This window comes from Phoca vitulina, unplaced genomic scaffold, assembly GCF_004348235.1.
Source record: "Phoca vitulina isolate PV1807 unplaced genomic scaffold, GSC_HSeal_1.0 scaffold83, whole genome shotgun sequence".
NCBI classification, from domain to species: domain Eukaryota; kingdom Metazoa; phylum Chordata; class Mammalia; order Carnivora; family Phocidae; genus Phoca; species Phoca vitulina.
The window spans coordinates 2,893,496-3,030,820 of record NW_022589786.1 but is presented as its reverse complement, the minus strand read 5'-3'; the positions used below and the strand labels follow the sequence as shown (position 1 = coordinate 3,030,820).

General features: G+C 51.9%; 2 protein-coding genes across 3 annotated transcripts in view; one reads left to right on the top strand and one right to left on the bottom strand.

Annotated features, from left to right (window-relative positions):
• The window catches only part of PDE6A (phosphodiesterase 6A), a 57,720-nt gene extending 47,913 nt beyond the window's left edge, over positions 1 to 9,807 (top strand). Inside the window, exons 18-22 of the mRNA XM_032395307.1 lie at positions 3,916 to 3,979; positions 4,266 to 4,340; positions 5,860 to 5,943; positions 7,535 to 7,682; positions 9,614 to 9,807. Of these exons, the coding sequence (XP_032251198.1) occupies positions 3,916 to 3,979; positions 4,266 to 4,340; positions 5,860 to 5,943; positions 7,535 to 7,682; positions 9,614 to 9,693 (451 nt within the window). The 3' untranslated portion in view covers positions 9,694 to 9,807. The remainder of the gene's footprint in view (positions 1 to 3,915; positions 3,980 to 4,265; positions 4,341 to 5,859; positions 5,944 to 7,534; positions 7,683 to 9,613) is intronic.
• A 6,466-nt stretch (positions 9,808 to 16,273) lies between these two features.
• On the bottom strand, positions 16,274 to 122,220 carry PPARGC1B (PPARG coactivator 1 beta). Of its 2 annotated transcripts, XM_032395232.1 has the most exons (13): positions 122,100 to 122,220; positions 45,638 to 45,811; positions 38,819 to 39,040; positions 35,427 to 35,543; positions 33,231 to 34,365; positions 32,251 to 32,287; positions 31,572 to 31,636; positions 29,633 to 30,428; positions 26,459 to 26,534; positions 24,291 to 24,412; positions 21,707 to 21,861; positions 20,790 to 20,832; positions 16,275 to 17,747 (listed from the first exon to the last, which is right to left on the bottom strand). In XM_032395232.1, exons 1-13 carry the CDS (start codon positions 122,175 to 122,177, stop codon positions 17,672 to 17,674), a joined length of 3,096 nt encoding a protein of 1,031 aa, XP_032251123.1. In that variant the 5' UTR covers positions 122,178 to 122,220; the 3' UTR covers positions 16,275 to 17,671. The 2 variants fall into 2 exon arrangements, with proteins under 2 accessions (XP_032251124.1, XP_032251123.1); XM_032395233.1 differs by having other exon boundaries at positions 16,274 to 20,832.
• Positions 122,221 to 137,325: the final 15,105 nt, after the last annotated feature.

Below are 137,325 nucleotides of genomic sequence, written 5' to 3'. Positions count from 1 at the left end.
AGAGAGAGAGAGCACATGAGAGGGGGGAGGGTCAGAGGGAGAAGCAGGCTCCCTGCCGAGCAGGGAGCCTGATGCGGGACTCGATCCAGGGACTCCAGGATCATGACCTGAGCCGAAGGCAGTCGCTTAACCAACTGAGCCACCCAGGCGCCCTGGAACTTTTTTTTTTAAGATTTTATTTATTTATTGGAGAGAGAGAGAGACAGAGATAGCGAGAGAGAGCAGAAGCAGGAAGGAGAGGGAGAAGCAGGCTCCCCGCTGAGTGCAGAGCCTTGGGATCATGACCTGAGCCGAAGGCAGATGCTTAACCAATTGAGCCACCCAGGTGCCCCCCTGCATGGCATTTTATAGACTGTTCTCCATTCATTCCATGCCCTCCTCCTCTTGATGTCTCTTGCTTACCCAGACGCTAAGGTTCACATGTCTCCACATACAAAGTCTTTGTGACTTTTCCTCTCTTCTGCCTGGTAAGCCCGTTGTCTTTTGCCCTCCCCCATGCCACCACCTCCCTCTTCCTGACTATGCACGTCTCATCTATCCCCACGCCCTGTTGAGTTTACTTCTTAAACGCCTTGCTTATCTGGACACTTGTCCCGGTCCTGCAATGGCTTCCTGGCTGGGCTCACTGCTGGTGTTCCTGTCCCCTCCACACTAAAGCCACAGTGACCCCGTAAAATGCAAATCTGATTGCTTCAGGCTTCTGTTCAAACTCTCCTTCGGAGGCTTTTCCTGTTGTTCTTGGCATGAAGACGGTCCCCCGGCACCGCCCCGGCTCTGCGGGCCTGCCCTGGCTGTCCCCTGGACCTCGTCTTCCCCTCATTTCCTGCTGCTTCCTGAGCTCCTCCAACCTTCTAGCTCTTTGAATGTGCCAGGCTTCCTTCCACCAGGGCCTTTGCACTGGATGTTCTCTCTGCTGGGAGTGTTTGCCCACCCACTCCTTTACCAAATGGACAGCTACACTGTCTCCAGACCTCAGGGCCCGGTCACTTCGGTGAGGGAGCCCTCCCTGACGGTTCAGACCTGTTCTCCGAGTTCAGACCTGTTTTCCGAGAATCGAATTCCTTTCCCCCAGAGAATGTTTACACATTCACATCCATTAGTGTGGTAAATGCATGACTCCCCAGTGCGTGGGTAAGCTCTCTGACCCCAGGGAGCCTGTGAACCAGCTCTTGCCTGTCGTCTGCATATGGGTACAGGGTGGATAGATGGAGGCTCCCTACAGTCCCTTCCTGGACAACCCTCTGCCCTGGGCAGTCCTGCGTACTCTCCACTGCATCTCTGCTTACTGTACCCTTTCTTGGAGAACTCCTATGCACCCCTCAGGACCCCGCTCCACTGTCATCTCTTGCATGCCCCCTGACCTGAGCTAGTTGCTCTCACCTTCGGATTTTTTTTTTTTTCCCTCTTAAAACTTGTACTTCTTTCTCCCATCTCCCTTAGCATATTGTGATGACAACTTTTTGCTGTCTGTTCTCTGAGTGCCTGTGAGCTCTCTGCCAGACTCTCTGGATGCCCAAGACCTAGCGTAGCACCTTGGCCCCACGGCACCTAAGGAGATGGTGCTGAAGTGAATGCAGTGCCTTGTCTTTAGGGCACGAGGCTTTGGATTTGCTTTTCTGGTGCCCAGAAGTCCTCACTCTCCTGCTCCCCCATTCCCAGGCCCTCAGACTCTGTCTGTAAAACACCGGGTGTGTTTCCCCAGCTGTGGGAGTCATTTTCACACCAACTCTCCCGCCAAGGAAAGTAAACATCCAGTGTTCTCCTGAAGCCACACTACCCGTGGACTGAAAGTGTGGACGCTGACGGGTAACAGGAAGCCGGGGACTCCGGTGTGCACGGCCAGACATTCACTTGCTTAGTTTATTTGAGGGTAGCAGGTCTCCGACACTTGAGAGGAAGCAGAGGCACATATTTTGAAGCTATTACAAAGCATGAAGGTGTTTCAAAAGAAATGTGTGCAGTTCTGAAAGCTTATTTACTTAAAGAATCCTACGAATTTTCAAGGGTTAACTTGATGAGCGATAACGAAACCTGTTAGTATTTCATGAATAACTCTTTACTGAAGTATAGTCGACACACACTGTTACATTGGTTTCAGGTGTCCGCCATAGTGATTGGATCATTCTGTAGGTCATGCTGTGCTCCCCACAAGCGTAGCTCCCGTCTGTCACCATCCGACACTGTGACAATACTTCCCTATGCTGTGCCTTTCGTCCTCCTGACGTATTCATCCCTCACTAGAAGCCTGGCTCCCCATTCGCCTTCCCCCCTTTTGCGCATTCCCTCAGCCCCCTCTCCTCTGGCGACCACCAGTTTGTTCCATGAGTAATTCTGAAGGCTTCCCAGACCAGCTTATATAAATTACGCCAGATACAGCTGGTTAAGTGTAAAATCATCCAAAGAGCAAGACCCCCAGCCTTCTCCAACTAGCCCCTCTCCCCAGCCCCTGCCCACCTCCCTCACCAAGTCTCACCAAATCAGGTGGAGCCCACCAAGGCGGCTTGACCAGCAGACACCGCGGCAGGTCAGGCCCTGCTGCCCTCCCCGGAATCACCGCAGCAAATCCTCTCCTTCCTCCCCACGCCCTCCGTTCTGCACCATCCTCCAGGTGCTGCCAGCCTGCTTTCCTGCAGCACAGCTCGAAAGAGGTCATGACCGGGTCCTCGACCTTCAATAGCTCTCCACTGCTTCTCGGACACAGTTTCCATTTCCCAGCAATGTCCACACCACACGAGCCTGGATCCCCACCCCGTATGTGCATGCTGCTGTGCCCCCAGCTCTGAAACACCCTCTCCAACTCCCCCCTTCCTCCAGTTCTTTGTCTCTATCCCCTCCTTCTCTGTCTTCTACTCTACCTACCTAGGTAATAATACCTGTCTTACCTTCTTCCTATTATTGTGAAACTGCTTTAAGAGTTTATCTTTCCATTCTTTCTGTCCCCAATCCCTCCCTCTACTTCTTCATGCAAGGCTTCCTGAAATGACTGACGTGGTACTTCTTATACCATGCATTTTTAATGGGGGTGCTATCACTGCCCACCCCGGGCAAAAAGCAGTTCCTGGAGGTGAAGCAAAAAGCCTTAGGTAGGGGCGCCTCGGTGGCTCAGTCGTTAAGCATCTGCTTTCAGCTCAGGTCATGGTCCCAGGGTCCTGGGATCGAGCCCCGCATCGGGCTCCCTGCTCAGTGGGAAGCCTGCTTCTCCCTCTCCCAGTCTCCCTGCTTGTCTTCCCTCTCTCGCTGTGTCTCTCTCTGTCAAATAAATAAATAAAATCTTTAAAAAATAAAAAAAAGCCTTCGGTGTTAAGGTGACCTGTGGCCCTCCAAACAGATACACAGTGTGTCTATGGTATTCAGATTTCATGGTGGAGTGATTACAGAAAAAATGTGTATAGAGGCTGTTTGATGTGGAAGGTGGAGGATGAGATAAAGCTTAAGAAACACTGGTCTCCACTAGACAGGAGAGAAAGAACTCTGAAGAAGCGCTGAGATTGAAATGAAATCGACGTTTCAAAGTACCTAGAACAGTGCGTGTCACGTAAGAAAAACCCAATAGATGTTCACGATTATCGCCAATATTTATTGTGCACATACTATGTCCGGGCCCTCTGCTAAGATTTTTTACACACCTTATCTCATCTAATCTTGCACCCATTTCATGAGGAAAGTACCGTTATTATTACAGATAAGGAAACTGAGGCTTACAGAGGTTGGTTTAATTGCCCCATGCCAATCTGCTGGTAATTGACAGAGGCAGGATTTTAACCTCTGTCTGGCTTCAAAGCCCGACCTCCAGATGCAATGCAGCAGTGACCCCCTCCTTGCAATGTGGTGCAGAGAAAGGACAGAAAGTTGGAATTAACCAGCACCTGCAGCCTTAATTAGCTCTGGGCTGATGGATGGTGTCCTTGTGTGCAGGGCCATGATGATGACCGCCTGTGATCTCTCGGCCATCACCAAGCCCTGGGAGGTGCAGAGTAAGGTATGGAGCCCTCCTGACCTGAGAGGAGGGGAGTCCCGGCATCATGACAGCAGCCAATGTGGCTTGGACTCCCAATTCCAGAAGCAGCCCACCTTCGCCTCATCTGCCAAGACACGGAAACCACTTTAGTGCCTCTCCAGTGATGACGACAAAGGGGGCGGCGAGGCAGGGGTGGGGGTTAAGTTTCGCTGAGCTGGAAACCTAGGAAGGGTGGGAACAGGGGTAGGAGGATCTGGGCTGGGGCTTGACTTTGTCGGCCGGGGAGGCGGGGATCTGCCTATTGCAGGTAGCTCTGCTGGTTGCCGCCGAATTCTGGGAACAAGGTGACCTCGAGCGCAGTGTGCTGCAACAGAACCCCATTGTGAGTAGGGGTTGGGGGGGACGTCAGCCTGATGTTGAGTGTGTATGATCTTATCCTGATAGACAGACGTTCCCCCTGACATAGGCATGTGTGATCTTACAGTAGAGATGACCTTTTCCTAATGCACTGGTTCTCAAAGTATGGTCCCCATACCACCATCAACCTCATTACTTGGGAACACATTAGAGATGAGAATTCACAGGCCCCATCCTAGACCCACCTAAGCAGCAACTCTGGAAGTGGGCTCGGCAAATGTGTGCCGTCCTAAATCATAAGCTCTCCTCAAGTTTGGGTACGTATCCTTGGCTCCCTCAGCTAAGTAGAGGTGGACAAGGGGACCCCAAAACAGATTTCCTCCCGGTTCCAACAGTCTAGGAGGCCACCTCCCCAGGCCCTGTGTTAACAGTACAGGAGCGTACAAGGGGAAGACCTTGGCAAGCTGAGCACCCATCAACACTGAAAGTAGGCTTGGCTAGGACAGTCACCGAGACGAGGAGCCCAGTGAGAGGTTCACTAAGGCCTTGAGCAAGGGCAGGGCTGGGAAGCAGAGGCGGGGTAGGAGGGAGCGACATTCTGAGGACAGAGCCATGATGGAGATGGGGATGGGTGAAGCCTGGGGCAGTGCTGAGGATGCGGGGGCACCCACGTGAGGCTTGGGCAGGGCCGGAGGGAGGGCACAGGCAGTGGGGGGTGTGCGAGCCGAGTGCAACTGAGCAGGGAGCGTCCCGACCTGAGTAGCACGGGGCCACGGATTTGGATCTCTCTTCTTTCTTCTCCGCATTTTAACACGTAGAAGGTCTAGTGAAGGAACTCCAGAGACCCATCAGCCAGGTTCAACCACCACCACTAGAGACAGCCATTCTTGTTTTATCTATCCCTCCACCCTCAGGCATTTTCTTATCTTTTGGTTGAAGTATTTTAAAGTAAATTCCAGATGTTATCATTTTTTCCATAAAGATTTTAGTGCGGGTCTCTAACAGATAAGAAAAACACGTGGGGCGTGCAGGCACGCACACACCCCAATACCATTGTGACACTCACAAAATTAGAAATAATGCTGTATTATCATCTAATCTCTGTTCATTTTCCCTGATTGAGTGAGAAAAATAGTTAGGTTTGATTTTTTCGAATCAGGATCCAGTCACAGACCACACTCCCATCTGGTTGTCCTGTCTCTTGAGTCTCTTTCAAGACATAGCAGATTTTCTCCTGGTTTTTGTTTTTTTCTTTTTATTTGCCATGTGTTTGCTTGTTGAAGACCGTGGGTCTTCTGTTGTGTAGTTTCCCACAGTCTGGACTGGGTTGATTGCACTCTCATGGTGTTATTTAATATGTTCCTTTATCCCCATATTTCCTGCAAACCACTAGTCAGATCTGGAAACTTGATGAGTTCAGGTTTAGTTGGGTTTTTTGTTTTGTTTTGTTTTGAACAAGAAAGCTTCCTAGGTAGGGTGGGTCCCTTTTAATGCATCATGCCAGGAGGAGCCCGGTACAGTTAACCTTTTCTCCTCCATGACAGCCCATGATGGACAGAAACAAGGCGGATGAACTCCCCAAGCTTCAGGTCGGCTTCATTGACTTTGTTTGCACCTTTGTCTACAAGGTAGGTCCTTGGCTTTCTCAGGCCCAGCGAGGTGTCTTTGTTAAACCCAGGAATTCCCAAACACCATCAGGAATCATAAACCCTGGCAAGTGACCGGTGGGTGTTTACAAAGAGCTTCTCATCTGCATTGGCATTTGGTCCTCAGTCCAGCCTGATGGGGTCCTGAGTGATTATCTACCCAGGCTGGAGCCTGGAGCTTCACCTGCTCTACTTGCTCAACGCCATAGGGGCAGATGACTACATGTGGTTTCAGACAGGAAAGGGGGAGGCGTATCAGACACACACCCTCCTAACTTCCCTTGCTGGTGGAAATGTGATAGGTCAAGGTAAACCAGTTGTCAAAAGATCGTCTGGAATTTCTTTGAGCTCTTGCTCGGAGAAAACCCACTGAAAACCCACTGCTCCCAACTCCGTGTGATTTGTGCCCCATCTGCCTCCCATTTGTTATTTTTATTTTGGTCATGTGTAACCTGAGGAGGCAGAGGCCAGACATAAATGACAGGGCCAGCATCGCCGGAGTCAGCCCTGAGCCAGGACTAGAGCCAGGGTACCTGATCCCTAGTCCCAGGCTCTTTCTGCTGTGCTGCGGAGGACAAGTGCTTCTCTGTTATACCTTGGCTAACTGGGGTCCTCAGAGCAACAGGGCAGTGTAACCGTGCTCCCCACTATCATCAGCAAGATTACAGAACCAGGTAGGCGAGGCTGAACGCCCTGCATGCGCTATCACAGCCCCGTGAGGTAGGTACTGTGCTGTCCTGACTTTATGGCTGACGCTGAGCTCTGCAGGTCACCGCCCCACGGTTACACAGCTCGTGGCAGAGCTGCATCCAAACCCGGAGCTCTGAGCACAGCTGGCTGTGGCTGGAACTCCGCAGCGGGCCCTGGATTTGCCGTTCTCACCTTGAGCCAATCGACTCCATCAACCTGCATCTTGATTTCCTCCCCTGAAAATCTAGGAGGGAGGCATCCTGTTTTCCCACCTCCCAGGAGTTTCTGGAGATCAAAGGAGAGAAAGCGCTTCATAAACTCTAACGTGCTATGCTCCGAGGCATTATTTTTATTCTTGGAGTTAAGGGGCCTTAAGAATCCCCTTCACAAACCCCAGTTCCTCTCAGCAAGTGTTTCCTGGTGTCTTTATGCCCCAGACCCTGTGCTGCGCCAGGGCCGCCTCTGTGAACAAGGCGCCGCTGTCCCTGCCCTCTCCAAGGCCACAGCCCCTGGGGGACACAGGCAAAGGGAGTCATTACGATGAAGCGAGAGGTGGAAGAGAGGCTTTGCGAGCTTCTAATAGAGGACTCTACTTACCCAGAGGGTTCAAAATGGTCAAGGGGCGAGGGCAGCAGTCCTGGAGGGGTTCGGAAGCCGTGTGAAGAAGTTCGCACTTCGTCCTGAAGGACAGGGGCCGCCACAGGAGGGTTTTAAGCAGGAGAGGGATGGATGGGCTCTTGCTGACTGCAGGCCCCGCAGCGTCAGCACGGGAAGCCCGCCGCCCCAGGCAGCTCGTTCCTGTGGTGGGCGTGCTCAGCCCAGCCTCTCCCCTGCACTGGACCCTGGGGTGTGGCCCCTGCACCAGAGGCTCTCTCTTTTCCAGGAATTCTCCCGCTTCCACGAGGAGATCACTCCCATGCTGGATGGCATCACCAACAACCGCAAGGAGTGGAAGGCGCTCGCCGATGAATACGATGCCAAGATGAAGACCCTGGAGGAGGAGAAGCAAAAGCAAAAGGCAGCCAAGCAAGGTGTGTGGACACACGGAGCACTCACAGCGTGCCTGGCCTGGTCTCAGAGCCCCAGCTGTGTGGTCCCGCGCAGGCCTCCCCAGCCCGTTAGTGCCCTCATTCTGCACACGGCGGCGTGCTGAGGCTCACTGAGAGGGAGTACCGTGGCCAAGGCACAGTCAGTGGAAGAGCCTCGTTCCCAGGACTGAGGCTCCCAGTTAGGATTCCCGACTGTCCCCCAGCCGATGCAGGACAGATTCCAATTCCAAGGCTGGGCACGTAGGGCCCAACCCACGGGCCAAGGAGAAAACCTAGAACTACAGGTTGAAGGAATTTGAGGGGCCGTGTTTCTGGCCTTCTGTCTGGTGTTTGAATGCTCGCTATACCATTGTGAGCCTTTGCTTGCACACTACCAGTGACGGGGGGCTCACTACCGTACATGACATCCTCTTTCAGTACCACTATTAGAAGGCTCTTCCCTGAGCTGCAGTTCTTCTCCTTGTTGAAATGTCCACCTAGCGGCCATAGTCCCGCCTTCAGGAATGAGATGCGATTTGTTTGCTCCAGCTCTTCCCGATTGACAGCACACTCTCCCTCCCTCGGGTCATTTCTTTTGCGGGTTGTGTGAGCCCAGTTCCCTCACAGGACATGACTTGTAGTCCAGACCCCACTCAGACTGCCCGCCTCTGCACACCTGCCCCTCTACCCGTGTTCTTATCATGGACCCCGTCATGGCTCCAGCTCGGCTCTGGCGTCACGGGGAGATTCTAAACCCGTGGCTGCAAACGGGGGTCTACCGTTTGTATTTCGCAAGGGCTGCTTTTTGCAAAGCTCCAGGAGGTGTCCCGTACAGGACACTCACCATAGATTTGGGTTTTTTGTTTTTTTTTTAAGATTTATTTATTTTATTTTAAAGAGAGGGAGAGAGAGAGTGCAAACAGGGGGAGGGGCAGAGGGAAAGGGGGTGAGAGAATCCCAAGCAGACTCCTCGCTGAGCGTGGAGCCCAATGTGGGGCTCGATCTCATGTTCCTGAGATCACGACCTGAGCCCTATACCAAGAGTCGGAGGCTTAACCGACTGCGCCACCCAGGCGCCCCTAGTCATCATAGCTTTGTATGGTTATTACAATTTTCCAGAAATGGCAGTAAAGTGTCCTGAGGAAGATGAGTCTTTTTCTAATTTGCAAATTGTCTTTGGGGCTAGTGGCAGGTCTGTGCAAACGTGTAGCCTGCACATATGTTTTGTTTGGCCTGCATTCTCTTGGTGTGAATTTGCTGTCCATGTGAATTTGCTGTCCATGTTTTAAAATTGGGATATTTCAGATTTTAAAAAATCCAGATCTCCAGCATTTCTTTTTTCAAAGGTCAGTATTCGGGATGCTTGGGTGGCTCAGTCAGTTAAGTGTCTGCTTTTAGCTCAGGTCATGATCCTAGGGTCCTGGGATCGAGCCCCACCACATCAGGCTCCCCACTTAGCAGGGAGTCTTCTTCTCCCTCTGCCTGCTGCTTCCCCTGCTTCTGCTCTCTCTCTCTGACAAACAAATAAATAAAATTTAAATAAATAAAATAAAAGATCAGTATTCAGCCACATCAGTCTGCATTTTTATAGGACAACAGTGAGCTGGAGCTGAGTGGCTTTCACCTTTTAACTGCCCCCTTTAGACAGGACAGGGGATCTCTCCAGTTTGCCCCAGTCTCCACCACTCCCTGTTGTCTCTCAGACAGTGGTGACAAGTGCTGGTTGCCATTTATCATCACGATTGTACCGCTCTTTTTCTTATTCTTATCCTATTTCCCATTCTTGGTTTCTCTTGGCTTGCCTTCTACATGTGTGATTATCTGTCAGCCGCGGAAAGCCCCTGAGTTTGCAACTCTTGGTCTAAACCGGGGCAAAGGGGAAGCGCACGGTTGCCTCCTCTCACCTAGCGGGTCCTCTTTCTGTCTGATTGCAGGAGCGGCAGGAAATCAGCCGGGGGGCAGCTCCGGCCAAGCAGGGGACGCCCCTGCATCCAAGTCCTGTTGCATCCAGTAATGCTGACCAGCATCCGCTGAACGGAATGGCACCACCCTTCGTGGAAAGAGACTACCCAAGCCAGCAGAAAACCAAAAGCCTGCTTGAGAAGTAAAAGAGTAATAGGATTTGAAAGCTGAAAGAGAGTTTAGCTTACATCCTATCTAGTGGTGTTCAAACATTTTTTGTTTTGAGTATTTTACTGAGCTAAAACCAACATTCTGGCTTGCATAGATATCAATTAAACATTTCATTAAGGCCAGATTCACCGGCTTGCTTAGATTCATTTTTGTTCTTATACTTTCATTGTTTGTTTTCTTGTAACAATTGTCAAGCATCCTCAAAAGTAGAGAATTGTACAACAAATCCCTCCCTCCTTCCTCATCACCCAGATTCCAATATCAAGATTTTGCCACATTTGCTCATCCATCCTTTTACATTTCTTTTGCATTTTTTTCTCTTAGCTGAAGTATTTTCTTTATTAAATTGATGGTCTTTTTTCTTTTTTTTAAAGTGTATTTATTGATTGAAGTAATCTCTACACCCAACATGGGGCTCGAACTCACAACCCCGAGATCAAGAGTTGCATGCTCTTCCCCAAAGGAGCCACCCAGGCTCTTTAGCTGAAGTATTTACAAGCACGTTTCAGACATACCATTTCACTCCTCCATTACACGTCTTTAAAAACATCTGGGTGTTTTCTAATATAACCACATTATTATCACATGCAGCAAATGAACACCTCACATCCAGTTGTGGTAGAGGCCGTGATGAGCTGCACAGACACTTTCCTGAAGAGTTAAGGACCTGCGGTCCCTGCTGCTCTCAGTGCTGTCCCACAGACATGACCTCAGCTGCAAGGAGACACTTTGTCCAAGGTCACGCCCTTTCCCAGGATGGCCTACACACAATGATGGACCCATGCCTGTTAAGGTGCAGCCACCTTGGCCCCTCACGGGATAACTCCAAAGGGCCCTTCTAGCTCCAGGATTCCTGCTGGGATCACCAAGGCTGCCACCGGAGCTCCATCACAGCTCAGCTTCTCCCTCTGCCCATTCCTACTCCCTTCCCTTCCGCAGGTGTTGGTCCTATGGGCATTCCTTAATAAGCACCTTGCAGACCAAGACCACTGCAGAGGCTGCCTTCTGGGGAGCCCAGCTGCCTTCTGGGGAGCCCAGCCTATCCTTCGTCGCCTCGCCCCCAATGTTGCAAAAGTGTCCTAATTAGTTGGTTTGCTTGACTCTGATCCAAACGAGTTTCACACTTTAACTGTTATGTCTCTTAAGCCTCTTTTAATCTCCAAAAGCGCTCCTTCCGCTTTTTCCTTTGCCAATGACTTGTTGCGGAAACACTGTCAGTTGTCCCATAGTCTGGATTTACCTGTTCGCCTCATGCTCCGCTGTCCCTGGTTCTCAAGGTGGACGATAGCTCTCTTCCTCCCAGAGAGAATGTATTAAAGCAGCGGCTAACATATTAAAGCATTTGCTTGGAGGAGGGGACCAGAGGGTTTCTCCAAACTCTGTGTAAACCAGGGATCTCCTCCAACCTCCCTTTTTACATAAATGAGGAATGAAGGCCAGTGAAGGCACGAGCTGGGCCAAGTTCGTGGCACTGTTCCCTCGCTTCCCTCCAGATGCCCCGAGTCGCAGAGAACAGAGCACATGGCCCTGTGACTGCCATAACGGATCACTCCTGGCTCCTGGCGCAGGAGCCCTGCCCACGTTTGCAGGTCGGGATGTCACTAGGGAGCTGGGTCTGGAACCCTCATCTTTTAACTCTCCCGAAATTGACACTCTTAGAGCGTTTCAACAGCGACATGTCCCCAAGCACGCCACATTTAGTGGTTAAGTGGCAGGGTAAAGAGGAGAGGTAAGTGTCACTCAGGAACATACAGATGCTGATCCTGGCTCCACTCCTTGGGCAGGTTGCCTCTGCTCTCCCCAGTCCTCAGCCTTCCCCATCTGTCACATGAGAGTCCCAGTCCCCGCCATGCCTCTCACAGGGCTATGGTTAGCACCAATAAGACGGTGCATGAGGATAGCAGCTTCTGTTGATTAAGCACCTCCTATGATGTCCTAGGTACTGTTCACGACCTAATTTCACCCTCACAACCCTACGGGTTAGAAACTATCACTAGCCTCATTTATCACATGAGGACGAGACTCAGAGAGGTTAAGAAACCTGCCCGAGGACACTCAGCTGGTAAGTGGTGGAGTCAAGACTCAAAGCCTAACAGCCTGGCACCAGACTCCTGGCTTGTAACCATTTTTCCTGCACCATACTGCTTCTGAGAATCAGCCTTTTTAGAACATAAGGGACCTCTGAGTTCATCTAAGCAGATCATTTTGTTTCATACTCGGGGAAACCAGGGGCCGAAGGGGTGGCTTGTGCAAGTTTGCACAATACAGAAGTGGCAGAGTTGGGTCTCAAACACAGGTCTTGAGCCTCTACATCTCCCACACCATTGAGTGCATCTTTGAAGGGATTATTTCTGTGACTCCGTGGCTTGGCTGCCTCCCTAGCTGTGTCATCAGGCCACGGATAGGATCCATTCACTCGTCCATTCAGGAATTCCTGAGCAATTGGGCTGGGCACCCTGCCATGAATAGAGAAGCAGCCCTGCTTTCCTGGACTTTACCATCAAGCAAGGGGGCGATAGATACTGAGTGATCAGTCCCATGGATAACCTCGCTAAAGACCAACTCAAGTCGCGGTACCCCGCTGCACAGCGGAAACATCCCCATTCATCTGCACGGGAAATATCATGATGGGCTTCTCTCCAACTGCAGAAATCCAAACCGTTTCCAGACTGTGAAAATAAATCATCTGAAAACGAGAGCTAGTTTACATAGGAAATCAACAACTTGGAAATAGCTTGCACAGAACATAAAATGGAACGGCTTATTGTACTTGTTCTCGTGGATCTATGATTTTCTTCACCAATGTTTCCACCCTCTGGGGGCACATGGGGAATCCATGGGGCTCTTGCACTCCAACTGCACCTAGAAAATAAAGCTAAAGCAGCTTTAAGGCAAAATCCAGGCTAAATCCGCGAGAGCTTGAAACCAAGGAAATGACACACACGTCCAAGACAGAGAGTCACGTCTTCACTGCTCCCGCTGGGGCTAAGTGAGCAAAGGAAAACCGTTCAAAGTCACCCACATGCAGCACACAGCTCAAGTCTGCTCTTCAGATCCTCTGGCCAGAAACGGTTTTTTCTGTGTGTCTGTGGGTTTTTTGTTTTTTTGTTTTTTTTTGGACCAGAAACTGTTTTGCAGTTGTCAGTTGGTGTTTTTGCTTAAAAACATGTCAAAATATCGCTTTCCGCATGTTTATTTAGTGTGCTCGTGTGAAAAAGGAGCTGTAGCCAGACAAGGAAGTCCTTGTGCAGAAAGCGGGAGAACTTTCAAAAAGTCATGGCGAAAAGCTGGTCACGGAATGGCTGTTGGGGGAGGCTGAGTGCGACTGGTTCACGATCACGGTCGCTATGCAATGTGACAATGTGACAGCTTAGAGGGCTGGGGGTGGGGCGGCTGCGGGGCCCACCTTGACCAGGCTCTTCTCCGGGAAAGTGACCCCGAAACCAGAATCCTTTTCCCACTTAGCGGGCGGGGTGTCCTTCACAGCAAGCACGCCGACAAAATAAAGTCACACCTAGATGGGGCTGTGGGTGGTATTTTCTTTTTTAATCTCCATAGTGTATTTGTTAAGTTTATGTATAAGCAGATCACTTCACTATTTACAGTACATGAGCATAGAGATTCTACAGTTTTTGTGATGTAAACAATAACCCCACAGTGGGAGTCTGAGGAAAGAAGCCAGTTCTGAAGTATTTACAGACGTTAAAATAGAACTTTATACTCACAGAATAATAATACATAGAGCAATTTGGTTAAATTACCTATGAAACTATAGAATCTGACAATGTACAAATACAGGAAAACGGTTTCTCATTTAGAAGGTAAGACAGATAAATCACACCGGAAATAAAATAGGGACAATGACAACCACAATAATTAAAAGCAAAGAAGGTGTCTTCCTTGCCTCTTACAGATAAAGTATTTATATAAATAAGGACACAACCCAACAAAATGGAAAAAATATATAAAAATCCTCTACCAATTAAAAAAAATAGCAAAACTAAAAACTCGATTCTCAATCATTAGCAGTGTCCTTTAAAAAATTAAAATTTAGCTTTCTATTATAAATAACAAAGCAGATGTGTCCCTCTGTGTAGGTGAAATTCTTGCACCTTTCTCAAGAAATGCATCAATGTAAGTCCACACATACACACAAACACAGGCGTGCGCGCACACACACACACACACACAGCCTTGCGCTCACGCACCCCAGGCTGTAGTTACCTTGTTGAGCTTCCCAATAGATAATGCCCCCTACAGTAGTACCCCTGGGGATGCCCAAACCTGACAAGTTCAGCCACTCCCTGGTTTGACCCTGTCACAGAGCCGGGGAAAGCCCCGGCTCCCTATTGCTCAGAATTCTCTAGGCTGCGTGGTCACACCAAGAGAAAAGGATTTGAGTCCAAGATTTGGAAACGCTGGAAGGGAGCATAGGGACCACCTCGCCCAGTCGATTAAGGCTAGCTACAGACACCGTCTCTTTAGAAACCTGGGGTTGGGGAGAGGGATCTTGTGTCGGTTTCACCCTTTGCAGCCGCCTCTGGAGGAAGCTGACGCTCCAAGCCAATATTAACACCGTGGCACGAGGAGGTGGGGGTGAATTTCCAGAGCAGACTGCACGGAGCCAGACTTCTGGACGGTCATCTTCCCCAGAGACCATCTGGAAATGCGGGTGGTCCGCCTCCCTGTCCCACTGACCGCCCTGACCACACACCCCTTGAGATCTCCAACCTGTTTCCGTCGGAATCAGAACACCCCTCAAGGAACAAAGTTGGGAATTGTTTATGACTTTTTATTCCTAACACAAAAACACTGGACAAGAATTTTTAAATACAAAATACAAAAACAAACCAAAAGACCTGTTTGGCTATTCAGTGGACCATACCAAAGGCCATGGCCAGGCCCCCCAGTCCCCCCCACTCCCGAATCCTCACACCCAACCTCTTTGCTCGCCCCGAGCATACAGTGCGGGCCACCTAGCAGAGGTTCACTTAACAAGGTCAGCAGCTGGGCTGCTAGTATTGCAGTTAGAGTAAACCCCTCCCGGGCACCTGGACACAGGGTCCACTCCTGTCTCCTCTGCCCAAAGAATAACTATAGTGTGCTTCTCAGTCTACTAAGTGGTTGCTTCTGGAGTCTTCTGACTGGTGTTACACTGGGTTCTAAACACATAGACAGTTCACTCAGGCCATTACATTTAATTCCCCGAATTGGTGTTGGACAGCAAGGTGGCCGAAAGGATTTATTTGCCTTCCATCCGGGTAGCTGGTGGATACAGTCTTTGGCCACTAGAGGGCGACCAGACGTTGATAAGGCAAAGTGCTGAGGTGGAAGCTGACCAATCCCTTCACAAGTCACCCGTGAGCAAGGCTGGCCAAGTGGGAAAGGAGGCTCTGTTAGGCTTCCTTGCAGGATCCTTTGACAAAACATACAGCACAGAGGGGGTTTAACCATAGAAACACGTCTTGGAGGTGTTGCTCTGCCCAGGGACGGACCACCTACAAAACCATATTCTCCAAGCCTCCGGTTCGGGGACGTGGATTTCTGTGCGGCTTCCGGTATGCAAGGCATCGGAAGAACCGGAATATCTGAAAACCTGTCCCCCAAGACCTCGAAGCCTCAGCCACCACTGCTGGATTATTAAAGAAACAAAAAGCAAAAGCTGCCCTAAACACATGCAGTGTGATCAATGCCTCCTGTTGCCCCAGAGGTTTTACAATCACTTGAAGGAAATGTGTGAAAAGTGCCTAAGTTAAGCTGTTTTGAAAAAAACAAAAAACAAAAACAAGTGTATTGCTAGTATCGTCTGAGAGCAAGAGAGAAACAGCCAAGCGGTCACAACGGTCGGATTAAAAGCTGCTCGGTGGGGACAATGAGAAGGCTAATGTGAGATTCGAGACCGCCACCTAGCCAAGCTGGGGTCGAACTTCTCACCATCCCTGTGAGAAACTATGGCTTTGATCTGTCCCGGGGAGCTGGCCTCATACAAGGGAACTGGGCCAGGACCAGGTGGGTTTGAATCCACTGCTGGCTGGTGGCCTTGCAGAGATCTCTCACCCGGGACTCGAGCTGGGCGCAGCCAGAGGGTGAGATTGGTTTCACAGGTGAGTGATGGATTCCCGATGCTCCCGGGTGGGAACCTGAGCCTATCAGGGTCGAAAGGGACCTTGGTGCTCATTCTGTCCAATGCTCTCCTTCATTAGTGAAGGGAACAGAGGCCCCAGATCACACAGCAAGTGAGAAACATCAGGCTTCTCACTGAGATGGCTTATAGTTGGGTGACTTGCTCTGTAAACCCATTTCCGACAGCCGGGCTGTTTTAGCTTTTCATACATACGTAAAAAGAGGCACCAAGATCTAAACTCACTGTTCCCTTTCTCTAGGGCCTCCAACAAAAGGGCCAGCAAAGGGCTAGCCCTAGGATCGGCTCTGCCACACTATTTAGGAAGGGAATCTCGATCCCCCCCACTGACCAGCCCCCCTCCCGACCCCAGCCCAATCCCTAGGAGAGTCCCTCACACAGCCGGAGACCCACATTTGCCAGCGTAGAAACATGGAGCCAGGCTGAAGTGTTGTGGTTTTCTCAAAGTGCTTTTATTGGTTCAATGCGAAGGCAGGCTCTGTCTACTTCCTGACATCCTGTGGCCGGCTCCCGGGGGTCCTCCCCCCACCCAGCCAAGGGCATTTCTGTAGGTTTCCCAGCCCCCGAGCTCTCCCTCCATTTACCCTGTACCTCCGGACTCCGCGCACAGCCCTGGAGCCCACCTCTGTGGGCAAATACCCCCCGGGACCTGGCGGCCAGCTTAAACACTGCACCAACTCCTGCCCCGGTGGGAAGGGGCGAGGGGGTCCCTCTTCTTTGGCCAACAAAACCATGAGGTTCACCGTATTTGCTACTGTACATCCCATTTCCTCCCTTAGTCCTATCTGAGGGTAACTGCCACCTCTCAGACGGTAAGAAAAAGACTGCGGTTTTGATGTCAGGGAGTCAGATCAACCCGCCGTCCGGGGCTGGTTCTGCTTTGCGGCTGGGACGGCCCCTCTCAAGCTGAAGGCTCAGCTGTGATTTCAGCGCAGCCCAAGGCCTGGGGTGAGGTTCTCCCCTGTCCCTGCAGAAGGACCACGTGCCGCCTCCCACCACTCGCTCGGTGGCCTCGGCGGGCATGCTGCAGACGCCTAGAAGCCGCCGCTCTCAAAACTTGCCCCAGCACAGGCTCTATGCAATGCCAGCCTTCTTAGTGCGTCTCTCCCTACACCAGGACTTGGGTACTGAGCGTCTGCAGCTCAGAGCTCTCCTCCCTTCCTCCTCCTGCCCCCAAGCCCTGCCTCGCCCCCCCCACCGCCCCCCAACACGGTCAGCACACCACACTGCAAGGCCCCGCTGCAGATGCGGACACCTGCTCGGTGGCTCTTTGACTCAAAGCTTGGAAGCAAGGTGTGATGGGCTACGCGGGGGCGGGTGGGGGCCTTCTCTGCACTCCATCCACTCATATTCTTTACCTCTTTGATGCATTTTCCTTCGGTAACCAGAACCCCCAAGACAGGATTCTGATTCAGCCTGGTACCGACTGAGGAAGGAGATGAAGAATTCCACTTAGCGGTTGGACCGGACATTTCTGGAAACACCAGCACGGCACACAGACGGACAGCACAACGTGCCCGGCGTGGGCGGCTGTCAAGAGAGTCTACTGTCAGCTTTTATGGCATCACACGTAAACATCGTCCAGAGCACACACTGGGACAGAGCTACAATGACATGGTCGCTAGCAGCAGCTGCTCCCTCTGGGTTACTCCTCAATGTGGTGGGCGAGGGACCAAGGTGGACTAGCTTCCCTGGAGAGACCGTGGAGTCTCCTCGGTTAGTGATACACAGCACCGAATGAGTCTTCCAGATAGAGGTTGTCTGCAGGCTCGGTCAGTGTTCCAACTTGTAGCCTGTTAGGGATGGGATGGCAAGCAGAAACTGCTTGGTGCTCTTTGCCAGCATCCTGTCCCCCCACAGCCAGCCCTGACCTTAGGCACGGGACCTCCCAGTGCCATGCTCGCATCTCTGCTGTGCTCAACGGGCGGTATCTGAGGACCTTCGAGTGTCCTGCAGCCATGTGAAGTGATGGGCAGCCTCAGCTGCCCCAGGAAGAGGGGAGGGAGAGACTGGTCTTCCACTAAAAATCTGCCTTTCTTTACCCTCCCGTACCACCCGCCCAGGGGAGAATCTCTGACCTAGGGCAAACCAAGGAAGAAACAAGTAGGAGGGGCTTAGGGAACCTCTAGTCCAACTCCTTCTGGAGCAGAGGAGAGGGGGAGGGATTTTGTGACTTCGCAAGGTCACAGAGCTCTTGGTGGAGCCTAAGTGTACTCCTTGGTGCAAATCAGGACTTAGGGGAGGCAGCAGACAGATTTAAATTCTATCCTATTGCATTCCACAACCATTCATTGTGTGCCTACCGTGTGCTGGGCAGTGAATAGCTGTAAAAGGAATTTACAATGTTCAGGTCTGTGCTGTGGAAAAGTCCCTTTTTTTGTGGTTCATCCTCATAAACCCACCTCCCTCAAACATTTCATGTCCGCTATTCCGCTTGCTCCCCCCCGAACCCAAGTGGGAGTTGTGTGTCACAGTATTGGGAGTCCTGTGCCAATGAATGGCTTTAGGGGCATTTTCTCTCATAGACCAGGACATGATAGACAGGGATGGGCCAGCATGAAACCCAGCCACCATTTGGTTCTATATGATGGAAACTTTTCAAAGATCAGACCAGGATGTCAGATGGTTTAGTTAAACTCTGATCCATTAGTAATGGCTGCCCAGAGCACTGTGTTGAGAATTCTAAAAGAACTCCCAAGCTCAAAGAACATGAGTGCTGTGGTCGATTAGTTATGTCTGCCACTGGCCAAGGATGTGGCAATAGTGGTACATGTGCCATGTATTTGCCATCTTGAGCAAGATACCACCTTTGCAGAAGCTAAGAGCTGGCAGGGACCTTAGGGTCCCTACTTCTTGCCTACTTCTCCCCCTCAGTCCATTTCACAGAAAAGGAAGTTGGGGCCCAGGGAGGTGGAAGGAAGTGACTTGATACACAGGAGCTCAAATTCCCTATTCCTTCTAAAGCCCGTTTCCTCCAGCCTTCTCCGTGGGCTTGGAGTATGCCCACCTCCCAGGACAAGCCCACTGGATACCTACTCAGGTATCTGATCATCTTAAAAATAATAATAATGATCAAATACCAATTCTCAAAGTTCTAAGCCTGGCAGGAGCAATAGATTAAATTAGCTTGTTGAGTTTACTGAGTTAATTTCAAAAGTTTTTAAAGCAAGCAGGACTTTTTCTCTTTCTTTTCTTCTTAATACAAAAATTTCCCAAGGAACCCTGACATACGAACGAGATGAAGTTGGAGGTAACGAGCTCATACCCTGCCTGGCCATGCTTTCCCTCACGAATGGCCCCCAAGGCACCTGCAGAACATCCAAGCTGGACATGGTTTTGACATCACTCAAGAACATAAAATTTAAAGTAAAGCCCAATTAGAATGTCGTCTAAGTTGGAAAGGACCTTGGAGATTGTCTTCTCCACCCCCGGCCCCCACATGCCCCTCCTGCTTCCCCTGCCTCATGCCACCCAAACAACTGTACAGGTGAGGAGGAGGGGAAGACAAGCTGGTAGGAGGAGGATGGGTTGGTGGCTGGCCCCGGAAGGATGACTGCTCCCAGATCGCCTGCCTGTGCCACTCCAGGTGTGTCACTGAGGTTCTGATGGCATGTCCACAGGTATAGGCAAACCACAGAACCCTCTGGATCAAGACGCATGCCCGAGCCTAAACTTGCCTAATGCTGGCGAGCCAGCTTTTGACTTAACCCTCCAAGCAAGCCCAGAGGCCTCTAGCCTGTGGCCCAACGTAGCTGGCCTCACCTCTACCGGCCCCTGGAACTGGGCATCTTTACCCCAGCTATTGCAAGAGCATGGGACCAGGAATCAGGAGGCCTGGGCTGGGTCACTGCTCCGCCCCGTCACTGGCCATGGGACCTCGGGCAAGTCACATCCCCTCTTGGGGCACTGCCCACCTCGCCTGGAAAAACAAGAATCGGGCGGCTCGCCCCACCTTCCTTACAGGGTCTGCCAGGATCCGAGCACTCCAGGCCAGGCCCAAGCCCCGAGCACCGGCTGGTACCAGATGAGGGTTCCAACTGGAACTGGACCCATACGTGCTCAGTGAGAGACAGGGCAGAGCTTGGCAGGCGAGTCCCAGAAGCCTTTCTCCACTGCTCCGACTTGTGGCTGCAGCCCGTGCTCCCCTGGGGACCAACCCGCCAGCCACCCAGCACCTCTAGGGCGCCCTGGCCGAGGGAGCACGGCAGCTCAGTGGCAAACACCTCACGACAGTGCATAGTTAAAAAATCAAGGAAGCGATACAATAATCCCAGGCACAGTACGTCTGAGCCATAAATACGTTATTTGAAGGATATACTTTTTTTTTTCTTCAATTAAAAACGAGTGTATAATCCTGATTCTATTCACGAGTAACAATTTCATCATCACATACTACGGACAAGAACTGTTACGGTGCACACGGCTGCACGTCTACGAGGGGAGCCGGTCAGGGAGCGAGGGGACGGGGGCTGGCCCAGCACCGGGAGGCGCGCCCGGGGCCGCCCGCCGGAAGCGAGGACGCCCCAGTGGCAGTGGGGCAACAACACCATGGAAACTCACAGACAGAAGCAGCTTTGTTCAATGTAAACATTGATTATTGTTTTTTTAAAAGGACAGCAGTTTCAAGTCTCTCTCTCTCTCTCTCTCTCTCTCACGTGTGTTCTCTCACGCGCTCGCGCTCTCGCCTTCTCGTATACTTAATTTCTTTGAAAACGTAAACATATTGGAAGGGCCTTGTCTGAGGTATTGAGGTATTCCTCGAAGGTTAAGGCTGTTATCAATGCAGGCTCTGCTGGGCCTCCTTCAGTAAGCTGTCAAAATCCATGGCTTCGTACTTGTTTTTCACTGACGCAGGAAGGGCCTCTTCTGAATTGGAATCTGGGCAGGGGGTGGAGGAGTCAAGGAGAGGGGAAGGCGGTGAGCAACTCAGAAAGGCCGGACCATCAGGAAACCTGCCACCAGGGTCAGCCCCGTGGAGCGCGTGTGGTCCAAGGCCTCAGAGAGCACTAGACAGCAAGCATTACCTCTGCCCCGTCGTCAACGGCTCGGGGCTGCCCTGTTTCCAGAACGTGGTGGCCCCAACTAGCGTGCCCCACAGCTCCTTTCTAGCTCCGATATCCTACAAAGCTGTCTCCCTAAGAGCTTCTTGCCCACTAGTAATCCACTGCCGACGTCACCTAGGGTGGCCAACAAAGCTAGGATGCCCCGTGGACGGGCAGCCAGGCGAAACACGGCCTGGCCAGGAACCCTCCTGCGTGTCCTCACCCTCGGACCTGTGCTACGGAGGCAGGTCAGACTCTCCTCTACAGATCCCTCTCTCCTAAACGGTACATCTTTGTCCTTCTTCACTAACTCGTCCCCCAGTGGCGAGGGCGTGCTGACAGTATTATTTCGCTGTGGCCCATTGACAGACAAGGCTGCCTGCTGCCTGTTGGGGCCACGATGGAATGCCCCCGAAAAGCAGCAGGGCAGCCACTGGCCCCCGGGAGGTGAAAGAGACAGTTAATCATGGTTCTGCCAACTGGCTATGAACACAAGACTGGACCTTCCAAGAGGCCACAGGGGCCTCGAATCTCTCTCTTGGTACCAGTCTTGAGACAGGACAAGACGGACCAGAGACCAGAAGAGAAACAAGATGGCAGCCTCCAGGCTGCGAAGTTTGACCAGCAGGCACATTAGAGCTTTAGGGTGGGAGCTGGGTCAGAGCGGGCTTTAGGTCTCACTGGAGTGTGGCGGGGCCTTGTGCACTCACCATAGTCAGTGTGTCTGGGCCAGCAGAGGTGCTGGAGTCCTCCATAGCTCAGCTGGAAGGAGGGTTCGTTGCGTTTCCGCAGGGCAGCGCCATTCCTCAGAGACAGGGCAGCGTGCTCCGAACACCGGTAGGTGATGAAGCCATACTTCTCGCCTCTGTGGGGAGAGGTCAGGGGGAGCACGTTACTGAGCCAGCTTGGTCGACACTCTCAGACCACCCATCATGAGATAATGAGCGGAGAGCCACACTGATTCAGTAACCATGTCGCATGGCCCCCCAAATACAGATGATGGCCATCGCTAGGCCGGCCTCTACTGTGTAATAATAGTAAGAGCAGGTGATTCACAGAACGTCTGCCACACGCCTCAACCTTGCTCCCCCTCAGGGATGAGGAAACCGGCTCTGCGGAGTTCAGAATTTGCCCCAAAGGCAAGTGGTAGGGCAGGGTATTCAAACTCAGGCCTCCCAGCAAGAAAGCTTATTTGCCACACCTCTACCCCCAGTCTAGCCCTCCTGCCTCCTTCGAAGCCAGCCTCGGCCACCACTTCCTTGGCTGCTAATGTGGCCTCCCCCTTCCCTAATACAGCTGGTGTTCTGTACACATCTCGTCCTTTGTGGTAGACAACCCCGTGTCTGCCTGCTCAGCATCCACTCCCCTTCCTCTGACAATGGTGCCGTGTGTTCGCAGCGACCCGTCCAAGGATGCGCCTGCTGCCCAAAGCAGAAACCCAAAGAATCTGTCCCAGCTCTTGGCTGGAACTGTGAGGGAGACCCCTCCTTTCCCTGGTAGGAGGTAGGTAAGCTTAGAGCTGGAGGCAGCCACTTTGCCATCGGAGGGCAGCCTGCACGAGAAGGATGTGAGGCGAGGGGGTCCTAAAGTCAGTTCTTCCCTCAGCTCTTCAGCTCTGCAAACAGCAAGAAAAAGAATCCTGGCTGCTAGTCCCTCTGCTATGTAGAATCCTCAGGGCAGAGACACGGTGGAGTCCCCCTACCGCTCAGGACAGGCTTACCAACACCAGGCGCCTAATAAACACTCAGCTGAATCACATTTCCTGACTCCTCTCTGAACCAGGCCAAAGTTGGACCCCTTCTGCCTCTTGAAACGTCCAGGACTGCTCGCTTTGTTTTTGCATGCTCTTTCCATTTGATGCCCTGAATACTGCACAGAACTTAAAAAAGTTTACTTGTGTAATGACTTTTTTGTTTTAATTGTGGAAAAAACACAAAACATAAAATGTACCATCTTTAGAACAAGTGTATAGTTCAGTAGTGTGTTCAGTATATTCACGCTGCTGGGAACTGATCTCCACTCTCTCTGCTGCTTGCTGTTTCCTGGCATTGGACTACTCCAGATAACTCATGTAATGGAATCATACAATCTTTGTCCTTCTGAGACTGCTGATTTCATAGAGCATAATGAGGTTATGATTATCAAGGTCCATCCATGCTTGAGGCATGTGACAGGATTTCCTTCCTTTCTAAGGCTGAGTAATATTCCACTGTATGCAGAGGCTACATTTTCTTTATCCGTTCATGAGTCAACGGACACTTGGGTTGTTTCTACTTCTTGGTTATTGTGAATAAAGCTCGCTCCTATACACATGGGCGTGCAAGTATCTCTTCGAGATCTTGCTTTCGATTCTTTTAAGTATATACCCAGCAGCGGATTGCTGGATCATACGGTAATTCTCTATTTCATTTTTTGAAGCGCCTCCATACCAGTTTCCATGGTGGCTGCCCCAGTTTGCATTCCCACCAACGTGCACGAGGGTTCTGATTTCTCCACACCCTTGTCAACACTTGGGATGTTCTGTAGCCACCTTAATGGATATGAAGTGTGTAATGATTCCTATATAGAAACTATTTTCTCAATGAAGCTTTTAAAAATGATCGTTAAATTAGAATTTAAAAACCTTAATAACCTAGTTGGCAAATACAATGGGAGATACTTTAGAATTATCTCGAAACGGACAGTTTTGACATCTAAGTTGTGCATTTACACACAACCCATTCTTCTTGCAGATCCCCTGACAGATAAACACTGCTTCCCCAGGTGAGGGAGGAAAAACCAAGACACCCAGCAGAATAAAAGGTCTGAAGCTGGCTGGTCCAGTGGGACGGAGGGATGTGAGTAGCGGGGGTCTTGCAGGTCAGCGACGTTCCAGTACAAGTGTGCAGTTAAGCCCTGGGGGTTGTCTGCTGCCCTGTACCAGCCCCAGGGTGGAGAATCTGAAGCGGACATGTGGGCTGCAGATTCAGCTCTGCTACTAACTAGCTGCTCACTTAACTGGTCTGAGCTGTCCCGAAAGGGAGAGTGCTAGAATGAGCGCAGAGGTCACAGGCCTGCCCGAAGGCTTAAGAGAACGCACAGGAATTGCCTGGCACTTAGCAAACCACCAGCTCACTGCTAGGCCGCACAACTGTTACTGGACCTTCTCTGGGGCCTGGCTCTCCAGGTCCAGGCCGCGGGTTTCATCAGATTTGTTCTGCACATCTTCTCGGCCATCTTCTGTGTGGCCAGCCCCGGACTGGGACCTCTGCCCCTCCCCGCTCCCCTCTCCTGCAATAGCTTGACCTGACTCACCTCCTGCTTCTCGTCAGCACCTGGCACTCCACAATCTCACCAAACACTTCGAAGCGCCGCTTCAGCTCTCGGGAGCTCATGTCACTGGAGAGATTTCGAACATACACCACACGGCCTTCGCCCTGCTCAAGAAGGGAAACACAGAAAGACCCAGTCACTGCCTGGCTTCCTGGGACCCCCTTGATGGTGGGCTCCTGTGGAGTCCTCGTCCTCAGCCCATGACACCTGGCTGAGTGGGTGACACCAGCTGGGGCTGGAGTCAGAGAGGACGATGACGACCCCTATCCCAGAAGACCTGCCTTGTTGCCAGAGGGGCCGCCGAGTGTCGGATGGGGAATGGCTCCCAAAGGAAGCAACTGCTCGCGTGAAGGAAAGGAGCCGAGAAGGGACAGAAACGAGAGAAGGGTTCATCATTAATGTAACTGCCTACTTCCACAGCTGTGTTGAGCCTGGGACTTTTTCTGGTCGTGGGGGAGGTTGTGGTAGAAAGGCAAGTTGCCAAGATGGTAATGGGCAAGGATGGGGAGCCAGGTCGTTGTGGGGGTCACGGTGGGCTGGGAGGAGGGCAAAGGGATGCAGGCCATGGGGCTCGCAGCCACCATCATCCCCAGCTGTGCCAGGCCAGCGTGGAGACACTGTGACTTAAGAGGTCACATCAGGCGAGCTGGGTCCCTCGAACAGCCCAGCAGAGGGAGGGGTGGGGAGAAACCCAGGCTGGAATGTCCCCTCCTCTCCTCTACAATCTGTGACTGGATCCAGTTCAAGGCCCTGCTGCTGGAAGAGCTGCTTTGACCCGCTGGGTCAACTCCAGCTGCGTTCCTGGAAACCTGTGCTCCGGTGGGTCAAACGGACAGGTTCTGGTTTGGACAGGCTTTCTCTGGGAACAGGTTCAGGCCAGTGATTCTGGAGCCGTTCCATTCTCATCTCACAGAGGACAGGGAGGGAAGGTCGGCCCGGGGGCCACGGTGGGCCTCCGCTGCCAATCGCAGGGGAACGGGGTTCTGCTCAGTGAAGGAACGCCCTCCCCCAGGCGCCTGGCGGCTCCTTCAACTGGTAAGGTTCTTTGCTGCTTCAGCCCCATGGTCCTCCTGAAACTGCCTGGTGGCCCCTTTCATCCATCAGCATCTAGCTCCTTGCCGATGTCCTTCCCAGACCGCCCTATGAATACATCCTCCCCGACAGTCAACACACGACTGTTTATTTCGGAGACTTTAGCCTGCCATGATTACTGCCACCGCGCCCCTCCCCACCTCTGATTACAGTGATTATTCCTTGTTTATGAGTCTGCTGCCCTTCTCCCCCTTCTGCCCCAGCCACAGGAATTGGGGGGAACCTTGTCCGTCTCGCTCATGCCAAACACGTCACAACCGCTGAACTGGTCACACATGCATTCAAGGAAGACGCTCCAGGCACAGCCCGTGCTGGTAAGGACCTGCTTGCTGACACCTGTGCACCTCTGGGGTATGCACACCTCATGTACCCACCCCGCCGTCCCTGCCCCGGAGCACCCGTCATGGGGGAAAGCAATCAAGCGCAAGTCTGTCTTTCTGCGTCCCGTCTTACTTTCCTTTCCCTTCCTTCTAGTGACGTGGAGGGGCTGGTTCCAGCTCTCCTCTGCAGCTTCCTGGCACAGCCTGGGCCCAGAGACTAACTCTGGGGGAGGATGAGGGAGGTCAGTGGGAAGCAGGGAGCAGGCTCTCCTGATCCCTTAGCCCTGATCAAGCTGGGGGACCCTTAGGAAGGACAAGGCCCAACTCCCTTATGTATGGATGAGTAAACTGAGGCTCAGGGAAGCTGGGAGACCTGCCCAAGGTCACACAGAAGGTGGTAGCAGGGCTGCTCTGTGGCCTGGTTGGCCCAGCTCTGCTCCCCGCTGCCCCCCCACCACACACACACACAGCCCTCTTGGCCCTGTCGAGCCTCCAATGCTCAGCCCTAAAATCACCACCGGCTCCGTGCCTCACAGCCAGTCCCTAGGCCACACTTTGCACGATGCCACCTCTGGTGCCCTTTGGGGACCCTGGTGCTTTCTGAAGTCAGAGAAATGGAATGATCTTCTGCAGGCCACAGCCAGCCTCAAAGGGCTTCAGGTCTAGGAAGTCCTGGCACGTCCTGATGCCCCTGCTCTTCCCCACTCACTCCGGGCTCCGGGGTCCCAGATCACTTACAATGGCCTTTTCCCGCCGCTTCCTGGCGTGCCGGACGCTTGGCGTTCCGTCTGAACACGGCCCTCTGCTCTCACATCTGTCAGTGAACAAGCAAAGCAGAGGCACTCACTCTCAGGAGGGACCACGGCAGGGTGGGCGGGTGCAGCTGCCCCAGGAAGCAAGGGACGCTTCTTTCGAACTCGCTCACAAGGGCGCCTACAGAAGCCAAGCTTCGCCCCCAGCAGCGACAGCCCGGGACTGCGTGCGGGTCTGCACCATCGGACACATGGCTCTGGCCACAGCTTCTGGGACTGGATTGCTGGGAATCACCGTGTCGCTAATCAGCGCCTTTTTATGCCATGAGGGCTCTTTCGCTTCATTACTGCATTTGATCTGATGGGGGAAAAGCAACCTATGAGGTCTTACGTTTCCCCATTTTCCAAAGGAAAACCCCAAGGCTCAGGTTCAGTATGGGATCTGCCTAAAGCTAGAACGTGGGGGAGCCAGAGCTAGAAGGAGAGCTGCTTATCCTAGACCCACTGCTCTCTAGCGCTTGGTGCCCAGCCAAGAGGCGAGCCTGGCGGTCACAGCCCCCACGGCCAGTCCGGCTATCAGGCTCTTCAGCCCGGGCGCGCAGTCCCAGGACACTCCTGGGCGCCACATGCCCGCATCCCCTCGCCTGTCCTCCTCCAGGGAGCGAGATGCTGGAGTGGAAGGAGTGTGGCATGCGCGGCTGGCGGGAGTCCTGGCTCTGCCCGTTCCGTCTGCGTCCTCGGGAAATTCAGCACATAGGATAAGCACATCGGCTCTCTGGTCAGACGGCCTGCGTTCGAATCCTGGCCCTACCACCTCCCTGCTGGGTGACCTTGGGCTAGTTATTTACATCCCCTTAGTTCCAGTTCTTCGACTCTAAGACAGGGAGAACTGACCGTACAGCCTCTCTGGCCATTTGTGAGGCGCAAATTAGAAAATGCTGAGCTCAAGACCTGCTCAATAATTGCTTGCTTGCTTTTCTGTTGCACCTCTTAAGAGCCTCAGCAACCTCATCTATAAAATGGGGATAAGAAGCAGATGTGCCCTCCAAGTGCATCTGTGAAGCTAAACAGGGTCACAGAAGGGGATATGACTTGCAAACTTTAAAGTGCTATAAAGTGCTATAAATGCGTTCTGGGTAGTTCAGTCATCTAAGCGTCCGACTCTTGATTTTGGCTCAGGTCATGATCTCAGAGTCACAAGATTGAACCCCGAGTAAGGCTCCGCACTGGGCATGGAGCCTGCTTGGAAATCTCTCTCTCCCTCTGCCCTGCCCTCTCTCTCTCCAATAAATAAAAAAAAAAATTGAAAAATAAATAAATAAATAAAGTGCTATAAATAACAGTATCATCATCCCTTTGCAACAGATTGGCAGTTTCCCACCTGAAGAGCTGAGAGTGACCAGAAGGTACTGTGGGGTTTGTTATTTTAAACCAGCTCAAAACACTTGTGGACCAATGTTTGGTATTGGAAGCACGGGTGAAAAAATGTGGGTTTGGAGAAGACGGATGACTAGTTTACCAGATTTACCAGGCGCCAAGTTCTGTCAGCTGAGCAAGAATTGAATTAACCAATTAATTTTCTCTAGGGAGCAGAAAAAGCCAGCCCTGAACTTGGCCCAAAAGCAAGAAGAGGAAAAGGAGAATCCATGGGAGTTTCTAGAGGAGGAAAAGGAGAATCCATGGAGTTTCTAGAGGAGGAAAAGGAGAATCCATGGGAGTTTCTAGAGAGGCTCCCAACTCTCTGCAGGCAAGTGCATGAATGCAGGCCTTCCCCCAACAGCCCTGAACTGGTCAGGAGGGAAAGGAGGCCAGGAAGCTCCAGTTCCAGCCTTGGGGGATGTATTTCTAAAAGAAAAGAGCTTTAGTAGCTTCTAAGCTACGAAATGTTGCAGAGGAAACTGCCTAATGCAGATGCCAGGAGACTGGAGCCGGAAAGAGGGCTCAGAGAGGTCCGACCAATCATCCTGGCTTATTACATAGAAGGGCTTTTAGAGAAATCGAGAAGGAACTCATTTTGAGTAACAGGTAGTGCAGGGCTTCTTAACCTTAGTGTCTGAAGAGTCTACAAACCCCCTAAAATCGAATGCCCAGTTAGAGGTCTATGTATTTTAAGGGGAAGAGGAGTGTTTGCTTTAATCAGATTTTCAAACAGATAAGAGCTACTGGTATAGATATATAAAGCTGAGTTTTTCTAAGAAAAGATATTTCTCTATTACCTGAATTCTGGGTCTCAGAGTCTGGCACTCTGGGGACATCATCATCATTGGGAACTAGTTAGAAATGCAGATTCTCCACCACCACCCCCAGACGCACAGACTCAGACGCTGGGCGGGTGGGGTCCAGTCATCACAGGGTAACGAGCGCCAGGTGGCCGCTGCCCGGCTCCAGACCCGAGAGCACCATCTAGTGGTCATTCACATGCATCTCAGGCAGAGGGTTTGGGACCTGCACTGACCCTCCTCAGGCCTCCCTCAGGTGAAGAATCAGGTCCTGCTGTGATCAGGGAGAGAAGCAACCTGTCTCCACCAACATATGCCAAACCTCCATTCTTTCTGCCCAGCTCCCCGTGGACTTTTGGACCGGCACCTTCTTTCAGACCAGTTCAGTGAGCCAAGATGGTATGAGCACACAGGCTCATGATACACCATCCATCCCTGTGGGAAGGTCAGCAGCAACCAGGGGGACGGCTGGCTGCTAGAAGTCCTGCACAGCTCAGCAGCACCAAGAAATGGGAATAAACCTTATCCCTGCTTTAAGTCCAGGTATTTTTTTTTTTTTAGAACGCAGATTAGAATTCTGCTAATCTTCCTTTCACATGTAGATGTCACATAGATACTAAACTGGGTCCGATTTACAAATATAAAAGCAGAAAACACAGATGAGTTCATTTAGACATAAAGGCCACGAATGGCCAGGAAGTGGGCTTTCTTCCTCTCCCGGGGCCAAGAGATTTGGGTGGCTCCTGACCATCACACAGCAGGCTTTGCTTGCTTCCAGAACTTGCCCACAACTCCCCCAGGGAGAACCTCCAGGGCCTCGGACCAGACGTGGGCCACACGGGGAGACGCAGCCCCGGCTTCAGGGCTCCTCCCTCCCTTGGCACCCTGGGAACTGCGGTCCTCAGCTGCCCACTGTCCCTCTTGAGGCCACCCATCCATACCTGAAGGTCCTCCGGGTGGCTGGTGACCAGGAGCGGCAGGCGGAGCCGGAGCTGGAGCGGCTGCGGGAGCAGGGCTGCCGACTGGCCTTGCTTGGGGGGCTCTGGTAGGGGCAGTGGTCAGAGCGAGGGGGGCTGAGCCCTGAGTCGTCCTCTTCATCGTCCTCATCCTCGTCCTCCTCCTCCTCCAGGAGGAAGCTGCTCTCACCACTACTACTGTTGCTGTCCTCAAAGACTGTGTCATACTCAGCACTCTTACAGGAGGCCAGGTCTTCGTCCTCCAGGGCGGTCTCCAGGAGCCCAAAGTGCTTGGTGAGGCTGGCGCGGATCTCGTGGTCTCTCAGGAGCACGCTGTCCTTGGCGGGGGCACCGCCGTCACAGCTTCTGTCTTCCTCCCTGTCGGAGGCCTGCCCCGCAGCCCGTGGGGCCCCTTGTTGGGGCCAGTCCTCAAGGTGGACCCCAGACGGCTCCCAGGACCTCAGCACCTTCCTCTGCAGGGCACCTTCTGGCTTGAGCACCTGGCAGTAATCATGGTCTCCGAAGGAACAGGAGAAGGGGCGCTTCTGACCAGTCTGGGAGGCTGGCTGGGCTGTAGCATGCCGCAGGTGGGACAGGAGCTCGCTCCGTTCTGGGTGCTTCTTTGGCAGCTTGTGGGCAGCCACGGGGGCAGCCCCGAGCTGGAGGCCCTCCAAGCTGGGGAGGCTGGGAGCTCTGTCCTTGCCTGGGCTGTGTTTGATGTCTGGCTTGAAGGGGTCCTCCTCTGTGGGCTTGTAGGGAGGTGTGGTGGGTGGGGTGAGTCCTAGCCAAGCAAGAGGAGAACGCTGTGAGGCGGAGACAGATCACTTCTCCAAAGGACAGAGACTCTAGTCTAGGATGGCAAATAAGCAGCCCAGGTACCACCATTCTCCCAGCCCAACGAATGGCAGGTGTCACTAACCAATCGCTGCACGGCTGGCTGAGCCTGAATGTGGCCCAGGACTCCGAACACAGTCCATGGCCAATCTTGAGCGGGCATGTGACGAAATCCCCTTGCCATCCCTCTGTAGCCTGAGCACAGTAGCCCAAACCTTCAGGTCATTTGAGATATCCCCTCCTGTTCTACATCCAGTCACTCAACAAGCTCTCTCAACTGGCTCCGAGGTGCCCTGAGTGGGAAGGAGGCAGGCGCCACAGGCCAAACCTCCCACCTGGACCGGGCCGCCACAGTGCCATCAGTGCTTCCCGCATCTGACCTTGGCCTCCCTCCTCCCCAGTGCACCCAAGGGCACTTGCTGAACACCTGCGATTCCCTTTCAGGGGCTCCTGAAGCCTCCAGGATGGAGATCAAACCCTCAGCCCGGCATTCCTCTCGGCCTTCTGTGATGGCTCCTTCCTGCCCGCCCCCCTTTTGCTACGCAGCGACTCCAGGTGACCAGCCTCCCCAGGGGCACCTGTGATTTCACCCCACGTGCCTCTGCTCCCATCAATCCTGCCCACCAGGGACCTCCTGCCCGCCTCTTCATCTCCCCAGCTTCTGCTCCTCCCGCAAGCCCGGCTCATAAGCCCCCTGCTCTGGAGGCCTTGCAAATCTTGCCGGGCCACACTCCGGCCCCGGCCCGCCCCCTCCTGCGTGCTCCCAGAGCTCTGGCACACACTTTGAACGCGTGTGCCTGGAACAGGACTCGTCATGGCGTGAGTCTGTCTCCTACAGAAGATGGCGGGCTCCTCCGGGGGGGAGATGTGTGTCCCTTTCCTAACCACGCCCTCAGCTCACGTGCCGATCGTTTGCAGCCGATCGGCTGACTCTCCCCCTTACGACACCCTCACTGTGCACCTTCGGGGCCCTGCAGCCTGCGCAGCAGTGGCAGGGAGGGCTCGAGGGGGCCGCTCCGTGTGGGGACTCGTGGCCAGGAGTCGTGTCGGCTCCCCCAAGGGCACCCTACCAGCTGAGCCCCGGGCTCACCTGCCGTGCCACAGAGCTCCACCGTCAAGGTCTGCTCAAAGCTCTTCCTGCCGAAAGGAGGGTCACTGGTGGGGGCGGGGAGGACAGAAAGGAAAGAGGCCAATCAGCAGCAGGCTCCACTTCCCCACCATGCAAGGAGGGCAAGGGGACACTGTGACAGACCCTGGTTCTGCTGCCCACAGACGTGGGTCCCGGGGAGAATTTTCTGGGAAACCCCCATCCTGGCTTAGAGGAATTCAAAGCAGCCTACAGCTCTGGCGGGAGACACAGGAGACATTTTCTGGAGGATGGAGAGAGGGCAAGCATCATCACCCTCCAACACCCTCCTTATTTTACAGAAGGAGCACCTGAGGCCCTGAGTGGGGAGGAGACTTGCCAAAGCCACACAGCATTATCAGCTTTCCCCTGCGGAGAAAAGAATTCCACCCCCCTCCCCCGTCCTGGAGAGGACAGCTTATGAAATGGCCTGAAACCTTAATTCCCCACTTTTCCTGGGCCTGCAGAGACCTCCCTTCTAAGGGACCCCAGCTACCGAGGGCCCCACATGGCAATGAGGGTGGGGGCATGGGACGGGGCAGGCACAGAGCCTGACCACCCACCCAACCCCCCACCCCCGATACACATACCCAACAGGACAAAGACTCATGGAATAATAAACCAGTGATTTCCAAAAATCTACCTTTGTGACAAGGCCAGCATGAGGCACCTGGGAGAGTCTGAAAAGAAGATGAAAAAGAAAAAAATAAGATTCCCCAGCACGGCATCACTAGCAGACGTTTCCCTCTGGAGGAAACCCCGAACTCCCACTGGTGCCAAGCAGGGCTCCCTGTAGGCATGTGACCCAAAAGCCTCCGTCATTTTTAGGGAAGGGCAGGGACAACTTAAAGCCACCTTCCTTCCCAGGGTCTCAGCAACATTAGCAGCGGGAGGGCTACGGGAGGTTTCGGAAAGAGCAGGTGACCCCTTCTGGCCAAACAGTGTAGTACAGTGCGGGGCCGGGGGGAGCCCCAGGAATGGCCAGGGGCTGGAGGGCCCAGGCACAGGTGGACAGATGGATGGACTCGCTAGCTGGACGGGTCGCTCGATACCTCTGTGCCTCAGTTTCTGTGTCTGACGATGGAGATTATGCCCACACCTACCACACAGGCCCCCATGAGGAGTCAGTGGGGTTAAGCTGTGTTGAGTTTTAGACCAGCGCCTGGCACAGCAAGCATACGATAGATACCTGTTATAATCACCACCACTACTGTTACCATTTAAAATTCAACGTCATTAGGGAGCTGGATTTACAGACTCACTCCTTTCGTCACATCACCACCCAGGACATCTTCTTTAGAGCACTTAGCACAATTTGTAATTATCTTCCTTTTTTATTTACTTTGTGATTGCCTGTCTGCCCCACTGACACATAAGCCCCACGAAGGCAGGCATCTCGCTCCGTGTTCATTAAGTGGTGCCTGGCCCATGCGTGATGAGAAACTCAGAGATGGGTGGGTGATTCCTGAAGATCCGCCCAACTAGCCCATTGCACAGAGAGGGAAGTCGAGAGCTGGAGAGGGGAAGGGACTTGCCCAGCACAGGGCTCCTGGCTCCCGGCGCAGTGGGGTACGCCACGCCCCATCCCTGCCCCCTCTCTTGCAGACCACCGACTCCGACTACCTCTGGAAGGGAGCCGTGGGCAGCTGGGGTCCTCATCCGTGTCCCCACACCCACTCTCACAGGGGCTCTCCAGAGCCGGGATCTGGGGTCCCCGTGGGAGCTGCTGGTCTTGGCCACTGTCCTCATCCGTGGGGCTGCCCAGTGCCCCCGCCATGTCGTAGGCCTCGGGAGCCAGGCGCAGCGAGGGCAGAGCTCCTTGGGGCTCCGCAGGGACCAGAGACTCATCGGAGAATGCCAACCAGGGACCCAGCTCCGGGTTCAGTCTCCTGGAACGCCGCACGGGGCACACCGCGTTCTCCAGCTTCCTCCCCAGCTTGGTCCACGGCAGGCCTCGGCCCGGTCTTTTCCGGCCCCACTCCTCCTCCTCCTCCTCTTCCTCCTCCTCTTCCTCTTCCTCCTCCTCCTCTTCCTCCTCCCGCTGCAGCCTGGCTGACCGGCCGGCATGTCCTTTCACCTCAAGCCGCAGTGGGCGCAGGCTGGGTCTGGGCCCGGTGCTCCTGGGCGAAGCTGTGATCCTCACCTCCTCCACGGGGGACAGGTGGCCAGGGGAGGCCTGGCTGTCTCTGGGGGGCCTGGGCCTGGGCCGGGGCGTGAGGGAGGCGTAGACAGGTGTGGCCAGGCGGTAAGGTTTGCTGACATCACAGAGGACATCTTGAGCCAGAAGTTCCCTCAGGATGGAGAACTCGGCCCAGGAGCCTTTGGAAGGGTGTTGGGACCGGGGCCGGGGTTTGACCTGCTTGGAGGGGCTGCCGCAGGGCTGGGGGGCTGGCTCTGGGGCCGGTGGGGGCAGCTTCCTCTGGGGAAGGCAGTAGGTGTGCATGTACCGAATGAGCGGCACCATCGCCCGCATGTCCTCCCGGGACCCCTGGGCGCCGGGGCCTGCCCTGCCCGGGGCTGGGGAGTCCTGGGGCGAGGCTGGAGCCGGCTGGGGGCTCGGGCAGTCCTCACCAGCTTCCTCCTCCTCCTTGGCTGGGAGCTGGGGACTCAGGGCGGGTGGTGGCTGCAAGCCCCTGTCTGGGGAGCGGGCTTTAGTCTGGGGGCAGGATGGCCCCGAAGTGAGGTGCTTATGCAGCTCTGTACAACTCCGACTCCGAGACTGCATCGTGGGGGCCTTCTTGTCTTGGGTGCCGTCCACCTAGAGAGAGAAAGAGGGCCGAGTGAGGAGGGAGCCCCGCACTGCCCCCCCTCCACTCTGCCCCACGCCTGTAGCCACCGGCTGGGGCCCGCGTGGCATCTAGCAGCGCTCAGGTCATGAGGAGCAAAGGAATGACCAGCCTCCTAACAGGCCTCCCAGCCACGGATTTCACCCCTTCCCGGTTCACTGCCGCAGCCCTGCTGTGACCACCCCGCTCCCTTGTACTATACCCTTCAGTAATGGCACCAGGAACCACATTAGTGGTTGCCTGGGTGTGGGGAGAGGGATTAACTGTACATGGGGGTGCTGGGGAGCTTTCTGGGATGACGGCAATGTTCTAAAACTAAATTGTGGTCATGGCTGCACAACCCTGTCCCTTTACTACAAATCATCGAATTGTTCTTTTGAAATAAGTGCCTTTTATGATACATAAGTGAACCCTCCATAAAACTGTTAAAAAAGAAAAAAAAAAACCCTGTTTCTGCCCCAAGGGCATGGGATTGTGTGCAATAGTCTCCTGCAGGAGTGTCCAGGGACCCAAGGGGAAGGACCGAGCGCAGGCTTTAAGTCACGGGAATGCCAGGAATCACCAGTGAAACCTCTTTGAAAGTCTTGGAAGATGGAGTCCAAGGAGGAAAAGGGATTTGCTTTGCTCCTTGGTGTTCACAACAGAGCCTGGGACTCTCCCATGGCTTCCCCCCGAAGAAATCCAAACTCTTTACTGTGGTCTCCAGCGAGGATCTGAGGTTTCTGTGTGTCACCCATTAGAATAAGCTCGCTAAGAGCAGGCCACATCTTCCTGTCCCTGCTCTAACCCAATGTTAGAGCACACGGTGCCTCAAACACTGAGATGTAGGAGAAAGTCCAATGCTCTTTCCAGAACCCCAAACTGGCCTGGGCCTCAAGAAGTACCCAGCGCACCAGCTACAAGGGCTATGTGAGGCACAAGGAGGGTAAATGGAAGGTGACTGAACTCGATACCCCCTAATAAGAGCTGAAGGTTGCACCCCTCAGAGGCCACCTGGGGGCCTGGGTGGATTTGGGGACACGTGCACAAATACCTTGACACAGGGCCGCTGATTCCTAGACCTGAGGCCTGCCTGGCGCCAGGCGGTCCCTTCCTTCTGGGTATCGGAGCTTGAGGTCGGGTAGGACGTGGCGAGGAGGAGTTTCTGCAGCTGTGGGAGAAGCAGAGAGGAGAGGAGCTGGGGCTGTGCTCTGCTGGGGGACATGGAAAAACGTGGCTCGGGGAGAAGTCTGAGCCCAGAGCTAGCAGCTTCTTGGGATGGCGCACGCCCTGACCCCGGGTCATCACAGGACTATGGTAAGAATACAGGGAGGGCATTTCATGAATATGTTCCCATTACATTAAGTATAGAAAGCAGATTGTCTAACAATCTAAGCATCCCCATAAAATGTAAATCGTTTTCAGAGTTACTAACCCAGAGTTACTAACCCCCATAAAATGTAAATCGTTTTCAGAGTTACTAACGCCCTGTGCCTTTGAGAAATCCACACAGATCTTGGGGAATGTCTTCCCACTCTACTGTTAAGATATGACATGAACAGTTTATTGGGACACTCTGCATACACTTATAGTACACACATGTGTGCACACACACAATCTGGAAAGTCGGGCACCACAATGATTCTTTGGTATGGGATTCCAGCTGATTTCCCTTTTGTTCTTTTTGCTTATTCATACTGTTCCATTAAAAGTTAATTTCTTAAATTAAAAAAGTAATACTTGTAAATGGTGTAAAAATATATACCACAAATACTAAGGGGTGGACAATGAGAAGCAAGTCTCCCTCCTGCCCGAGGTGTCCCCTTCCTCCTTCCCAGAGGCAATGACTATTAACCACCTTCTTGTGACCCAATCCTGAGGTTTTCGGATCGATCACACAAGAATGTATGTACGTACCACCTCCAACACACCTGATTGTTTTTACACAGGTGGAAGAATACCAGTTTGTCTAGCTTTTCTAAGTTTTCTATAAAAATTGCTGAGACGCTGTTACACTTCTGCACCCAGAGGGTAGGTGCATGGTGCATCCCAGCAAGAGAGCTGGGAGCCGAGCATCCCTGGAAATTCCACCAGGGATCCTGTCCCAGCAAGACTGAGAACAAGTCGGGAAGCATGATGGGTTTTTGCTATAGCACCAATCTTCCCTCAAGGGATATGCCCCCCAGGTCACCCCAGCAAGGAGTGCCAAAGGCTCAGGCACCAGAGAAAAGGCCACTCCTCACTCCCCTAGAAGCTGAGGATTCCCACCACCCCACCTAGACCCCAAACCAACACACGCAGCTCTGTGATTCTCTGACATGGACAGCAAAAGATCCTTGAGCCGGTGGGAGGGACCTGGTTCTGGCCCAGCTCAGCCCCACTCGCTATGAGACCTTGAGCGAGTCCTTTCCCTCTCCAGGCCTTGGTTTCTCCATTGGCATAATGGCAGCAAGAACACTAAAAGACTAGTTATGAACCTTTTTGGACTCAGGAGTTTCCCAAGGGATAAGACAAAAGCTGCTGACCTCAGAGAGACGCATGGATATACAGAGGTCCATGGGTCCTGGTCAGTCCACCGGTGGACTCTCTGGGACCCATGAAAACTGGGCATCTGGATCACTTCTCAGGGCCTTTCTGAACTCTGCGGGTATGCTGGGAGTCTGAGGGTGAGTCTGTTTCCTGTGCACCTAGCACAGTGCCTGAAGTGCTCAACAGACGTAGGAGGAAAGGCAGTCTGAGGCACGGGAGAGAAACACCCTGTGGCCAGCAGGGGTCGCTCTCTGCCTCTCTGGGGTTTGATCGCTCTCCAGAGTCCCCACACTGAGAATTCCTCTTGGTAGTACTACCGCCAGGACTATCACTTAGATTGTATTTATTGAGCAACTGCTATGTGCCAGGCACCGTTCTAAGTGCTCTCCATGCATTATCTGCTGGACCCCTCTTAACAGCCTTTGAGATAACCGCTATTATCAGCTTCACCTTATGGACCAGGAAGCTGAATCAGAGATATTCGGGATATAAAGGACCCACAAGCACTAACTGCTGGGGCTGGGATTCAAACCCAGTCGGATTCCTGTCAGCAGAAGCCACAACGTGGGACTGAACACATTCTCGTGCCCAGCACACAGTAGGTGCTTACTAAATGTTTCATGCCGCTCTGGGGAACTTGCAGGCAGTGGGAAAGAAGGAAAAGGCTCCTGGACAGAAGTCAGAATACTGACTTGCTCTGTGACCACAGGAGAGTCCCTCCCTGCTCTGGGCCTCAGTTTTCGCAGAGCTGCACTTGATAGTCACCAAGGGCCTTTCCGCTCAGAACTTTCCATGACCTAAGACCCTTCCCAGCTCAATAGGCTCCGATTTTCCAGCTGGGTCTTGTCAGCCCCCAGGAGCTGCAGCGCCAAGGCGGGGACCCCAAGACAGGTGAGTGAAGCTGGACTTCACACGCTCCATGACATCTCAGCTCCCAGCTTCCAACACCCTCAGCCTGCATTAGGGGCAACTGCTTTCAGTAACTTTTGAGGTCTGGACTCCTTTGAGAACCTGATAAAAGCTGAGAGCTTCTCCCCAGAAAACTGCAAAACTGTGCAGAAAACTGCTCATTCCCCCATTCCACATATACTCACAGACGGCATTGAACTTCTGCTGGTGGGAGCATCAACCAGCCCAAGCCCTGTGGAGGGCAATCTGGAACCAGCTGTCTAAACTGAAACATCGGGTATCTGTAGGCCCAAGAATTCCACTGCTAGAAACTCACCCACTTAGATGAGGCAAAGGCCTGTGCCGGGGCACTGACCCCCACAGTGTAGCAATCAGAGTTGGAACAACATAAATCTCCACCAACCAGGAGACGAGTTAAACAAGTTACAGTATATCCTTACAAAAGAACACTACGCAGCTGACAAAAAGGATGGAGCAGAGTGACCTGTGCTCATCTGAGTTTTCAAGACAGTTCACTGAGAAAAGGTGCAGAGCGGTGTATAATGTGGACTCCCTTTTGTAGTTTAAAAAAAAAAGGTGGAAGAGGAAAGTCACAAAACAGATCGGTAACCATGGTTACCTCCAGGCAAGGAGAACACAACTGTGGGATGGATAAGGAGGTTTTGCTTTTAACTATCCACATTTCCTGCTTGAATTTTGACTGTGTGTGCATGCATAACCTTCAGGGAAAGGTTTACATGTGATTTCGAGGGTTCACCACACAAGGAAGGTCAACCGGTGAAATCCCAAAGGACCTACAGAGTGCAGGTGGGCCTGCGGGGTAAGTCCAGCTGCACAGGCAGGAACGGTGAGGCCCGGAGAGGCCTTCCAGGCTGCCCTTCCAGGCTGCTCAGTGGTGCACAGAGAGCCCTGCAGAGGCTGGTGCTGCTTCCCCTGCACCCACAAGCCCACACCCAGACAGCACAGCCCAGCCCACCACCATCACGTCAGCTGGAACTCGGTTCTCACCAGGGAGAGCTCGTCCACCTCAGGCGTCGGGGCCTGGGGCCTTTCCAGCGAGGGGCTGGGGCTGGGGGGTGCAGATGAGGTGGCAGGTGAAGCCGAAGCGCAGGATGGTGCGTCTCCACCGTCCAGGGCCGGGAAGGCAGCCAGACCCACGTCGTCTTCAGGGATGTCGTCCAGGGTCTTGGTGAGCGCTGCCAGGAGGGCCTCATTCTCACTGTCGATGATCTGAAGTGAGGAGCGCGGTGGAGCAGAGAGGGACACGGTTAGTCAGTAGCCTGGGCTCGGCCGTCTGCACGTCTTCTTGGTAGGAATCTGCTCCGCACATGCAGCCGCACCACCATCAGCCCCTTGCCAGATCCTCTCCCGTCCTTCCCCCGCTCTCAGATCTCTCGGTATCGCTGGGACAGCAGATGCCCAAGAAACATGTTAGCGACTCAGGAATCACAGAAGTTTGCGAGCAGGCAGCATGTGATACTGGAAAGCGCCTCGCCCCGGAAGCTCCAATCCTGGCTCTGCTGCTCCTCAGTGTGAGCACAGGGCTGTCCACCTGGAAGACACCTGCTGTCCCTTTGACCGAGGACAGCGGCCTCCCGCACCACAGCCTCCTGTTCTGACTCCTGGGACACAGCCCTTGGCCCCTGAAGCTGGTCCCCGCCTCTGGCAACAGCACCCATTGCGGCCTCCCAGCCCCGCTGACGCTGAGGCCCAGGCAGGCAGCGTACAGGATGGAAGCTCTGGGGTTGGCTGTGACAATGATAACCACAGCAATAATAAACCGCTCCCATGTCCCAGGGGGTCCCTCGGCCTCGCTCACCACTCAGGAGTGGTGGCTCAGGAGCTTGGGCTCCGGAGCTGGGGTTGCATCTCAGATCCCATACTTACCAATCATGGGTCCTCGGGCAAATTACTTAGTTTCTTCATCTGTCCCGCAGAACAATAGTACCTACTTCTTATGGTTATTGTTCAGGACCCGACTTCATCTGAGTTAACGTATATGAAGATGCCTCTCAAACAAATGGTGCCTGGTGCATAATCAGTACTCAGGACCACCGCTCCCATCGCTACTGGGATGATGGTGGCAGTGGTGCGGGCAGCCTCCCCCCCTCCCCCTCCCTCCCCTCCCCGGACACGCATGTACTGAATGGCTACTCTGCGCCCGGCACGGTCCGGGCACCAGTCCTACCGCACGCCAGGACAGGTGCAGCCCCTGCCCCCATGGAGCTTCCTCCCCAGCGGAGAACAGACTTAGAACAAGGGAACAAACAAGATCATTTCAGAGAATGAAAGTCTAGGAAGAAAGTAATCGGAAGCTGCTACGGAGAGAACGGGTGAAGAGTTACAGGCTAGTGAGGGGGGTCCCAGAAGGCTGCTCTGAGCAGCTCGCTGGCACTTCAACTGAGGCCTAGAAGACAAGAAGGCGCCAGGCGAAGGGGTGGGGGGGCAACAGAAGACTCCAGGCAGAGGGGAAAACCTGGAGCAAAAAGCCGGGGACAAAGACTGGGGCCAAGGAGAGGAGCAGAAAGGCTTCGTGAATCCTGCCTCAGGGAAGCCTCACAACGAGGTCTATGATGGGAGTTCTACTCTAATCTCTATTTTGCAGTTGGGGAAACTGAGGCATGTGGAGGTTGAACAAGGTGTCCAGGGTCACAGAGCAAATCCAGGACAGGGGAGGACTTCTACCGAGGCCACTGTGGCACAGATGAGCCGAGACTCGAGCTCCTCCGATGCCTCAGACCTACAATGACAAGGGTCAGCACGCACGTGGCCCGCCCACCCACAGACAGCAGCCCGTGGGCCCCCATGCCCAGAGGCCCTGGAGCGTGGCGCTCACACGGCTCCCAGGTGAGGCACCGAGCACCTGGTTCAGGAAGCCCTGCCCGCTGGGCCTGTTCTGGCAGGAGGCGCCCGCGGTCACGTGAGGCCTCCGCCGCACTCTTTCCCACCCCAGGTCAGGCTGTTTATCCCTTCTTCAGGAAGTGCATCTGAGAATCGCGTCTCGTGACGGCCTTCGGCTGCACTCAGCCCCTTCCAGGCCTTTACAACCGGACAGCGGCTGAGTAACTCGAAGGGGGACATGGGCGGAGAGGACAAACGCGTTTGTCATTTTTGGAACAGAGCTAAAATAAAAGAAAGGTCAAAAGAAGATTTTGGTTGGGCCTGACCCAGGCCCTGGGGAGTGGGGAGTGGGGGGGTGGGCAACAACAAAAGGGCAGATCCGGGCCTGCAGACCCTGGCTCGAGGATGTGATGGGCTCATTTGACTGCCCCCCACCACCACCCTCAGGCCAGAGTCCCCTGTATGCCCAGAGTGATCTGTCTCTCCCGACAGGACCTGAAGGAAGACCTTGGAACCAGGGACCCAGTGACCACTCTGGGGGCTGACCACATCAGACTGCGCCACCACGGGGTGACTGTGAGCAAATCGCTCCTCTCTTCTAAGCCTTGCTGGTTTTTCTGTAGAATGGGAAAACATGATCCCCCTCCCCCCGCACTGTCTGCTCAGGAAGGCCAGGTCTGGAAGTAGTGACGAAAGTGCTCCTCCAGAGGGTGCTCCCAAGCCTCGCTCAGCGCCTGGGGCAGGTGGTACCCAGGCAGATTTGTCGAACAGAACAACGAATGCACCAAACAGTGAATTCTGGCCACTGGGAGATACTGAGATGAGCATCTCGAAGGAGAGATTCTAGAGGGAAGTTATTCAGAAATGATGTCACCAGCACCAGATGGAACGAGAGCTCCCCCTTTCCCACAGGGACACAGGGACACAACCAATGGCCCAGAGATACTATGAATTATCACACACATCAGAGCTGGATCCCTCAGGGATCATGTAATGACCAGGGGTGTTAAGCGTGGGCCCCACACGCCACTGCCCCTCCCTCATATCATTCACCAATTGTGGCTCTTGTTCTTTCCACACCAGTATCTTTCTGTTTTGTTTTGTTTTGTTTTTTAAGAGAAGGAGGGGGAGAGACAGAGGGAGAGAGAGAATCAAGCAGGCTCCATGCCCAGCGCAGAGCCCGACGTGGGACTCGATCTCACCACCCTGAGATCATGACCTGCGCTGAAATCAAGAGTCGGACGCTTAACTGACTGCGTCACCCAGGCGCCCCTACACCAACATCTGTGACAGAGCCCTCCGGGCAATAACTGATATTCCTCATTTCCTTATGAGGAAACCTATTTGTCATTCTTTTTTTGGGGGGGAATGAAGGTCCAGGAAACAGACTTGTCAAGGTCACAGAGCAAGTCAGGGTGGGGGTAGGATTTACTGTGTGCCAGGCACCATGGGAAAATGATGTAAAACAGCCAAGCCCTCAGGAAGCACCCAACAGGCTGGGCCAAAACGAAATGAGTAACAAAAGACCTGCCCCTCTCCTCAGCTCTCCCTGGGCTGCTCCAGCCCGGGAGCAGCCAGCGGGGTTGGAGGCCCTGACCCTGCCGGGAAGCAAGGCCGATCTGCCCACAGCGTCCACAGCGTCTGTCAGCACCCAGGGTAATACATCACAGGGGCCGCACCACCCTCTCCTCTTCGCGGGCCCACTGGCCAGGCTCTGCCTGCTCCACTTGGAAGCGGAGTGCAAATTAATGGAGAGTTAATCAGGGAAGGAAGGGATATTAATAGCCTCAGCCCCACCCCAGCCTTCCTGAGCTGCTCTCAAGCCGGAGGAAAAGGAGTCTTGAAGAAATCTTAGGGAAAATGCTTCACTTTGAAGGCCTAGAAGGGGTCTGAATTCCAGAATGACATAGAACAGGATTTCTGCTACAAGGGACAGAAATCCCGCTTGTCCAGGAGACTCAACTGGGCTCCAGAAAACCCAGGAAATCAGTTTTTCCTCCTTTTTTTCCAGCAGTGGGTCCACAGATTTCATCAGAGTCTAAAAGGACCTGGTGACCCTCCCCTCAACGGATCAAGAACCACTGATTGAATCCACCACATTCCCCACATGGGGAAACTGAGGCCCAACTCAGGGAGCTCCTTGCCCAAGACCACACAGCAAACTGACAGAACAACCCAAAGCCTGCTTCCTCCAAAAATACTTAGCGACGGTTGTGGTCCTGGCCGGAGGACTCTGGAAACGCAGAGACACGGAGGGCACCGTCCCTGCCCCCCAGGAGGTGTTAACCCTGTCACCGTGGCTTGCCCTCCACGCTCCCAGTCTGCTTCCATAGCAGTGGCACCATCTGACTGGGGGAACCCGGCTCTGACCCAGGCAGCATGGCCCCAGGATTCCCAGTGGCCAACTGAGAAAACCAAGCTTGTGGCCGAGAAAGAACCCACGACACGAGCTTGAGGTTTGTGGAATGGGCCATATCTGGTCCTTGGCAGGAAAGAATCACCATCAGTTCCTTCATTCAACGCATGTGATCGAGTCCTTACGACGTGTGAGGGCCCGAGACTAATCCAATGCTGTTTGTCCTCAAGAACTCACCGTCTAAAGGGCACAGACACACAGGCACGCCCGTGCGTGTGCACACGCAGATGGGAGCCCAGGAGAGGAACTCACCAACTGCCTAAGGAGGCAACAGTAGAGCTGGGCCTTGAAGGATTTATTCATCTGATAGCTGTTTGTTAAGGCCCGAGCGAGTGCCAGGCTCTGTGCAGAGCCCGGGGATAGAACAGTGCATAATGCCATCGTGGCCCCCAAGGTCATGGGGTTTATGATGTGTGTGTGGCAGGGAGGCAGGCACTGATCACATAATCACACACATAGGGGCTCATCGTGGGTAATGGGTGGAACTGGCCTGGGCTTGGGAGGGCAGGTGGGGTGTGCAGACCGTGACGGGGGAGGGGCGGGGTGGGCAGGGGTCGGCCAGGGTGCTATCCGTCTGCGAGGGTTCTGCCTTCCTCGCTGGGCTGGGAGCCCTGGGGCCACACAGGCTCACTTGTGCCATAGACCATTTCAAGCACAGAGTGGGATCTCGGCAGGGGCTTGCTGGTGGGTCTGGCCAGTCTGAGGAAGTGGGGGCCTGTTCAGTTCAGGTGGGGCTGGTCTCCATGCAGCATCTAAACCTCTCTCGCTCATCAGCTCTCCATGACCTGAAAGCATTTTCTGGAAGTTAGCCCCCTCTGAGGGAGAAAGCAGCATGGCGTGGGTCTCATCCCTATCGTTCAAATAAAGAATGCAGGTCCCTGGACGAAGCCAGAACTGGAGCCCAGCCGTGCTGCTCTGCACAGGGTTGGCAGAGAGGTTGTTCAGCACTGAGGGGTATGGCTTCCTCAGTTAGACCCTTCCTAGCTGTGTGACCTGGCACCAGGTTACTTAACCTCTCTGAGTTTCACTTTCCTCACCTGTAAAATGGTTATTAACAGTCCTTTCTTTATAGGTTAGAATAGACTTGGGAAAAATCCAGACTCCTCACCATGGCCCACAAGACCCTGCATGATCTGGGCCCTGCCTACCTCTCTGACTCTCCCCTGCTACCCGCAGCTCTTCTGTTCCCCAACACAGCAAGCTTTCCTGCTCCCTGGCTCTGCCCTTACTGCTTCCTCTGCCTGGAAAGTTCTGTCCCCGCTCTTTGAGCTCACATGGCTGCTCCGTCTCATCCTCCAACTGAAGCATGGCCTCCTCGGAGAGGTCCTTCCTGACCATCCAGTCTTTGGATCCCCTTCTCACACCCGGTTCGTTTCTTTTGTGCACGTGTCACGATGACCACGGTTTTTGTGTTAAATGAGCTTGGGTCAGTTTTCTCTCTAGATTGTAGACAGCACAGTGCCTGACGGGAAGAGGGAGCTTCCATTTCTAGAAGGAGCGCTACAATCCCTGGGGACTGAGACGATGCCCATAGCACATCAGCACAACACTTGACATGCGCGCGGCCCATGACTGGTATGATGATTATCTTGCCAGACAGACGTGGGGAGCGAGGCCTTCTCCCGCCAGTCTTTATGGGGGAGCAGATTTCAAGGAAAGAATAATACATCTGATTGTACCCATCACTCAGCTTCAACACGGCGGATCTTGTTTCACATACTACCCTCCCCGACACACCCACACCCACACCCACACCCACAAACGCATGCAGAGCTTGCTGTATTTTGAAGCAAATCCCAAACTTCGTAATATTCCATACTCGGGGGCTTCTTAAAGGAAAGGTCACCCGCCGCGGGCCCCCGAGACTGGACGCAGAGCATGCAAGGTGAGAGGCACTGATATGCACTGCAGTTCTCAGAACTGCCTCTTTTTAAACAATCTCTAGGCCCCCAGCTGAAAAATGAAGACAGCTGTACCCACTCTAAGAGTTGTTAAGAGAATTAAATGAGTTAATAGACACAACAGGGACAGTCCTGCCACAGAGCAGTTGTTCAATACACGTGAGTCATCTCCGTTATGGCGTCGCCGTGGTTACAAAGCCCTGGCTCAGGAGGGAGGCCGACTGGGTTTGCAACCAGCTCAGCTACTGACTAGGTGAATCGCCCTCGGCACATGACTTAACTTCCCGAAGCCTCAGTGTCCTCATCTATAAAATGGGTTCATAATCACACCTGCCTTGCAGGGTAGGGATGAGAATTCAGTGAGATAATACAGGGAAGGGAGGTCTCGGGGTTTTAAACCACCTGGGGCCCACTGAGGGGCTCCCTTCTGACTGGGGTGGCTTAGCAAGAGCAGCTCTTCCCGGCCCTCACTGTGCGGAGGTGGTAACAGGCCCGGCGAGGGGGTGAGAACTACCCAAGATCAAGGGCAGATCCAGGGCATGAGGCAGGGTCCCAAGAGCCTTGGGGGGTGATGAGACTTCTTTGCATGAGCAAATGCAAAAGCAGCTGGGGCAGGGCAGAGTCAGGCTTTCAGGAGCAGAGAGTGACCGCAAGGCTCGGAGGACATACCTGGAAGAGCTCGGAGTCATCGGGGCTATACTGGCTGGGTTCAGTGTCGGAGTTCTCTGGGCACCACTGCAGCTCCCCGAAGCAGGTGGCTGAGTCAAAGTCGCTGGCGTCCAGCTGGGAGAGGTCAAGCTCGGGAAAGTCAGCGCAGAGTTGCTCCTCCCCGGACCCCCCACCCTGAGGAGACAGGAAGGAAGGAGGCGAGTCAGAGCTGGGCTTGGCTGGATCCGGGCATGGACTGAACTTCTTACTCATGGTGCTGCAAACTTGGACCTCTGGCAGCCCTTGGTCAAGGCCTGATTTTGCCATGTGACCAAGAGATACCAAGGTAGGCCCCACCCTCTGGCAAGGGTTGAATCTACCAGGAACTAAGCTAAATCCTGCCTGCTGTTCTCTCCCCTCCTCCTTTGCTCTCCTACATGTCCCTCAACGCCCCACAGCACCTCTTTCTTCTTAGCAGAACTACTGTGTTGAAAACTTCATTAGAAGCTCTAAACAGATACTCATTTACTGTCCCCACCTGAAAGGGGATTTCTGGAATGCAATATTAACAATGAAACAAAACCCAGCAATAATGATGGCTGACATTACTGAGGGATGACGATGTTCTGGAGAAATGCTCAGCTATGTTCTCAGCGACTACGCGTAATGTCTAAAATGTGGAAGACCAGCCATCAGTGGACAATAGGTAAATAAAACTATAATCACCTGAAGCCTGGAAAACCACAGTGCCTCTGAAAAGAATGAGGTAGAGGTATATGCTCTCCAAGACACATGAAACGGAAATAAAAACTAAATTGTAGAATATAGCAGGTAGACTATGATCTCACGTGCGTAAAGAGAAAAATCAAACTACACAATTCTTTGTGTACAATAATACAGATGCAAATGTACAGGAAAAGGTCTACAAGGCTCTAAGCGCACCTGACCATGGTGGGTGGGGGAGGAGGGAGGCACAGAGGACTACGGTAACAGCAGTGACTGAACCAGCGTATCTCAAAGTGTGGTCCCAGGACCGGCAGGGTCAACACCACCTGGGAACGTGTTAGAAACAATGCAGGTCCTCAGGCCAAACCCCGGACCGACTCATCAGAAGGTGATGGCTTTCTGACCCTGGTCTCCCCCATTTAACGACAACCAATAGAAGGGATGCCCTGCAGATTGAGAAACAGCCCGAGCTGAGAGGCTGACCCAGAAATGGCGTACCACAGGCTTTGGGGTCTGGCAGACCTGAATCATAATCCCCACTCGCCAGCTGTGAAACCTTGGGCAAATCTCTTCTCTCTGAAGCTCACCAGCCTCATCTGTAGAATGGGACAACACCCGCCTCAGAGAGTTAAGATTAAACAAGGCAATGTTACAGCCTGGCTCGGAAGATGCTCAATAAATGGTAGCTCACAGTACTAACAACAAATAAGAAATAAGAATAATAAAAACAATAAAGTGTTTCATGGTGGGCAGAGAGGGTGGGACGGCCTCAGAGAACAAGAAAAGGCCTATGTGACACTTAAAAGAAATAGGTTTTGCGCAGGTCTCTTCCTTAATTGTTCCCACTTACTAAGCCTCATAAATTATGAACAAATGTATATTATTAGCTCCACTTGACACAGGAAAAAGGCTTTTATCCGAATTTGGGTCAAATGTCTTAATTGGCATTTTGCAAGAATCCTGTACCCACGGGCAGCACGAGCACCAGGTTCTCTCAAGTGGCTGGTCCCCTGCTCTCAGACTTGGGACCAGGGTGCTCGGCGCATCTCTGCCTCCGGGGACATCCCTGGGATCGCCCCAGGCCCCGCCCAACACACCCTACTACCACAGGTCACCACCACTCAGCTGCCCTGGCCGCAGGGAACACTCGGGTAGATGCTCAGCTTCCTTCTCCTCTCTGTCCCATCAGACCATGGGGATGCAGCGGTCTTGCCTGTTCTAGATGGTCTGTTTCCAGTCTTCGGCTATGGTGGACAGGTCTGCAATATGTGTGTACAAGTCTTTGTGTGGACATAGGCCTTCAGTTCCCTTGGGCAGATACCTGGGAATAGAATGGCTGGGTCATACAATAAGTGTATGTGATTTTGTAGAAATGACAAAATTGCTCTCCAGAATTGTTGTACCATAGTCCACGCTTACCCGCTGTACTGAGAGGGCCCACTGTCCCACACCCTCCCCAACACCTGGTGCTGTCAGTCACCTTAATTTTAGCCAAGCGAGTGAGTGTGTTCCAGCATTTATTAAATGCTACTATGAGCCAGGCACTGAGACATGTAAGACTCAGTTTATTCCCTCACGAGTTGACATTTTGGTAGGGAAGAAAACACATCAATATTTCCTTATAGGTCGTGTCAGTGCTCTGAAGGAAACGGGCCAGGTGCACTGAGGGAGGAGAACAGAGGGAAGGGAAGTCTGCGTTAGTGGGGGAGGGGGGCTTCCTGAAGAGCTGGTGTCTGAGTTGAGACTTGGAGGAGTCAGGCAGTGGAAGATGTGGGGAGGAACGTTCCAGGCCGAGGGCCCAGCAAGGCAAAGACCCAAGCGTGGGCCGAGGCTAGAGCATGAAGCCCTGACCAACGGTCGGTGAGGCTGCAGCTCAGGGAGCCAGGGGGGATGGGGGAAGATGCCTTCAGAGAGGCGGGTGGAGGCCGGATCAGGGAGGGATTGTAAGGGATTTGGGTTTTACTCCAAATGTGATGGGGGTGGAGTCAGCGTCGAAGCAGGCAGATGGGTTAGGCAGGTGTAGCATCCAGGAGAGGGGTGAGTGGAGGGGCTGGGAGGCACCACTAAGCCATGGCGAGGGCTGTGGAGCAGGAGGGAGGGCCAAAGCAGAGACCCCTGAGTGCTGGGCAGCTGGGGTCTCCCTGGTCAGCAAAGGCCCCAGCGATGAGCTCTCTGTCCCTGATCCCTCTCATCCCAGTAACTCAAAGAAGCCACATCTGTAGTACTTGCTTCTTGAGGCTTAGAAACCACTATAAAATCAGAGCCCCAGAACCGCAGACCGGCCAGGAACTAGCAGCCCTGAGAGGTTGTCCAGGAAAGTCATTGCAGACAATCTGGGAGTCAGAGGCCCCTTCAAGAACCAGACAAGAGCTATGGATAGCACTTTTGCTGCCCATAAAATACGTCTGAGCAATGCATGTGTATGCAAGAAATTTATACTTAACCCCCAGGCCTTCACAAATGCAGCATAAGAATCCCTGGCCTGGTTGGTCTACTCCCTTCCCTTTGCAGATAGGGAAACTGAGGCCCAAGGAGGATAATGGATTTTCTCAGGGTCATCCAGGAAGTGTCCATCCCATCAGAACCATGCCGCCTCCTTTACAGAACACCCATAAAATGGCCGTGACTACTGCACTTATTGATTATTCATAGCAGCTCAACATACTCAAAGTGTACCTGGGACATAAAAATAAAGAAACCTCAGCTTCGAGGCCTTGTCGATTAGGGCTGAGGCCACTCTCTGGCTAAAAACCATTAAGCACTGCATTAATAGTGATTTCTCTGGCCTTCTCCATATTTAGAGAGGCTTTTCGAAGGGGTGCCTTGGGTGACCCAGTTCTCTTTGAAAGGTCTGACTTGAGGCCTCGGTCTGTCCTGTCCCTCCTCTGCGGGCCCCCTAGCGGCGCTGGGGGGCACAGCACGGAGCACGGGACTGAGCCACCGCTACCACTGAGCGCTTACCAAATGTCAGGGGCCGCACTAAGGGATTCCTAAAGCAACCCTTGCAGCGCAGGTGTCCCTACGCCCATGTCACTCCTCGGGGAACTCAGAGATCCAGTCCCCTGTAGCAGTCTGCCAGGGCTGCTGTAACAAAGCACCACAGGCTGGGGGCCTCAACGACAGGAATGTTTGATCTTGCAGGTCTGGAGGCTAAAAGGCTGAGCTCCACGTGTTGGCAGGGGTGGCTCGTTCTGAGGCCACTCTTGTTGGCTTGTGGATGGCCTTCTCCCTGTATGTCTTCCCATCGTCTCGCCTCTGTGGGTGCCTGTCTCTGTGTCCACACTACCCCTTTTGATAAGGAGACCAGCCATACTGGATTAGGGCCCATGCTAATGACCTCACGTTAACTTAATGACCTCTGTAAAGACCCTATCTCCCAATCAGGTCACATCCCCAGGTGCTGGGGGTTAGGGCTCAAACGTATCTTCTCTCGGAAGACACAACTCAACCCACAGCCCCCAGGGTCCCAGAATGGTGAAGCTGAGATTCAAAGCCAAGTCTCTTTGCTCCCTGCAAAGCGTGTGTCATCACCTGGCATCTGCTTCTGAAAATGGAAAGGAACATTCAGGACCATTTATTCCCATTTACCGATGGGAAGGAAGGTGGGGGCTTCTGGACAAGGGCTGAGAAAGATCCAAGTCACACGGCAAGTTCGTGGCTGTGCAGGGACAGGCCTGGGGCCACTGTGCACTGGCCTCCTGCAGACGGCCCCCTCGGGTCCCCATCACTGGTCCGCTTACACCCCTGCCATGGACGCCCCTCTGGTTGGGAACCGTCTGCACCCATTCCTTCAGCAGCATCACATTCCGGGTCTGCAAAGGCCGTGGCTGCCCCAGCCCGGGAGATAAACGACCCTCGCAGTGGAGTAATGGTGTTTGGTACAGATTCACGTAAGTGGCTTCATTGGAAGCCTGTGTATCTTGTTGGAAATCGATTCCCTGCTTAAGAAAGAATGCATCTTCAGGAAAAATTGGTGGCTCCACTTTCCTGACTACAATCAGCGAATCGTCAAGCTTAGTCCCTGGCCTAGAGCGTATTGTCAGAGTTACTGAGCGGAAGGAAGCAGGAGGGGGAAGAAGGCAGCCTGCAGTGACAGAGCTTGGGTTCTGGGCCCGTCCACACTCACCATGCGTCTTTCACCATGTGCGCACTTCACTATGTCACCTGCCCTCTCAGTTCTCACTGTCTCTCTAGGAAAGAGAACATCTAAGAGACAGACCTGTGGACCCCTCTTGCTCAAGCATTCTGTACAATTCTGTACTAATCTAGTTTCTGAAATTCACATAGGCTTCCAGGAAATATCTAGGTAGAACTTGGCACTTAACTAATAAATGAATGAATGAATGAATTTCCCGAGGGGGATACAAAGGTGGAGTGTGGAAGGACTGTCGTGAAATGGAAAGAGGCCTAGACAAAGGTCTGGGCCCTGGCTTTGCCGCTTAACACTAACTCTCTGAGGTCAGGACGTAACTTTGGCCTCAGCTTTTTTTTTTTTAAAGATTTTATTTATTTATTTGAGAGAGAGAATGAGATAGAGAGAGAGAGAGAGCATGAGAGGGGGGAGGGTCAGAGGGAGAAACGATGCGGGACTCGATCCAGGGACTCCAGGATCATGACCTGAGCCGAAGGCAGTCGCTTAACCAACTGAGCCACCCAGGCACCCCTGGCCGCCTCAGCTTCTATTGATGAAACAGGAATAATAAAAATAATCCTGCGTCCTAGGGTTCTTACAAAGATAAAGCAACATTACTGGTTGGGAGCCTAGCATACATCAGACACCCCATGAGTGGTGGTCACAGATACAGCCCCTACAGTTGACTTTCAAGTGACATTCACAGCTATGGTCTCGTTGGTACCTTCCCAAGATGCAGGAAGCGGTCAATGGTCAGCATCCCCACTTGACTGATGGAAAAACGGGGGCTCTCAGGAGGTCAATGCTTGACCTTGTCTTCTGACCCATTCCCTCAGTCCTAAACCTACTGGCTCTTCCAACCCTGTGTTCCTTCAACCTCCACCAGCCCCCTGATCCCAGTTTTATCATCGCTCATGGTTTTTGTGGGAGAAATAACCTTGCCCTGACAGCCAGACTACATTGGCTCTTTCCAGACCTGCCTGGGATGGCGTGGAACAGGGCCCCCAGCCGGGCCTGACAGACCTCTTGACCACCATCTTGGAGACTCTAGTACAGGATGGTAGTTAGGGTGGCATGCTACTGTCGCTCAGAGCCTCCTCCACTGACAAGAAGCTGTATTTGATGGTCTGAGCCAAGTCTTCCCTTTTAAATTGCAATCAGGAATGCCCAGACCAGCCATGAGAACTGCTAGGGTGGCAGGTACCTGTCAGTGAGGTCACCTTCCCCGCCTTCCTAACCATGGTGGATACCACTAACTGAACACCACTATACTTCCTGCTGAGCCCCAAGCCTGCTCAACATGGAGTCTTAGTAACCACTACTAGTCAATTAGAACTGGCCTGGTCTAGACCGATGACTCTGGACCCATACTTGCCTCCTAAGAAGGAAGTAAGGTAGATGTTCATGAAGTCCCTGCAAAGCCATTTCATTAAACAGATGTTTTCTTCTCCTCCCACCTCTGTTATCTGGCTGGCCTCCCACCCATTCCGCTTCTTAATGGTGGCAGCCTACTGATGTTTCTTGGGGAAGCTGTCCCTCCATGCCACCCAGACAGTCCAGGTAAGCACAGTCTGGCTAATTAAAATGTTCCATCCAGTGACCACAACAAGTAAGTACTTCACCTGGTTCAGGGGTGGATCAGAGTGAACACCAAGACTTTGCTAGAGCATTTAAACAAAGGGACTCAGCCAGCTGAATTTAATTGAAATGAGAGTCCCGATAAAGTAATTTAAACACTTGGATCCAGCTGTGCCTGAAGCCAGTCTACTCTTTACTCTGCAGTTATATGAGTGAAAAAGTTCCCTTTCCAGATTACATGCCAGGTGGAGTTTCTGTCACCTATCAATGAAAAAGCTATGACTAATTCATCTCTCTTACATTAAAAAAAAAAAAAATCTAATCTTCCCACTGTCTTCCAAATTAGTACAAAACTCCTAAAGAGGCTTCTAGGAGAACAGTAAGAAGAGTAACTGATCTTAGTCCACACAGAAGTACTTACAGCATCCTCTGAAATAAGACTCAGGAGCCACAGACACGAAGTGAAGCTCCAGAAAGAATAAGTAGAAAAAAAATTTTTTAAGATTTTATTTATTTATTTATTTGACAGAGAGAGAGAGAGAGAGCCAGAGAGCACAAGCAGGGGAAACAGCAGAGAGAGAGGGAGAAGCAGGCTCCCCGTCAAGCAGGGAGCCCAACATGGGGCTCGATCCCAGGACCCTGAGATCGACCTGAGTCGAAGGCAGACGCTTCAGTGACTGAGCCACCCAGGTGCCCCGGAAAATTGAGGGGTTCTGAGCCCAGCCTAAAAGAATAAACACCCAGAGCTTAGATAAACCAGGCCATTGAAAGGCTCTCCCACCAAAACACTCAAGGCTAAGCTCCTCAACCCACCCCTCAAGCTGCCTCCTCAGGGCTTCGTGTAAAGGCGACCCACAGAAGGACATTAGGTCTGGTGAGACTGCGTTCTCCAGCCCGGAGAGTAAAACGGGTTCCAGGACTCCAAACTGGGCTACAAGGCCAGGCCGGACCCAGCGCACCAGGAAGGTCGACCAGTTACCAGCGACCTTCGGTAGGCAGGGCAATAGGATGGAGCTCTCCTAACCCGCCAGCCACGTTAGCCAACGTTGTCCATCTCCTCCTGTGACAAGGGTTCACGGACGCCCACAGAGCCCCAGAGCCGCAGAGAGGACTCTCTAGGGTACCCGCCGGCTGGGTTGCTTGTTTACTGGGGGTCAGCTGCGCTTCTGCCCAAACCCGTGTGTTACTATAAATGCTTGATCCCACGGAATGAATCCCCGATCTGGAAACAGGCGCCCTGGTGCTGTGGGTGTGGCCTCTGCAGGAGATGAGCTGGGATTTCCGCGCTGGCACCACAAACAGCCCGAGAGCAAAAGACTGGAAATAATGTGCATGTCACGTGGCTTCGTTATTATGTTTCATAATTTTGTATACTTTCACTGACTTCTTCCAAGAACTCCCCTCTCCAGCCCCCACAACGCCCTGCCACCCTCAGCTACTGTTCCCACTCTCGTCAGATAAGATGATTGTACATGGTTTGCAAGGCACAGGAAATCAATCCTTCCGACGAACTACAAACACAGCACAGAACCGGGGGTGCTGGGCGCTGGAAGACTCTGCAGAGACTTGTAGAGACTCATCTCTTACTTTGCAGCTAAGGAAACTGAGGCAGAAAGTCTCCTGGGGTGGGTGTTATCTTACTCCTTTACATCTCCTTTCTTCCTCCCTGTTGTCTCCAAGCGGCCCCTTATCCAACAGAGATCTGCAAAGTCTCTTGGAGCTGCGCCCAGCGAGGTCACTTGGGGTGGAGCAGCTCCTGGACGGCCCGGCCAGGGCCCAGGTGCCCCTCCCTTGGCAGCTACGCCCAGGACCCACTGCGTCCCTGCTGGCACCTGTCAGGGCTGCCTTTCAGAAGGCACAGGCTGCCCCCAGGGCCCAGGAAGGTGGTGTGCACTGCATTTTTTATTTTAAAACAGGAAAAGGCTGAAGTATATACTCTGCCACTTGAGTGAGCAAGGGAGCGAGCGAAGGTGTTTTGGGGACAGTGTGATCCGCGCATTGTGCCTGTCTGCAATTGCAGTCCATCTTATGCACTTGAGTTCAAGGGCTCTTGAATTCAAGGGAGAGCGGCAGGAAAAGTGCTCAGTAAACCGCACAGCATGTGCAGGTAGGTGTTGTTAAGATCTGCAGAGAAGAACTGGCTCTGGCTAGTCACTTACTACTTACAGGGCGTCACCTGGCCTCTTGGCATCTCCTGAGACCAGCCTCCCCCATGGAACGGTTGTAGGGCTTGAGTTTCCAGCCTGGGGCCTCTGGGCGGCCGCTCCCTCCGCCCGGCCTGCCTCCTCTCCTTTGCATCTTCACACGGCTGGTGGCTGGTGGCTTCTTACCGTTCCCACGGCAGATGAAGCGCCTCTCCCAGCTGGGCCTTCCTGACCACTGCATCCCACAGCGGCTGCCCCGTCGCCCTCTTACCGGAACGTCACCCTGCTGCCATGTCCTCAAGTAGCACTTTCTGCTCCAAGAGCCTCCCCCCTCCTTTTTTTCAGAATTGTAAAAAACTTGTGGTAAAATATACAGAACATAAAATTTACCACTTCCGCCATTTTTAAGTGTACAGTTTCAAGGCACTGAGTACACTGACGCTGTTATGAAGTTGCCACCACCAGCCCTCTCCAGAGCTCGTCCCCAGTTTTCACTCATCCGCCTCTGCGCTGTCGCCTGCCCCGACTCGTCGCTCCCTGCGAGCGGGGCCCATGTCTGTCTTGGTCCCTGCTGTTTCCCCAGTACCGAGTGGGTACTCAGCACAGAGTAGGTGCTCAGTAAACCAAATGAGATCAATGTGGCCGTGCCTGGTAAACTGGGCCTGAAAGTAAGAAGAAGGCAACGGGGATATTTTTTTCCCATATAGCCCCAAGACGAGGCCAAAATGCCCGGTAGCCTCCGTGACCAGATCATGATTTCCAGTTTTGTCCAACTCTGTGGGGGCAAAACCACCAAAAGCTCCTTTTCTTTCCTGGTTCCAGGCCCCTTTTCGAGGTCAAGAATGAAGATATCGGATCACACAAACCACCTGACATGAACACTCACCATTTCAACACATCAGCTCGACCCAGAGCAACATTTTATCAGTCGCTGAAGGGCAAGCACAAAAATAGACTGCAGAGAGCAAATGCCACTCTCAGGAGTGGTAGAAAGGCTTTAGCATACGGCAACCCGCAGCCTGGGGACCCGGGAGGTGGGTCCCCGTCACACTAGTACACAGAAATCGGAAGATGGAATCAGAGCCAAGATTAGGATGAGGGGAGGGAGGCACCCCCCTTGGGCACCAAAAAAAAAAAACCTCTGTAATCAAGATAGATCATATCTAATGCGACACTCTGAAAAAAATCAAAATTAATGCAAAAACCCCATGATGAGCAAAATACCAAATTCTAAATAAAAGACAGGCCAGTAGCACTGATTTTTCCTTTTGCTCAGGCACCTATGTGACTCTGTATGGTACTCCTCCTGTTCCTGCCTTTAAATAAAGATTTGGTGTTTGTTCTGCATGGATATTTAGGTGCCAACTCATTCTTTTTAAACGTTGCATTAAAATATGATTTCTCTTAATTACTGACTTTTTTTGGCACCTCCGTCAATTTTGTGCCTGAGCCACGTGTCTCCTTTGCCTCACCCTAACGCCAGCCTGGATGAGACAGTATGTGCAGATGACTAAAGGGAGATCAATCACGACCAAGATCACGTCACTCTGGCCTCCGTTTCCACATCTCTACAAAGGGACCCATACCCTCTGGTGGCTGTGGAATTATCCCAGGCCTGTCCAGTGTGGTGTTTTAGATGGAAACATGTTTGGGAAAACTCTGAAGTGCTGTCTGCATGTGAGGAACTGTTGTTAAACTTTTATCAAAGGTAGTGAATGGTCCAACCGAGCAGGAAGCAGCATTCAGTACGGAGGTGAGCTGCAACACACTTGTCCTATTTATAATGAAAGGAGTGAAGTTTGCTAAATGAATAGATTTGCTTAAGAAGAGAAAGAGATGGAGCACCTGGGTGGCTCAGTCGGTTAGCCTGCCTGGGGTTCAGTCCCCATATGAGGCTCCCTGCTCAGTGGGGAGCCTGCTTCTCCCTCTGCCTGCCCCTCTGCCCTGCTAGTGCATGCATGCATGCATGCATAAATAAATAAATAAATAATAAAATTTTAAATAGAAGAGAAGGAGATTAAGGGGCGCCCAGGTGGCGCAGTCGGTTAAGCGTTGGACTCTTGATTTTAGCTCAGGTCATGATCTCAGGGTTGTAAGATGGAGCCCCACCTCAGGCTCCGTGCTGGTTGCAGAGTCTGCTTGGGACTCTCCCTCTCCCTCTGCCCCCACAACCACGTGCACGCATGCGTGTGCACGGTCTCTAAAATAAATAAATAAATAGGGGCGCCTGGGTGGCTCAGCCGTTAAGCGTCTGCCTTCGGCTCAGGTCATGATCCCAGCGTCTTGGGATCGAGCCCCACATCGGGCTCCCTGCTCTGCGGGAAGCCTGCTTCTCCCTCTCCCACTCCCCCTGCTTGTGTTCCCTCTCTCGCTGTCTCTGTGAAATAAATAAATAAACAAAAAATCTTTTAAAAAAAATATATAAATAAAATAAATAAATAAATCTTACAAAAAAAAAAAAAAGGGAGAGAAAGAGATTAAGAGCAGATGCACCGTTCTCCCTGCAACCAGGACATCCCCTCCCGTCCTGATCCCTTTCCTGAATGGGAAGAAAGGCAGAGGGTTTCAGCTCGCCCTGAGAAACGTGCCCACTCCATGCTGCGGAAAGGGGCGACTGCCGTCATTCTAATCAAGTTGCGGCAATCCTGAACTGGCTGGCACTTTCCTTCCTCATCACATTTTGTGGGGTTTCCTCAAAATGTGAATTTCCTCGGGGGGGAGGGAGGGTGGTCTAGCACGTATCAGCCATGAAAGAGCACCTGGCTTTGGGATGACAGAAAAGTTCTGGAAACAGATGGTAGTGATATTTGTATGACATTGTGAATGTGCTGAATGGCCCTGAACTGGACCCTTAAAAAAATGCTCAATTTTATGTTATGTATTATTTTACCACAACAAAATAAAAATAAATATTAAAAAGTCCCAGAGACCTAAAAAAAAAAGGAGCCCGCACACTCCGTCTGGAGGTATTCTCTGGGGTCCTACAGTGTCCGTGTTCTTTGGTTCTATTTATGTGTCTCTTACCCCGGCTGCCAGGAGACACTCAGAGAGCTGGGCCAGGGCTCGGCTGAGAAGCCCTTTTGCCTGTTAGCACCGTTATAAATAATCCAGAAGGAGGCAGAAAGGGGGTCCTGGCTGGGGAGTGAAGGTCAGGCAGCCCCTCTGTGGCATTTGAGGAAATGTCACGCTCAACAGGCCAGCAAGGTGCCAGCTCACATCTCCAGACCGGCGCTGCCCAGCGCCGACTGCAGCTCGGCCCCCGTGCCCGCGAGCCTCGGGGCAGCACTCCCACCAGGAAGGGCAGCGCTAACGTGGCTGGCTCCTGGGGGTTCCCAGCAGGGACTGGACCACTGGGTGGGGGGAGGGGTAGTGGGTAGCTGAGGATCCCCACCCTCCAGCCTGGCGGAAGCCAGCTCCCCAGGAGCCCAGGCCAGGGCTCAGCTGCCGGCACACCAGCCTCAGCTCGCCAGCCAACACACAGGACCCGCTGAGGGCGAGATGACTCAGCAGCGCGCAGCCGCTCAAGCCGCAACTGCCCCCCTGCTGGGGCTGCTGCACAGCGTGGGAGCCAGGGGGGGCCGCCCAACCCACCTGGCCCCGTGGTTCCCACGCTGGGCTCCCTGGGGAACCCCCTGCGTCATCTCTCCCACAGCCCACCAGGGCCCTGGGCTTTGAAGTGGGAGAGATTATGAGGGAGTTAATTAATTAGTTTTTCCCATTTTTATTAACTAAAAACCATACCGTGGCAACCCAGCATACTCCAACTGAACCGAAGTGAACTCAACATTATGAGCTTGGCAGAACACAAATATACAAAAAGCCAAATTTCTATTTCTTTCTTACATATTAGAAAGATGGTGACATTAATACTTTGCACATGAATTCCAGATTTCCCCATACCCACTCACTCATACAGACTCATACAGATTCACATGCACTATTTCATGGGCCACGGAAGGGCTTTCGGAGGTTAATTTGAATCCTCAGCCGAAAAAGCCAGTCCCCAAGTAGGTGGTATCCACCACTCAGAGCACCTGGGGGGCACGTGAGAGCCCAGCAAAGGGGGCACTCCCCCAATCTGCAGATGGAAAAGTAAGGCTCAGGGAGGTAACAGGACTTTATGCTAAGCAGAATGTGAATCCAAACCCAGCTACCAAGCCCTCTGCTGTTACACCCTCCTGCCCCGGCCCAGGTTGACCACAGCTGTCAGTAACCCTGTGGGTGGTGGGGGAGCTCTTTCCCTTGCTCTGTGCAAGTTTATCTACTAGACTTCGAAATAATGGGGAGGGGAAAATGTTCTCAAAGCCCTGCTAGTACCTTGGAGATTCTTTCTGGGTTCGGGAAGCCCAGGCTGCAAGCTGCTGGTGTAGACCAACAGAGGAGGGAGCCAAGGCCCCACCCGAGAGGGCAAGGGGGACAGGGGAGCAGGGGGGCAGAGCTGAGACTAAGGGTTAGTCACTCACTCTCCTATTTAAAAGCCTTCCCTGACTTCTCACTGCCCTGGACAAACACTCAAAGTCCTCAACCAGGCTATAAGGCCTAGTGCGGCCTGGCCTGCCCCCTCCCCCACCATGTGTTGGACTTGCCCACCCTCCCCACGCGGCAGACACAGTGGCCTGGGCTTCCCACCTGGGACGCTTCCCCAGGTCCCTGGCCACGTTGCCAGCATTCAGTCTCAGCGAGAGAGGCCTTTCCCAACACCCGACTCACCTGGTCACAGTGAATGTTACCCACGGCACAAACCCAGGGACTGTCTGTCTCCCCTCCAGAATGTACACTGCACCAGGGTAAGGGACTGGGCTTGGCCTCTTGTCGAATCCCGGTGCTGGGAACAGTGTCTGGCACAGAGGGGGGACTCATTAAACCTCTGTGGGATGGGTGAGGCAGACGGGGGGTCGGGACAGAGCCCGCATTTCCCAGGGCAGTTTTGGCATCTCTGCTTCACATCATTGTGATCTCTGCAAAGTCTCCCTCACACTCACCCCCTGCCTTTCCTAGGGGTGGGGAGGGGGTGGTTTCCTTCCACATCCATTTATTCCCTTACGGAAACTCCTGCCTTTCCTTTTCCAGTGGGTCAGATGATGAGAAACCCAGACCCACGGGCTCCCAGATAAAGCTGGTGGGAAACGGATTCTCTTTGGCCCCAGCAGGCCCTCCCCAGTCATGTGGTCAGCGAGGGCCAGACAAGAAGGAAGGCCAAGAAGGCCTGCTTAGCAGACCCCCTCTCCCTCGTGTCCCCCATGGCTGAGGCGCTGGCTCCTCCCAGCCACAGGTGGACCTGCCTTACGCAGAAGTGTGTTGACTGGGAACATAAACCGGATTTGCATCCGGACAAATCCCCCATTTCCATTCCCTTCTTCTCCTGTGTCCCACGAGGTGGTACTGTCACCGGCTTCCCGGCCAGAGCAGGGCTTGTTTAGTAAGCACTAACGGTGGAGGAACACGCACCCAAACTATGAATGGGAAACCATCTGACAGTGCTCAATTATCACCGAAGCCTGAAGGGACATAGGCAGGAAGTGGGGAGCGGAGTTCCTGCCATCCCCGCATGTCGGTGTCATCTGAACCTGCCTTTCCGCCATGTGAGGTTTCCTTCACCCTACTCAGATTGGAGGTCTTAGGGCTCCTAAGAATCCCCTATGCTGTAAACTAGACCTTCTCCCATCTGTTCCTCACAAGACAAAGGTTAAACCATTTTTCCGTTGGGGGAAGCTAAAATTCAGAGAGAGGAAATAATTTGCCCAAAGTCACACAGAAAGCTAAAGAGAGGGGCGCCTGGGTGGCTCAGTCGGTTGGGCATCTGCCTTCAGCTCAGGTCATGATCCCAGGGTCCTGGGATCGAGCCCCGCGTCAGGCTCTCTGCTCGGCAGGAAGCCTGCTTCTCCCTCCCCCTCCCCCTGCTCATGCTTTCTCTCTCTCTCTCAAATAAATCAAATCTTAAGATTGTATTTATGTATCTGACAGAGAGAGCAAGCACAAGTAGGCAGAGCAGCAAGCAGAGGGAGAGGGAGAAGCAGGTTTCCCGCCGAGCAGGGAGCCTGACGCGGGGCTCAATCCCAGGACCCTGGGATCATGACCTGAGCTGAAGGCAGATGCCCAACCGACTGAGCCACCCAGGCACCCCTAAAATCTTTAAAAAAAAAAAAAAAAACAAACGAACGAACGAACGAACGAACGAAAAAACTAAAGAAAGGAGCAGGACTCGCAACCCCTAGACGGCTGACTCCTAGTTGAGGAAGTAACAGAGAACACGGACTGGGGGGTCACAACCCCGAATTCTCTGCGCTACTGGCGTGCAATACTTGAATGAGTCCCTCTACTTCTCTGAGCCTCAGTTTCCCTATATTCCAACACTGGCCAGCACTGGAGACCATGGTCGGTCACCTGAGGCTTTGGGACGTGCAGGCTCAGCCCGTGATGTGGTGGGCATGGTGGGAAAGCCTCAGGTGACCCCTCAGCAGCTGCTAACAAGGGGGAAAGATGGTACAATCAGTGGTGGCCACTGAGGGATGGAGCTCGTGGTGGCATGTGTCTGCACGGGCGTCACAGGAGGGCATGTACAAGATCTGCTAGCTCCTCACTATGCTATTCAAAGTGTGATCCATGGACCGGTAGCATCGGCTTCATCTGGAGCTTACTAAATTCTGCAGACTGTCATGCTGAATCCCAGACCTCCTGAATCAGAATGTGCATTTAAACAAGATCCCCAGATGATTCATAGGCACATTCAAGTTTGGGATGCCAACGTTTTTAAATGACGTTGTAGCATGTGATCTTGGGTTCAGCACCTCAATCCTTTGAGCCCCAGTATCCCTGTGCAGAGGACAGATAATGACGTGCACCCCTCGAGGGACGGCTGTGAGGGTTACGTAAGATGGTGCCTGCCCGGTGCCCAGCAGATAACAGGCCCGAACTGCTGGTTCTGTTCCTTCCTGGAAGGCCTCTCCTTCCATTCTGAGTCCTGCTTGCACATCTGGGAGGCGAAGAAAAGACCCCCACGGGGCAGCAACAGATGGGGACAGGGTGGGAGCAGAGGGAAAGGAAGACAGAAGAGGAAATAAAGAAGCAAAAGAAGCAAACAAAAAACAAGCAGCAGAGACCATCTGAATCCCCAGGAGGCAGGCGACATGTGAAGCCTAGAGACACGGCCGTTTCAGCTCACGTTCTGCACCAGGGCACAGCCCGAAGCTGCAGGGCTGGGGGGGACAGAGGACCAAGGGCTACACATGGTGTCCCCTCAGGCCAACATGTGACAGTGCCTTCCCAGGAGGCTCTGCACTGGCCCTGTGGCCAGGGTGGACAGGACGCCCATGGTCACTGGAGCAACCAGACAGAAGCCAGGGACTAGGGCCGAGCCCTGAGAAGGGTCACACTTGACTGGAGGACACTGATCCAGGGACCGTGCTGGACAGCGCGGGGCTGAGCTCTGTGATCTTAGCGGAGTGATTTAATCCCTCTGGTTAAATCTCAGGAAAACAGAGAAGATGATATTCTTAAGAGAGTTTAAGGAGAAGGGCTTTGTGGAGCGTCTGGTGCAGAGTAAGTACTCAAAAGACAATGACCAAGAGTGAGACTATTACACAAGAGTCCTGAAGCAATTGCTGGCGCAGCTGCAGCCTCTCTGGGCTGCTGGAGCTTCCTCACCACCTGGTCACTGGGTTAACCCTTCACTGACCCAGTCCACACTGCCATCAGCTCACACCTGAATGGCAGCCACTCTAGAGCCCTCCAAGCTTCTGGACACGAGCCACCAGAGCCATCTTGTCAAGATGCAAATCTGATCCCCCTGTGCCCTGTTTTAATACCCAGCCTGCCCCCAATTCCTCCCAGATAAAGACCCAAATCCTTCCTGAGGCCTGGAAGGCCCCCCCGTGTGATCTGGCTCCCGCTTACCTGTCCCAGTATTAACCTACCCCTACCTCCACTTTTGGCCCTACTGGCCTTCTTTCCACACTAGCACTTGCCAGGGTCTTTTCCCACACAGGGTCTCTGCGTGTGCTGTTCTCTCTGCCTGCAACGTCGTCCCCACCCATAGACCTGCTGTGCCCAGTTCTCTCTCTCATCTGTCCTTCACTCTTTACTTCCCAGGGGAAACTTTCCTTGAGCCCCGAAGACCACCTGAGGAGCTCTATTGCACCCTCTCGCAGCCTTCTGGAGGTCCCTGAGGACTTATCACAGGGGCTTATCACAGTTAGTAATTAAACATTTTTTTGAATGGGCATCTGATTAATGCTCACTGTTCTATCCCTGGCACCTGGCACATAGTAAGTGCTTAATAAACACTTGGGTGGTGAATGAATAACCCCATTGTTGGGCAACTGCCTCACCCCCTCACCCCCTCACTCCCTCGGCCTTAACTTTCCACACACACGGAACAAACCCCAATGCTGCCTGATCTTCAACCTGCATCCATGACCTGCTGGCCCAGTGCCAGAGATCCAAACGTTTCTAGATCTGATTTTCTTGAAAGCAGCTTTGGGACACGGCCAGGGGAGGCGTGCGCCGCCGGCCTCAGCAGTAAACGCTGATGAAGCTGTCTGGACCAGCTGAGCTGAGATCAGGAAATGCCAAGATTTAAAAGCATCCGGAACCCATTTATTTATTGTTGTTCTTGCACTTCCAGGCTATTTTAAGCTTCAGATAGATCTGTTGGCCCTCCTCTCTTCAAATGTCGCTCAGAAACCCCCCACGTGCACCTAGCGCTACCTGTTAGGGTTCGGCTGCCCCTGCCCCATATGATACACGACAGCAAGATCCACAAAAACGGGCGACTGCTCGTTTGCCAGGTGCCTCTGCAAGTGGTAAGTGCTTTCACTCCAAGTCCCTAACACCCCCCCAAGGGAAACGTTATTAGCTCCATTCGAAAGATGGGGATATTGAAACTCAGAGAGGTGAAGAAACTTGCCGGGGGCCACACAGCTGGAAAGTGCCAGAACTGGGATTCAACCCCACATCTTCCGAATGCAAAGGTCAGGCTCGGTTCCCAGCTACTTGGCAATACTGCTTCCCCGCGGGCCCTCACCAAAGCTCCTCGCGTACACTGTGAGTTTTCTCATCTTGCTGTGCCCTCCCAGCCACCTGCAAGGACCACACGACCAGTTGAAGCAAGCTGCCCCCGCGTGCACTGCCGTGAGAAGGTGGCCAAGACGGCTTGCCACGTGAAAAGGGGAAGTTAACATTACATGATCCTGTTTGTGCTTTTAATAAAAAATGATGGATGGATAGAAAAATAGATGCACAGTTCACATATTCATAGACTGTCGCTAGAAGGACACAAGAAAATATTAAGAGAAGAAAATATTAGAAAAATATTAGAAATGGGAAAAAGGAGTTGGTTGGGGACAGGGGAAGGTCAAAGAATATTTACTTTCTGTAAATATTTCTGTCCTTCTTTACTCTTTTAAGGTTTTATTTTCCTTTGGTCATATACATGCTGCAACCCATCCTCCAAGGTCCAAGTCATATGCCTCCTCCCCTGTGAAGCCTGCCCTGATCGTCCCAGCTTGTCCCTCCTCTCAATCCCTACCATATTCTGCCTGCATCTCTCAGGTACACGGGTCACTGAGCCTGTGTCCTCCAGTGCATCCAGATAGGGAGCCCCCAGCCAGGCAGGAGCCCCAGGGCCTGAGTCAGTGTCTTGGGCCTCCACAGTCTCCCCCACACTGAGCCGGAGCCTCTGCTGAGGCAGGGGGATGGAGAGCCTCAGGGAATGAATAACTATTTCATTTTCTATCTTGGTCCATGGCGTCCCAAAGCCAATGAAGTTGGAAACTCAAAAATGGAACTTGGGGGCAGGGAGGGGAAGAGGAAAGCAGAGAATCGGGGAGGGTAAATTCAGCTCCTGGAAACCTGCCCAGCGCTCATCCCTGGGAAATGACTCAAGCACCGCTTATGCCAGCAGACCGTCCATTTGGGCCCCGAGGTCACCAAATCTCGTCATGGTCCTGCTTATTAAATATAGAGGTGCGTGAAATAAAGCCACCACATCTGGTGCCGGGGCTCTGAGGAAGGGACAGAGAGACAAAGATGAGAGGCAGGGAGTCTGTCCCCTGTCAACCAGTTCTGACTGCTCACCTAGGAAGCCCTGGGCACTAGCTGAGACTGGACCCATACGTCAGATGTAGCTCCCGGCCTTGGTGACGATCCCATCTTGCCTCTTCGGCAGCAAGGGGGCCCCTGCCCTCCTCCGTACCCAGCCCCTGCCTGAGGACCTCTGAGAACACACTTTTTGGACATCTCATTGATACTTCCAACAACCAAGTAAAGGCAGACAGACACACAGGCCAGCCCATTTTACAGATGAGGAAACGGAGTCCTAGGTAAGTAAGGTGCTTGAGATCACACAGCTAAGTTAGTGATACTGAAACTGGACCAAGGTTGCAGTGAGGGTAAAAGTGGGAACTCAAACTCCATTAGCTGGAGCTCTGTGACTACAAGCAGGCCACCCGATGGCCCAAGGCCTCACTTTTCTCCTTTGTTCAGTGAGCTAGGCGGCTCCCCACATGCAGCATGAAAGTCTACTGAGCTGGGGCCACAATGCTTCTCTGTCTCTGAACACACACCCACCGGGGATGCAGTGGTGGGCTGAGAAATAGTTAAATGCACAGGACAGGCGTGGGGCCTCTTCTCAGACCTCCACCCCCTCCCCCACCCCCACCCTCCAAGATCTGGCACAATGGAAAGCTAAATCATTTCACTGGCAAGGAAAACTTTCTTCTATTACTAAAACCCAAAGGTATACTATGGACTGGAATGCAAAAGCTGTATTAATCTTTTCAGATAAAATACGAATGGTTTTTGTGCTGTGGAATCTGTTTATATCAGTCATCAATTTAACTGACAGGACTACTTTAGAGGCAGCAACGGGTCTGTGAAGAACACTGACTTTGGAATCAGAAAGGTCTGCATTCATTTCAGCTCACTCACTCAACCAGCTGTGTGACCCTGCCCAAGATACTCACCCTCTCTGAGACTAGCTTCTTTATCTATAAAATAAGAATAATAAGATCATGCTTGTAAAGCAGGAGTCAATCTCTTTTGAGTCATCAGGTCCCACTGGCAATCTGGTGAAGCCTATAAACTTCTCAGAATGTTTATGAATGCACAAAGTAAGTACAATGTTTTAAAAATGCATAAAGTTGGGGCGCCTGGGTGGCTCAGTCGTTAAGCGACTGCCTTCAGCTCGGGTCATGATTCCAGGGTCCTGGGATCGAGCCCCACATCGGGCTCCCTGCTCAGCGGGAAGCCTGCTTCTCCCTCTCCCACTCCCCCTGCTTGTGTTCCTGCTCTCTCTCTCTTTCTGTGTGTCAAATAAATAAATCTTTAAAAAAAATAAAAATAAAAATAAAAAAATGCATAAAGTAAAACAGCATTATAAAGGAAAGCAATAATATCAAAACACATTTATAAAATATTAAGAAGAATAAACCTGTGTTACGGTAATAGAACATGCTTCCTTATTACAATGTTAAATAATAAGCTCTAGTGGCAAGTATAATAATTACCTGTAATTTCTCCCTTTCTCTCTCTCTTTTTTTTTTTCAAGAGAGGGAGGCGGGAAGGGTAGAAGGAAAGAGAGAATCCCAAGCAGGCTCCATACCCAGCGTGGAGCTTGATGCCGGGACTCAATCCCACAACCCTGAGATCATGACTCGAGCTGAAATCAAGAGTCAGACACTCAACTGACTGAGCCGCCCAGGCGCCCCTATAATTACCCATAATTTCAAACTGCAATGAGCATAAATATTTCCAGATAACTGAAATAACTGTAATGTGATATGTAAGTATCCGTGATTTCCATTGGTGACAAAAATCACAGGTCCCACTAATATTTTCACAGTTTGTCATCTATGTTCATAATGAATGGAAATTCTAAATTTCATTTAGAGGTTAGCAAAAAAAAAAAAAATTCACTTAGAGGTTAGAGATAATTTTTTTTCCTACCCAAATTCACAGACCCCCCCCCCCTAAATTCTAACCCCTGGGGTTGGTGGACATGAAGGTTAAGAAGCTCAGTTATAAAACATTTCACACAGTGCCTGGCTGGCTCAAGCTGTCTCGGGCTCCGCCCCCACATACAACAGGGCCCAAGGCTCCAGGCGCATGCCGTCAGGAGAGGAGTCAGCAGTCCTTTCGGGGAGTGGCTGGAGCAGCCCTGAGTCCATGAAGGGCCCAGGGAGGGATGTGGGTCATGCAAGGGCTATCAAGTGAGTACGGGAGGTCCTTAAAGCTAATCCAGAAGCTTAGGGCTGGAAGAGGGTTAAGCCCCAGCTAGATGTGCACTTGGGCTATCTCAGCTGAAAACAAAGCGGTTCCTTTCCTACATTAGCTGTGTCCTCGGCTACTCTGGCAAAGGAGCCCTTTCAAATCTTGTCCCTTGACATCTCCCCTTGGTTGGTTTATTGGCACCTCAAACTATTGGCACCTGAACTTCATGTTCAAATGGAGTTCTATTTCCACCCAAGCCAGTTTCTCCTTCAAGTCTTCATGTCAGGAAGTGGCAAAACCCTCACCCAACCGCTCAGGAGCAACACTTGGCACACCTCTCTTTTCCTCACACTCAATCCATAGGCCGCCGGTCCTGTCCACTCTCTCTCCACCTCTGCTGTCACTATACTAGCCCATGCTACCAACATCTCTTACCTAGACTTATACAGGGCGGCCTAGCAGGTCTCCCACTTCCATACTTACCCATCCCACCCCAAATTTGTCCTTCCCATAGTAACCAAAATCATCTTCAGGAAATGTAAATCAGACTATGTTGCCCCATTCCCTACTCAAAACTCTCCAAAGACTCTCCTATTGCACTTAGGATGGAATTCAAACACCCATGGCTGATAAGGCCCTCGCCTACGTTGCCAGCATCCTCTCTGGCCACTTTCTGACTCACTCACCATGCCCCCCACATCTTGGCATTCTTCTGTACATTAGAACTCAAAAGTTGGTCACTACCCCAGGGCCTTTGCACAAGCCATTTTTGCACAGCTGGCTCCTTCCTGACACTGAGACCAGATGTCACCTCATCAAAGAAGCCTTCTCTGACCACTCACTCTATAAAGTACTCTTCCCCCACTTTGGCACACTGTCCATTACATGGCTCTGTCTTCTTTTCCTCATGATCCACATCACTGTCTGAAATGATCTTGTCCGATCTGTTCATTTGTTTGTTGTCTGTCCACCCTCACTACAATGGAAGTTCCCAATTGCTAGTCTGGCTTGTTTCCCACTATATCTTGGCGCACAGTAGGCACTCTTCAGATTTTACTAATTGAGCTTATTTTGTGCAGGAAAATGGGCTGAGCTGACACACATTCTGTCATTTAATCCTCACAGCTGCTATTATTTCTATTTTCCAGGAGGAAGCTGAGGAGGCCCAGTGAGGTTCCCTAGCTGGCTGAGGGCCGTCCAACTCCGAAGCCAGGTTCTCAATCACTGTGTTATACTGCTCAAAAAAAAAAAAAAAATGACTCCTTCCTTCTCCTGTATCCCTTCTAAAAATCATCCCCAAACAGAAGACAAGGGAAGGATGATTGTGCAGAAAAATGCAGAGGGGTGGGGCTGAAGGGATGGTATCCCAGGCCTCACGACGCTGCGACCTCCTCCCACTCAGAAGCCGTGCCCCTCCTGGACCACTCCGCCCAGGGGAGCTGGCTGGCAGGACGTGGCGCCCACACCTGGACTCACATTTACCTGTGTGCCCTGGAAACTCCCCACAGCTCCTTTCTCCTCAACTGCCTTTTCCGGGCCTCTAATCTCCCGATCAGGTTTCCAGAGCTGTGGAGTGTCCTCTGCTTGGAAACTCCCTAGTCAACAATGCGAAAGTGGGGACACCTGCCTGTGAGGCTGGAAAGCTGGAATTACAACCACAGAACCCCAGGTAGGAAAAGACCTTGACAGCCATTAGTCCAACCCCCTCCTATGCCTTAACCAAACAAGAGCTGCAGGTACCTCATGGGGGAGGTTCCCTTCTTATCCCCATTTTACAGATGAGAAGAGTGGAGGCCCAGAGAGGTTTGCTGACTTCCCTTGGAGACACCCAGCTAAGTAAGTCATTGAGCTGGGACGGGAACCCAGAAACCTGAACCCCTAAGCCATGCTATCTCACCTCTCTGCTAGAATAAGAACAAAGCCCTTTTGGTTTCAGAGCCTCTCCACAGGAGTTACAGAACAACAGACTGAAAAGAATCCTTGGACAGAACTGCCTCTGAACCTCCTATTTTCTACAGGGGGAAACTGAGGCTCAGAGAGGGGAAAGTCTCTGACTGCCCCTCGGCCTGCATCGAGCGGCCTCTGGGGAACTCCCCGTGGCCCTGGACACAGGTGCCACACAGCTAGGGGTACCGACCCCACAAAGGACCCATTTCAGGACTGCGGCCCCCAGTGCCTGCCTTCCAATCTGGTTCCAGCAGGAAGGGCAGGTGCCCGCAGACAATGCTCCATCCGCGGCAGGCGGGAGGCAGCTGTGGCACAGGGGCTTTGCCTTAAACAGAGCTCCCTGTTTCCATTTTAGCCCTGTTGCCATGGGATGGGCCTGGCTGGGACAACAGGCTCCTTATATAGGGCAAAGCAGGAATCCCTGCCCCGCTTCTCTAAATGCTCAGGCAATGGACACAGAAGAGACAAAATAAGCAACTGCCCTTTAGAGGCAAACACATCTCTGCCATTTTGCAGTTCAGAGATTTTTGCTTGTGCAATGCGTGCATGCACACGCATGTGCCGCAAAACAGCAAATCAGAACCAAGTGCTCTGGGCTCCATTTGAGACCGAGAGCTGCGACTACATGCTCCTAAGCAAGTCCCTTGCCTCCTCGGGCCTCAGTTTCCCCATATGGCTATGAAACAGACAAACTAGACACCGTCTAACATCCGTCTTAGCCTTAAGGTTTGGTAAGTCTGTGAAATCCAGATGATCTGAACCATCAATATGGCTCTTTTCCATTCATTAAAGCACCAACGCATGAGTGACACCATCAGCCAGTCTGTCTGGAAGGCCTTTTCCAAGGAACTTCACACCTCCTGGTCTTGCTCTAACAGAGGCTGAATTTTAACCCTTCCTTCATAGCTCAAATCATCAGAGGTTGGCAAGCGTTTTCCATAAAAGGCCAGATCCTAAGTATTTGAGACTTTCAAGCCTTTAATGGCTCCAAAGTCAACGGCTCAGCTCTGAGGCTGGGGTGTAGAAGCAGCCACAGAGCTGGGGCTGGGTTCCAATAAAACCTTATTTACAAAAACAGAGCTGAGTGGACTTGGCCCTCAGGGCCTTAGTTTGCTGACCCCTGGAACCATCATCCTCACCACTGCCCCCTCAAGGCGGCCCTTTGACACCATGCAGCCCCTCTCCTCAGGACTCTGGGCCTTCAGGGCGGCCCATCTCTGCCCTCCACCATCAGCTCCTATGGGCAGCAGGAGCCTTGGCTTCCCCGTCTCCCCGCTGTGAGCCTGCTGTCTTCACCAAGTTCCACTCGTCTCTGCTTAGGTACCATTTCTAATCTGCAGCGGACCCGTCAACCCAATCTCCAAGCTGAAGGCTGTATCTAAAATCAGAATGAGGGGCGCCTGGGTGGCTCAGTCAGTTAAGCATCTGCCCTCGGCTCAGGTCGTGGTCCCGGGGTCCTACTCAGCGGGGAGCCTTCTTCTCCCTCTCCTGCTGCCCCCCCCACCCCATGCTCGTGCTCTCTCTCTAATAAATAAATAAAATCCTTAAAAATAATAATAATAATGCCTGAACAAGTGGGTTCTGAAGGAGAATCGTTTGGGGAGCCTGGCCTCTGTCTTAACAGTTTTGGCTTCCAGAGGCTCTGCACGAGATTCCAGAAGGCGGAGGCTGCTGGATGAGATGTGTCTGAGGCGTGAGTAAACCAGGGTGTGACCGGTTCTCCCCACAAATGTGTGGCACGGATGCCAAATGAGGCAGCGCAAGAGCATTCTCTTAAACAGGGGTCCACTTAGACTATTATTAATAGCACACTGGGATTTTTGGAAGACAGAGGATGCTCTGATGAACCAAACTTCCTTCTGTCTTTCCCCTGGGAGCTGTGATATAACCACTTCGCCCTTCTCACAGGAAAACGGCTCCTATGAGTCAGGGGCCCCTCCTGGCAGGCAGAAACCACTCCCTTGCCGAAGAAGAGCTGCCCAGTTCTCAGGAAGGCACAGGGAAAAGAGCAGGCGGCAACAGCTCTCGCCACAGGATGCTTGCGAGGGAGTCACCAGACCAGCAACCCGGCGGCACGGAGGGCACGCCCCGCACCAAACTCAGTAAGCTGGCTCCACGGTGCCCTGGACTGGATAAAGCAGATGAGGATGTCTGGTCCCAAGGCTGGGGCCACTGTCACTGCACATCTCTGAAGGTGTTCGAGGAAAAGACACACCAACTTCTTTTGTGGGGCCCCAAGGGCAGATCCCAGATACCAATGGGTGGAAGTTACATTTTTTCCCATACAAGGAAGAATGTTCTAGTGAAGGCGGTGACTTCCTCTGTGCTGGGATTCATACAGAGGCACAGGGGACTCCGACACCCAAGAATGCAGACGGCTTTAATGAATCCATGCCTATGTGTCCAGCCTGCGTTCTCTTCTTCAGACTTCACCACAATCCTCAAGGTGGAAACCACTATCATCCCACTTTGCAGCTGGGGACACTCAAGGCTCAGAAGGTTGTAACAGAGAGGCAGAAGCAATGCAGCCAGCCAGGAGTAGAGCCCAGCTTCCTAGTGCCAGGGTCTCCATAAAATCATATTCCTGAAATGACACTTAGAATCCGAGTCCCATCCCCAAAGTGGAAAGAATTCGTTTCAGGAGAGTGTCTTGCCCTTTGAGCCCTCCCACCTCTGGGGAGCTGCTGTGACGAGAGAGGGAGTCCACACATCTTAAAGAGGCCCCAAGGAGGAAGACTTCTGCCTCCCCTCTTCCCTGAAGGATCGGAAGTCTCCCTCAGGAGACCTGGAAGAGCCCTGCTGGCTCCCCAAAGGACTCTCCATGCAGGGCCTACTTGCTGCGTGCCCGTTTTACGACCTCCTGCCCTGCCCCTCCCCACCCCTTTTTCCAAACACCCTGAATGGTCCCACCTCCACCTTCCACCACTCCGCCCTGTTCCCACCTCCCCCACTAGGCCACTTTGTTCCCTGCGCCACGTCTCCAGGGCACTGCCCTTCCACGTTTGGCCTGGGAACGCCCTCTGCTCTGCTTACACCCCTCTATGGCTTTAGCATCACTTCCCCATGGGAATTAGGGGTGTGTCCTAGGGGCCCGCAGGTGCTCCTTCATCCACCTTTGGGGCCCGCAGGTGCTCCTTCATCCACCTTTGTTGAATGAAACTCTTATAGATGTCTCCTTTTACATTTACACAGAAAAACCACGAGTGCTGAGACCTAGGCCCTCAGGACCACCATCTGGAGGAGTCTGTGGAAAGGGCAAGGGGGCCACTGGCCGCCAGTCCCGTCAGAGCAGCTTAGCTTGTCTCCTCCACTCAGCGAGCCTGTGGGTAAGGTCCTGTCTGCAGAGGGGAGAAAAGGAGCCCTCGGGCGGACAACTGCTCTGACACACTCTCATCGCCCCCCGTTTGGCAAACGGGCTCCTGCTATAGAAGACGATCCTCTCCAGGCAACGAAATCACAGGATCACAGCGCCAAGGGAGGCTCTGCCCCAATCCGGAGCAAGCATGCTCGGGAGCTCCTTGCACACCTCCAGAGATGAGGAGCTCACACACAAGCAGAGGCTCATCTCTAGAAACTCTTAAAGCAGGAGCTCTGGGCACCTGGCAAGGTCTTCCGACTGCCCCGAGAGTTGGAGGTGGGACAGCTCAGAGAGGAGAGCCTAGGAGAAACCTAAGAGAATCAAAGGATATTCTTAAGAAGAGACTCAGTATTTCCAAGGTTGGGTTCACTAACCAGCTGCTGCAGAATCTCCTGGGGAAACTGGTAAAAACGCAATTTCCTGGGCCCTACCCAAAGGCCCTGAATCCATCTCTGGGGCAACCCAGGAAGGTACATTTTAAACAAGCCCCTGAGTGATGAAGCAACCACTACTGTCCACTGTCTGGAATCCTCCCCCAGCCTAGGAATCTATACATTTCACACATTCCCCCTTGACTGCCAGGTCCCATTTCACAGTGGGGTTGCTGAGTCCCACTGCCAACAGAAGGGAACGTACCCAGACTGAATGACGGGAAAGCATTATCATCAATGAGCGTTGTCAATTATTTCTTTGTGTATTTCATCTGGTCCAAGAACAAGGGCACTTGTACACTCTCAGATGCCTCACCCTAGTATCAGAATCACTTCTGATGGTGCTCCTTTTATTATAATTGTTTAAGCCTCAAAGGTCCCCAGGAGGTGCAGGCTGCAGACTAGCTCACTCTGGATTCGGCTGGTTTGGGGCTACCGCAGCGCGGACCAGGGGTGCGGCAGCTGTCTGCTGTAGGAGAGCCAGTGAGAGCACAGGCATACTCCAGAGGGGTTAGCGAGCCCCATGTCTGGGGGCTAAGGCTGGAGGGTGGTAGCTTCCATCTAGGAGGGGAGAATCTGCTCAGAGCTGTCAGGGCTGCATTCTAGATGATGCTGCAGAAAGCCAAGGCTCAGAGCGGTTAGGTAACTTGCCCAAGGTCCCAGCTAGGGAGTGCTAGAACCGGGAGGTAAACCCAGGCGGTTTGACTGGGGATCAGCAGCTGATCCCTAGGTTTAGACTGCTTTCCCTTCCTTACTACCTATGAGGTCCTGGAAAAGTGTCATCAAGCCCTGAAACAGACCAGAGCAGACCAATTTCACCTCCATGGGTGTTAACGAGGGAGTGGATTAGTGGGACATTTCCTGGGCAAGAAAGGAATGAGAGGAGCTGCTTCTTTCTTTCTGCATCACCTTACAGTTTACAGCGAGAAGCACCGTAACGCAGGGATTCAGCACAGTGCTGCCAGAACCAGGCTGCCTGGGTTTGAAGCCCACTGTCTGAGCCTAAGCGTTGTCTTCTTTAAAATGAGGATTAACAATAGCAACTACCTCACAGGGTTGTTTTGAGAATGAAATGCGGATAAAACAAAGCTCTTAGAAGAGTGCCTAGAACATAAAAAGTGTCACTTAACACTTGCTGTTATAATTCTAAGTAAGATGGAATGATTTCACATTTATCACTTCATCTGATCCTCATAACAATCCTGCTTGGTTCACAGGACTGGATTGTTTGTCTCATCTGCAGATGAGAAGAGTGAACATCAACAGGGAAAATGACTTCCATGAGGACACACAGCCTACGGTATGGGTCTCTGAATTCTCCAATCAATTCCCAGGCAGGTCCACATTTACATTTGTTTCTCCTTTGAGCCCTGATGTTGCCCTCATTTGTTCTGTTGATTCATGTCTAAAATGAGAGCGCTTAAAAAAAAAAAAAAAAGTACAGCAATGGCTCCTACGACGAACACCACCACTTCAACGCCTTTGCCCGTGGCAGACACTGCTAATCAATCACAGACTTCCTTCCTGCTGAGCCAGACCACAGCTTCGGACTCCCCAACACAGCACTCTTGACAGTCATTACCAATTGATCACAGATGGTGGATAATCAAACCCAACCCTTCCATTGTATAGACAGAATCTTCTATCCAAACTTGCGTTATTTCCAGACCTAGTTATGATTGGGAGACAGGGGTGCCCACAGCCATCACATGACTACATGTCAACCTCCCTGCAGATCCTCGTCATAGATTATAGTGTCCCTGTGGGTAGAATGGGGTCACAGCAGCATCCATCTTTCCCCACATCCAAGAAACTACTCAACACGGACGTCTTGCTTAGAGTTGACCCCACAGCCTTGCCTTTGTGACTGGCAGTCATGCCAACTTGTGGGGGAAGCAGATGCTCTTAGCATTCCACATCGGCAGGTCTCTGTGTGGCAAAGGGCACCAGGGAAAGGTGTGGTAGATAATTAGTTACTATCACATTTAAAAATCCCAATCTGGAGGATGATTTGGTTTTTAATATAAAGAGCCATTCATTGGGCACAAGGAGTTTTCATCCCTCTACCATCTCTCTGGAGAACAATACCTTCCCATTCTAGGTCTCATAGTCAGTAATGCTGAACCCACATCCACAGTCTTGCTCCACAAACGCCATGCCTTAGTCATGGGCAATCCAAGGCCCTTGTTTCTCAGCCATCATAATCGGCTCAGAGCTAAACATGTGCCCCTAGTCCAGACAACCAGAGTCAGTACCACAATGAGCTGACGCTACTGGAAAAGAAATGCTCTTCTCCTATTGTGGTTGCTAAGCTGATCCATGAGAAGCCTTGGAGCCATTCTTCCCACTGAGAAGAACCTGTATGAAAGTGGTACCCCCACAAAAAGAAAGTAGAGTTGAGAGATGGAGTTCCTAGATCCAGGTGAATCTGAACCCCACATTTTCACTTATGGGACCAAATAAATTCCTTCATTAGAGGGTGACTTTATGAGTCAGCGGTCTGTCACCTATAACCAAAACAATCCTGATAGTTAAATACTCAGTATGGGGAGCATGCATGGGGAGCAAGCCTGGGCTCTCCAACATGCATGTTGGACAGGATGTAAAAACTCTGAGAATCACTTGAGCTTAACCTTATGGCTTCCTTCTGATTTCTTCTCTACTCTAGGCACCTAATAAAACTGATAAGGCTTGAGCCAAGGGGGTTAAGGCTGTGTTTCTGAGGCCTGGCAGAGGACTCTGCTTCTAAAGGCAGGGAGATAATACTCTTATTCATTCATTTTTTCATTCGTGCCTTTATATTCATTTTGCTGACATTCACAACACAACCACAACACAACCACAAATGTTGTTTGATGGTCTCCATTCCAACCCTCTGAATTCTCCTTCACCTTTTCTACTACCTACCTAAGACCTTCCTCCCCGACTGCCTCCATGTCCAGTTCCTGCAGTCCACCAGCAGGCAAGCAGCTGTGGTTGAACATAAGGCCACCCCTGTGACAGGGTGTCTGCGAAGCATCTGCACGGATACCTGCCTCTGTCTGTGTCTTGGCTCCTGCCCCTGGGGCATCTTCCCATTAAGGATGGGTGTCACAGGGGCGCGTGGGTGGCTCAGTCGGTTAAATTTCTGCCTCCAGCTCAGGTTGTGATCCCAAAGTCCTGGGATCAAGCCCTGAGTCGGGCTCCCTGCTCAGCGGGGAGCCTGCTTCTCCCTCTCCCTCTGCCCCTCATCCCCACTCATGTTCTCTCTCTAATAAATAAATAAAATCTTAAAAAAAAAAAAAAGGAACGGGGGTCAGGTTCAGCCCTCCCTCAGCTCGCCTTCACTCTGAGCCAAGCCTGGCCCAGACTCTTGGCAGCTAACCTCATAGATGCGGGCAGAGGGTTAGCGAACGATTCTGCTCTCTGGCCCTCATTTAGTGCCCGCCTGGGTTGGGGTGGCCCCAGCTCCCGAGAGTCAGAACACTAACCTCCACAGACACACCTGGACTACCCACATGGCACCACCAGGAAACCAAAAAGTCTTTGCCCTGTGTACAGAACAGAGGGGCTGGGATCTCAGGAAAGGCAGAGTAGAGGGCAAGACCAGGAGCCCAGCAGCCTCTCTACAAATACCCAGCACTACAAGATATCAGGGGGAGAAAAGAATTTTTCTTAATGAGTCGTCTGAACTGTGACGTTTCACTGTCGGATTGTAAACTAAAAAGGAAGGGGCCCCCACTTACCATGTGAGTACTAAGTGTCCGTCACTGACCTCTGAGACAGCAGAAATGACTATCTCCAGCCCCTTTAGAGAAGAAGAAACCAAGGTTCAGAGAGGCCTAAGATCACGGGGCCAACAAGTGATCAAAGTCAAGATTTGAACCTGGGTCTGTCTGGCTGCAACGTCCCTGACACCAGCCTCTGACTTGTTTCTGTCCTACCATTAGAACTAAAAGGGCCCTTAGGGGCACCTGGGTGGCTCAGTCGGTTAAGCGGCTGCCTTCGGCTCAGGTCATGATCCCAAGGTCCTGGGATCGAGCCCTACATCAGGCTCCCTGCTCAGCGGGAAGCCTGCTTCTCCCTCTCCCTCTGCCTGTCGCTCCACCTACTTGTGCTATCCCTCTGGCAAATAAATACAAATCTTAAAAAAAAAAAAAAAAGAAGAACTAAAAGGGCCCTTAGATGAGGGGATCTGGTCCAATCCTTTGTCGTACAGATGGGAGACTGAGGCCTCAGAGGAAGAGGCCCGCGCGGGGCCCAGGCTTCCTGCTGCCCTGGGCGAGGCTTCTCTCCAGACCTCCGGACCCTGGATATCAGTACGGAGAACTCCCTGTTGCCCTGAGAGTATGTAATATAAATACCTCCTTTTTTCCTGAACAGTTACTTCAATGCTAACCTGTGCCATGCATCTGGGGATACAGCAGTGATAAAAAGATGGGGTCCCTGCCATCTAGTCAGATGGGGGAGCACCCAGACCTGGGCCCAGGCGATCAGAACACAAGGAGAGGGAACTGAGAGAAGCTCAGCTTGCTGGAGTGAGGGTCCAGGGAGACCAGGAGGGATGAGAGGGAAGTCCTGAGGGCCAGACCCTGACCAGACTTCTGACCACTGTGTTAAGGTTGGCCTTTGCCCTGAGATCATAGGGCTCCACGGAGGGTGATTTCTGCAGGACAGTGACAAGATGGATTTGTGTTCCGGCTGCCACATGGAGATAGGGACAAAATGGCAGCAGGAGGCCCAATGAGGGGCTGTCTCATTGGCCAATGTGACATAGTGGCCTCTGGGCAGAAGGAAGGAAAATGAAGAAGAGCAAATGGATTGGACCTACTGTGATCTATGTTCTGGTGAACAGATTTGGTGATAGCTGGGCTGTGGGGAGTAAGGAAGAAGGGCAAGTTGAGGAGGGTTCCCTGGTTCAGGGCTGGGGGAAAGGAGTGAAATGTAAAAGGAGCTCCACTTTGGACATGCTGAGTTTTGGGTACCGAAAAGCAGGGGGGCAGCGCAGGCAGGCAAGTCAGGGAGTCTCTCATGCCCACCTTGCCCAGGTAGGCCGGCACCTGAGTGTGCATGTGCATGGGTGTGCACGGGCAGCAGGCAGGAATATGACTGCTACCATACTCCTGTTTGTATAATGCTACACACTCTCTTATCTGGTCCTTAGAGCATCCTGGCGAGTTCCCCCCATTTCACAGATGAGGAGCCTATGACCCAAAAAGGTTGGATGAGTTCCCCTAGGTCATGACTCCAGCCCATGCTTTCTGTCTCTCAGGCCCCAGGCAGTCATTGTTAGGTCACTGATCCTCTTTACCCTGACATGCTGCTCTCTTTATGAAAAACTGCACGGCCTTAACTGAGTTTCCAACAGGGTAAGATGGGGGCAGATGTGCTGATCCGTCAAGACAAGTTCCCCAATCCTGTTGGTGGCTGTGCACCTCGGTGGAAATTAACTCATTGGCCTCTGAGGTGGTGGGTGTTGGCAGGAAGGGAGAAGACGTGTCCTAAGGATGAGGAAGGCCTGAGTAGGCCAATGGTCTCTCTCTCTCTCTCTCATTCCAGTGTGACACTCACACTGGGACCCAGGAGTTCTAGTACCCGTTCTGGGACCTTTGCCCTTAGCACCCTGTCTTTTTGTCAACCCTGCAAGCTCAGAACCATTGGCTGAGACAGCCCCACCAGCTGCCTTCACACAAGCCCTTTCTTCCCTTCTGTTCTGCCCTGCTCCCCACCTCTATCCCAGCCGGCATTTGGCAGCCCCCCAGAGGCCTGCTGGGAGTCAGGAGGGAATGTTGAGCATCTGGCCAGAGCCCAGGCCAGCCTTGTGGGTTCACATTAGGGCACCTGCTAATGGGCAGGACCCTGAGGCCAGCCGCCCTGTGACTGGCTGGGAAAGCCAGGCATCAGGCCATCCCAGCACCCAGGACCGCATGACCCCAAATCCCAGCTATAAATAGATGAGAACCTGTCAGCCCCCCTGCCCATACCCAGCCTCCCCTCTCTCTTGGCCAAGAATGAAAAGGGCGCCTTGAAATGATGCCGAGGCCCAGATACCCAGCTCAGCTGCTCCGGACCCAAACCTGCTGTTGACCTCAGGGAAAATACTCCAGCCTCTGGAAATCCAGGGATCTGTCGAGCCCAAGCCCCACTCAGCCCACATCCTACTTCTTTCCCCAGTAACTATCCTGGTGTACTTACTGTTTCCAGCCCCCAGATTTCTGAGTCATTTGGATCACACTTTAATATGCTGCCACCAACAAGGCATTCATTAGGAACCCACTGCTTGGGGAGAGGGGTGCGTGTGTGTGTGTGTGTGTGTGTGTGTGTGTGTGATGCAGAAATATTTTTTTTAGAGCTTCTTAACAGCTTGAAGGATATTAGACAAACACATGCTCCATACCTTACACAAAGGGAAAGGGCCTTACCCAAGGCCACAAAGTGAAAGGGTGGCAGATCAGTGAACAGACTCCCAGCCCACCACCACTCGGGTTTCTGCTGACCCCGTGCCAATGGCCTGGAATGCCCTTGCTGCTTCTCTTACTCTCGCCCTCGCCGCTCTTGGACTTAGCCCACTACCACTTCCACCAAGAAGCCATCCCAGCCTAAATTAATTTAGCTCACAGCTGTCCCAATCCCTACCCCCTGCCGCACATACACTCCCCTTAATGCATTTACTGAGTCGCTTGCTTGGCGTTGAACAAAAACGACATTAATAATTATTTTCCTTTATTTAGAGGTGGCAAATAGAATTTATCTCACAGGCCAAGTGTGCACAGTTTGTACTAGCCGTCATCATGTGTGTAAGGATTATGAGGCCATATCCAAAATCAGTAGGACGAATGCGGTGATTGATTGGTGATGTCTGTCTCAGCTAGAGCCGATGTCAGCACTCACACCAGCTTTTACTCTATCCTTGTTTCAGGGTTTATTCTTCACTCTTGTCGCCCCCAAAGACTAGATTCCTAAAGGCAAAACTCAGCTATACAGATCAGTCAGCTTGAGCTGTAAGAGAGGGGTTCCTCCCTCCCAGCCCCCCACCCAAATGGCAGCGCGGTGGCAAGCCGACAATGCGGAGGGAAAAATATGATAATCATCTCTTGCTCACATCTGTGGTGGCCCCACACAAGGGACTCTACTAACTAATCTGGACAACAAGCTCGAGGGGTACACAGGTATTCTCTCTCCTGTCACATGAGTAAACTGAGGCACGCGGAGGCTGAGGGACTATCCCAGGGTCATGCTACAGGGGTCGGCCAGTTCGGACCTGAACCTGGCTCACGGAATGGCAGCCATCCGGAACCGGCAGGAATCATCCGGTCCAGTCCTCCGAAGGACAAAGGACAGCCAGCCCGCCAGGTGACTGTGCACCTGCTCTCTCATAACTCCCATGACAGGAGAACACCCAACCATCCTCAGCAGGCCAGCTCGTTCCATCTGGGGGCAGTTCCGGACGTTTGGGAAGCTCCTCCTTAGCCTGGGCTGGAACCTCTGCTCACGACCTCCACTCACCAGCACCACCCTCTCCAACGTCAAGTATTTGCAGGTAAATCTCATGCCCTCCCTGGAATCTTGTTTCCTCTGGGTGGCACACTGCCACGGCCCCTACCATTTGGAAGAATACGTGGTCTAAAGTCCTCTTGTTTTTGTTCCTTTTTCTCTGAGAGCATATCTGTTTGCCCGCGGTGCTGACAGAACCGTCTTCCTCCCTAGTTCTAGACCCCAGACTTCTATTAATATATCCAAATGTTCAGAACTATCAGTAAGTTTTTGAGCTTCATTATGCTTCATACTATATACCCTCCCCTCCCCAAAAACCTCTCTGCTGCCAAAATCCTGCAAAACTAGAACAAACCAGAATTACAAGCTGTCAGAGCAAGCAGGGGCTTAGAGACCCCTAGTTTAAGCCTCTCATGCACAGATGAGGGAGCAGGGTCCTATCAGCTTTAGTGGCAAGATGGTAGAGAGCCAGACCGGAACCCTCACCTCCTCCGCCCAGTCCTGGACTCTGCCCACCAAACACTGGGTAATGTTTGACTTGAAATCCTGCACCCAATTCAAGGTCAGGCAAGCGAGCCTGGGTCATACTGAGAACTGTGGACAGGCCAAGATGAGAATGTGAACCCTGCAGGCCCCAGGCCTCGGGCCACGCTTGGCTCCCGCAGCTCTCCACGCAGGGCTCCTCCCCGTATGAGAATCCGTGCGTGGGGCTTCGCCCTCCTGGGTGTGTGGGCTGCCAACGTTCCAACCTCACATGGCTCTGCTCCCCAACTCCTACCCACCCCCAAACTCTGCAGCAGGCCCAGACAGGCACTCCCTGTAGGTCCCTCCCCCCCACCCCACCCAGCACACACGGCCCTTCACCCAGATCTCCTCTCAGCTTGGGGACAGGGAAACGGTCACTCCTTCGCTGCCAGCCAGAGGGTGTTAGTAAATGCCAACCGAAACGGGACAGCTCCAACGCGGGGGGCCTGGGAGGGGGCTCCAGCTATACTTTATCAAACAGCAGAGAGCCCCAAAGAACCAGGTCCCAGCAACAGAGGGGGGCTCAGTGCATGCCCTGCCCACTCGCCTGCCCCCATGCTGTCTCCTGATCCGTTTCCTCATTTCTGGGCCTCGACAGAGCTTGCACTGAATGCCAGAGCCTGTCTTCCCGTCACTGTACCCTCAGCTTCCGGTATACAGCAGATGCTCAGTAAGACCTGACGGCATGAGTGTTGTGCGGTGCCCGAGGTGATCCAGCGACACTTGGGGAAAAGGGGTACCAAAATTTGGCCTTGAGGGCAGAAGAGGCCGCTTCTCTCCCAGACGCCCCTCTCCCAGGAACACCCGTTGCTTTCCGGTTTCTGGGCACCTAAGATGCACCAGGTACTTGCATTCATCCCATGGAATCTGAGCAACCCTGACCCCTGTCTAAAAGTTGGGGGGACTGGACCACTGAGGTCAGAGAGGCTTCCTGATCTGTCTGTGGTGTGCAGCCAAGATGCAGCTGCCACAGGACTCAAAACTCAGGCCTCTCTCACGGCCGAGTACCCAGTTCGGAGCCTGGCTATGATCAGATCATCACAGGTCTTCAGTGTTGTGAGAAGGAACCCGAAACTATCTAGTAGCCAACAGAAATCTAGGGAAGACCCTTCTGAGGAGGGGCCTACGAAGACCCTTCAATCTGTGACATTCAAACACTAGGTCTTGTTGGGACCAGTCCCCAAAAGACTGGTCTGCGAGTAGACTCACTGTCAAACACAGACACTGGACACAGGCCATGTCCCCTATGTGCTGTTGCTAGAACCTTCTGGATAATCGCTTTCCATGGAATCCTAGAAAATGGGGGAGGGGAGGCTCTGCGATCACACAGTCATACTTCCCTTTTTTCAAACAAGGAAAGTGAGGCCACCAATGCCAGGTTTTGTCTGAGATTAGCCAGCCACAGCCAGACAGTTACAGATCCAGGATGTCTGGCCTCATGTGCTGGTGGGGAAGCCTGGGAGGAAGGGGGTGGGAAGGGCTGTGACTTGCAGCGGGCGGGGCGAGCTTCATTCCATGAGGTCCCACGAAGCTGAGCCAGGGCCCAGGGTGGGAGCCGAGACTGTAGCTCATTTATCCTAAGGAAGCCCCGGGACAGCCAGAGCTGCCCCAAGATGGTCCCAGGCAGCCTTGGAGGTAGTGAGGGCTCTGTGACTGGGCGTGTGCAAACACAGCCTGCTTGGTGGGATGGCAGGAGACGTAAGCGCCAGCTGGTGGGTGGGCTCGATGAAACGGCCTTGAAAATCCCCTTGACCCAGCGAGCCCGCAGCCCTGCTCTGAGCCTCTTCCGGCTGCCGTCAGCCAGTGGAGGCCCTTTCTGGCCACTGGAAGTCCAGGTGGAGTCGTCACCTCCCGCCAAGTTGTAGGCTGGGGTAAGGGAGAGGCCGAAGTCTTCTTGCCAGGAACACGGGACCCTCCTCACCGCGCTCCGTCCCGGGGGTGCCTCCCTCACGCCATCCCCTACAAGCACAAGGCAAGTGCCAAGAGCCCGTGGATGCTGGTCCGCGCACGTGAGCAAGCTGAACACTGCGTGTGTGTTCTCAGAAGAGTTTTCAATCCCTACTTCCAAGTGCTCCTTCCCCTCTTGGGAAGCTAGAGCTCTGGGAGGGGGTGGGGCGCGCTGCAGCCTCGCGGGGAGAGAGGACCAAAGAAGGCAAAAAGTGAAGATGGGGGGAGAGGGTGGGGGGGCATGGGCAGTTTCCTGAGGAGACCCAGGCTGTAAAAGGAGTGAAGAGGCCTCCATGATCCATGAGGGACGAGGCAGCCACTTAACTCTTCCCTCCCAGCGTGGGAGGGTAGCGTGGGACGGCGGTGGAATTTCCCAACACATTCCTGGGCACAGAGCCCAGCACGCCCCCTCCCACTCCAGGCTGTCAGCACGACTCAGGCCAGGCCTTACTAGTGAGTGTGGCCTGGCAATGGCCCAGGGGCTGGGGGGGCTTTGGGTATGAGGTAGGAAGAGTATGGGGGGCAAGAGGGGAGGCTCTGGAGACAGAGGAAGTGGCCTCAGATCCTGGCTGTGCCCACCTGGGCGGCCTTGGCATGCATTTTGGGACTTACACATCTGTAAAGTGGGCAGAGTGTGTGTGTGTGTGTGTGTGTGTGTGTGTGTGTGTGTTTGAGATGACTGGGAAAATTACTCTAGAGCCCTGGGCACATGCTCAATGCTTGATAACTAGGAGATGAAAACAAACCACAAACTGCCTTGGCAATAATGACAACAAAAGTGAATTCAGACTCAGTCCTAGCCCTGACCTTGCTGCTTTGTTAGGACGAGTCACATCACCTTTCTGAGCCTCAGGTCCTACACCTGCACATGGGATTCATAGCCTCCCTCTTGGCCAGCTACAAAGTGCGGCACGCTGGAAACGGTTGTTCCTGTGGTAGAGGGGCAGGGCAGCAGGTGGATTAGGAGGCAGGGGAAGGGACGAGGCAGGAGCTACGAGGGTGAGTGCACTCGCGTGCATGCAGAGCACAGGTAGCCCAGAGCACCTCACCCCCTACCTGCTGCCAAAGGGCAAAGGTTACTGGGCTATTTCCTCACCTGAGAACCACAGTCTTGTTCAAACTTGTCTGATGACTTAGGGCTTGTTAAGTGGCTGAGCGCAGATAAGAATGCAGGTCCAAATGCTGAAGCCACAGTCTCCCTGTGACTCTCCAGTCTGGCCTCTGGGAGGACCATTCCCAGGGCCCCTGGGTGAATTCACTGCATCCTAGGCTGCAGCATCGACCTCAGACATGATCTCAAGACCCCCTGGTCTATGGAGGCCAAGCATGGGTGGTACCACTGCCAGGGGCATTTGGGAATTCCAGGTTGGCACGATGATTTGGGGCCCTGGGATGCCAAATGTCCTGAATGCACGGGCAGTCCTGTGCAGTGAAAAACTGTCTAGCCTAAAAAGCTTTTGACACCCCTTTTGGGAAACAATGAACATAAGCAAACTTTTTTGTGGTGCAGAGGGGGAAACTAAGGCCCACAGAGGGGCAAGGATTTGCCGTGGCCACACAGTAAGCTAGCAATGGGAATGAGGCGAGAGTCAGCTCCTCTCGCTCCCCGTCCAGCGCCCCTTCATGGCCTTCATCACCTATGCTCTGCTATCTTTTCTATGATACCCGTCAGAGTTAGAGAAGCATAGGAAGAGTCAAAAAGGAAGCCAGCGACGAAGATGGAGGTGAGGTGGTGGGGTCACAGCTTGACAGGGAAGAAAGGGAGCCGTGGAGAGCAGGCGGTGCAGTCAGTGTGCTCTCACTGCTGACCACTAGGGGGCAATGTTGGCATCAGGCAGCTTGGTTGTGTTGGAAGACCGCTAAGGGGAGGTGGTCAGGGAGGGGAAGAAAGGAGGCCTCTATTTTAACTGAGTTCTATCTCACCTGACTAACTCTCCTTACAGACCGTCTAGTGCACCTAGCACCACAACCCCTTTGGTGCCAACTGTGGAGAGAGGTATGGGGGAGGGGAAAGGGGGCAGGGAAGAAAGGGGTCCAAAGGCAGATGCAGAAAGCCACAGCAAACCCAGGGCCCTGCGTACTTCCTGGCTCCCATCCTAGAACAGGAAGAAAAGTAGGTATCATTAGCTGAAGCCTTCAACACAAGATAGGCCCAGCTGCAAACTCAGCATCCCTTTCTAGATCTCTTAGAAAATGTTTGTCTCAAGTGCCAGCTCCAATTGATTGGGAAGACTGCCTAAAGCCCTGTTTTGGCAAAGGAATCCGTCCAGATTCAGAGGACAGAGAGTGGTGATTGATTAGTTCTGTCTGCCCCGGGCGCTGCAAGGGGAGTTTCCCCTTGTGTGACATCTCAGACATGATTTTCTCCCTTCCAGGAAGCCTCTGCAGGTCTCACTCTACTGTATCCTCCAAGCAACCTAGGCCGTGGGCAGGGCACAGATGATTGAGCCCCTTCGAAGATAAGGAATTGAAGGCCTGGGAAACTGTCTGAAGTTACAGAATGAGTCAGTGGATGACAAGGGAGGTGAGAACCTGAGACCCCATCTGTCCTCCATTTGCTGCCAGGCCCCTGCCCCTGCCCCACAGAAGTGCATTCTCAGCTGCCTCCACGCAGGGAGCCCCCTACACACCCTTACACACCCCTCACACACCCTTCACTGTGCACAAACATGCCCCACCAAAGGAGGAAAAGGAGGTCAGTCCAGGGGAAGCCAAGTCAACAATCTCATGGCCGGTGCCCACCCCACAGCTGCCAACACAGGCCACAGCTCACCCTGCTCTCTGACCTGGGGGACAGGTCACTCAGCTGGGCCATAGCCCCGAGTCTGACAGGAGCGAAGGCAGACGAACCACCCCAAAAGGCTATGCTGGATGGTGAGGAGCACTGCATTTGGAGTCCTCAAGTCTTAGACTGAGGTTTCAGCTCTGTCAATCACCCACTCTGGGGCCTTGGCCAAGTTCCCCCTTCCCACCCTGGGCCTCAGTTTCCTCTCTGTTCAATGTGGATTCATGGCCTCCCAACGCCAGTCTGTGGACCAGCAGCTACACGACAAAACCCACACACAAGGCTTGTGAACACACATACGCCAATCCCAATACCAGACCAAGCAAATACCTGGGACGGGGCCTGAAATCCACACTGTGAACCAGTTCCCCAGAGGACTCTGAGACCTAGGCATTCTATGGGTCTATGGCCCCAACCCGTGGGCCAAAGGTCTTCAGCTCTCAAACCTGCAACCTCATCCTTTGAGAGGCTCCTGGAGAACTGCAGCCATTTTCTGAGCAAGCCAAGGAGAGTAAGCAGTGCAGGGCAGAGGGGAGACGGGGTGAGGCTCAGACCCTGCCCAGCAGTCAGCTCATAGGTGGGACAGGCACTCAGTCGTGCGTATCCCTGAACACCAGGCACCCTGAAAGGCTTGGTTTCTACGGGACACAGCCTGCAAGCCGAATGAACGTGTAAGTGTCAAAGCTGGGAGTCTGAGAGATCATCCCCAGCCCCCCGTAATGCTCAGTTCTGGTAACTCTGGTCACGTAGGTCATCACGGGACCAGACCCCAGAGGGACGACAGCATCAGCAATCTTTCCTGAATATTTTCAGCCCCATTTTGTAGCTGGGGAAACTGGGGCTCAGTGCACACAGTTAGCAGCAACACTCTGGTGCCCTCTCAACCGAGCGAGGCAGGGGGCTTTGCCAGGCTCTCTGCTTCATGGCTGCTACAAGGTACCACCAAGCCCTGGACTTCCCACTGGGGCTCAGCTGCCCCTATCATCCTGGCCTCTAAACAAAGGGCATTGGGTCAGGGCTGAAAGGGGAACCCAGGACAAAGGCCTCGTTTGCTCTCCAAACTAGTGCTAAAATAGCCAAAGCAGGCAGAGCTCGGGCTAGGGCCCTGAGGCCCACCTGCAGACCCCTCCTTTCTGACAGACCTTGGCTCACAGGCTGCCAGGGGGCCCCACGCAGGGCTGGGTGGGATCCTGGGGACAGAGCACCAGCATCCTAGAGAAACACCAGGAAGGGGCAGGAGGGCCTGGCACACCGGGCCCTGTCTGCACTCACCCAGTCCCAGAGACTCACCATCAAGCCAGGCAATCAGGTCTCCTCCCTCCTTCAGAAGTTCAGAGCCAGCTCCCTCCCCGAAAGGCAAATCCCCACTGCTCCACCTGCTTTCACCTCCTTACCTCTGTCTCCAGCTAGGCTAAAAACCACCCTGCCTGGGCCACCTAAGTGGACCTCCCTGGCTGTTCAGCCTCCCCCCACCACATCTGTTAGTTCGTAGCACTCGCTCAACGCATAAGGCACACTGATTTGGATACTTGATTATTATCCCCCTACCTCATCCCTTTCCACAAAGGCGGGATGCCATCTTGTTCACTTGCCCAGTGCTGGCAGATGCAGGGGACTCAATAAGTGCTTATTTAAGCAAGGAGTAAATCCAGTGGGGAGGCAACATGCAGAGTTGGGACTGAGTGGTTGGTCCCAACAGCAAGGGCCAACAGAAACCCAAACGGGCAGAGATCACTCGAGGGTGGGGAGAGAAACTCAATCAGGCAAGGTTTCCTGGAAGAGGAGTTAGGCTTTGAAGAGCGAGTAGGAGTTCAACAGTCATTTCATGAGAGTGGAATCTCACAAAGCTGAGGGGGAGCTGCCCTTCCTAGGGAGGAGACCAGGAGGGGTCAGGCTGGAGCAGAGCAGCCTGGCGGGGAGAGTAGAAGCTGCCTCGCCCCACCCCTGCCCATGAGCCAGAGAAGGAGCCAGAGCAGTCTTCCCTCTGGTGGGCAGCAACGGCTGAGAAAGATCAACTGCCAGGTTCAGTCATGCACCGACCCCCCCAAAACAGCGGGCAGAGACTCTGACAGGATACCAGGGGACACTGGGGGCGTCAGGCTTGGGAGGCACAGCTGTGTTTCCGCTGGAGGCTGTTTATATTAATAAAAGGCAGGTAGGTCTCAGCTGGCTACGTAAACCATCGGCACAGCAGCCTCTGCCCCCCAACGCCATCAAAGTCTGTGTGGTCACCCCAGACACCGAGAAGCTATGGACAGAAAGCACCAGCCCAGCCAGCACTGGTAAGCAGAACACCAAGTGCCACAGCCCAGCAGGAAACACCAGCCTGCAAGGAGCAGCACAGACAGAGCCTCTGCCTGCAAGACCAGATGCCTCTGTGCTGGGGCTGCCACCACCTCTTCGCAAGGTCACCGAGCCCCCCGCCCACGCCCCCCCACCGCAGTGCGCCGCCCCCACCACCCAGTGACTGAAAACACAACAAAAGCCCAGGCAGGACCACGCAGCCTCCACAGCCGGACCCAGTTTACCAAACAGCATGACGTCATTAGCACAAGCCTCAACAGCCGGCGTGACGCAGACGCACCACTGACACTTCCCGGCAACGGCCCGCCAAACCCCCTCAGAGCGACATAGCATCCTCACCAGCCCGGCAAGCCCACAGCACGGGCCTTCACCACCAAAGCTGCTCCAACACACTCGAGCCTTGCTCTCGTGCCTGTGTATCGCAGGTCACGTGGCAACCCCACCCCAGGGCGGATGAGAGCGGCCCCTCGAAGGGATGTCCACCCAATCACAGTGTGGGGCCAGCGTGCTCCCGATCTGGTTCTCTTTTGCTTCCTGACTCCCGCTGGACGATGTCCGCCCTGACCACACCCACGGCCACGGGGCAGAACCACAGATAGTCTGGCTGCCCACCCAGCGCTCCTCTTGGCCCCTTTGGGACCTGCCTTCTCCCCTCCTCCCCACCCCCACCCCAATTCTTGGTCACATTCTCCAGATACACCTGGCCGTCAGTCACCCTGGCTGAACTCACAGAGAGTGGCCAGCAGACCAGAAACATTAGAGTTTTTAAAAGCTCCCAGGGGCTCTGACACTGAATCCAACCCCCTGAGAATCCCTGTGGTACACGGGAGGAGAGAAATGCCCCTGCAAGCCTCTGTGCCTTTGGGGCGAGATCTAGCCCCTGCTGACTTTGGTGGGCTGGGAAAGGGAAGGCCTGACGTCTGGCCGAGGCTGCACCACTCCCCGGGAAAGAGACCCGAGGGGTGACCTCAGTTTCCCTGTCTGTATAATGGGGACAGCCATCCTGGCTTGCCCATCCCAGCCCTGCCGCGTAGATGGTTCCCCAGCACCTCTTGCAGGGCCAAGTCTCCTGCGAAAACCCTGGCAGAATAAGTCAGTGGATGATACCGGGCTATGGCCCTGGGGCTTTATAAAGGGCCGTACAATTAGAACGGATTCGTTTGCTAGGGCGGCCATAACAAAATGCCACAGACTAGGGGCCTTAAAAAACGGACGTTTATTTTCTCACAGTTCTGGAAGCCAGAAGTCCAAGACCACAGCGCCAGTAGGGCCGGTTTCTGGGGAGGACTCGGTGCATGGACGGCTGTGTGTGCACAAAGCCTCCTCCCTGGCATCTCCTCCTGTTCTTATCAGGATACCAGTCCAGCAGAGAGCCCACCCTCATGACCTCATAAAGGCCCTATCCCCAAATACAGTCCTATTGCGGGTTAGGGCTTGAGTCTAATAATGGGGGGGATGGAATGAAGTCCACAAAAGGGGGAAAGGCTCGGTAGAGCACCCAGGGGTTCGGAGTCTGGCAGGCCTGGGCTGGAAACCTGCACCTCTCGGAGTCTGTTTCCGGTCGACAAATCTGGGATGATGGCACCTAGCCACAGTATTGTCTAAAGATTAAAATGAAATGTAAAGCAGATGAAAGCTGGAGCCGGCTTGGAGAAACATTCAGCGGCATCGCATCGGTAGCACGAAACCGGCCACGGGAGGGAAATTTACATCATGGAAACTGGCAAATCCTAACATTCAGGGCTCCCCAGCCCACCCCGGAGCTGGTTGTCCCCCACTTCCCAGCACACCAGTGAATGTAAGGTAGAGTAAGCACAGGGCTGTCCAGCCCGTGCTGCCAGAGAGGCAAACAGAAAGAACAAGGAAAAAATACAGCTTGCTAGGTCTTTCTATGCAAAATTGGCAGAAGAAAACACTTTTCTTACTATAATTTCTGTAGCACACAATGCCACATAATAAGTGGTTACTCTATTGCCTTTGTCTCCATTCTTCCCCACCCTCAAAATCTGACCTCACAGGCCCGAGACCACACCCAGCTAGTGCCCGCCTTTATGCCTCGGCCCACAGCCCTGCCCCCTGAAGAGCTCTTCAGACCAGGGCAATCAGGGCCCTTGCTCTGGACTTGCCTCCTAGAGGGCATCGCTTTGGCCCTCCTCCAGACCCCAAATGCCCTGCCTAAATGGCGCTGAGCCTGCTCCCAGGCCCTGTGAGGCGTCTCCCCTGGATCCATCATCCACAGGACAACTGCACGGTGTGCACGGTGGGCACGCACTCCTAGGCCTAAGGGGTGATTAAGCAGTGCTTGGCTATGGGGAAAAAGGCAGACGGGGCTTGGACATACAGCTGGGGGCACCACATGTGTGTGCACGAGACCCCCCGATATGTAGGCTGGGGACCTCCATTTGTACTCTTGCCTTCGCCTCAATAAACCAGCCATCCTATTTTCTTCATGGATCGAGAACAAATCGGGCAATGATGATGATCTTTTGAAGCCCAAGGTCCTCATCTCTTCCAGAGTGGCCCCCATCAACCTCAACCATAGCCAACCTTCCCCTATAATAATCTTGTGTCACATTTAATACTAAGTCCTTATGACTGCTTGATATTACTCAAGGATCTCATGCCATTCCAATAAACCCTTATATTTCCGTAGTAGTTTCTGACGTTTATCTTAACGCAACCCTTGGGGGAAAAGGAAGGTGCTACTATTGCCAGTTAACAGACGGAGAAACTGAGACTTAGAGATAGTAAGTTACTTGCCGAGGTCGCACAGCAAATCACGGCCTTGACTTTGCATGGGGGCCTTCGTCTCTTCCTAACTGGATGAACAGCTTTTTTTGAGAGCAGAGATAATGTCATATTTCTTTGCACCTCGAGGGGCTACCAGACAATAGAAATCGGCCTCCTGGAAGGGTAAGAAGGTGGTCTTTTTTTTTTTTTACTTGAGTCATAAGAAATTGAATAGAATCTGACAGGTGGAGAAGGCACCTGCAGGACCTCAGCATTTCTTCCCATTAGGAAGCCAGACTCTGCAAAAGGAAGGGGGGTTCCCACAACCCTGAGGGAAGAAAGAGGCTGAGGGGGAGTGTTGAGCAGGCACAGAGCTGAGGGGACTCCGGAGAGGATGGAGTGCATCCCTACAGCAAGCAACATCTCCCAAAGACGTCCACATCCTCATCCCCGGCAACTGTGAATGTGGTTACCTCACATGGCAAAAGGGGCTTTGCAGCTAGAATTAAGCTAAGGATCTTAAGATGGGAGATTATCCTGGATTATCTGGTGGGTCCAACGTAATCACAGGGTCTTTATAAGAGGGAGGCGGGAGGGTCAGAGCCACAGAAGGTATGATGATGCAAGAAGAATAATGCAACCACAAGCCAAGGAACTCGGATAGCCTTTAGAAGCCAGAAAAGGCAAGGAAATGCATTCTGTCCTCGAGCCTCCGGGAAGGAACACAGCCCTGCCAACAGTTAGCCCAGTGAGACCCCTTCTGGCTTCTGACCCCAAGAACTCGAAGACAGTACATGTGTACTGCGTTAAGCCATTAAGTTGGTGTGAAATTGTTAGAGTGGCCATAGAACGCTAACACGGGCCCCCATTGATGTGCAAGTACAGAAACTGAAGCCTGGGAGAAGGAAGGGGCCGGGGGTCCCTCAGCTGTGGGCAAGGACCCGAGGAGAGGCAAGGTGAATTCCTCCACCCTCGATGGGCTTCTGGTCCCAGTGAGAACCCACCTGTCCTGTAGTTTCTTTTAGCCACCCGGGGGGAAGTATGAGCTGTTATGTAGGAGAATGTGAACAAATGCTAGAAAAGTTCCAGAGAGCAGAGTTCAGCTCTGCTAAGCTGTCAGATGTCCAAAAGGAACAGGATCCCCCCCATGGGAATGAATGTTCTGTCCCCGGAGGTGCACAGATGAGTGGGAACAGCATCTTCCAGGGATGCTAAGAGAAGGGTTCTCACTTTGGGAGGAATGTCAGACCAAAGGAGGAATGTCAGACCAAAGGCTATCCATAAATTCATGACTTAAGAGAGTTCTAGATCTCTAGGTGTTTTACCTTGACAACAAGGCTCTAGATTCCCCTGAAGTTGTAAAATCTGACTCTCCCCTTCGATAAAGTCTAAGACCCCATACCATCTCTCCACACAACCACAAGGCTTTCTGGTATCCCATGGACTCAGAGGGAATAGCAGGAAGAAGACTCTTCCCTTGGGAGCCCTGAATAAACCATCATTTCTAAACAATTATTTTATTATCAGGGAATCTTCCCAGCTGGCCTCACCCAGACACATCTCCCGAAGCTGGGGAAAAGGCTGGAGGTACCGGATTGCATCCTTGGGCTTTTGAACCTCTCTGCACAAACACCCCCTCAGGTCCCAGCCCACTGCCATGAACTTTACGCCCCAGCCCACACCCTTCCCTGCTAGCCAAGCCAGCGTGGGAAAGAGGCAGAGGCGTCCAACTTTACAGAAAGAAGCCTGTTGTTGCCCAGTGTGGGGCTGACTTCCTCCCCTGGCCCAGGAGGATATCCTTGCCAGGATAGCTCTCCACCCACTCAATGTGGGGACCGGTCCTCATCACATCAGCTCTGCCAGGCCTGCACCACCAGCCAAACGGACTTGGAAAGAAACACACTGGTTTTGTTTCCTCCTCACACTCCTGCCACCTCCCCGCTGATTGTGGGCGGGTTCCACACTCAGGTTCTGAAAGTGCAAGCGGAAAACCTGCTTCTCTCTCAGAACCGCTCAGAGAACATCCACCTTCTCGAAGAGGCCAGCTACCTGATGAGGAGGCAGGGGGAAGCCGAACAGATCATTCTATCATCTCACATCTGCCTTCAGTGGGATCCAGTGAAATCATGATGGGTATTCTGTAAAGCACATGGGCAGGACTATAGGGTATAAACCCAGGTGCTGGGGTGACATACTGTTTCTTGAGGTCAGCTGCAGGCAGAAGCCAAGAACACAACCCACTGACCTCTGTAGGGTCCAGGAGCACGACAGATATTTGGCCTAGCCTTGGTTGACAGACAGTAAGAAGGTTAAGATTACACACGGGCTTTGGAATCAGACTGCCTGGTTCAAATACCAGCTCTGCTATACGTGGGCTACGTGCTGTCAAGCAAGTTACTCGGTTACTTCTGAGCCTCAATTTCCCCTTTTGAAAAACGGTACTAAAAATGTTGATCTTGCCATGTAGAACGGACTATGAAGGATGTATGCAAAGTGCTAATCAAGTTGCCTGGCCTATTAAGGAAGCGCTTAACAAGTGGTACCTTTCAGTATACGGATTAGTGGATCATTAAGTTTCTGCCAGGTCTGGTATTCTGTAGTTAACCTCGGAAAGATACCTTAGCCCATCCTTCTTGGTTATCCTGTAACCTTATTTAGATTTTCCACCTGATCTCCTTCTTTCAGCCAACCCCTTTCAAGACAAAAACAAAATATAATAATAACAATAATAATAAATACTTTTTTAAATTAAAAAAAAACTGAACCTGCAATTTGGGTAAATGGCCACAAGGTGGCAGATCTCTCAATGGCAAGGTCTATTATAAGGCCCAAACTTTGTCTAATGATTCAGAGGTAAGGTTCTGCTCATGTAATGCAGATTAGTAATCATGAAATTTCTCCAAGCATTCATTAAAAAATCCTAATTAAAATAACAACCTTAAATATATCCAGCAATTTCTTGGTAGATACTGCCAGGTGCTTAATCTCATTTAACCCTAAAAACAATCCTCAGAAGCTGCCATTATTATTGCCACTTTTGGAAATCTTTTGGAAATAAAGAACTAAAGGCTCAGAGGGGTTCAGTGACATGCCCAAGGCCACACAACCTGTATCTCTTAAAGAAAGGAATTCAGGTAAGAAAGAGCACCTCTTCCCTCCTTCCCTGAGGGTTTGCCCTCCGCTCTGGGCGGCTCCAATCCCAAGTGCCCCAGGCAAGCAGCTCCTCCGGCCTTTGTGGTTTACCATTTATCAAACAAGATGCCAGTGGGCTGCCTCAGTGCCTTCCAGAAGGGAAGCAACACAGACCAGGCTGATGTGAGGCCTCCCGTGTCTGGCCTTCCCTAGTCCAAAGGTCTTCTCTTAATCAATAGAGGTGGAAAAAGCAAGCTCTTCCCTCCTTTCTGTGCAAAGGATTCCTTTGCCTTAAAAAGAAATTTCTGGATTATCTCAGGGCATGCCCTTAATACCTCCCTACCTCTTGAATCAAGATTTGACGTGGTTACCTTCTATCAGATCCTGGAGGGAGACTCCCTCGCCTGCATTCTGGCTATCAGTAACTTGAATCCACCATTCAGCAACCGCCCCCCACCGCGCTTTCTCATGCCACCCCCCCAGCACCCCCTGAAGCCACCCTTCCGGTGGGGGGAGACATAATAAGCAGTGAATGCGTAAGTGAGTCAGACATCATCCTGAAGCAGTGAAGGAGGCCAGCAGGGTAATGTGGCTGAGTCAGGGGTGCACAGGGACCGCCCGGGAAGGCCTCTCCGAGGGGGTGTTAGAGCCAAGTCTGAAGGAAACTGGACTCAAATTGCCTGGCTTATTAAGGAAGAGCTTAATAAGTGGTACCTTTCAGTATACGGATTAGTGGATCACTAAGTTTCTGCCAGGTCTGGCATTCTGTAGTTAACCTGGGAAAGATACCTTAGCCCATCCTTCTTGATTATCCTGTAACCCTACGAATTTAGGTTTTCTAGCTGATCTCCTTCTTTCCACCAACCCCTTTCAAGTCAAAAACAAAATATAATAATAATAAATATTTTTTTTAATAAAAAAAAAAAAAACCTGGGGACTCCTGGGTGGCTTAGTTGGTTAAGCTTCTGCCTTCGGCTCAGGCTCAGGTCAAGATCTCAGGGTTCTGGGATCCAGCCGGGCATGGGGCTCCCTGCTAGGGGTAGGGGGAAGGGGGAGGGTAGGGGGAAGGGGGGAGTCTGCTTCTCCCTTTCCCTCTGTGTGTGCAGGCGCGCTCTTTTTAAAAATTAATTCATTAATTAATTAACCCCCTGAACCAACCGGACCTCCCAGGGCAGAGCAGCTCCACTTTCTCAAGCTATCTGTCCAGTGGCAGCCTCACGTGCCTGGGCCACCACGCACACAGCATGCGCCCTCCATGCCAGACAGCGGAGACCGACCTGAGCCCATCACTGGACAGGCTCTAGGCAGCTCTTCCAGCCACTATATGGCACAGATCAGCAGGGGGTGCAGCACTGTCCTTCCCATCTTCTCAGTCACAGAGCTAGGGGCAACCTAGCCTAGACCCCAGCCCCCACGTCTTTGGTCTGAGCCCATTGTGCACCATCGGGTTGGAAGTGGCCTAAGCTCAGGTCCCGGAGGAAAGCCCCTAAGTAGCTCCAATCTGCCCAGTCCCTCCTTCTCTGCACCATCCTTGGGAAGCAGCCCACCCAGAAAGGAAGGGGGGGCCTGAGTGTGTAGATTGTACCCTCTGCCCTAAGAGGAGTCCACCCTCAGGGCTCAGGGGTCAGCCTGAGTCAAATCTGTCAGTCATTAGTGCAATGGGGCCTAGAGAGCTAGGTTCCCACACCAGCTGCCTGAGTCTCACCTTATCTTTGTACCTCTCTACTATTTCTTACCTGGTTTGTCTTTAAATCCACTCATTTGTTTCCTCCTTAGATTTATCCTTAGCAATATGTTATATGCACTGGCTATATTTTCTCAAATGTGCACTTAAGTACCTAGCTATTAAAATGAAGTAACTGGATTCACTTGCCACCCCAAATCACCAAGCTGACCACCCATGCCACACTTTCAGACTCTGAGTTCACTTGTTCACATGCATGTCCCGGCCTCCTGCCCTTGCTGGCCTCAGTTCCTCCTCTGGAAAATTCTGAACAGTAGCATCTGAGGTCTTTGCAACCCAACGCCTGGTCTCCCTGGGTCTGGCCCACCTTTACTGGCCAAGGATCACGTCACCCTTGTACAGGAGCCTGTCTTGATTCCACCACGAATTCACAGGTTCCACCACTCTAGCACATTCCCACCACCCCTCTCCAGCTTCCATGTTTGAGCCAGCCTCCTCTGTAGGGCCTCCATCTCTCTGGGTCCTCCTCCTCGCTCATCTCCCCACGAACCCTGCTCCTGTGTGTGCACACCCCGCCGGCCCTGCGTCTGGCCGAGCCCCCCACTGCCACTCTGCTCCCAATCCCCACTCTCCTGGCCCCTAGTGCTTCCTCCCACCCTGGCCCCCTCTACCAGCCGACAAGTAAGTGGAAGTGTGGGGGTGCTTCTCTGGACTTCAGTTTCCCTGTCTGCACAATGAAGGTGGAAGGACTCAAATAGAAACTCTTAGTTCAGGCCTGTATGTGGCATTCAGGGTGCATAAAATCACATGCCAACCTTTCTGTGTTTTGACTTTCTTATATAAAGGATGAAGGGGGGCTCTGGCCAAAAAAGCCCCAGGCGTAGATAGTCTCTGAAAGCCTTCTGGTTCTCACTCACACACTCAGAATCCTCACACTCAGGACCCGGAGCACAATGGGCCTCAAGAAGAGACTTAAAGCACCCTCCCCTCTCCCTGAACGCCACCCTTCATGACCAACATCCCCTGCCACAAGAAAAGAGATTCACACCAAGTGTTCGAGGCCTTCCAGTCAACGTAAAAGCCAAAGCGAGTTATCTTTAACAGAAGAAAAAAGTCAAAGCTCAAGAGTCACCCCAGGACCTGGGGCCACAGCGAGCTCTCAACTCCACTGTGGCTCCCCCCAAGAACCCAGAACGGGAACTGCAGGATGAGGGCCAAGGGCCAGAGAGAGGGAGGACCAGAGGGCAGTCCACCTCTCAGGACCAACCCCAGGGGCTTGGGGGAGAGTCCACGGGGAGAGACAGAGGACAAAAGAAATAGATTCGGCTCCAGTGCCCACCCACACATCACCAACACTGTCCCCCAAAGACAGTGAGCACCCGTCCTTCCACGTGTGCAAGCAGCAGGCAGAAGATCCAAGCCCTGCCTGGATGGCTTGGATGGGTAAGATGCCCTCTAAAATCTCACCCATTGGGGCGCCTGGGTGGCTCAGCTGGTTAAGCGTCTGCCTTTGGCTCAGGTCATCTCAGGGTCCTGGGATAGAGCCCCATGTCCCCATGTCTGGCTCCCTGCTCAGCGGGGAGTCTTGCTTTTCCCTCTCCCTGTTCCTCCCCACCCTCCCTTGCTCATACATTTGCTTTCTCTCTCTCTCTCTCAAATAAAAGTCTTTAAAATCAATCAATCAATCAATCAAATCAAATCAAATCAAATCAAATCAAATCTCTTCCATTCCTGAGAGCCTTGGATTCTTCCTCAGGACAAAAGCGAAGACTGGGGCCGGGGAAGGCGGGGAAGCCGCCTCTGTTGGTGAGTCGGGCCAGGATCCAAAGGGATGCATGCGGAGGCCACCACAGGGGCCTCCAGGCATAAGTCACTCCACCCCACAGGGTTGTCATTGCCCCTGCCTTTTACCCTGGCGCCCGCCCCCCCCCCAGAAGTCCTCATGGGAACCCAGGGAGGACAAGGATCTGGCCAGAGTCAGGATGCGGGGCAGACTGAGCTAGGGAGGGAGAAGCAGGGTAGCGGCAGAAATCCTCCTTGTGTGAGCAAACCCGAGTGCTCATGGGGGCAGACACCAAGCTCTGTTCTTTAAGCGTATGTTATCTCTGAGCTTCACCGTGCCCTGACAAGGATGGTACCACTGGCATGTGTCCACCGCTGTCCCCGGGATAACGTGAGCAGAGAGGACAGTGGGGACCCACAGCCTGTCGAGTTCGTGAGCCACAGAAGCAGGATTGGACCCCGAGCTGTCCCTCCCAGGCCCATAGACCAGAGCAGTGCTGTGGAGCGTGAGGGGGGGTGCTGGACGCCCCACCGGCATCAGTCCCTAACAAATTCACCCAGACGCCCCGAGCTGCTTTAATAACCAGAGCAGTGGGAAGAATGCCCAGCTCCAGAAGCTTCTCCCTACCCGCCCCCCAGTTCAGGGTATGAGCCTTTTCTTTCACCTTTACTTCAAGGATGGGCATTAAGGCTCTCCTGGAATGCTCAGTGTGCACTGTGGGACCAGGTCAAATGGAATCCTCTTGTACCTCAGGGCAAATTCCCAAAATGACTCCACTCCTCCTCATGGCAACGGGCAACCAGGCGGAGCAGGCCTCGGTCCCTCTCTTACTTGTGTGGCAGGTCCATTCTGTAACCCCTTTTGCCATGGCCACAACAGACAATGGCCACGAAGCTGGAGATGACCACGGCTGCTGCAGATACATTGGGTCCATTTATTATCATTTCAATCTTGCACCCTTTTGAAACCAGGGTAGGAGGCTCAGTAAGGCCAAGCAACTTGCCTAAGGTCACACAGCATGTCCATCGGCAGCATCTTCCGACCCAGCTACCATTGGCTGGCATTCAATGCCAAGGCCCTCCCCTGGCTGCTGGGGCTCCGCTGTTAGGGTACCCCAAGCCTAAGCTCCACCTCCAGCAATTCTTCCCAGGGACTGCAGCCCAGAGCCTTCTGCCATCTACACTGCGCTCTTTCCCTCACTGGGCTCATCAGCCTCGACCCGCCGACAGTCTGCAGCTTGCTGGTCAATGCAGTCCGCTTGCTCACAGCTATGTCCGGGGAGCTGAGCACAGGGCCTGGCACGGCTTATGCTGAAGCAGTGAACCAGTGGACACCCCTACTGGGTCCCTGACCGTGGCAGCATCTCTAGCGTGCTGCGTGTGCCAGTTCTTTGTCCCCCCACAGCTCCTTGCATGTAATAGATGTGCCGTCCCAGTGGGTGGAGGAGCCTAAAATGGAAGATGTGGTAGCAAACTCCTGGGTTCAAATCCCAGCTCTGCCACTAACCTACTGCCTGACTTGGACAGCTCAGTCTCTCTGAGCCTCAACATGCGGGGCAGGTGTGGGTGGCCCCGGGTTTGGGGGGCTCTGCAAGGCCAGGCCCTTCACCAGTTCCCAAGGAGCAGCCTAGCATCTCCCCACACTGCTGCTGGAAGCATGCCTGGTGGCGGATGTGGGTTATTCTTAACCAAATGCACTTCCTCTGGTTTGTGAGGACAAGGGGAGGAGCGGGAGCTCCATCCTTACACTGAACTTCCCTTTCTACCCTGCTCAAGTTCAACTCCGCTCAGCAGCCATCAGGGCAGGTGACTTCACTCTCAGTGTCCAGCTCCGGGCCACCAAGCCCTCCTCCCTCCTTGCCCGCTCCCCGTAGCAGCTGTGGTCACCGCATACACCGGGCACCAGGAAACGGCCACCAACGGGGAGAGGCAGCTGTTTTTCCCTTTGACAAAGAAACAAAGAGGCAAACAGAACTCAATCACTTGCCTGAGTTGTGAATAAAACCTAACTGGCTCTCTAAGAGAGGACAAGCCACAAAACAGAATCTCGAGCTACTTCCCTACATCCATGAGGAAGATTGCCCTGCTGGCATCAGAACGGTGAGTTAAAAAATTTAAGGCCATGGAAAACACTTTCTATACACCTTCATAAAGATTAATAAGACCTTAATGAAAATACATTATCTAATATAATGCTAAGTGAAAAAGTCACAAAGACAGTAGGACCTGATTTTTTTTTAAGGACAAATGTATAGGGGAAGAAAGAAAAAAGAACTGTTCACGGTGGTCTAGACAGTGAAATTAGGCAGGGTTTCTATTTCCTTTTGGAGGGTGTGTCTATTTCTGTAATTTTCTTCAATAAAGATTTTATTCTTTTGTAATAAAAAATGTTTACATAAATTTTTATTTTATATTTAAAAAACAAAGCAGGAGGGACTCCTGGGTGGCTCAGTTGGTTAAGCGTCTGCCTTCGGACATGATCCCGGGGTCCTGGGATCGAGTCCTGTATGGGGCTCCTTGCTCAGCGGGGAGCCTGCTTCTCCCTCTGTCTGCCGTTCCCCCTGCTTGTGTGAGTCTCTCTCTCCCTCTGACAAATAAACAAACAAAATATTTTAAAAATAAATAAATAAAATTAAAAACAAAGCAGGAAAAGTTACCCTTAAGTGGACCCAAAGGAACTGTGAATGTATAAAATTAATGGCCAATTCTTTAAATTAATTATATCTGCTTTAAAGTAAAAACTGGAAGTCAAATGCAAAAAAATGTATAATTCTTAAATAGATGGTGAATTTTTTTTAAAGCAGGATATAAACTCATAGTAGAAACACAAGACACCGTTGAACCTGGAAGGAAGGCCCTACTCCATGGGCAGAACCGGCCTGCGGTCATCTTGGAACCTCACGGCAATGAGCTCCCAAAAGGCAGCAGCTGCCCTGGGTGTAGGAACACAGGGAGATCCCACATGGATTCAGATCCCCCGGCCAGGTCCCACTGCTTGTCTTCGGAGGTATATTTCACAACAGTAACTGACATGCAGCTTCAGTGACAAGTGTCATCATAATGATGATGAGGATGTGTGCAATGCACAGGTCGGCTTCCTTCTCATCCCCGTGGACTCTAAGCTCTAGGATGGTGGGGAGTCTGTCCTGTTGAGACTGTGCCCCTAGCACCCAACGCAGAGCCTGACGTGGACTATGGCTCCATAATGAATAAATAAACAGAGGAACAAATGCATGACTGATTAGGTGGATGAGTGAATGGATGAGTAAGTGAATTCTGACCTAGAACAAGGGCAGGATTACCTGGCCAGACAGAGTCCACCCACACACATATAGCCAGGAGTTGGCTGAGTGACCTTCAGCCTTACCACGGGCTGTACCCTCACATGGCCATTATGCAGCAGCTCTGTCCCCAACAGCAGCTGGTGATGACCACAGAGGGTACACGTATAGGATGGGGGATGAGGGTCATGGTCTAAGGGGGCGAGAAGGAAAAGAGGTCCCCACCACCCAGGCTGTTGCTAGGAGAGATTAATCCAGGACAGAAAATACCCAAGCTGCCCACCTGGCCTTTGTCTAGAACATAAGCTCCCAGGGAACCAGGACGCCCTCCCAGAGCAGCGGCGTCCCTGGGGAGTCCAGAGCCTCCATGGTATTCCCTGTCACTTTGGCTCTGTTAGCAGTGGCTCCGGCCAGCCCAGCCCCCTGTCTAGCCCTCCTGGTTTCTCTGCATCGCGACCCTGCCCCGGCCCCAGATATTCCAATTCTAAGAACCTCCCTCTTAGGAAGCAACCCAATTAGCTCCCCGACCTCAGCTCTCTGCAGCTCTCTGCGCAGCCAGGCGTTAAATCGCAGATCCAAGAGTGGAAATTGACTTTGCCGACGGTGGCTGTGGGCACAGACACCATTAGGTGGGGAGCCGGCGAGGAAGTCCTTGTCTGTTAGGAGGGCCTGCCAGGGCTGCTCTGAATCCAGGATTGCCTCGATTCTGCCACTTCCAAAGGCCTTGCAGATTCTACTGGTTCCAAACAAATACTGAAGCTCCAGCCACAGTCTAAAATGCATTTGCTTGGGGCGCCTGGGTGGCTCAGTCGGTTAAGCGGCTGCCTTCGGCTCAGGTCACGATCCTGGGGTCCTGGGATCGAGCCTCACATCCGGCTCCCTGCTCAGCGGAGAGCCTGCTTCTCCCTCTCCCTCTGCCTGCCACTCTGCCTACTTGTGCTCTCTATCTATCTCTCTGTCAAATAAATAAATAAAACCTTAAAAAAAAAAAAAAATGCATTTGCTCACTCACTGCACCCAGCCGGACGTGGCCATCCCCTCTGGTATAAATCAGCCTCACCGCCTGCTCTGAAAAGATGCTCAAACACGCCAGTTCTCTTTATACGACCTCCCCTTGGATCCTGCTTGCACCGCACTGGGTGCATTCTGGAAGTGACATGCCCTTGCTGACCCCACTGCCTAGAACATCTTTTTTCCCATAAACCTGCTTTCTTTCTGATTTCTCAGCCTCAGCATGAATGTCACTGCAGAGGGGCTTCGAGACCACCCTTTCCACCGTAGCTCACACACCCCCATTAGATGTCCTTGCCTTACTGCTTCTCTTCTCGGGGCTCATAGCAAGCTGAAATCACCTCGTTTGTTTCCTGCCGCCCTATGCCAGCTCCCGGTGGGCAGGACTGAGCTCGCTGCCGTGTCCCCAGACCCAAGCCCAGTGGCTGGCATGCAGGAAATGGACTTAAATAGGGGCTGGATGAGAGGGAAGATTCCCATGGCCCAACGATGAATGAAGCAAAGAGACCCAGGCTGACGGGTCAGGAAGCCAGGGTTGGTGGGACGTCAAACAAGCCACTGGACCACAGGGCTTCAGCCCCCAGCCCTTGTGAGGGGATGAGGGTGGCAGGCTGAGTCAAGTTTCCTAAAGTTATGTAAAAAGAGCATCTCACAGGAAGTAAGTCATCTGCAGAGTCTACAGGAGCAGGGAAAATCCCTGGATCCCCTCGGAGCGTGTGTCCTAGAACTCCTAGACAGAGGCCAGGCAGAGTCTATGGACACGGACCAGACTGTGCTGTTGTTACTACGACCGAGAACAACAATCAGCATAAACAAGAATCTGGGACACAAGCTCCCGAAGGCCAGTGACCCTGCTTCTTTCCTGCTCCGACCCCAACATCTGGGCCAGTGCCCGCCACATCCAGGCACTTCAGTAAGTCCTTTTTTCGTAACTGATTTATAAATGCCTCCTACGTGATAAGCACTTTGTATTCAAAAGTCCACGGATTCTTCAAATCAAAGCTTTGCAGCTAAAGGACTCCAATGATGACCTCAGAGAGGTGAAGTAAGAGGCCCCACCAGCGAGGCAGGGCAGAGCAAGGCCTTGAACCGCGGGTGTCCAGCGTCAGAGCCTGGCCCTGATTCCCTGGCCGCCACGCCTCCTGCAAAGCCAAACAACGATAATGACACCATTTACCAAGTCCCATCATGCGCCAGACGGGCAGGGCTCTACCACCCCGGTCTCAGTAATCCCTCCGCAGAGAAGGTTAACGGCGGCCCCAAAAAGGTGAAGTCACCTGGTGTAGGGGCTGCAGTGAAGAGCTGGCAGAACCTGGGTCCGATCTAGGTATTTTTCAGTTCTCAAGTACATCCTCTTAAGGTTCAGCCACACTGCATTCCCACGGAAGTCAGGAAAATTTATTATAAAAATCAGAATATAAAAAAATATAAACCGCATATTGCCCGTGGCTCCTCATACAGCAAGACAACCCGGGACCCCACTCCCAGTCAGGCCCACCTCTGCCTTCTGACTCTGGCTGGTCCATTCTCCCCGGGCCTCCCCTTCCCCACCTGTTTAACCAAACGACTCGCCTCTAAGGTTTTAGGAATCTAAACTCTTTTATCACTCACTTGAAACTAAGTGAATAGTAATGCAGGAATTGTGTTTTTATGGCTTTCCATGGTTTATAGAACACTTTTACATTGATTATCTCATCCATCCAACAACCCTGCTGTACAACTAACATTCTTCCTTACAGACTAGGAAACAGTGACTCAGAGAGTTTAAGCGACTCAGTCAAGGTCACACAGCGGGAAGGTAGCCGGACCAGGGTCTGGATCCCAACTCTACTCCAGTAGGCTTTCTCCTCCAACCAGGCTGTCGGAGGGAGGTTGGAGCCCAAAAATACCCCAGAGTATTGTGAGGCAAAGTGAGGGAAAACAAGCACACCCACATAAATCAAGAAGAAAAAAATTAACAACACAATAGGCAGTTCTTTGGAGAGGAAACACAAGCAACTCTTAACCAGGAGAGAAAGTCGGCAATTAAAACTCCAAAGAAACACCAGATTAGCAAAGATCAAAAAAGTTTAAGGCCATGCATGCTGGTGAAGGTGTGAGGAACCAAGCATTTCTTATTCATCTCTGTGGGAATGTAAAACTGATAAAATTTCATGAAAGGGAATGTGGCAATGGCCGTCAAAATTTTAAATGCACTCACCCTTTAACCAAGCGACTGCCCTTGGGAGGTAGTTTTCCCACACATCCAACACACACGTGCAAAATGATGCTCGCACAAAGATGCTCCCCGCAGACTAGCACAGCACTAAATTAGAAATACTTTAAATGCTCGACAGAGAACTGGTTAAACCAACTACAATCAAGCCAAAAAAGGAAGTAGATCTTTTTTAATACACTAATATGAAATGATCGTCAGGATCCATTATTAAATGGAAGAAAGCAAGCTGCACTGCGATGTTCTTAGCTTGCTACCATGGGTGCAAAAAAATGAAGGTAGGAAGGGAGACCCTATATATGCTGGTGTCGGCATGGTTTCTCTCTGGAAGAACATGGTAGAAATTGGTAGTGGGGTTCCTCGGGGGATAGGAACACAAAGATGGGAGAGAGGACTTCCATTTGTAACTGACAATTTCTTCAAGGAGGCTTGCGTATTACCTTTTCAAAAGAAATACAAAAGCATGTCTATTGTCTCTTTCCCACTGAACAGTGCTGTATGTTGAAATGAAAATGAAACTTGTCAAGTACAAAATGAACTTGTCAAGTAGCTGGATCTTCCAGGGGCCTGCTCCGAGTGACCTCCCCCCACCCCAATCTCTTCCCCTTGCGTGGGCTCCAATTGCAGCCTGAATCACAAGAGGGATCAGTTAACACTTCAAACAGCCCAGCTGAGTAATAAATTCTAAATCAGGAAGGCTGGGTTGGAGTATCTTTCCTACCAGCAAGGGTGTGAATCGTGCTCCGTTCATATTAACAAACGTATGTATAGACCAATGCAGCACACATTGTGTGGACCAAGAGCCAAACTTCAGGAGTGATCAGATCTTGGGGTATAATAGTTCTTGCTCATGTGAAATACTTGGAGGTGATCAGGTATTGTCCAAACCTGATACCGTCTGGAGTTAAAACAATAGCAGTCGCTGTGGCGGCCTTCTACTGTTTATGACTCTACCACTTGCAATTAGCTTTGAAATCCATGATCTCTGCATTTTCACAGCAATGCAAGGATTGTTCCCATTTATGAAAGGCTGAAAGAGGTCACATGGTGGGCGACAGTCACACCAGACCTGGAGCTGAGGTTCTCTCCCTCTCAAGGTCACAGGCAGAAATCAGCTCATAAACAGCCAGCTGAAAGGCAGGGAAAGTGTGCCCAAGGAGGGCAGCTTGGCTGGAGGTGAAACCCTACAATGTCACTCTAAAGGGAAAAAAAAGAAAAAAAAAAGGCACTGCTTTTGACTGGTTATTTCTGGGTGCTGGGATTACTTTTTTTTTCTTTCACCTATTTGTATTCTCCCAAGTTTCAATAAATTAATACCTGCTGCTTATTAAGAAAATACAATTTGTATGAAAATAAAACAGATAATCTCGCATTCAGTTGAAAGGCATCTGAATACACCAAACTGTTAAGACTGGTTGTTTCTTAAGAGATTACCGGATGAGGGTGACCTCATTTTCTTCTGACGAGTTAGTTCCAAACGTTGGAAATTTTTTAAATATTACGTTAAAAAAAATTCTTAGTAAAAAAATATTAATGTTCGTTTAAAAATATATATATACGTATAACATCTGTTGACCCAACAACCAAAATGTAAAATGAAAAAAGGAATTTAAGGCAGGAAGTTATCTCTTCAAAACATTTTGGGGTTAACATCAAATTATGGAGCAATTAAACAAGAGTCTGAGTTATAGTAATATAAAATCGTTATTTTCAATCTCATAATTTTTAGCTTCCTTTATGACCCGAAAAAAACGGCTTTTAAATTAACTTGCTCTGTGAGGCTCAGAAGAGAGCTGCCCCTGGATGTAGGCAGATCCAGACTCCCAGGCTGAAGCGGCCAAGCTGCCCGCGCAAGCAACCAGCGTGTGCACATGGCCCTGCCCGTCAGGCCCGTGGTCACCTAATCCATGCGGCTGCAAAATCCAGCAGCTGGTGAGGGCTTGAGGGGGTTGGGTGGCTCTGGTGTTGAATTGCCTATTGGCCACATGATTCGGTTAGTGTGGTCGCTCTTTTTCCACTTGATGTGAGCTTTCCTTAAATAATTGCAGACCTCATGGTGGAGCCGGCAGGAGCTCTGGGTGAGAGACACCAGGGCTCAGGGCCCAAGGATGGCCATCTGAGCCTCAAAGAGCACCCCCGGCCACGTCTGCAGACCCCCACAGTATCTCAGAACTCACCGGCACCTTCCCTCCCCTGCTAAAATATTTCTTAACTGAAACCAAGAGAGCTAAAAGACAGGTTTATAGATTACAAAATCATTCAAGATGGATAAAACAGTACTGTGGAAAAAAGGAAGAAATCAACTTTAGATATAATCTATCGGGTAAAGGATTTTGAATAATTTGCTCCTTTAAAAAAAAAACCTGGCCCTAAGTTCCTTAATTTTTCGCCCAATCTTTCCACCCCCATGAGTGACTTAGCCCAATGTTCCGTGATTCACCGGGGAGGTTGGAAATCGGGGATTCTCTTGCCTAGAGTTCCTCCTCCTCTGCCTTCTCCTTCCAAACCCACTCATTTAAGGCACATGATCCCATGATAAATTTCTTCCAACTTGCAGTTCAAAGAGAAGTCAGCACCTGTCACCAGGAAAGGGGACACAAGCCAGGAAGTTAAGAACCTGCAACAGGCTCTGCTCACTGGATGTAGGGAATCATATTGCCCACCTGAGCTGTGACAGTTGCCCAGCTCCATCCGTATCCAGGAACGAACCTTCTCCCTCTCTCTCCAGTACCTGGCAGTTCCACCCCAAGCAGAATTGGTAAGACAGCCCCCACAGTAGAAAAATAATGAGTCACAGCATGGCAGAGATGGGAGAGATGGGGAAACTCACAGCCCGGAGAGGGGGCCAAACTTGCCCAAGTCACATAGCAAAGAGCGGCAGGCAGGGATGGAACCCAAGACCTTCTTCCAAGTACAATGCTGTCACCAGGGCACTTGAGCTCCAGGACAGCTACAAACTTCTCCCCGCCCCTCTATATATTTATATATATATACATGTATATATGTATATATATGTAAATTTCTTTTAATTTTTAAAAAATTTTAAAATATATATATATGATTTTTTTTAAAGATTTTCATTTATTTATTTGACAGAGACAGAGAGCGAGAGCAGGAACACAAGCAGGAAGAGTGGGAGAGGGAAAAGCAGGCTTCCCGCCGAGCAGGGAGCCCGATGTGGGGCTCGACATGACCTGAGCCGAAGGCAGACGCTTAACGACTGAGCCACCCAGGCGCCCTATATAATTTTTTTTTAAAGTAGGCTTCACGCCCAGCATGGAGCCCAATGTGGGACTTGAACTCACAACCCAGAGATCAAAACCTGAGCTAAGATCAGGAGTCAGACCCTTAATCGACTGAGCCACCCAGGTGCCTGTACAAACCTCTCCAAACAACTCTCTTCCCTAACTCTAACTTAGAGGAATCAATGGAAATTACACTTTTCTGGGGGAGTTGCAACTATTGCAAAATCTTACCACGGAAGGATGTTGCAACTCCAAGAAGACTGGGGAATCACTGCTCCAAGGAGAATTCAAAATAATCCTGGGAACTCAGTCTAAGACAAGGCACAGACAGGAAGCGCTGAGAGGCCCTTTCCAAAACCAGCCCATCCAGACCAGGTGGGTCTTTTGGTCCCCAGAGTCCACTTCCCTCAGAGGTCCCCTTCCCAAGGAAGTCCCCTTGGGAAGTCCCCTTCATGCCAAGTTCCTGCAATGGTGACCTTATTGGGCAAGACATTTCAACATCCCTGGCCTCAGGTTCTTAATCTGTAAAATGGAAATGAAAATCCTCCTGAGGGAACATGGATTACGGATGTGAAACGCACTGAGAATTTCACAGTAATATGCTAAAAGGGATAACAGTAGTGGTAAGAGGAGTAACAATAATTCTCACTATGGCAATACCTATCATTATCATCATTAAATCTATTTAAGGTTTACTCTGTAAAGTTACCAACCTTCTCCCTGTCCAGCAAGTACCAGGTGGGTGTGTGGGGCCTGGCCCCACCACGACGGGGACGGCTGCTTCATTGGGCAAAGGCCTCTGGTCAGGACTGCAGGTGAGAAGCTGTGCCCCAGCCTGGTGTCTCCGCTCCATGCCTCGGGCCCACACAGCCGCACAGTCCACAGGGTGATCCCACTCATCCCTCCTGCCTATGAGGCCCTAGTCGCCCTCCCCACACCCTCCCCACGCCCACCCCACGCCCCTGAGCAGCCTCCAGCTAGCTTCCCAGGCTGGAAGTCTCAGTGCTCCTACTTGTACCTGTTCCAGACTCCTGGACCATCCCTTATGTTCCTCACCCTCACAGGACTCCTCTGGCCAGCTCAAATCCTCCACTCGTGCATAGGGAGCTCCTGTCTCCCCCGAGTCACTCGCTGATCATTCACCAGCCACAGGACGTGCTGGGCCTTATGACAGGCTGGTCTCTCCCTGGGATGCCCTTCCCCACCGTGTCGGCCAGCTCCAGCTCACCCCTCCACGCTCTGTCTGCTACACAGGCTGTTTGGACACTCCCACTGCACTGGCCACCCTCCACGGCCATCTGCAGATCGGTGCTGCCCAGGCCAAGGAGCAGCGCTCATGCAAATCCGTGATCCTAGCTTCCCACACAGAGGGAGTGACTGCTGCACAGATAGAAAAAGGAAGAGGCATCAAATGATAACCTACGGTCTGTAATTCATGGGGTCTTCCAGTTTCCTCTACCAATCTGTCACCAAACCAAGCAGTCACTGATCGTCATTACTACTGATAACACCACCACGGAGGCACAGCCCTCTCTTCAAACATTCCAACCACCTTCTCATTCCAACCACCCACTGAGATACTTAGTTTTATCCCATTTCGCATGTAAGGAAGCTGAGGCCCAGGCAGATTAAGTAATATGCTCTAAGTCGCTCAGCTGCTAAAGATCCTGGACTCAGACTCTGAGTCCAAGTTGTAGTCTCAACTAACCTCTGTTCAAGTCTGCCTTCTGCTGACCCTCAAAATCCAAACCCCAGGCTGAGCCTAAGCACCTGGAACCTGCTGATACCACTCTTTCTCTCGTTGTCCTGCAACTGGATCACTGAAAATTTACTGTGAGGTCATCTGAGCAAAGGAGGCCTTTCTCCTCGTTCTGGGGTGGATTCTAAGACTCCCTTCTCCCTCTCATGCTTTTCATTTCATCCTTCAGCCCACTCTGCTCTCCCCTTGACTTGATCCACTAATCTAGGCCAACTGTGGCTCTAGGGAGAAGAGCTTCTGGCAAGAGACCACCATTGTCCTCTAGGCCCACCTGCTACACTGCCCAGGCTGCAGACCCCAGCCCCACCCCCAGAGGTGGGAGACCGCCACATTCCTGCTGGTGGCTGGTCCATGAAGTATAAGCCAGGCAGCCAGTCCCTCGGCCACTAGGACAAAAAGCAAGTGCTAGCGAAGGCTGGGTCCCAGGGCGCTGCGGAAGCAGGTACACGTGGCTGTGCCCACGGGACAAAGAAGGGCTGTTGCCCAACCCTAGGGAGAAAGTGGTGTGAGGTCACTGGGACGCTGGGGCATGACTCCTAGGGGACGGGGCCCTGGTCACACCCGTCTGCTGGGCCCCGGATGGGGGGCCTGATCAGTAAAGGAGCTATATCCCCCAGCCCCACCACTCACCCTCTGAGCCTCAGGTCCCTCACCTGAAGAACGGGGCTTCATCTCCAGGGGTTGTTGGGAGACTTAAGCGAGCTTACCATGGTGGCCAGTACAAATTCATTCATTCATTCCCTCAAGAAATACTCAGCGAGTGCCAATCATGTGCTGGGCCCTGGTGCTGGGGACACAGTGGGAAGCAGACAGGCGATGTCCAGGCCTTGTGCAGCCTTCCATTCCCACAGAGGCAACAGGCCACCAATGAGTACAAATTTATAAACACGGAAGTATCTGGGAGCGGTGCATGCCTTAAAGAAAAGAGAACACGGCGCTGGGATAGAAAGTAGACAGGACTGGAGGGGCAGGGGAGGCCTTTCTGAGTACATGGTGTCTCAGCAGATCTGGAAGAGGAGAGGGAGCAGCAAGCCATGATGCCTGGGAAGAGCATTTCTGCCAGAGGGAACAGCATGTGCAAAGGCCTCACTACACTGACTCAAAGACCACTTTTATTATCACTCGAGCCACACCTTGTCCACTCCATAGAAGCAGCACATATAGCTGGGAGGACAGTGAGCTGGGCAGCAGGAGAAGTGGGTTCAAATCCCATTGCTTCTCCTAAACCATCATATGGACTGCCTGGGACCATGACCAACACTCTCTGATCTTTAAGCATCCTGATAAATCAAATGATCCCTGATCTAAGGGTCTGTATGTAGATGGCTTACATTCCCTCAAGCTCCTTTCTTTCCCCTTCTTCCAACCCACCCACCTGTAGAAGTAATCATGATTTCCTCCAGCTCCCCAACTCCCCACCCCCTAAGTGGCCCCATAAGTCAGTAGGTGGCTGGGGATCAAGGAAAACAGATACAGGCATGAAGGCAACATCTGAAAGCTGATTTGCTGCAGGATCCTATCAAATCACTCTGAGGCTCCATTTCCCCACCTGTAAAATGGGAATACTCCCCTCCTCTTGCCTACAACACAGAATTTGATGTGAAGATAAATGGAAATGCCAGATAAGGAAGCCACCCTGCTTTATACACGCATTAGAAAGGGGCTTCTATCTGCTTCTGGGTCATTTGTATCCTAAGTGCTACCCTGTGGCCTAGGCCTAAGGCAGAAAGGACAGAGAGGGGAGGGAATGACAGAGTGAATGCCAGACACTCTTACAAACAGTATCTGATTGCTTAGGACCAAAGCAGAGGTGTCATGAGAGGGAGCCTTCTAAAAACATAGAGGCTTAAGGGCCTGCTCTCAAAGATTCTCATTCACTAAGTCTGGGACAGCCCCAGATGTATAATTATTATTATTTTTTAATTACACAGTTGATTCTGATACGCACTCATGGTTGAGAACCACTGAGTAGTCCTACCAACCCTGGAAGGCAGGACGTATTAGTATTCCCATCTGGGAGCTGACTGACTAGAGCACAGAGAGGCCATCTAACTCCTGGATCACACAGCGAAGATTTGAACCAGACAGTTTGCTCTCATTAATCACAGGCTACACAATCTTTTTTTTTTTTAAGATGTTATTTTTAAGTAATCTCTACACCCAATATGGGGCTCCAACTAACAACCCCAAGATCAAGAGTTGCACATTCCACTGACTGAGCCAGCCAGGTGCCCCGAGGCTACACAATTTCTTGAGGCCAGTCATACATTACCTCTACCACCCTGTGCAGCCCTGGAAATACAAAAACAACATCTCCCATTAAGAGACGGCATTACCTTTCAAAGAAGCTTTTATGGCTAGACCAACTCCTTATTCACCTGCCGTTACCGGGGAATGACGTATGCTCACAGTAAGCGAAGCTTATGGGTAACTCTGGAACTTTTCCTGTTTTTCATTGACTTCCTGTTTTAGACGGTAACACCAAAATCTATTTCACTCTTCCTTGCTTCCTCCAACAGAAAACACTGAACAGAATGTACCTTTCCTTGGGGATAACACTGTCTCTGTGACCCATGGGCTTTGTAACTTCATATGGTATATTCAGCAACAAGGGGCCTCCGTGCCCCCCGTGCTGCAGTCCATGTGCTTCTGCCTCTGGTAGAACCGCACCCCCCACCCCCGCCCGTCCCATGCCTGCCCGAACACACACCAACAAAAGTGGCTTACTGCTACGCAAGTCATGAGGTGTGGACAGGACCGCCAAACCTGTAAGAATTGTGTGTAAACGAAGAGTGAGTTGGCCCTAAGTAGGAAGGGTGAGGGGTGATATTATGTGGAACAGGGTCTTGAGTGGTTTCTGAGCAAGGCGAGATTGATATGACATCGAGTTAACGCTCTTGGGCACAGAGCATGGTCACTGGTCCCCGAGTGCTCCCTCCGTCCTTTACCTCCCTGCATTTCCAGAGTGGAGGCCAGCCATCCCAGTCCCTATGGAATAAGCAGACGGGCAATGGACATCAGGCCCAGGGTAAGGTGCTGGTTTCAATCTCCTTGGAAGGTGTGGAAATACTTGACCAGACACCTCCCTGCAGATACTGAGACTCCTAAAGCTCTGAGCCCCTCCCCAGTTGGGCGAGAGCCATGCCCTGTAAAGGAATGGATCCCTAACAGTAAGTAGTTACATTCTACAAAGACCTGTCCACGGGAGGCGTGTTCTGATAGGGGGTTCTGGAGGCTCCAAAAAATGTTTGTCTTTGATTTCCTTGTGTGCAAGGCTTATCTTGGAGACAAGGGCAGTAGGCCCCTTGTGGGGACTGATACAACCCTCCCCCCAACTCCCCTCACCCACATGTCCTCACACAGTTCTAAGCAGAGAAAAGGCCTCTGGGGACAAGCCAACTGTTGGTGAACTTCCTGAAAGATCAAATAGCATTTGTTCATTCATTCAGTCAATTGACAAGTACTTCCTGGGGACCTACGGTGTACCTGCAACCGTTAAGACACTGGGGGATCTGATGGGTGAACCAGCTGGATGAGGTCCCTTTCCTTAGGGATCTCTGGTCCTGAGTGGGTAGAAGACAGAACAGTAAAGAATAAACCCATACACAAAGGTTATTACAAGCTGGGACCAGAGTTCTGCATTTAATAAGGCTCTGGAGAAGGCCAGGGCTGGGGACAAACCGGGCACACAGTGGGCCCTGAATGAGTGATATCTACGCCTCCCACAAATCCTCCCCCAACTCCTCCTCCACACCCCTACCTCAACTGTAGGGATGCCGCAGAGCCCCCTGCACTCTGTGCCTTCTCTCCCACTTCCCACTCGCTACCACCCAGCTCCCCAGCTGAGGCCAAGTGCAGATGTCACCCCCCCCCCCCCCCCCCCCCCCGCCATCCCAGTCCCTTCTCTGTGTGCAGCCAGACTGGCCACACTGCAGTGGTTAAGACCGAGTGCTCTGAAGCCAGGCAGACCTAAGTTCAAGTTCCAGCCTCACCACTATCTGCCTGAGGGATGTGGAGCAAGTCACTGATTTTTGGTTTGTCGTAGTTCCAACCTCACCGGATAGATTCAACCTGAGGATTCAATAAGATAATGCACCTGAAGGGCGCAGCCTAGTACCTGGCATGTACCAAGTGGTCATCAAATGTGAGCTGTTTTCTACGATTACTGTAATTAGTAACAATATTAACGAAAACCTTCGCGGGCTCCTCACTGCCTGCCAAGTGCCAAATCCTAACCAGGATGGTCAAAGCTCTCCCCTTCGGCCAGCTTCCCTGTCTGTTTTGTTTGGGGTGGTTGGAGGGTGGGTATAAGCTCAGCAGGCGGACAGAGTACACAGAGAGGGAGGGCACACAAGAGGTCTCTAACAGACTGCGGGGTCACAGAGCAGAAAAGGGCCCACTTGCAAGAGAGGGGGGAACGAGAAGAGGCAGCGCTCGTGCTGGGTCCGGATGGATGCAGCCGGGGCTGGGGAGAGGGGACAGATACCTCATGGTAGGAGTCCTAGTAGCCGCCTGCTACAGGGAAGGAACTGCAGAACGGCACCAGCACCACGAACTTCGGAGTCAACCTCAACCTACCAACTGCAAAATGGAGAGAAGAGTGGGGACTACCTCATGGGGTTCCTCGGAGATTACATTTGACTGCGATTAATTTATGTGAGTAACTTAGCACAGGGCCTGACCAAGTAACTTGAGGCCAGACTGGGAACCCCTAGTCCCAGGCCCGTGTTAAGACGATGATACTGGTCTGTCCATGCAGCAGAAGTTACAGTGTTGCGTGGTCTCCCACTAGTTGAGGAATAGACTGACTGACGGACGGACAGGCATTTGAGGCTTCGAATGCCATCCCCAGGAGCTCACCTTGGCAGGATTGTGCAGGGTGGGCCTGCAAACGTTTTCAGCGGCGGCCCGGGATCGCTAGCAGCACAGAGACCCGGTCATCCTCGGTGTCGAGGAGCCAAGACAGGGCCCTCCCCGGTGTCCTGGGTACCACACCACACTTCCCGCGAGGAGGTTGGGACCAGAAATAAAGGCTCCAGCAGCCACGTTGCCAAGGCTGTTTGCCATGGCAACCTCAGGGAGCCACTCGTGGGCCGGCTGCCGCAACTGCACAGGGCCTGGTTTCTAACGTTTCCTCGCTCTCCCTCTGCTAAATGGCTGTGTTCTGCCAGGCAAGCACAGGGAAAACACGGCTGCAGAGCTGCTGGGGAGCATCAATCTCAGATGAGCAGGGCTCGCCCGGCTGAGCGCCCAGACAGTGGCTCCCAGACAGCTGAGTGTCTGCCATCCAGAGCCAGCCCTGCCCTTGCAGACAGGGGCTAGGAGTCCTGTCCTGCCTCTGCTAGGTGATCTGAAGCTAATCCTGGTCTGCTCCCAGCCTGTTTCCTCACTTCAAGGTAAGGGCATTGAGTCAGATGGTCTGTAAGGCATGCCCAACTCCCTGAAAGCTCAGTCTTACATTAGAGTTTACATCCTCGCCATTGTCATCATCCTAACAGCTACTATTTACTGAGTGCTCACTCTAGGTCAGGCAATGCTCCAAGCATCATCTATCCTCTGTTCTAGCTGTCCGAAGAGCACACCATTCTTATCCCCAATATTATATGTAAGGCCTTGAATGCCATGCCCAGGAGCTTGCTTCTCCAACTGGGGTCAGAGAGGTTAAGACACTTGTTCAAGGTCACACAGCTAGTAAGTGGTAGGTCCCTGGATTTAAACCCTTGGCAGTTAAACTCCGAAGGCGAGAGCTCTTAATCACTATCTGTTATTTCTTCTCTCTTCAAGTAGCATCTAACTGGATTTGGTTTTCTGAAAGTCAATATTGCAGTCCTTGTTAAGGCTGGATGGGATTCCTCTTCACCTCCCCCAGAAGTACAGGGGGAGAGAAAACATAATACTCTGAAAGAGAAACCTCAGGGCCTCAACAGGATCAAGGACCTAGAGCTGAGTGGGAAGATAAATGGCAGGCTCTACAAGGTATTTGTCTGTTTTCTTACTAACAATGGCCCCTCCTGACTGAACATTCCTAAGCACTTTACAGGCATCATCTCAACAAGCCCTAAAACCCTCTAAACTCTGTGCTACTATGAGTCCCATTTCCCAGGAGAGATACCCCAAACACAAAGAAGCCTTGTGCCAAGGCCACAGGGCTGCCTCAAGCAGCGCCCAACGCCAGGGCTCCAAGCCCTCTCAGCCACCTCAACAAATAATTAGAGCAAATGTTTGTTTTCTCACCTAAAAGACCGAGCAGTAATTACAGGCCTTTGGGGATAATTAATCAATGACTTTACCCTCCCATTTATAAAAGTCTCTCTGGTCTCCTACCCTACCCGTGGGCAGCAAATCAGTCTCTGCCCTGAAGAACAGGCAGGGTGGGGAAAATTTTTAAGAAGAAAGGGCAGGAGAGGGAGCCCAGGAGTCTAGCTGCCATCATGGGCCTACAGACCCTGTGCCCAGCCCAGCCGTGTGCTTCAGGTCAGATGCCTCCTCTAGGCCCTGTGAACCCAGGCTTCTGACCCCACGGCCCCCCGACTCACTCAAGGGGTAATCCCAATGAAAGCAACTAAGGAAGAAACCCACCGTTAGCTTCAAGGGGAGTGGGGGAGCCTTTGGGGTTCAGAAGCTGTGCGAGCAGGAAGCAAATGCGGGCTGCCCAGTGGTGGTGGGGGTGGAATACACCCCAGGGCGCCATGGCCACCACAAAGCCCAGCCACCTGGGCAACAGCGTCTGAGGACTATCCACCTGTCCGTCCCCCAAAGCAGAGATTTACCTCCCCACACACCAGAAAGACTCTCAGAAAGAAAGGGTCTGAGAGGCACCTGAGCCGCCTCCAGCTTGGGGGCTTCTCCGTCTGTGCCTCAGTGACCCTCTTCTGGAAAAGGCAGGGCGAGCCTGGATCCTCCCCAACCAGCCTCCCAAGCATGGCAGGAGAGGGAGCAGCTCAGGGGCCAACGTCCCAGGTTAGACCCTCACGCGCTGCAAGACCCTACGTGACGAACCTAATCCCTGTGCACTTACAAAATGGGGACAATAGAACCAACCTCCCAGTTATCGGGAGAAACCATGTGCTGGTACTAAAAAGTCTCTTCACAAATACACACTGAAATAGTCACGGATGACATGATGTGGTGTGTGGGTGGATGAACAAGAGTGGCCACGCATCCAAAATGGCTGAAGCCATGGGAGCATGGGGGTTCGCTACCATTCCGCCATCGACCGGCTGCTTCTCTAGGTGTTGGGCATCTGCCATGGTAAAATGTTTAAAATACAAACTCTTCTTCAGTGAACCTGACACCTAATCACATAAAACATTCTTCTGCTCAAAAAATCATCTACTTAATGAGTAACCACAACGCTAGCTCAGAATAAAAATTCTATTTCTTGCCCTCCCAGAGCTGTCAACCTGGCGGTAGGGGGAAAGCACACGGACCCCAGGGGGACAGTAAGCAGCACCGTCCACGTGAGGGGCAGAGGCAGAACACTTGGTGTAAAAGGCTCTCCCTAGAGGACAGGTGTGGGGATGGGGATGGGGGCTGAGCTTGAAGCGCAGGTGGGCTATGACTGCCTTTAAATGGTGGGGGTGGAGTTGGGGGGGGGGCACATTCCACAAGCATTTATCAGTCTGTCCCTTCTCAGGAACACAGAGACTCCAGGTAACAAGAGGAGCAGTGTCGGCCCTGAAGAGGCTCAGGGTGGAGCATACTCATTCACTCCGTGCGGATTTAGAATGGCTGAGTCCCAGGCACTTGTCCAGTCACTGTGGGGGAAAATGGAGGACGAAAACAGACAAAAATCCTTGCCCCCGTGGAGCCGGACAATCTGGAGTGATTTCCTAAATGATTAAGCTTCATGGGACCTCTATTAGGAAAAATATCTATTATTTGGTGATTACATGGCACGCACTGTGTTAGGCACTTTAAATCCACTTGCCATTTGGTTTTTGTTGACTTCTCACAAGTTTTAAATAATGGAAGGGCAGAGAGGTTATGTGACCCACCAAAGGTCTCACAGCCAGCAAACGGCAAACCCAGATAGGCTGCCTTCAAAGTGAGTGCAGCGGACCTGCCAGGGACAGAGCAGCCGTGCCTGGAGGGCAGGGAGAAGGCGGCACCACAACAGTGGCATGGCAGCTGGGTCTGGAAAGATGAGTGATGGAAACGGGAGGAACAGTTATAGAGACAGGTAACAGCAGGAGGAGCCCACACTTCAGGAAGAATATTCATGACATCCCTGGGGTGGACACATCCCAAAGGGAAAGCAGACAAATCAGGATAAAGTCAAGGGCCTAACTCTCCCGACTTCAAGGACCTGAAGGCCCTTGAACATCAGGGTTAAACTTTAGGCTCTAATGTAAAAGTACTGGGGAGCCATGGGTGATGTGTGAGCAAGGGAGTGACACCAGACACACACTCTAGTAACTGCAGGATTCCCACAGTTGTGAAAGGACAAAGACCTAGACCAGAAGAGGGGGAGAGGAACTGAAAGGGCAATCCAATCCAATTGATTGTGCATCAATGAGTGTCACTTGAGTACCTTGGAAGAGAAATAGGAAATGGCCCAGCTCATTCTCTTCCAAATTACTTTATCTGGGTTTCCTTCACCTTCACATAATAAGAATTATGCTTCCCGTTTTTACATAAAAAAGATAGCATGGAATTATGCTTCCCTTTTTTTGCATAAAAAAGACTGCATGAAGGGGAGTTTGCATTTTACTTAATCCTGCCCTTCTAAAGTGCTTTCAAAGAGAATTGCAAGTTTCCTCAGCAGCAGGGTGCTACTCATTTTAAGTACGTTACTTAAGTCTCAACCCTGAGAGTTAAGGCCTATGATCCCCATTTCAGAGACTGAGAAACTGAGGCGTAGAGAAGCAGAGGGCCTTATGAGTTGTCTTCTCTCTATGCAATGTGCCTTAATTTGCTTGAGGTGCTAGAAATTCGACAAACAGAAATAGAGAGTAGTCCCTGCCTTATGAGCTTGGAGTCCTGTGGTCTGAGAACCTTGCGTCTGACCCTGGTTCTTCTACTCACTCCAAGGCAGGGTATTAGGTGGATTATCTTCAGCAAGCCAGTGAGTTCTCTGAAACTGTAAAACCCTCCTCTGTAAAATGGTAATAACACTGGCACCTACACTTTGTAGAATCTTTACAAAGAGAAAATGCAACAATGCAAAAAGAAGGCTTAGCAGTGTGCACGGCATCGAAAGGATGCTCTAATAAATGTCGTGGACGATGCAGGAGGAGCTAGCTGTTAACACTGCAATGCTCATGTTATGACCTCACTTCTAAGCCCAAGCCCCCATTTGCAAGGCTTCTTCTGACTCAAACCAGTATTCCTTCTATTATTCCAGAGAGAGAGGGAAAAGGGTGACTCATCCCCTGGCAATGGTGGAGCTTCTGGCCGGCCTGCACCAGCTGGGGAGAGGAGAGCCCCAAGGTGAAGGGGAAATATGAGCCCCCAGGGCCCCACTGCCGGGCCATTGCCTCTCCCAGTTCCATAGGCATCCTGATCATTCGTACCAGCCAGGGAGCCCCAGGGAAAGCGGAGCTCCCGCCTGTGGTGAACGAAGCTAGCAAACCTGTCCCCTTCTGGGCTCAGGTGAAGAAGTTACTCCCCCTGTGCTCACACAAGTGAAGGGTGGGCAAAGGCACCCAGCCAAGGCTGCACTTCAACCTGCCCCTCTAGAGGCCTGTCACTTTGGCTTGGAAAAGAAGTGAGCCCTGGCTTCAGGGGCTGTGGGAGCAGCCGTACTGCAGACCCAGGAACTGAACACTAGATGTTCAAGCCAAGTGCCCCATTCTCTGGGTGATGGGGCCCCTTCTGAGTACTCAGATCCAGTTTTAGAAAAATGGGGGGACAGGACACCAATTGAGAAATGGGCCAAATTCACAAACATGACATTTCACAGAACAGAACCAAAAATGGGCCCATAATTATGGGGCAGGGGTGGGGGGGGAGGCATCACAAGTGGTCGAAGAAATGCACATTAAAACAAAAGGGTAAAAGAATTTATTGATGAACAAACTGGTAAAAATGAGAAACAATTAAAATACCAAGAGTTATTTGGCTATGGGGAACCAGGCATTCCCACACAATGCTGGTAAGTGTGTAAATTAGCACAATCCTTCTAGAAGGCAATCCAGAAATGTGTTTACCAAACGCCTGCATATTTCCTTTGACAGAGTAATTTCACTTCTAGGAATTTAAATGAAGGAAAGAAGACATATGTAGAGACATTCATTTCAGCGTGGCTTACAAGAACAACAACAAAAATATAAACAAATTAAATGACTAACAACAAAGGGCTGATCAAATACATTGTGGTTCAACCCTCAATAAAATACTATATAACCATTCAGATATTAAGACATGAAGTAGAATATTTATTGATGTGGAAAGACAATCACAGCATATTTGGAGGAGAAAAAAAGCAAATTACAACAATATGATTCCAAGTTACAATGAATATATGATGAAAGACTCCATTTTTGTGCAACTGATATTAAAAAAAAGTCTGGAAATATATATAAAAATGAATAGTGGTTACCTTTGGGTAAGATTACATATTTTCAATTTTTCTTTATGCTTGCCAGTATTTTCTAACAATTCTACTATTAAAGATTTTTCAATGATAAGAGATTGGACCACATGATTTATAAAGTTGCTGCCAACTCTGACATTTGGGGCATCTATGATTGATGTCCGAAGTGACTTCAGATAACCCGTATTTAGTGTGGGCTTACTGTGTGGCCTTTGGAGCCAAAGTCATGGCCCCACAGCTGTAGCTTTCTGCATTCCTCTCTACCCATACTCACTGCCCAGCTGTCTCAGGGGCCAGCCTGGGAGCTTCCCCTGTCTGAAATTCACATGCCAAGGACTGAGCAAAGGAACTCGGCATGGTGGCAGGTGCCATGGGGGCACAAAGAGATCAAAGGCAAAACTCTAGTTCCAGAATCCTACTGGGCCACAGGACTCACACACAAAAAGTGCCTGGTTGTATAACACAGGCTAAGAAAACCAGAAGAGTCAGAAAGCAGGGCAAGCCGGGAAAGGAAGGCCTGCTGGAGAAGGCCATGCAGGAATGGTGGGTGAGGGCAGTGGAGGCAAGGGGCACAGGCTGGGCAAAGGTGAAGCCAACCCAAAGTCCTCTGGGATACATGCCCCAAACCTGCCCAAGAAACTTTCACAATCCTTGGTCCGCAGAGTTTCTGAACTTTGGCCTGAACGGGTAAAAGTTAAGTCTCCTAAACAGAAATCCTCCCTCTATCTGACTCTGGATTAGCCACCAAAGACAAGTCTTTCAGATAAAGACAATAAATTACCTTTTTATTCACTTTCCCCACCCCTTCCTTAGGGGGAGATGAAGGGGAGGGTCAGGGAGGGGCTGGAGGAGGAGAGGGAATCACAGGAACAACCAGACATCTCACATGCAAGCAGTGCTCACCCCCACCACCTCGACCTCCTCTTCTCTTGCCGGCAACACCAGCCCCATTTGACAGATGGAGGAAAGGAGGCTCGGAGAGTTAAAATGGCTTGCTCTGGGGTCACCCAGCCAGAGAGTGGGGAAGGCGACTCCACTCAGGCCTTCTGACTCCAAGTCCAGTGCTATTTCGAGGTAACACACAGGACCTGGAGTCAGGAGCCCTGGGTGGCTCTGTCACCCGCTGGCTGCGTGGTCCTGTACAAGCCGCTCACCCCTCGCAGCCTCTATCCCCAACTGTAAAATGAGGAGAAACGCGATGGCCCGCCCAGGTCCTCTTCCGGCTGGGCTCTATGAACCTTCTAGGGGTGGCTGCAAAGCTCCCCTATCAATTACATTTCCCAAGTTGGGCCGGCAAAGATCACCAGAGGAGCCTCAACCTGTCACGTGGTTAAATAAAAAAAGCAAACGTCCCAGATTAACTTTCACTGCACTGCTTCTGCTGACACCTGATTACCCAATTTTCTAGTTTCCTTGGGTGAAATCTCTCTGCAGGGTAAGCCCGCTGGGCGGCTAAAAGGACAATTAATTATTGGTGAGCCAAAGAACACCAAAGATGGAGTTAAAACCAGGGTCCAGAACGGACAGTTCTTGCTAGGGGCCCCCGAACGAGTCTCCGGCTATTTCAGGCCTCCTTCACCCAAGTCTCAGTCGAGAGGTTCGGAGGCACCCCCCAGACAAGTGCGAGGGCTGAGGACAGAACTTTCCCAGGGGCAACTCGGTCCCACCTGCACCCAGTCCCTCTAGCCCCAGGCTGCCGGCCGGGGCCGCGGGGGAGGGGGGGCGGAGCGGGGAGGGGGGAGCGGGGCGGTGGTGGTGCTGGGGCTGGGGCTGGGATCTGCCATCGGAGCAGACGTGGGCGCGGGGCCGGCGACGGCGCCCGGTGACCGCCGCGGGAGCTCCACTGCAGTTTCGTCAGAGGTAAAGGTACGCGCCTGGCGCGCGCGGCGTGTGCACACAAACACACACACCCGCGCGCGCAGACCGCTCATCACACACTACCCCCCCCCCCCGGCCCGAAGAATGCGCGATCACACGCCACCACCCCTTCGGCCCCCGCCCCGAAACCACCCCAGCACGCCCGCCACCGACCACGAGGCCCCGCGGCTCCCTGACGCATGGATGTCTGCAGCGAGCGAGGGCCCTCTCCGGCGCGTGGCGGGCTTCTTCTCCGCGACACCCCGCCACGCCGCGCCGTCCCAGCCGCCAGCCGGGAGTCGCCGCCCGGAGCTGAACGTCTCGGCTTGCTGCGTCCCCTCCAAGTCGCGTCTCACGGCTAGGAGTCGGCTTGCAAGCCTCTCCCCGCCCACCCGGTCCCATGACAGCTGCTGCCGCCCAAAGACAGGCAGATTATAACAAGAAGCAAAGTTTCCCTCTCTCTCCTCCCACCGCCCGCCCCCCTCCGCCTTCCCCCTCCCTTCCAGTGTTATGCAAAACGAGCCGGCACCGGCGCTCGGACTCCAGGTACCAAACCAGCCCTCGCGAGCCGCGCCCGGTTCCGCCCGGCGGCCCCTCTCCGCGCCCAGCAGTGCGCCCGCATCCGGGGTCTCCTTCTCGCCTCCGCCGCATCCCCAGCCTCCCGGCTACCCGCAGCCAGGCGCCCAGATAAAAAGCCCTAACTATGGGGCCAAACTTTACGCTTTCAACAGGCAGCGGGTGGGGAAAACCAAGGAAGGGGTGGGGGGCGCGCACGCCTAGTGCAGGCATTTTCGGTGGCGGCTTGTCCCAACAGCACCCCCCCCACCCCGTCTCCAAGTCACCAGCTCCCTCGCACCACCACCCCCCGCCGCCCCGGCACACCAGAGCACCCTCTCCTGTCACGCGCGTGTCGCCGGTGGGGCTCCCAGGCTCAGCCAGAGCCCGGGACGCCGCCTCGCGTTCCCTTCCCCCAGCATCGCCGAGCGCGCACCGGGGCCGCGCGCTGCAGGGGGACCCAGGCGTCCCCAGACAGTCTTTCCACCCCCATCCTGCCGTGGTTTTCTCCCGGGGGGCTCCGCCGGTAGCGAAACCAGGAAGGTGCTATCTCCGCCGGCATGTCCACGTGCCCCGCAGCCCCCTAAGCCCTTAGCCGGCAACTGGCAGGAAACTCCGCGCTGCGGGCGCCGACGGGGAGCCGCGGGGGGCCAGCAGCAGCACGCGGGGCACGGGAGACCGGAGGACCAGGGCACTCCGGGGACGGGGGCAGGCGCCTGAGCCGGGGCCACAAGTCCACGTGAAAGTACGGCAGCAAGTGCCGGGAGTCTGAGGGCGCGCCTCCCGCACCCAGGACCAGCCTGAGGGTCCCCCACACCTTGGCGCGGCTCCACCTCCCCAAGGAAACGCGGTACCCCCCACCTCTGCCGGCGGGGGGAGCGGACTCCAAGCGACCGAGGCTAGACCCTCCCTGGCGGCCGTAGCGCCCCCCACCCTCCGGCTTGCGCGGGGGGGAGCCTTTGGCTCCCTGCCTCCGTAACAGAGAGCATCGCAGGGCGCATGGAAGGGGGGCTCTGCAGCCGGGAACCCCAGTTCCCCCCAATGCGCCCACCGCTTCCCCCCGGCCTCCGCGGCTGCGGCCGCAGCCCCCGCAGCTCAGCACCCCTGGCCCCGGGCCCGCGGGCCCTGCTGGCCGTACCTGCGTGTCGGCGAGATAGTTGAGGAAGAAGGAGGAGAGCTCTTCGTCCAGCAGCGCGCCGCAGTCGTTCCCCGCCATCTTCCAGCCGCGGCTGCAGCGTGCGGCGGAGTCAGCGCCGAGCCGGCCGAGGGGAGGGAGCGAGCGAGCGAGCGAGGGAGGCGGGAGGAGGGAGCGAGGCCGGCGGGAGGCGGAGGGCGGAGCTCAGGCCCGGGCTGCCGCAGGGCCGCCGGCTGCGGGGGCGGGGCCGCGCGGTGCCCGCGCCAAACGGGGGTCGCGCCCCCACTTTCCTGCGCCACGTCTGGCTCCGCGGTCCTCGGCCGCAGCCCCCGGCCGGGAGGAAAGCGCCCGCAGCCGGGTGACGATGCCCCAGCCAGCGGCCCGATGCCTGCGCAGCAATGCGGGCAGCCCCCTGCTCCTGCCAGAGCGAATCACGTTGCGTTAGCGCTGGGCGGGTCCTTTGAGACAACCTGCTTCTGCACAGCTGGGGAAACTGAGGCCCGAGAAGGCAGAGGACTTCGTGTGAAATCACGGTGCATGTCAATAGCAGGAACACACAGTGCATTTCAATAGCAGGAAGACAAAGCTCAGGTCTGACTGCCCCAGAGGTTCGAGTTTCTCTACCTGAGCTGCAAGGCCAGAGAGGGAGGAATACCATAGGTAAAAGGTGGGGAAGTCAGGGAAGGCTCAAAGAGGGGGTGGCATTTTTCTCTTTTCCGTGAAGGACGCATTGGCCCATATTCTGTTAAGTTTGACCGTCTCCCTCAAGTTTTCCTTCACCCCCCTACCCGCCCTCCCCCCCCTGCCCATAAACTTCAATGACTTCCCTTACCATGGCCCACAATGCCTTGAGGTGGCCAGGCCTGTGCAGGCCGCCCCAGGCCCCCTGGCCTCCCAGTTCCTTCGATGAACCATCTCACAAGGGGCTTCCACACACAGTGCTGTCTCCTGCCCTGTGGCCATTCACCTAGTAACCACATCTTCAGCGCATCCTTCCCCACTGCCACTCTGTCAACCCATTCCTTCCCCCTCCCCCCCCCCCCACTGTCATGGGTTCTCTTAGCTCTACAAGCCTTTTCCTTAGAACACTGGTCACAGCTGCCATTTTACATTTGTTCCAGTGAAGATTTGCTCTTCATGTCTCTCCTTACTAGACTCTAAGACCCATGAAAGCAGGGACTGAATCTGCTTTTGCATTTACTGTGTCTCCAGTGCCTGGCACATAGTAGGTGCCTAATAAATAATGTGCTAACTATAAACCCCGGAGGATTTGGATTCCACCCCACCCACCACCACCACCACACATTGAACAGATAAGAAAACTGCCCAGAGTCAATGGTGCCAAAACCAGAACTCAGGCCTCCTGAATGCAACCTTGAACTCTCACCATCATGCCCTGCTGTTTGTTTGCCAGGCAGTAGATGAGGGCACTGCCTGAATAAAGGCGTAAAGGCGGGAAGATTTAGGCCTGTTTCATTGGGCACGCCTGCCTCCTGCTCTCCACCCTCCCTTCCCCGGACTGGGGAGGGCTGCCCCACCCGGCCCACCCTGCGTGGGCTCCCTCCCCAGATGAGGAAGCAGGGAGAGCCCTCTGTCCACCTGCTCAGACTTGAACTCCTGAGCAAGAGCTTCCGTCTTCTCCAGTCTGAGGTTCCCAGAACCGCAGGGCGTGATTTCACTCTTTGGGCTTTAGGCCAGCGCGCTTTTAAGGAACAATGAATCCCAACAGACAGCCTACATCTAGCCTTGGAGCACTAGCCTGGGAGTCAGGAGTCCTGGGTCCTGCCTGGTCCAGCCCTGCTACATCTTGTCTCCTCATTGGGCAACTCAAGAAGTCAAGAGCGTGGGCCCCCTGGTCAGACTGCCCAGTTTTGAACCCCTGCAAGTCATCTAGTTTCAGGCCTCGATTTCCTCATCTACATCGGTGGGGATCATAGAATTACTTACTTCATAGGGATGTCAGGATGACTGAAGAGATAATATATGCAAAGTGCTTGGCACAGTGCCTGACCTCCTGGGAAAAATAGCTAAACTCTGGTCCTCTGTTTCCTCATCTGTAAAAATGAGAATAACATGCATGTCCCTTGAAGGCCAGTGTTACCTTCCTTTCTTCCAGGGGCTGCTGGCTGCCTTGGACTCCAGGAGATCTGGATTTGAATCTTGGTGCTCACTAGCAATGTGCCCTTGGTCATTTACTTAACCTCTCCGGGCCACAGTTTCCTCCCCGTAGGGTTCTTGTGAGGGTGGCAAAAATCTGTGCACATAAAACAAATGGCTGGGCCCTGCACCTGGCCGATAGGAGGGTTCCTCCCCGTTCAGCATCATCACCATCACCAAGGTCATCACCATTAGCATGAAGGGCTTTGCTGCTGCTGCCCATGGAGCCCTGTCAGAGCCCTGCAGGACAGTTTCCCAAGATGTCCCTGCCAGATCCAGCATGGCCAGGGACTGCTGTTGAGCCCCTTGTAGCTGAGAGGCCAGACCTGGAGAGTCCCCAGTGCCAGCCATCTCAGGCCTTGGCCTTGCAGAGCTGCAGTACCAGACAGGGCCTCCCAGGGAAGGCCTCAACAGCGCTTGTCCAGAGCAGCTTTTGCCTTTAAAACTCTGGTGTTGAGGGGCGCCTGGGTGGCTCAATTAAGCGTCTGTCTTTGGCTCAGGTCATGATCCAGGGTTCTGGGATCAAGCCCCCCATCAGGCTCCCTGCTCAGTGGGGAGCCTGCTTCTCCCTCTCCCACTCCCTCTGCTTGTGTTCCCTCTCTAGCTGTGTCTCTGTCAAATAAATAAAAAAATTTTAAAAAGTCTTTAAAAAGAAAAAGAAAATAGAAGCCCTCCAGAAACCCAAGGTGCTAGGTGTGATCTTGTGCAGTTCACTTGCCCTCTGTCAGGCTGATTCCTTTAAACAAAAGAAGCTGTTTTAAAGGCTGTGTCCCTTTAAAACAAAAGAGCTGAGCTAAATGAACCTCTCCTGAACCCGCCAGCCCAAATACGATGCAGTTTATAGGTATCAGCCCAAACCGAGCTTTTCCACACTGCCCAGGTGCCAGATACCTGAGTGGGTATCACCTCAGACTGTTTCCAACAGCCCTGCGGAGTCCGCATTCTCATGTCCAGTTTCCAGTGGAGGAAACTAAAGCTTACAGGATTGAAGTGATCGGCCCAAGACCACACAGTTAGGGACACAGCTGAGATTTGAACCCAAGCCTGTGTCTGGTCCAAGCCACAGACCCTTGAAAGGAATTGAGAAAAACCCCACACCAGCTAACCACTCCCAGGAAGCTGGAACGGTGGCACATTTCTTATTTTATGACTTCCAAGTGAAGGGCAATAATAATGCCAAACTTGGACTTCATGTGGCTCACTCCTATCTGCTCTGCCTTTTTATTGGTCCTGCCTTTCCCGAGATTAGTGAAAGTTTGCCTTGCACATACACCAGGCAAAGCCCAGACTCCTCCAGGCTGCACGGAAACGGCTCCAGCAAAATGAACCTTTTTCACTTGAATATTATAGTCACTAGTGACAAATGCTCAAAATTAAAAACATCAGCATTTTCTCTCTTCTGATAATAGAAGAATGCTGCTTTATTCAGATGCTATAACCATGTCTCAAATTCTGGAGGGCATGACAGTCACCTGGGCTCTGTTACCAGAGATTACAATTCAGTAGGTCTGCCGTGGACCCAGGAATCCACATTTAAGAGGCTCCCCTAGATGACTCGCCTGCAAGAAACTACCCATCATTCAACCGCTATTTAATGAGCACCTACTATGTACCAGCCACTGCGCTAGGTGCCATGGATTAATCAGTGAACACCCCAGTGATACTCTTCTATTCACGATCAGTGCATAGTGAATTTTTGTTGAAAGAGTGAGGGAGCTAGGACATGGGTCTTGATAATCACTGAGGTTTCCTGCCAGCCACCCACAGCTCTGTGATTCTATGAGCCAGCCAGGGAGTCAGAAACACACCTATTTCCCAGTTTCTGTCCAGGAGGCAGAAACTCGAGCCAACAGGAACTAAAAAGGCACCTGCTTTGTATTGTTAATTCTGACAGCCATCCCCACCTTTCATTGAACACAGAACTTTAGAACTTCCGCGGGGCAGTGGAGAGCGCGTTATCCCACTGCTCCACTGTACTGGTAAGAGAATGTAGCCAAGGCCACGCAGCCCTTCAGTGGCAGAGCCGGGCCTGGAAGCCAGGGCTGCGGACCGTGTGTGTCGTGCCCGGGTGGCTTCTCCTCAGGGTTTGGAAAGACCTCATCCAGATGGTGTCATTCTCGGGTCTCAGAGTTGGGGGTGGGGGTCTTTGGCACTTGAAAATTCATCATAAGCAAGGCATTTCCGGTGTTAGTCAATGCCCTCTTCTTCCTGGAGGGGTTAGCCCATGAACTCGGCAGTACGTTTGGGGGCTACATTTAGCAGACTTCTCTTTCATATGCTACAACCATTAAAGGGCTTCCAGGTCAGCCAGTGAGGAGCATTAAACAGACAAGGTATTGTCAGCTGTCGCTGCCGTGTGCAAGGGCTGGCTTTCATTCACCCTCCTCAGTCTCGTAAATGACTGTGCACAGAGCATGGGAACGATGGATCAGGGGAGGGATAGAAACCTGCTTCCTCCTCATCTGCCCACAGAGCCAAAAGATCCTTACGCCCATTTGACAGATGTTGAAACAAAGGCTCATAGATGAAAGGGTTACTTTGTTTTGTTTTGTTTTTACAGAGATGTACATTCTACCAGCTTGTTATATGTCTCAGAACAGCAACATTTAAAGAGACAGCCACCCAACACGAAAGGGTACCATCTAAATTTAGTATCCCTATCAAATAAGGCAAGCAGATGGCAAGACCCAAGGACCTGTTCTTTACACTCTGCCACTCACTGGCTTTGGGACCTTATGAAAATGACTCCTTGGCAAGAATCATCCTATCTATTCTACCCGACCTAGAATTTTGTGTGGATCAAATTCACTTACAAAAGACTGAGTGTTACATTCATTATCCTAAGTCATCAATAATAGTCCTTCTGGGAATTTATCCTAGGGGTCTGATTCAAAAGATGGGAAAACTACAGCTTGATGTTTACATATACTTTGATTCAGCAAATATTTTTAGAAGCTGCCGGGTGCCAGGCAATGTGCTACAGGCCCACGAATGGGAACCATGATACAGTCTTTGCTCTTATATAACTCACAGCTCTGATCACCACGTGCAGGGGAGGAAGTCAACATGCAGGTCCCCAGGGTGTAATAGGTTCTTTAACAAATAGGGAGGCTGGAGACTGGAGGGGCTGGGAGAAGAACCTAGGGGAGAGCTGGGCATATAAAGGCGTGGATGGGTTAAAGCCATATTTTAGACTGGGATTCAGTAGGCTTTGGTCATAGGTAGGAAATGGCGGGGAGAATTACAGGACACCCAGTTTCTGGCTTCAATGGGTGATGGGTCTTAGAGGAGAGGCAACTCAGAGGGAAATCTCCCAAGGGGGGCTTTGAGGGTGTGTGGGGCATCCAAGTGGAAACAGGTAAAGGGAGCACATTGATGCCAAGCAAAAGATTGGAAATAACCTCAACATGTAGTAAGACAGAACAGTTCCGTTCCACACCACCTCACCGAGAGTAGACAACAGCTCACGCATGCACAGAGAACTGTGTCCAAGGATGCTCCCTGCAGCATTGGTAATTATGGTAAAAAGAGAAGGGCTCTAAAAAAATGAACGGTGGTGAGATCACATAATGGAGTATTAGACGATAGTGCAAATCAATAACATCTTCATGAATCCACACAGATTAATCACAAAAACAGTAAGGGAGACAAGCAGCCTAAGGGCATAGTCTTATGCCACTACATAATATTTTGAAATACATAAAATGATAGTCCATAATGTTGGTTAATACATGCATGTGAAGTAAGAGCATAAACATGGGACAGCAAAGACACAGATCACTTTTAGGAAACTGACAGGAGAGGGGAGCATCGGGTTCGCTCGCTTAGAAAGACCCCGTGCGGGGCGCCTGGGTGGCTCAGGTGTTAAGCGTCTGACTTCGGCTCAAGTCATGATCCCGGGGTCCTGGGATCGAGCCCCGCATTGGGCTCCCTGCTTGGTGGAAAGCCTGCTTCTCCCTCTCCCACTCCCCCTGCTTGTGCTCCCTCTCTCGCTGTGTCTCTCTCTGTCAAATAAATAAATAAAAATCTTAAAAAAAAAAAAAAAAAAAGAAAGAAAGACCCCGTGCTTGGTTGAATGCTCTGCTGTCGCTGTCTGAAAATTCATCATGATTTTTGAATAAAAGCCCCTGCATTTTCAATTTGCACTGGGCCTTGCAAGTTATGTAGCTTATCCAGGGAGATTAGAATCCATGGTACAGAAAAGAACTCTGACTATACCTGTAATGGTTTATTTTCTTGAAAAAAACCTCAAAAATATTTTTAAAGGGTCAGTGTTGGTTAAACCTGCGTAGCGTATTGTTCCTATGCTTTTCTGTATGTTTGAAATATTTTATAAGAACAGTGAAGATGGACTTATGTAAATACAGTTTATTTACATGATGAAATACTCTGCAGAAGGCAGAAGAAGGCCATATGGAAAATGTATGGGGAAAAATGTATAATATAAAGTGAAATAAGGTTATAAAAATATTTATGAAATGATCATAGCTCTATGCATAAATGCACATGTAAAGTCTATATATTAGAGTGACATAAGAAATCTGAACACATGAAACAGGATTAGGTTGGCAGAAATAATTTATTTTAATATTTTCATTTCTCCTGCTGCAATTTTGTTTTTACAATAAATAAAATGTAACTAGCTATCTGCTTTCTATACTAAAAAGCCAGCTCCTCTGGGAAACTAGGTTGCCGAGTGCTGACTGTGTTAAGTACCAGATGTGCATTGTGACAGGGACATTTTGGAGACAAGATCTCTACATAAAGGAGAGCTATGACGGTGGAACTTTTGGCGCGCTCCCTAAACTGAGCTCTGAACTGGGAGGCAGGTCAGTCTCACTCTGGCACCAAACTCACATTTGGACAAATCTCTTCCCCACTCTAAGACTCAGATTCCCATTCTGCACAACGGCCATAGACTGATTGGCCATCCCAAACATTCATTGGATGGGCATCTCCCCCGGGGGCCTCTGCCCTGACTGTGCGATGCTCTGATTCCCTCTCCCATTTGCGGGAGAAATCATCTGGGCCTTGTGTAGTTTGGCAGCAGAGGCAGTTGGAGTCAGGATACTGAGAAGAGAATCCAGGTCAGTAGGCCACCCCAGGAGGGTTTTATATGGGGTGGAATCTCCTTGGCTCTTGGAGCAGCCAGAACTACAGAGTTCCAGGGAAAGGGCATGGCCTCACAAACATGGCAAGGTAGAGAGGGTACAGTATGACATCATGGGCACAGCATCATGGGTGCAGCAGAGCATCATGGGCACAGCGTCATGGGCGCAGCAGAGCATCATGGGCACAGGGTCATGGGTGCAGCAGAGCATCATGGGTGCAGCAGAGCGTCATGGGTGCAGCAGAGTGTCATGGGCACAGCGTCATGGGCGCAGCAGAGCATCATGGGCACAGCAGAGCATCATGGGCACAGGGTCATGGGTGCAGCAGAGCATCAATGGGCACAGCATCATGGGCACAGTGTCATGGGCGCAGCAGAGCGTCATGGGCACAGCGTCATGGGCGCAGCAGAGCATCATGGGCACAGCATCATGGGCACAGCAGAGCGTCATGGGCACAGCGTCATGGGCGCAGCAGAGCATCATGGGCACAGCGTCATGGGCGCAGCAGAGTGTCATAGGCGCAGCAGAGCACCATGGGCACAGCTCTGCTATCTTCAGTTTCCCTGAGAATACTGACAGACATCTCAGGGGAGAAAAACAGATTAAAAGGGAATATTCCACCTTCTGTCAGAGTTACTTATTTTATTATTTTATTATTTCTTCATTATAAATTATTATTATTATTTTATTTTATTTTAGAGAGGGAGGAGGGAAGGGGCGGAGGGAAAGGGAGAGAGAGGATCTTAAGCAGACTCCAAGCTGAGAGCAGAGCCCGACACAGGGCTCAATCCCATGACCCTGAGCCAAAATCAGGAGTCAGAAGCTCCCCCACTGCCCCTGCTTGTGTTCCTGCTCTCACTGTGTCTCTCTCCGTCAAATAAATAAATAAAATCTTTAAAAATAAATAAATAAAATAAATAAAAAATAAAAATAAATAAAAAATAAAGTTTTTAAAAAACAACAACAAAAAACAAAAAACACACTAAGACCCAGAGGGGCAGGGACTTAGCTAAGGTCACTTAGCAACCAGCAATATCTGGACCCAGGAAAGGCTTCCTGACTCTAGACCTGGATATTTTGCTCTAGCCCTTCAGGGTCAGTGGAGAAAGTGGGAGGGATCCCCAGACTCAAAGTTAAACAATTGTACACGGGAGAGAAGGAAATGTAAAGCACTAAATGCCTATATCAGGAGAGAAGATCTCAAATCAATATTCTAACCCTCCACTTCAAGACACTGGAAAAAGAAAACCAAACTAAGCCTCAAGCAAGCAGAAGAAAGGAAATAATAAGGTTTAGAGCCAAAATTAACAAAATAAAAGAACAATAGAGAAAATCAACATGACCAGTAGTTGGTTCTTTGAAAAGATCAACAAAGTTGACAAACCTTTAGCTAAATGGACCTAGAAAAAAAAGAGAAGATTGAAATTATTAAAATAAGATATGAAAGAGGGGACATGACTACCTTACAGACATAAAAGGGGTTGTAAGTGAATGCTATGAACAACTGTATGCCAATAAATTAGATAACTCAGGTGAAAGGCTCAAATTCCAAGAAAGACGCAAACTCTTAAAACTAATTTAAGAAGAAATAAAACATCTGAACAGACCTGAAACAAGTAAAGAGGTGGAATTTGTAGTAGAAAAACTACCCACATAGAAAAGCCCAGGCCCAGATGGTTTCATTGGTGAATTCTACTGAGCATTTAAAGAAGAATCCATACCAATTCCTCACAAACTCTTCCAAAAAAGAGAAAAGGAAGGAACACTTCTCAACTTGTTCTATGATACCAAGACCAGACAAAGACATCACAAGAAAGCTACAGACCAATATCTCTTATGAATACAGATGCAAAAGCAGTACACATAAGGACTCAACCACAGAATTCAATATCATAATGGGAAGAGATTTATAAAGATGTCTCTAGTTCCCAGAAGATTCCCATCATCAAAAGCAATAAGACATAATGGTGATACATGAAATAAAATTTAAGCGCAAAAGTTTAGTGGGACCATTTTGGGAAAATATGCAAAGACAATTCATGAGAATCTTTTGTTCCCTAAAGCAGGAGTAATAATACTTTTCTGCCCCACCTCTCCAACATTTTTTGAATCACTCTGAGGATCACTTAAGGATCATAATGATGTTGAGAGTATTTTAAAGCCCTCCAGTATAAAATAATTACTGTTGGGACTCTTCACAGTTTCTAGAACATGACCCTTCTCATGAGCTCCATTTTATTCCTTGTAATGAGTTATCTCCTGATTCCGGACCTTTGCATTTGCTGTTCCCTTGACCTGGAATGCTCTACCCTCACCTCCCCTTATGCTTTGCTCCCATTCTTCATGCCTTGGCCCAAATATCACCTTCTTAGAGAAGCCCTCCCTGGCTGCCTGATCTAAATTCAATCTCTGAAATTATATTGCTTGTCTTCTTGTAAGACAAGCAAAACAGGAGAGCAGGAACAGTGTCTTGATCCCCACAGTGTCCCCCAGAGCCTAGGACAGCTCCTGCCACATGGAGGATGCTGTTAAATGAAGAGTGATCCACATCTCTGAAATTGATAGCTAGGCCTGTGGTACAGATAAGGAAGCTGAGGCTTGGGGAGGAGAAAGGACTTGCCCCAGTGTCTTCGACAGATAGAGTATGCATAAAATTTATTGTCCAAATTGGAAGGTTCGGGCCCTGGACAAATGCTAAACTGGACAGAATAGGGGGCAACAGGTGTAAACTGAGACAGCAAACAAAGACACATGGGTCGCACTTCAGAAGGGGGACTAAACTCCGACGACTGTAAGCCATGTTCTTTCTGTCACACCCCAAGTTCTGTGAAAAGTCAAGGTCAGCAAATTACTTTCCCCCAAGGACCCTGCCCCAGAGGGAACACTATCCTGCAGGAGCAGCTGATCCGCACAACTCCTTGCTAACTTCGTTGTTGCCCAGAAGTCCTGAGGAGGTTCTCCACAGCAGGACCCAGATTTCTTCCGTCAAAGTAGATACAACAACAGAATAAACAAAATTAAACCTGGATCCCCTTTGTGAAGAGATGGGGGGAGGGGCTTGAGCTATATGCTTAAGGAGAAGCTCATGAAATCGCTTTGCTCTACAGATGCTGGACTTGTCTCAACGTAGAACCCAACAATGTGCCTGCCCTTTAACCAGATCTCCCCATTCCTAGCAATTCAACCTAAAAATGAGTGAAAGTAAGAGAAAGAGCTAGTGAGGCAAAAACATTCGTTGAGTTAGAATGGGGATGGGGCGGCTGAGTTTGGAGCCCAGAGTGAGGCAGGCCTGTGTTTGAAGCTCTGCTCTATGGCTATCAAGATGGCAGTCAACAGTCCCCCCCTCCCCATGCATGGTATTCCTCCAAGCAGGAGTGGGGGTAGCTTCCTCCCCTTGACTCTGGACTCGCATTGTGACTTGTCTTGACCAAAAGCATGCAGCAGAGAGAGTGTTGTGCCAGATCCCGCCTAGGACTTAAGACACCTTGGAGCTTTTGCTTTCCGTATCTAGGAAGCCCCACACCCATAAAGAAGTCCAGCCAACCTGCCAGGCAGACCGCGTGGAAACACAGAGGCCCTGGAGGACGACCGACCACAAAGAGAGAAACCAGCTTGCCGCTCCCCCAGCACCCACCCCCCCACCCCCATTTCCACCTCCTCTGCAGAGATACCAGGCATCTGAATAAACCCATCTTGGATCCTCCAGCTCCAGTAAAACTGCCTCAGTCAGTACCATGTGGAGCAGAGATGAGCCAACCTCACCAAACCCTGACCACGTTACAGAATCATGAACAAAAAAGCTGCTATCATTGCCTTAGCCACTGCATTTGGGGGCAATGTGTTACACAGCAATAGATTACTGCAACACTAGCTGTATGAATTTTGGCACATTATTAAAATTATATGAACCTCAGTTTCCTCATCTATAAAGTGGGATAGGGGCGGCTGGGTGGCTCAGTCAGTTAAGCATCTGCATTCGACTCAGCTCAGGACCTCAGGGTCCTGGGATCGAGCCCCGTGTCCAGCTCTCTGCTCAGTGCAGAGTCTGCTTCACTCTCTTCCTCTGTGCTTTTCCCTCTCTCTCTCAAATAAATAAATAAAATCTTAAAAAAAATAAAATAAAGTGGGATAATTTTAATACTTAACCTTACAGGGTTGTGGTGATGCTCAAACGTCATATAGCACGTATTTAGTGATTTCGTGGAATATAATAAGATATGACAATATGATATAATTTCCCACAGGGGTTGAGATTCTGTAGGTTAGTAGATGAACTCTACTGGGTAGGATCATAGGGAACCATTAGAAATCACCAGCATAAAGTTCATGTACAGCTTTATTTATTACATAATTTGAAGCAGGGGCGCTTGGGTGGTTCAGTCGATAAGCGTCTGCCTTTGGCTCAGGTCATGATCCTGGGGTCCTGGGGGTGAGCCCCGCGTCGGGCTCCCTGCTCAGCGGGGAGTCTGCTTTTCCCTCTGCCTTCTCCCCCGTTTGTGATCTCTCTCTCTCTCTAATAAATAAATAAAATCTTTAAAAAATATATTAAGGGGTGCCTGGGTGGCTCAGTTGGTTGGGCCTCTGCCTTCGGCTCCGGTCATGGTCTCAGGGATCGAGCCCCGCGACGGGCTCCCTGCTCGGCGGGGAGTCTGCTTCTCCCTCTCTCAGCTCAGGCTCTCACTATGTCTCTCTCAAATGAATAAATAAAATCTTAAAAATAAATAAATAATATATTAAAATAAATAAATAATTTGAAGCAAACATTAAGTAATAAAATGTCTTCAAAAAAGAGTGACACAAAGAGAGCCATTCTGATTCCAACAAAGTAAAAATTTTCTGAATAAAAGCTGGAAGGCAATGTGGAGAAATGAAAAGTGTTAGTGTTTTGAGTCGTGGATTTTATATAAAAATGCACCGTTAGGATTTCCTTTTTGCTGTTGTCAGGTTCTTAATAATAAATCACTTTAATGCAATTTTCAAATGGGGATAAAGGTTTGAGGAAAACACGGAGAAATGAAACAGTGTATTTGAATTTTGATTTTGGTGAAAATGTTCTCTACTAAAATTTCCTTTAATTCAATCTTCATAAAAAATAATTTCAGTGCAATTATTAAATAGAAAAGCTGGCCATTGTGTAATTTATCCAGTGCTGTTCTGAGCTCAGCAGGGAGCTAAGTGCTCGTATTCCTTCATTTATTCAACAAATAGTAAAATCCAGAGCTCAAAGGGAGGGCTTTCCATGCATTGGCAGTTTGATGCCTCTCTGCAACTCTCTAATGTCAGTGCTGTTGTTAGTCCCATTTCACAGATGAGGAAACCGAGACTCAGAGGTTAAGTTCCTTGCCAGAGTCATTCAGCTTGGAAGTGGCAGAGCTGAGGTTTGCATCCGGGTCTCCTGAGGCTCTTTACCCACCCTCCCTCACTCCTCTGCCCACAGCAGCACAGACTGCTTTAAATGTTTATGGACTGAATAAACAGAGACTGGGATGCCTGGGTGGCTCAGGCGGTTAAGCGTCTGCCTTCGGCTCAGGTTGTGATCCCAGGGTCCTGGGATCGAGCCCCACATTGGGCTCCCTGCTCAACAGAGAGCCTGCTTCTCCTGCCTCTCCCCCTGCTCGTGCTTTCTCTCTCTCTCAAATAAATAAATACATAAAATCTTTTAAAATAAATAAAGAAAATAAACAGAGACTGACCAAGCAAATAAGTGAGCACCGAGAGGCAGCAGCTTCACAAAACAACAGCATGGAGTCAGAACACCTGGACTTGGGTTCTGACTCACTCTGTGGCCGTTCCCTCTGGACCTCTGGGGCCTCACAGGCTAAATGAGGGATTTGGATAGATATTTAGAACATTTTGGAAAATAACCCAGACCATAATCCTTTGGACTTTAATTTTAACTGATTATAGTTAGTATGTTAGTCCTAAAAGTGTACTAAAAATATGCCAATGGTACTCAGATACTATTCAAAGCAGCTATCTGGACTTAAAGTCCCAAGATTTGAGTTCAAAGACTGGCTCTACTTTTGAGTGACTTTGGGCCAGTTTTCTAGCTCTCTGACTCTCAAAGACAGTAGCAATCCTAATCTCCCTTGATGATCACATGGAATCCCCCCTTGAAGGTAACCCACGTGAAAGAACCAAATATTTAATAAGTACCTATATCTTAAATGAAAGACACCTTAATGAGCCATCAACATAAAATTATATAATATATACAATTAGCATAAATCTATCTGTTTTGATGTTTCCTAATCACTCAGCAATTCTTTGACAGGTAGATACATATTTTTGATATAAGCTGCCATGAGGAAAGGAAGTGAGTGTGTTGTTCTGCCTCTGTAAGATCCATGAGACAGGGACCATGTCTGTCTGGTTCGTGGCCATCCCCTGAGCCAGCACAGCATGTGGTCCACAGTAGGTGCTCAATAAGTGTGTGATGGATGAATGACAACATGCCTGTATCTCTGTGAAGGCAGAGTTCAGAGCTGAGATGGAAGTTCTCCCTCGTTCCCTACCTCATCTATTTCCTACGTATGGCAAACAAGCCCATGGAAAGGTACTCAGGATCATCAGTCATTGGGGAAACACAAATGACAATCACAATGCAAAACCACTACACATTCCCTACACGGACTACAGTTTTAAAAACTGACCATACCCAGTGTTTGCCACAACGTGGAGCAACTGGAACCCTCAGACAATATTGACAGGAGTGCAAAATGATACAAATACAAGATACTACTTCGGAAAATAGTTCTGCAGGTTTTTAAAAAGTTAAACATACACCTCCCATGCAACCCAGAAGTCACATTTATAGAAGAGAAATTTTTTTTTTAAGATTTTATTTATTTATTTGAGAGAGAGAGAATGAGAGAGAGCACATGAGAGTGGGGAGGGTCAGAGGGAGAAGCAGACTCCCCGCCGAGCAGGGAGCCCAATGCGGGACTCGATCCCGGGACTCCAGGATCATGACCTGAGCCGAAGGCAGTCGCTTAACCAACTGAGCCACCCAGGCGCCCCTAGAAGAGAAATTTTTAAAAATATGTCCACATAACGATGCACATGTGAATTATCATAGAAGCTTTGTTAACAATAACCAAAAGCTGGAAACAACCCAAATGGTGGGTTGAATAAACCAACTGAACAAATAAACAAACAAATCACGGAAACATCCATTCAATGGCATAGTATTCAGCAATAAAAAGGGATAAAGTACTGATGTATGCAACAACATAGATGAATCTCAAATGCATTCTGCTAAGTGAAATATGCCAGACTCAAACGACTGAACAGCGTGTACAGTTGTCACTTGGACAATGCAGGGGTTAGGGACACGAATTCTTTGTGTAGTTGAAAATCTGCCTATAACTTTGGAGGTTTCTTTTTTTTTTTTTTTAGATTTTATTTATTTGCGAGAGAGAGAATGAGAGACAGAGAGCATGAGAGGGGGGAGGGTCAGAGGGAGACGCAGACTCCCCGCTGAGCAGGGAGCCCGATGCGGGACTCGATCCCGGGACTCCAGGATCATGACCTGAGCCGAAGGCAGTTGCTTAACCAACTGAGCCACCCAGGCGCCCAGAAAATCTGCCTATAACTTTGGACTCCCCTGAAGCTTAACTACTAATAACTTTTTGTTGATCCCAAGCCTTACCGATAACATGAAGAGTCAATTAACACATTTTTTGTATGTTACATGTATCCTATACCATATTCTTAAAAAAGTAAGCTAGGGAGGGCGCCTGGGTGGTTCAGTTGGTTAAGCGACTGCCTTCGGCTCAGGTCATGATCCTGGAGTCCCTGGATCGAGTCCCGCATCGGGCTCCCTGCTCCGCGGGAAGCCTGCTTCTCCCTCTCCCACTCCCCCTGCTTTTGTTCCTACTCTCACCGTATCTCTCTAAATAAAAAAAAAAAAAAAATAAAAAAAAAAAAAAAATATATATATATATATATATATATATATA

Bases quoted from the DNA above. Each gene is read 5' to 3' on its own strand.
- PPARGC1B (XM_032395232.1), bottom strand. From the start codon at position 122,177: ATGGCGGGGAACGACTGCGGCGCGCTGCTGGACGAAGAGCTCTCCTCC. The intron at 45,812-122,099 runs GTACGGCCAGCA...CTGTCTCCTCAG, and splicing joins ACTATCTCGCCGACACGCAG to GGTGGGGGGTCCGGGGAGGA. The intron at 35,544-38,818 runs GTGAGAACCGAG...CTTCTCCCACAG, and splicing joins AGGTGGACGAGCTCTCCCTG to CTGCAGAAACTCCTCCTCGC.